Source organism: Etheostoma spectabile, unplaced genomic scaffold, assembly GCF_008692095.1.
Source record: "Etheostoma spectabile isolate EspeVRDwgs_2016 unplaced genomic scaffold, UIUC_Espe_1.0 scaffold00005105, whole genome shotgun sequence".
In the NCBI taxonomy this organism is placed as follows: Eukaryota; Metazoa; Chordata; class Actinopteri; order Perciformes; family Percidae; genus Etheostoma; species Etheostoma spectabile.
In genome coordinates this window covers 1-112,330 of record NW_022603229.1, presented here as the reverse complement: position 1 = coordinate 112,330, position 112,330 = coordinate 1, and the positions used below count along the sequence as shown (strand labels likewise).

The following is a 112,330-nucleotide window of genomic DNA, read 5'->3' as shown; positions in this document are numbered from 1 at the left end:
TATATGCACACGCCCAAGAACTTAATGACACAGGACAAACCAGTTAATTTAAAGCATGTATTGTTAGAAAGACATTCTGTAATATAGCAATAAGTATTCAAAATCTCTCTTGGCCTCTGTCTCCCTGCTGGTCGTTGGCTTTGCCGTCCTTGGTGACCGCCTCCGTTAGTAGACAGATTAAGAAACGGCTGCTAATTCATCTTCTCCATCCCAACAGCATAATAAACAGCGCCAGTTTACTCTTCCACAACCATTTCATCCAGTGTTTGAAATGCCACAAAAAAATTCAATGACACAAGCCCGCAATGACGTGCACTTGATAGCCTGTTCCATTGTACATTTTCTCCACATGCTATGGAGGACACTGACCTACTCCTGAAGGATCCTTCCTTGGAAGGACTAGTCCTACCAAGGAAGGATCTTGACATTGAGAAACGGGGGAGTGTGAGAGAAGTCCCCATCAGATGATGGAGTCTACTATCTGTCCACTAGATGGAGCTAAATGACCATCTAATGAGCTAAAGATCAGCAACTTGTACAGCAGCAGGTATCTGTCCAAGTGGCCTCCGTGGACATATACCTGACATATACGTTGGACATTTAGCTTTTAATACTTACTACCTTGATACTTCCTCCACAACAGCCCTGTTACTCATGTGGCCTTGGGAAAATGAATGCCCCCCTTTCCCTAGGAATACGTAGTATGGAGACTGGTAAATTAATTCACATACATCTGCTCATACGGGCTACTTAGGTTTGTAGAAGCTAGTTGCTAGTCTGGGCTGTGGACATTAGGTGTGTAGAAGCTAGTGCTAGTCTGGGCTGTGGACATAGGTGTGTAGAATCTAGCTGCTAGTCTGGGCTGTGGACATTAGCTGTAGAAGCTAGCTGTAGTCGGGTGTGGACATTAGGTGTAGAAGCTAGCTGCTAGTCTGGGCTATGGACATTAGCTGTAGAAGCTAGCTGATAGTCTGGGCTGTGGACATTAGCTGTAGAAGCTAGTGCTAGTCTGGGCTGTGGACATTAGCTGTAGAAGCTATATGCTAGTCTGGGCTGGGACATTAGCTGTAGAAGCTAGCTGCTAGTCTGGGCTGTGGACATTAGCTGTAGAAGCTAGCTACTAGCATTATAACTGTTTATGTTGTGAAGAAAAGAAGGACGGCCCTCAGAACTAACCATGTTTGGTACTTTCACTTTCAAGCGACTGTCTGAAGACGGTTTATGGGACGGTCTGAACTAAAATTGCACATCAAACCTTTCTAAGAGTCTTAAAGGTCATGTGTGACATCTGTTAATGATATTAATGTATCCCACATTATAACAAATGTAGGCATTTCTATAGATTTTTTAATTATTAAAAACAAAAACAGTTGAAATTTATGACCCTTGTCCTATTTTCACTAAATGGGAGAGATCACCCCCCCCCCTTTACAGTTTTTTTTAACGTAGGTTAGTAACTTTTACTTAAAGTAACATTTAAAATAACTGCCTATTACTTAAGTAATTTTTCAAATAGGTATTTTACTTGTACTAATCATTATTTTATCAAAGTATAGGTACTTTTACTTGAGTACAATATTTTCCTAGTTTTTCTGATGTGTCTTTTTTCCAGAAATATAGTTTGTCATTCTGCAGAACCTGAAGAACTCTTTAAGGTCGGGCTGTTAAAAATAAGAGGAGTGAGTCCGAGTCTGATCTGGCACTGAGCTGCAGGGCAGGTGGACCCTGAGTTATTGCTGCCAGGGTTGTTCTCTGTCCTAAAGGGCTGAGGATGAGTACTACGTCTCTGTCTTAAAGGGCTGAGGATGAATACTACTTCCCATGAGTATTTTAATAATGTTCCTAACACTTGATCCGTTCTGTGTTGTTGATGCGGAGGGGGGGGGGGACTAAGAAATAAAAACACAAACTCTCAAAACCAAACTGCAGATCTGCTATGGAGTTAGATTCCTGCCAAAAGGTTGTACACAAAAAAATGTGTTTCACACAAATAAAAGTTGTTTGTACATAAAAAAATGTGTGACACAAAATAAAAGTTGTTTTGCAAACTGTCTTCAAACGTTACACACACAGAAAAACTGTTTTACAAACTGTCCCCAAACGTTGCACTCAAATATCATTTATAAATTGTCCGAGTACAAAACGGTCTCTGCTCGCTCAAACAGCTCTCCTCGAGTACGAAACAATTCAACACCCTCTGTGCAAATTTCTGCCAAAAGTCACATGATACATGGGGAGTAGTTCTGACTTGTGACAGCAGGGGCGCTCTCAAAACAATTGAACGCCCGGTTTGGTGAGGAAGACAGACGGATTTCACAGCTAACACCATGAGCACCCACAGGGGAGTTTCCAAACTTTCACGGTGAAATATAATATCTGACTATGCATAACTATGCAGATAGAGCATTTACAATTTCAGTTAAAGGCACCGCTATGTCACGGCAAGGGACCATGGTACTTTTCAAATCAAATATTGTTGTAGGTCAAGTGCCTATACAATAGACAGTATTTTTAGTTAAAAAACAACAACATAAACCCGAATTATGATCTGTTAACAATGCCTTTATCTTGGTATCCACTTGGTTCTATCTATTAAAATACCACAATAAAGGGAGAAGCTAACCAGAGGGTCAGATATAATATCACCGTGAAAGTTTGGAAACTTCCTGTGGGTGCTCATGGTGTTAGCTGTGAAAGAGCGCTCCTGCTGTCACAAAATCAGAACTACTCCTAATGTATCATGTGACTTTTGCAGAAATTTGCCACAGAGGGGTGTGGAATTGTTTCGTACTGAGGAGAGGCTGTTTTGAGCGAGCAGAGAACGTTTTGTACTCGGGGACAAGTTATAAATGATATTTTGAGGCAACGTTTGGGGACAGTTTGTAAAACAAGTTTTATGTGTGTGTAACGTTTGAAGACGTTTGCAAAAACCGTTTATGTGTTGCAACACATTTTATGTACAAACAACTTTATTTGTGTGAAAAAACATTTTTTTGTGTACAACCTTTTGGCAGGAATCTAACGCCATAATCTGCTCACTGACAGTCATGAAGTCGTTCCTGTATATCGGTAATTAATGTAAAATAAATACAGACACTTTAGGATCCTTCTGTGTGAAAGGGCCGCACACACCTCGTAAACACACACCTCGTAAAAACATACAGACTATCGGTTTGTCCGCTTGTAGAGCAGATAGTTAAGTTCCGGCTGTAATAGGCCTGTGTGGGAACTCAGCTGTAAACGCAGTAATAGATCTCTATCTTTGGTGGTCTGGAGACGGTCAGGTCTACCCGGCAGCACTGAAGCTCAGGATGGGATAGGAGCGACAACCCTCTAATACGCCCCCCGCTGCTCTCTGGCCGCTGTCGCCAGTTTGGTGATTCTGGTGAAGCGTAGTGTTGAACATCAGCTCCTCTTACGTTACGCGTGCAATGGAGCCGGCCTGCAGAGTTAAAACACTTCTATGGAGGATTATAATATATGGTCTATTGGTAAAGCATAATTGATCACTTTAAGGGGTGGAGGGCACATTTTGTCCCCACCGGCCTAAAGTAATTCAGCAGAGTCAGGGACATGTAAACAGAAAGGGGGGTAATCCCTAGACCGTTAATATAATAATATAATCAAATCTATACAGTCTAGGGTAATCCCATGCTCCCTTTATTTCTTTCAGCTAGAATATAAAGTGCAGCTTCCAGCATGAAGCATATCCCACAATCCACTGCAACATGAGGTCACACAGGTGGGACGCCGCCTGTGCTCCAGAGACCGTCGACAAAATATGAGTAGATATTAGATTTATTTCTAACACCGCTGCTTTGCTGTGTTGATTTGCGAGCTGCAGTCAGGAGAAAGATGCTTTTATTTTTTTTAATTTGGAGATTCTCCTCACCCGAGAGGGAGGGAGCGGTGCATGTAAAGGTAAATGTCAGCCAAAAACAAAGTAGTGTTAAAAATATATATTTAGGAAGTAAATATAAACAGCTAAATGTACTTAAAGTATCAAAGTAATATGGTCACACGGAGGGCCACCTTGGAGAGATACCTGCTGCAGTACAAGGTGCTGATCTTCAGCTCATTAGATGGTCAGTTAGCTCCATCTAGTGGACAGATAGTAGAAACTCACATCAGTGATGAAACTCAGTACACAGAGACCTCAAACTGTCTGACAACAACAGGAAGGTGACAAATGTGAAGGAGGATCAGTCATATCCTGATCATCCAGACAGATTTGACTTCTGGCCTCAGCTGCTGTGTAGAGATGGTCTGACTGGTCGCTGTTACTGGGAGGGTCGAGAGGAGAGGAGAGGTGATATATCAGTGAGTTACAGAGGAATCAGAAGGAAAGGAGACAGTGAAGAGTTTAATAATACCGATAATAATGATCATTCCTGGAGTCTGGTCTGCTTGATGAAATGGTTACTCTGTCTGTCACAATAAGAGAAGAACAGTCCTCCTTCCTGCTCTGTCTCTAACAGAGTAGCAGTGTATGTGGACGTTCCTGCCTGCTCTCTGTCCTTCTACACAGTCTCCTCTGATCACTGATCCACCTCCACACCTTCATCACCACATTCACTCAGCCTCTCTATCCTGGGTTTATGGTCTGGTCTGGTTCCTCAGGTCTCTGTGTCCTCTGCAGGACTGAGAGTCTCTCCTGTGGACAGAAACACTGACTGAGACCAGCTGCTAAAATCAAAGTCAGTCTGTTCACCATCACACACACTCTGCACTGTGAAGCAGATCTGAGACTCAAACACAACAAAAGTCACTGATTACATCTGATTATCACATTTGAACTGTTTGACTAAAACACTTCATGATATGTCACATCTAATAAATAATCAACTGGTATCAGTTGTCTCTCTTTCATGTTATTTGCCTCCAAAGTATAATTAAAGTCATAAAGTCAAAGGTATAACTACTAGGGGGGGGCAGTAGCTCAGTCCGTAGGGAGTTGGGTTTGCTGATTTAATCTGACTTGTAGAATACTGTCAATGATCGCTTGTTTTAAATGTTGGGGAATGTGGAACAACTTAATGCAAAATGAGTTCAATAAAACAACTACATGCTGATATTTGATGGATGTATTCTTCCGTTGTGTCTGTGTTTACACTCCTAAATAAAAGGTAAGTTTCCGTCCACTAAAGGTTCTGTTGTTGTCTCTGACAGACTCAGATTATTATCTAAGAGTCTGACAACATTATGGGATGGATTCCTACAGAGATAGACCTTTAGTTAAAGAGTAAGATCCTTTTAGTTTAACATGAAACCATCACCAAACCCACCAGACTCCATGTAAATAATCACTACTTTAGCGTGTATAGAGCAGCACATCCACCAGACTCAATGTAATAATCACTACTTTGAGCTTGTATAGAGCAGCATATCTCCACCAGACTTCATGTCAATAATCACTACTTTAGCGTGAATAGAGCAGCATATCTCCACCAGACTCCATGTAAATAATCACTATTTTAGCGTGAATAGAGCAGCATGTCTCCACCAGACTCCATGTAAATTCACTATTTTAGCGTGAATAGAGCAGCATGTCTCCACCAGACTCCATGTAAATAATCACTACTTTTAGCTTGTATAGAGCAGCATATCTCACCAGACTCCATGTAAATAATCACTACTTTTAGCTTGTATAGAGCAGCATATCTCCACCAGACTCCATGTAAATAATCACTACTTTTAGTGTGTATAGAGCAGCATATCTCCACCAGACTCCATGTATATAATCACTACTTTTAGCGTGTATAGAGCAGCATATCACCACATTTATTTCAGCTTGAATGTGTGATACACCCTTAAGGGATTACATAATAACCAGCGAAGCGTTTAGTTTAGTACGAATTTCAAATTCCATTTCCTGCTTCTTACAGTGCAGACGCTTTTCTGCTTGCTCCTGCCTCTGCTTGCATATTTTTGCTGATAATCGTGCTTTTCCTCTGAGAAAAACTATGAGCAGCGGCTCTTGGACACTTCAAAAACACTGGACTATACATTTTTTGTAGACATAGTAGGCTATTGCCATATTTTAACATTTTTCTGCGTGAGCGTGGCCTACCAATAGCTTAAGCCTGTCCTACAGTGATTGTAGCTAAAGCTAATTAGCAGCAAGATGCCTCCTTTCTCCGTAGAAGACTACTACAAACTCCTTCAGAAGATTGCACTTCTGGAAACCAAGGTTCACTTACTAGAAGTGAACGTGGAAGTTAACGGATCTTGTGGAAATGACACCACTTTACCATGGACCCATAACAATGGACAGAAGCATGCTAACACACGGCTAATTAACACCAACAAGACTACAAAGAAACAGGAGGGTGGAACTGGTAATAAATCAACAAGTGGCGGTCCTCCCTGGAACTCGTCTGGTGCGAAGCCGAAGACTAAATCATTTTCCTGGGAAATGGGAGGACGACTAACGGGCAGGGCACAGCGCCCTGAGATTTGTGATATGACCGGCTGGCCTGCATTATCATCCGGGCAGAGTGCCTCTTCAACCCCTGTACCTAGTAGGACACAGCCGTGGACAGCTGCAAAAGGGAAAATAAGCAACAAAATGCCCCCCCAACAACCTGGTGTGCAACTGGATAACAGATTTGCTCCTCTGTTGCAGGACGCTGGACAGTCATCTGATGACCGGGACTGCGTCTCATCACCACACAGCAGGGTAAGGACTGAGAGCAATTCAAAAAGTAAAAAGCTAACAACTGGGCCTCAAACCCTGATTGTGGGTGACTCTGCTGTAAAAGATTTAAAAAACAGTAAAAACACCAAAATACTCTGTTTTCCCAAAGACACGGTGTCTGACTTGACCCAAAAAATCCCAGATATCGTGGCAGCTCACCCAACTGTGAAGAACATTATTCTGCATATAGGGTCAAATGATGTTGTAAAGCAACAGTCTGAATTGCAGAAACTGGACTTTAAGGAACTGCTTGACACAGTCACCCCCCTAAACGCAAATGTGTTTATCAGTGGTCCTATACCGTCAGTCAGAAGAGGAGATGAGAGATTCAGCCGACTGTTGGGACTAAACAAATGGCTTTCAACTGAATGTACCGTCCATTCTCTGAAGTTCATTGACAATTTAAACATTTTCTGGGAGCGCAGACATCTTTTTAAAGCAGATAGACTTTCCCTTAACAAGCCAGGAGTAAAGCTGTTCACCTCTAATCTGCTTTACTTTCTGCGCTACACATCTGCTCCCTCTGCCAAGGTCACAAAACAAAAGGAAGACACAACAAAGTGCGGCAGTGATCCAGCACAGCCCCCGCCTGTGCAAAGATCTGACCATGGGAGACCAGAGAGCAGAGACACGAAACCTCCACTCCCCTCTTCACCCGTCCAGCACCCCTCAAACCTTCCCAACCCCGAACCTTCTGAGGATTCATCGCTGTCTCTACTGATGTCTCCACACACCCTTTCCCTTATTTCCCCCATCACTTATACACCCCTTCCTACCCCCATGGCTCAACCCCGGGCAAAAGTAAAACGCCAAGCACCACTGCCAGGATGTCAGAAAACTCCTTACCCCCAGACTGATAAGGACGCTTGTGTGCAAAATCTCGCAAGCACTATCTGATATGTGCCGGGCCTTGGCTGCAGGACTAGTGATACTAATGACTCTTTCAAAGACAAGCCCGGGCCCTGTGGATTCAATTCTTCCTCAATTTCTGTTGTGATAGGTAATAGGAAAAGAATGGCGAATAAGCACTTAACTGCAAACTTAGCAAATTTAGCATCCATTCCTCGTCAGCTACAGCCTGTCCCAAAAAATGAAAACACACTAACACTAGCCTTACTAAACGTAAGGTCATTGGCAGGAAAATCATTTTTAATCAATGATTTTATTACTAAGCACAATCTAGATTTTATGTTTTTAACTGAAACCTGGTTAGACTACAATAACAGTGCTGCTGTTCTCATCGAGTCAGCTCCCCCTAACTTCAGTTTTATGAGCGAGAATAGAGTGAATAAGAAAGGAGGTGGAGTCGCTATTTTGTTTAATGACTCATTCCACTGTACGAAAATATGTTATGGAAATTTTGTTTCTTTTGAATATGTTGCTCTTCAATTAAGATCTTCCCCTCAAGCGATGTTTCTAAATATCTACAGGCCACCTAAATATTGTGCAACCTTCATTGATGACTTCACTGAACTGCTGTCTATAATCTGTATTAACTTTGATTGTGTAATCATTGCGGGTGATTTTAACATTCATGTTGACAACCCCCAGGACAGGGAGACCAAAGAGCTGTGTTGTGTTTTTGAGAACTATGGACTGACTCAGCACGTGACAGAGCCCACCCACAATATGGGACACACTCTGGACTTGATTGTCTCAAAGGGTCTGAACATTTCCAAGGTTGTGGTGACTGACGTTGCTCTCTCTGATCATTCCTGTATTTTCTTTAACGGCACTATCTCTGTGCCCAAAAGTGTCCAAACAAAGATAATCAGAAAACGGTATATCACTGAAAACACCAGTGAAACATTTATTCAGCTTTTCTCCTCCACACCCGGCCTCTCTGGGCTCTCAGTCAGTGAGCTTGTAGATAATTTCAACTGTAAAATTACAAATGTTATTGATGCCATTGCTCCCACTAAGGTAAAAGTTGTCTCTGGTAAGAAAAGATCTCCATGGAGAAATGTCCTACTGGTGAGAACAGAAAAAGAGAGTGTAGGAAAGCTGAACGAAGATGGCGAAAAACAATCTCCTGGTCCATTATAACACCTATAAAGAGAGACTTCGCATTTATAATTTGGAACTGAGGAATGCAAGAAGGTCCTTCTTCTCTGATATTATCTCTAGAAACAATAATAATTCACGTGCTTTGTTTGCTACTGTTGATAGGTTAACAAACCCTCCAGTACCAGTAGCATCTGAACTCTTATCTACCAAGGCCTGCAATGACTTTGCCTCCTTCTTCAAAGACAAAATTCAGAAGATTAGACAAACAGTCAGTGCCTCCATATCAAGTTCAGGATATGTGTTGTCACAGTGTTCAAGCAAAACTAGTTCCAATATGACAGAATTTCACACGATCAACCATACAAACCTGGAGGACATTATTCAACATCTGAAAACCTCGACCTGTTGCCTTGATATTCTACCAACGGGACTTTTCAAAAATGTTTCCAATTGTTTGACTTCTGATCTTCTACAGATTGTGAACACATCTCTTCTTTCAGGTATCTTTCCACAGGCCCTGAAAACTGCAGTAATCAAGCCACTTTTAAAAAAGAACAACCTAGACAAGTCACTAATGAGCAACTATAGGCCAATATCAAACCTTCCGTTTTTAAGTAAAATCATTGAAAAAGTAGTCTTTCAACAACTCAACCATTTCTTGTCACTAAGCAACAGTTTTGATACCTTTCAGTCGGGTTTCCGACCACACCACAGCACTGAAACGGCTCTTGTCAAAGTCTTTAATGACATCCACATTAACACAGATAATGGCAAAATTTCAATCTTAGTATTACTTGATCTCAGTGCTGCATTTGACACGGTCGACCATGACATATTACTAGACCGATTGGAAAACTGGGTAGGACTTTCTGGCTTAGTACTAAACTGGTTTGAATCCTACCTAAAGAATAGGGATTACTTTGTGTCAATAGGTAATTATGCATCTGAGCGTACAAATATGACGTGCGGAGTTCCGCAAGGCTCCATTCTGGGGCCTCTTCTGTTTAACATCTACATGCTTCCATTGGCTCAGATTATGGAGAAAAACAAAATAAGTTACCATAGTTATGCGGATGACACACAAATCTACATAACCTTATCGCCAGGGGACTATAGTCCAATACAAAAACTGACTAACTGCATCAAACAAATTAACGACTGGATGTGCCAGAACTTTCTGAAATTAAATGAAGGAAAAACTGAGGTAGTTGTTTTTGGAAAAAAAGAGGAACGATTAAAAGTCTGCGCTCAGCTTCAAACAACAATGTTAAAAACAACAGACAAAGCCAGAAATCTTGGTGTAGTCATGGACTCAGACCTGAACTTTAACAGCCACATTAAGACAATTACAAAGTCAGCCTACTATCACCTAAAGAACATATCAAGGGTTAAAGGACTTATGTGTCAACAGGACTTGGAAAAACTGGTCCATGCTTTCATCTTCAGTAGACTTGACTACTGTAACGGGGTCTTTACAGGTCTCCCTAAAAAATCAATCAGACAGCTGCAGCTGATTCAGAACGCTGCTGCTCGAGTCCTCACTAAGACCAAGAGACTGGATCACATCACTCCAGTTCTGAAGTCTTTACACTGGCTTCCTGTGTCTCAAAGAATTGATTTCAAAGTACTCTTGCTAGTTTATAAATCCCTTAACGGTTTAGGTCCAAAATACATTTCTGATCTGCTACTACACTATGACCCCCCCAGACCTCTCAGGTCATCTGGGACAGGTCTACTTTCTGTCCCCAGAATCAGAACTAAACAGGGTGAAGCAGCTTTCAGTTTCTATGCTCCTCATATCTGGAACAAACTCCCAGAAACCTGTAGATCCGCTGCTACTCTCAGTTCTTTTAAATCAAGGCTGAAGACCTTTCTTTTTGATGCTGCCTTTCTTTAAATGAATGCTCATTTCTTTAAATTTCTTATGCTGCACTGTAACTTTTATTCTTGTGTTTTATGTGTCCTAATGTTTCTATTTTGTTTTTAACTGTCTATTCATGTGTTTTATTAGTTTTTAATGCTTATGATTTTTAACTGTTTTTACCTGTGTTTTATCTGTTTAACTGATTTTGTGTAAAGCACTTTGAATTGCCCTGTTGCTGAAATGTGCTCTACAAATAAAGCTGCCTTGCCTTGCCTTGCCTAAGCAATATTAACGTAGCGGGGAAACAAAGAAAGCGGAACCAATGTGCGGGTATCGGTACACCACGGTGCCCAGGTGACGGACACTTTCCTCCTCTTTGAAGACGAGGATGGCGGTTTGTTTTCTCACTCTCTGATGCCGTAATTCTGCTTTCCAGGTCGGTACTCGGTAAAAATGACAACAGACGGTTTCCTTCTGCCGTGTGTGTGGTGGACTGAAGCTGTGGTGGGTTAGTTATGGAGTTTATGATGTGGAAAGGCGAGCTAAAGAGCCGCGTTTGGAACCGCGGGAAACGGGTTTCGTAAACAATAGAGCTCGCGGCTAGCTAACAGGTGTGTATCGGGGTGGGATCATAGACAGTTAAAGAAATGGACCAACAGGTCCCGTTGTTTCCATGGAGACCAGTGAAGTCTATTAGAAGCTCTTTCCCGGTGATGCTGAGCGTTATTGCGCAGCCTCCAACTGAGCTTGAAGACGTAGATGTGACGTGAGCAACCTGTCTGAAAGCTGTAAGTCTTCTGGTAGCTGTGCAAGAGAAATCTCAATCATTCCCAATCAGCAGAGACGGAGAGGTAGGTATATGTTAGTAGATAACATAGACACAGGCTAATTACTGCTAACTAACATGCTAGTTACCGTTAACATAGGCACAAGCTAATTACTGCTAACTAACATGCTAGGTAACATAAACATAGACACAGGCTAATTACTGCTAACTCAAATGCTAGTTAACATTAACATAGGCAAAGGCTAATTACTGCTAACTAACATGCTATTTAACATTAACATAGGCTCAGGTTAAGTACTGCTAACTAACATGCTAGTTACTGTTAACATAGACACAGACTAATTACTGCTAACTAACATGCTAGTTAACATTAACATAGACACAGGCTAAGTACTGCTAACTAACATGCTAGTTAACATTAACATAGACACAGGCTAATTACTGCTAACAAACATGTTAGTTAACATAGGGTTGTGTGTGTGATTCTGGGTGCTGGTGCTTCCATTCCCTGGTAATGAGTTATTTTGTGGTTTTTAACGTATCCTGACAGGATTGTTAATGTTAAAATGTTGTTTAACTCTTAAAGGGGAGTTCCTCCTAAAAGTTCTACAGAGTACTAGAAAAGGAATGTATTATAAGTTGAACTATTATCCCCAGGTGTATGATGGTTCATATTTTGACTCTGACGTTGTTTAAATATTTATTTCCAGCCAAAGAGGGTTTTTGATTTCCATGATGACGTTAGTGGAATGGAGGAGTTTTGTAGGTAGAAAGAAGAAATATATGTTATTATTGAAACGGTTCAGTAAGGGTGATATTATTTTGGTAAGGACGAGACTATTTCTGGGAATTTGAGTGTGAAGATTTTACCCACTGAAAAATGGGGAGTAAAGAAATGGTGTTACGGTTCTTAAATTGAAGTGAAACATGTTTTAACGAGGGGAATGTTGTTGTTGAGGACTGTTTTATGCTTTTGTGTTTGGGAGAATTTGTAATAAACAGAGGTTTGGAGACGAGGACGGCGGTTCGTTCTCTCACTCACTGACTCCGTGATTCTGCTTTCCAGGGTTTCTCCTATGAGAGTTAAGTAGTGAACCCCAATCAAGAAAAATCATTTGTTACCCCGGTTACTCGATTTGAAACCACCGCCTTGGGGCAGACGTCAAGCTGGTGACCAGAGCAGGAAAGGAGGAGGAAGAGGAAGAGGAGGAGCAGCCTGCAGCAGTGAAGGAGGAAGAGGAGGAGCAGCCTGCAGCAGTGAAGGAGGAAGAGGAGGAGTATGTAGTGGAGAAGGTTTTGGACCGCAGAGTGGTGAAGGGAAGAGTAGAGTTTCTGCTGAAATGGAAGGGGTTCTCAGAGTAAGTATGAGTCTACAATATTAAAAAATTGTGTTTTTAGTCTTGAATATACACACACACACACACACATTCTACAGCATAATTTTCGGTATTCAATTTCAATTCAATTCAATTTTATTTATAGTATCAATTCATAACAAGAGTTATCTCAAGACACTTTACAGATAGACCACACTCCAGAATTTACAAGGACCCAACAGTTCTAGTAGTTTCCTCCAGAGCAAGCAACAGTGGCGAGGAAAAACTTCCTTTTAGGCAGAAACCTCGGTCAGACCCAGGCTCTTGGTAGGCGGTGTCTGACGGGCCGGTTGGGGTTAGAATGAAGAGTGGCAATAACAAAAATAGAAAAAATTAGTAGTTTGTAGCAGTTCTTTGTAGTAGTTCATGGCATAGCAGGGCACTGTGCGGCATTACAAGGCACAGCAGGATGTAGCAGGACGTTGCAGGACGTAGCAGGACGTAGCAGGGCACCGCAGTGTAGCAGTTGAACATGGCATCACAGAACGTGTAGCGGAACCATGGCGATAGCTGCTACCCTGATTTCGGAGCCTCTCTGATCCAAGGGAACATGCTGGGGAAAAAAGAACATAAGGACTCTGGGGAATGACTCCCCAGAAATAGGTTAGTAACAAGCATTTCTGGGACATGGATGCACATAAATGAAAAGATGGAAAGATAGAGGAGAGAGGAGCTCAGTGTATCAAAATAAGTCCCCAGCTGTCTAAAACTATTACAACAAAACCAAGAGAGACGAGGTAAAGAGAGCTCCAGCCCGGCCGCCTATTGCCGCACAAGTTTTTCTTAACCAACAAAGTTAAAGAGATATCCTTTAAAATGCTTCACAGATTCTACCCAACTAACCATTATCTGCAGAAAATGAAAAAAGACATTAATATCAGCTGTACTTTTTGTGGAGAGCTAAATGAAACACTGGTTCACTTATTTTGGTCTTGCCAGTACACCAAGAAACTTTGGAGCAGGTTATCACATTTTATTGCTGATCGTATTTACCCTCATTTTACATTACACTGGGAAAATGTATTGTTTGGATTCACTCAACATAAGGAAAGCTTTATTCTGAGTATTACACAATAAATCTAATTATTATTTTAATCAAATTTTATCTGCATAAATCAAAGGTTTTGAAAAAGAAGCCAAGCTTTTTTGAGCTGGCTCTTAATCTTAAACAATACATTGCCTCCATTTCCACCTGTACGAACAAGAAAGCTGTTAGATCATATGACCTCTGTAAGCTTTACACAATATTTGTATGAAGTGGTTTGCTTTTATTTATTTTTTATTTCTTTAGTAATCCCCTGGCTCTTTTAGGTCATAGACTTTTGATATGTACATGACATGGTTCTTTCTACTGTATGTCCATATTGTTCAATAAAATTTGAATAAAAAATAAATTAAAAAAAAGAGGGTTTTATACACTCTCAGCTTTCATGTAGTCCCACCATGTTTTGATCGGAACATGCAGGGCCTCACAAAGCAGTTCAGTCTTGTAAGTTTGAATTGATATGCACTATAGGGACTCATTTTGACATAAGATACAGTTTTAACAATAAAACACGTAGCCTATAAAAAAACAAAAAAACACTGCTGAACAGATTTGTTTTCATAAATCACATGTGTGAGATTGCTGGCTCTGGGAGGCGGGGCTTAGCTCTGTCATTCATTAGGACTGGCTCCCATTGGATGTTCCTATCACGCTGTTAAAAGGGAACGTGATTGGCTACAACTGGCATGATTGGCGTGTTGACAGCCAATGAGAGCTGTTTCTAAGATGGCCGCTCAGAGAGATGACGCAGCGTATTGGCTCCACGGTGGGAGCGCTTGCTGGACGCCGGGGGCTGTCCCGGGGTGAAAACTAAACAGAAAAAGGCGGGGATAGTTTGATTGTGTAGGCAGCAACATGAGGAAAACAAACATACCCAGCAACACGGTGCAGGGCGAGGAGACGGAACGAGGTCGGCACGTGAAGTTAGCAGCTAGTTAGCACGGACTCTACAGGACAATACTCCCAACCTGGATAAATACTTTACACCTGGGGACACTTCCGGACTACAGGATTATTAACAAGCCAGGAAAGGACGGGGGGTGAAGGTTTAGGAGCGCCTACAGGTAGGGAAGCGGAATCATTTTCTCCTTCTTTTCTTCAGTAGCATGAGCACTAAGATAATGAATAATGTTCCAGTAAAATGAATGGTTGAACTGCAGAGAATGGACCAATCAGACTGGAGAGGCTGTTCCGTTTCATAATGATAGCCACTGGCCCAGCAGCACGAGGCTTTGAACGCACCTTTGTTCCTTTGATGTTGATCTGGTGTTATGTGCCTTCTGGTTTTTCCCCCTCCAGGGGCCTACAGCCAGACTAGCTTCACCTCCTCGTTACTTTTCCGTAATATATGTAGGGCTGCACGATTATGGCCCAAATGATTATCATGATTATTTTGATTAATATTGTGATCACGATTATTATCACGATTATTTGTTGATTTTAACGAAAACAAATTTTATTGTCACATTGGGTATTTATAACTCTTTTCACATCCAGATTATGCTACACTCTTCTTATGTTGAAGTTATATGTTGTACATATACAGCTGCAACACATGGAAATGAAAATCTGAAATAGTCTAAGATATATTTAAAAAAAAAATGTATCTACTTCACTTGTTTTAAACAATAACTGATTAAAAAAACTAGGAAAAGGGCGGGGGTGCGATGGACGTACTCACAGAGAGATGGGGGCGAATGGGTCTCACACGCTGTTCCTCTACGAAGACAGGTTTGCCTCTCATGCTTAACAACATACAGCTGTGTTAATAATAATTAAAACTGTAGACAAATGTCAGAAGCGTGACACCGGTGCTGTCGCTGCTCTGTCTCTGTAGTTGGGGAGCCTGTGTTAGTGAATGGGGGGGCAGGGCTTCGCAGAGAGTAAGAGGAGAGAGCCAAACACAGGCACAGCTTTACAGAAGAAATGTTTCATGAAACGCAAAATTAAACTATATCAATATAAACAACATTGCTTCGTTAGTGGAGAGGCAGCGGATGCGACCTGGAGGAAAAATATTACTCACGCCCTAGTGATCTGTAAGTTAACAGACACTAACTAGCACCCTAGAGCCCTGTAAGCTAACAGACACTAACTAGCACCCTAGAACCCTAGAGCCCTGTGCACTAACAGACACTAACTAGCACCCTAGAGCTCTGTGCGCTAACAGACACTAACTAGCGCCCTAGAGCTCGGTACGCTAACAGACACTAACTAGCACCATAAAGTAGGGTGACCAGACGTCCTGGTTTCTGGGGACAGTCCCCAGTTTTGGTGACCTGTCCCCGGAAATGCCCCCGGTTTTCACTGTCACTGACAGACCCGAAATTGGAATGAAAGAAAGAAAGAAAGAAAACAGTGACCAAACGTAGCCGATAGTCGCACCCCCTCCCCTGCAGGCTCAAGACTAAAGATTACAACACTCTGAGGTAGGGCTGCACAATTAATTGAATTTTAATCGCAATCACGATATTGACTTCCCACGATCAAATTTGCGTGATCGAGCGATTATTTTTTTGAAAGCGTCATTTCATAGAACACTCCGGGTTTTTTGCAAAGCCAATCTCCCGCTCCATAAAGCCGTCTGCTCATGAGCCAGTCAGAGTAGTTCCCTGCACCGCGCAGCTTAGTTTCTAGATGTAGACAGTCACAGAGGACAGAGTAACTGGAGGAAAACTCAACAGATAGCAGTCAGTTATACGTCGGTCTTAAGGTTTACCAGTTTACCAGTAAACGCAACATTTGCAACAGCGGTAACCGGTGCTAGTTAGCGTCTGTTAGCTGTTAGCTCCTCTAGGACGCACCGGTGCTAATGTCCTCGCATCCACTGCAATACTGTTTATATGGATATGGTTTAATTTTGCGTTACGTGACCCATATCTTCCGTAAAGCCGTGCCTGTGTTGAATCTCTCCTCTACTCTCTTTCCTCTCCGCGCCGGTCACACAGCGCCGGTCCACACTTCTGACATTTGTCCACAGTTTTAATTTTTTATTAACACAGCTGTATATTGTTAAGTATGAGGGGCAAACCTGTATTTGTAGCAGTGTTTCCATGGTAACTCTGCTATCGCGGCCGCCACGGCGAAGTACACAGAAGAAGTTATTGAATGCAACTAACTTCAGTTGGTAGAGTAACAGCGTGTGAGACGGAGCCGCTGGACCTGGACCAGAGATGTGACCCATGGCCAGAATATCATAGTTCATAAAAATGCAGCACAGTGAAGATACAGACATTTCATACACACAACGTGTGTGTCGGCCATTCGAGCCGTGCTGGACCCGTTCATAATGAGTCAGCCGTCTCTCTGTGAGTAGCGTCCATCACACTCCCTCTCACAGTTATAAATAGCCTATGTGACAGTACAATTTGTTTTGGTTAAAATCAACAAATAATCGTGAGAATAATCGCGATCAAAATTTTGATCAAAATAATCGTGATTATCATTTTGGCCATAATCGTGCAGCCCTACTCTGAGGTGTAAGAAGTAGCAGCAGGGGTGATTCTAGGATCAGACCTGACATGAAATGTTACTATGTTTACAGCTAGTCTCATTTTGTTTGAAAATACTTTGAACGTCAACAAGAAGTAATGTCACCCAACATTGCTTGGAGCACCTTTTAAAATGGACAAAATGTTCTTGCAGGGCGGCATGCCCATGGACCCTCCTGGGTGGGCTTGTGCCCCAATGCAGCTTTAGGTCTTGTGATGCCCCTGGGGCTGTGTCCCCGTTTAAACTTTTACAAAGATAAAAACATAACTTGTTTTGGAGGTATTTACGCTTCTGAGCTGAAAATGTCCCCGGACTCCTATGGATTGGTCCCCTCATCAGCCCTTGCATTTTCTCCATTCTAACAGAAGATTTTAATCTAGTAAAACATTAGACAACAACACTAGAATTAACTCACAACTCCCATTAGTTCTTCTAACCTTTGAATCATTTTCTCTGCATGTCCCCCCCCCCTTGAGCCTACCAAAAGCACCTTTAGCAGACGGCAAGATGGCGACCAGAGCAGGAAAGAAGTGCAAGAAAGAGGAGGAGGAGGAGGAGGAGCAGCAGTCTGCAACAGCAGTGAAAGAGGAAGAGGAGGAGTATGTGGTGGAGAAGGTTTTGGACCGCAGAGTGGTGAAGGGAAGAGTAGAGTTTCTGCTGAAATGGAAGGGGTTCTCAGAGTAAGTATGAGTCTAGAATAATAATAGTTGGTGTTCTTGGTCCTGAGATATATAATATATTTACATATTGCAAATAAGTGTCAGCATGGTATCATGCCCTCAAAGTTGAAGGTTTGGTATTTTGACACTATGTTGCAGACCCACAAATAACCTTACATGATGGCAATAGAAAAAAGGAATAATAGGAATGATAATTAGAGTGAGAATGGATTGTCTAAAAACAAAGTGTGAGGAGATGTTCTTCTGTCTGCACTCACCTTTCCAGTGAGGATAACACATGGGAGCCACAAGACAACCTGGACCTGGACCTTACCACCGAGTACATGCAGAAACACGAGGAGACGGAGGAGAAGAAGAAGAAGAAGAAGGGGGGCAAGAGGAAAGGTGTCAGGGAGGAGGAGGAGAGTGAAGGAAAGAGGGTACTCCAGACTGAAGAGTCCCAGAAATCTAATCTCAATATTAATGAATGCACACAGAGGGCTTCACAATTGTCTTTTAGGATTTATATATTATACCGTAATTCCTCAAAGAAAAATCAGTAGTCACTTAAACTGCGGCCCTCTGATAGTGGCCGGGGGGGCAACACGGATAAATAAAGGCCGGGAAAAATCAGTGTGGATAATCTCCTCGGTGTCTTTCATATAATGTGCAATCATGTTTACCGTAACGTACATTTCTACCAATTTAACTCCACAGATTCCACAATATATACACACTTTGCTTTTCTGGATTATGGTTTTCATGTAAAGTATTTTTTGTGATCAAATTTTTATTTTTGATCTAATTAAGTAACAAAGAGTGCCAACCAATCCCCTGAGACGGAGAGGCTGATGACCCCTACAGATACTAGATCAAGTTCAACTGGGAATCAAACACTCCCACAAAGAAAAGTTTCCAGCACTACCAATCCCAGACCATCCCCCGGTTGTTACCGCCTGGCTCAAGGCCGGCAACAAAAAGGCCACGCAGATATTTCAACCAAACTTTATTAACACTCAGCGTAACCATGGCAATGCAGCAGTGGAACTAAGACACAGACATGCTGTAAACGATGCTTCTGGTTTTACTTAGCTCGCTCCACCATGGCGCCTTACTAACTCACTCACTCAGTCTGTTGATCTACAAACGCGGATCAATGGACATGCATGTAATGTTGGGGGGGGGGGGGGGGGTGTATGAGGCCACCCCCATTTCCACCAATCATTACACCTTTGTGTGCAAACCCTTTACATACAGTTGTGTTCAGAATAACCACAGTGTTTTTAAAGAAGTGAATAATGCTCCAAATCCTTAGAATAGCTTTTAATTCCATATTACCAATGCATTGGGAACACTGCCCATTCATTTCCAAATCAAAATATGACAAACATTGATCAAGTCTGTGTTCTACCTTTACAGGAAGTGAAGAAAAAGGAATATTAGCAGTATTGGCATTTTTCTTTAAAAACTCAAATGTTTACTTTATAAACTGAAAATGGGTCAGGGTTTGAATCCCTGCACTGATATTTAGTTGCATAACCATTATTTCTGAGATCTGCTTCATATCTGTGTTGCATGGAGTCACCTGTGAACAGGTATTCCAGCCCAGGACCATTGAACTACATCCCATAATTCCTCTGAATTACTGGGTTTGGACTCAGAAACAGCATTTATGATGTCACCCTACAAGTGTTCTCTGGGATTGAGGTCCGGAGGTTGGGCTGGCCCCTCCATAACATCAATCTGGTTCTTCTGGAACCAAGACTTTGCTCCTTCCTGTTGTCTTTGGGTTTTTGTCTTGTTGAAAGACCCGTTTCAAAGGCCTTTCCTCTTCAGCATAAGGCAACATGACCTCTTCAAGTATTCTGATGTATTGAAATTGATCCATGATCCCTGGTATGTGATAAACAGGCCCAACACCACAGTATGAGCAACATCCCATAACCACCTCGCTTTACTGTCTTCACAGTGGACTGGGGCTTGATTTCAGTGCAGGGGGATCGGAGGACAAACTGTCTGAGTTTTAGTGTGAAATGCACTATAACCAGCATGCACAACATATGCTTCCTTCCTTTCTTGAATATGTATATACAGTATATAGATTAAATTTGGGCCATAACTGACACCTGTTTCTTCACAGAATCAATCAGCTCACTAATTGAACACAACACTGCTATTATTTTGAACATGCTCCTTTCAATTACAGATTCAATTCCACAGAATGAGCAGCATGCATGTCATGACTATTGGTTTTCTAGGACTCTACAACACTTACTAGTAAATATTGCCATGTAGAAATATCACTTTTACCAAAAAATATTTGAGTTTAGTGATGCTATTATTGTGAACACAACTGTACATCAAAGCTAGTTTTATTCCAGAGCACACAGAAAGCTCTGCTGAGCATCAGAAATGCTTGAGGAAATGTAGCTTGTGTGGACAATACCACATTACACTACCATATTATTTACTTACATAATACTGCTGGCTATACACGTTTGATTTAGCAAAACGACAACCTAAAACAAAAGGTCAAAGGTCAACTGGTGCCCCTCAATGGTTCCAATTTACTTTACTGGAGTAGAGCTGTTCCAGCAACATGAAGACAACACGGTAACACCTACAGATACCAGTGAAAGCTAAAAATCTGTGGGAAAATGTTACATTTACAACTTTCCCGGCACTAAAAATCCCAGATGATCCCCCAATTGTTACCTGCAGGCTAAAGGCTGGCAACAAAATGGAGGCCACACATAAATTGATTAAAAGTAGTTTATTTATCACAAACTAACCAACACTGGATGTTATATTTCCCATAATGCAACTCCATAATAGTGATGTAGGCAGATAATTAAGAAAGGTAATGTGTCAGTCAAATAATGTTCCATAGACATGCTCTAAATGTTGTTTCTAATTTAAGATAAAGCTCTACAGCATGGCACCTCACTACCTCACTCTCTTGGTTTTTCTTTGTTGATAGAAACGGAGAGGAAGAGGAGTCAAACGTCACCGCTGTCAGCTCTGTGACAAATGTGGAGCAGCTTTTACATTACAGAGTGCCCTAAAAAGGCATCAACGCATTCACACTGGAGAGAAACCGTACAGCTGTGATCAATGTGGGGTCGCTTTCACACTACAGAGTTCCCTAAAAACACATCAACGCATTCACACTGGAGAGAAACTGTACAGCTGTGAACAGTGTGGGGAAACTTTTGCTCGTGGTGATGCCCTTAAATCTCACCAGCGCATTCACACTGGAGGGAAGCCGTACTGGTGTGAACAATGTGGGGAAACCTTTTCTCGGAGTGGTAGCCTTAATAGACACCAGCGCATTCACACTGGAGAGAAGCCGTACTGGTGTGAACAATGTGGGGAAACCTTTTCTCGGAGTGGTAGCCTTAATAGACACCAGCGCATTCACACTGGAGAGAAGCCGTACTGGTGTGAACAATGTGGGAAAACCTTTTCTCATAGTAGTACCCTTAAAAGACACCAGCGCGTTCACACTGCCTCGTTGTGAACATGTTTCAGAGCCAAGCTGTTTCCTCCTCTTCATGCCCTGATAGCTGTGTTGTTATATATTCTGATCTTCTCTCCACATTGAAGGCTGACCAGCAGTAACTTTATCTTCTGATCAACATGTATGTTATTGTGGATCAGCTGGACGGTTTTCTGCCTTTCCTCAGAACCCTTTACCATTTAGGCACCAGAATCGGTGCCTGAACCCATCCTTTTAAAAATATATTTTTTAAATGTATGTGAAAAAAAAGGAGCACAAAAAGACAGTCAGCAACATTTAAGAACGGCTTGTTTATTTCTATATGGTCCAAATTAAATGTAAAAAAAATGTACTAATAATCCAGTAAATTGCTGCTAAATGACAAAAACAACCACTAGATGGAAAAAGGCAGCGCTGTTATTTCAGTAGCACCGAAATGAGGCCCCAAAATCCCCGTTACTATTCGCTCCGATAGATACCGGGTGTTAAGACACCGGTGCCGTACTAGCACCGGGTTTCGGTACCCAACCCTAACCACAATGTACCCACCGTGGGAAGGAGAAGGCCCAAAGGAGAAACATTAAAACGTTTAAAGACATGTTTGAAACTTTTTTTATTTTGGTTTTATTTTGTAAAATTTTTCTTTTCATCTCTAGAAACATACACATTTTTTTTGGGCTGACAGGATGTCAATTTAATTTTCATTTTAGGAATACATTTTTGTCACCCTTATAATGTAAATTGGTCCAAACAGTCCTCTCATCATTACCAACACACTAGAAGTTGGCCATTTTTAATTGTACGCGTTCAAGTTATTGTTGTTTTGTAGTTTAACGTCATGTTTTCCAACTTTGTGGAATTTCATTTAATAATCTTTGACATTTCATATTTTCTGTGACTGAATGTGGTTTTAAATCTGTTGAGGTCTGTTCAGACCAACTGCCATGCTCTTCTTGTTTGCAAGACATGTCTCTCTCTTTCTCTCTCTTTCTCATGCACGCAACAAACTCTCTGGGCAGGCAAAACAAAGAAAGGAGAGGTAACCTTGGTCCTCATGACATCATAAGGGGAGGATTCCAGATTGGTCCATTTGAGCTTTCATTTCCTCAAAGGCAGAGCAGGATACCCAGGGCTTGTTTTACATGTAACACCATTTCTAACTACACAACATTTTCATGCCATGGGACCTTTAACCTCTCCTTGAGAGAGAGTCTGTGTGTAGGTTTATGTTTGTATTGTACTGCTAAAATTGCCTAAATGTTTAATAAGGGCAATAACGTGCAATTTGTTTACCTTTTATGAGTGCAAGCCTTTTTCTCAGCTAAAAGAAAACAAGGTGCTCTTCTGAAAATGCAAAATCTAAATCAGTTCATCTGTCATGTTGTTGTCCTTACTGGTCTTGGTGTAGCTATGTATGTTTTCAAAAACTGGCAGATGATCACTGACATCATTTGTTATTAGTCCACTTTCAACTTTATAGACAGTGACGTTAGTAAATATATTATCAATTAGTGTAGCACTATTGGTTGTAATCCTGGTTGGTCGAGTGATTGAGGGATACAAACCGGGACTGTACACCAGATTAATGAACTCTGTTGTTTTGTTGTGGTCTTGTGGGTTGAGCAAGTCAATATTGAAATCTCAGCAGATAAAAAACATTTTGTTATTGCTCTTACTGAATATTTCTGTAATTATTTCCTTAAACATATTATTTGATTCCGGTTTCCTATACATGCAGCTAATTAGAATGTTTTTAGATTTTTCCATTTCAATTTGTACTGTGATGCATTCCATGATTATCTAAAACAAAATACATTTTACTAACTATTTGACATTAATATCTTTGGTCAATATATAATGCAACACCCCCACCCTTTGATTGTTTCCTATTGATGAATGACAGTTCATATCCCTAAATCTCCACCAACTCCGGTTGTTCTACCGTGAGCCAAGTCACTGTTATTGCAAATGCTGTGAACATTTTGTTCCTTTTGTTTCAGGTACTGTTTGATTTTTTAAAGGTTTGCGATAAGGCTCCTGCAGTTATAAGTCAGCTCATGAAGTTTGATGTAAATTTTACAATTTCTTGCCCATGTTGCCTGGATCTTGTTTTGTTTCTGAGTATTCGTGCTTTCTTGGCAATATCAGCATTTTTCTTGCTGAAGTGTTCATTGATGTAAACTTGGGGGCCTTTTGTTAATTTCCTTCCTTGTCTGAGGAGTGCTGACTTTTTCTTTCTGTTGGTGAACCGGATTATTACCAATGGAGTGGTTGTTTTGTTTTTGCTCGGCAGAGTATGACAATCCTCATTGTCCCCGCTGTCAACATAAATGCCTTTGAAATCCAAAAAGCAAATTGGCTGTTGTTCCAGCGTCTCCTCCTCTCTCCTTCTCCTGACAGTGGTGTATTCAATCTCCTCAACCTCATCGGGTAGGATTGCATTTTTCTTAGGCAGCATATTCTCCTGGGCCTGGTGGTAGCTGGCTGCACCAGAGCACCTGAGATGTCAGGTTTTCATTCTCCACCTCTTAGCCGGATCTGGCCATGTCGTAAATAGTAGGGCCGAGGCCTCAAAACTGAGAATATATTGGGGCGTGATATTTAAATTACAATCGTTTCCAGCCACTGCATTTATCAATGTACGATCATTCTTACTCTCTGATTGGTGTGAAACGAACGTTTCATGAATCTCACGTAAAGCCTGTCGTAAGAGGATTTTTGCGCTCATATCTGCGCTGGATTTCTACGTTAGGTTGATAAATGAGGACCATTAGCTCTAAAGATTTGATTCAATACATAACTGAAGTGAACACACGAATGAGAAGCACAATGGTGTTATTTGTTTACCTTGTCAAAAGCTAAAGCCTTTTCCAAAGCTACAAGAAAACAAGGCGCTCTTCTTCAAACGCACAGCTGGGAGTGCTTGAGAGCACTTTGAGGTGCAGCGGGATTTTCGGCTGAGATGCTTCGGGTGTGTTTAGGTGTGAGCCCAAATAGTCATCGAACAACAAAGACAAGAGAGCGATCATGCGGGGGAACCGGGGTATTGAAGTCCTGTCCATGCAATCGATGGATATGATCAAAACCTGTGTACAGCCCAACCACTTACCAATCACATAACTGGAAAGTCAATATTACTACAGGGTCCTGACCGGGTAGGGGATGTTGATTTGGCAAAATGGACAGTAGACTACCAGAACATGATATTCCTCATATGTCATAACCTCTTGATGCATCACCCTTTCAGAGTGTCTATCAGTGTGTCTCCAGCAGAGGATGGTTTTGATCCATCCACCTCTGGATTATGGGCCCAGCACACTTCTGCTGCACCACTCTGCTAAAAATCAGCCCAGATGGGACTTGAACCCACAATCCCTGGTTTAGGAGGCCAGTGCCTTATCCATTAGGCCACTGGGGCTTTACATTAACCATGTACACCAGTTCAGGAGAAATATATACAGTTCTGGTGACATAAGGAAACAGTGACCTTGACCTTTGACTTCCAAAATCGAAATCAGTTCATCCGCAACTCCAAGTGGTTATGTATGCCAAATTTAAAGGGACTCCCTCTAGGCATTCAGAGATTTTGCATTCACTTCACAAGAATCAGGAACATGGAGGCAGCAGGTGTCTCCAACCACAGATCCAGACTCCACAGCTCCAGAGCCAGAAACACCTGCAGGAAGCGATCGGAGTTGCTTAATTTTCACAAGTACAAAAGGCTCGGCCAAACAGCAAAGCCCACCAAAAAGAGTTTCATCTCATCGGGGGGTTCCCCTTCAAGGAAGTCTTTAGTAAAAGGCGAAAGACTTGTGTATTGTGAAGAGAAACCAGAGTGAGTACAGCGGTCTGATCGAGAGCAGCAGTCGACCCAGTCCAAACCCTCGGGGTAAGCCTCACTGGGTGCTTTTGAGTGTTCTTTAGGTTTTTATCTGCTTTAACTATTACCGGACAGCGGGGGCACGGAGCAGAGCAGAGCGGCCGTTAGGGAGGAATCCTCCTCCGTGTTCAGCTCCATTTTGAACTGGCGGTAAAAAACTTAACGTCAGAACCTTTTAATGAATAGAAATGTTAAAAGGTTGATTTCTGTTAATAACAAACACAACTATAGTCAATAGAAAAAGAAAATATATATATGAAAACCCGTCTGGGTTCATCTTTCCACTGTTCCTACAATCACCACTCTGGTCTGGTTGGAAACTAAAGGATCTAAACTAAAAGGATGTTCCTCTTTAACTAAAAGGTCTAGCTCTGTAGGGATCCATCCCATAATGTTGTCACACACTTAGAATAATGATCTGAGTCTGTCAGCAGCAACAACACAACCTTTAGTGGACGCTGACTTTACCTTTAAATTAGGAGTTTAAACAGAGACACAACAGGAAGAATAAATCCATCAAATCAAGTCCCCAATAATCAGCATGTGGCCTTGTTTTATTTCAGGTAGTCAGCATGGAGCTGTTCCACATTCCCAGACATTTAAAACAAGTCAATCATTGGCGTTATTCTACGAGCCAGATGAATAAATCAGCTGTTTGCTATTTGAGCTGCTCTGTTTCCTGCTGCTCCGTCATTCTTTAGTGTCCTCTGGAGACAGGTTGCTGTCCTTTATGTTTCTTTTGGATGACATCATCAGTGTCTTTGCTTTAGTCTGAAGAAACTCCAACAGATTTAAAACCACATGCAGTCACAGAAAATACAAACAGGGAATAGAAAATATCAGACAAAGAATATGAAAGGAAAAGTCCTCAAAGTAGGAAAATATAATGTTAATCTACCAAACAACAATAACTGGAGAGCATCCAATTAAACATGGCCGACTTCCAGTATGTTGGTAATGAAGAGAGGAATGTTTGGACATATTACAGATTCATTTTATTTTTATTTAACCTTCCTTTAACCAGGAACAATCCCATTGAGCTACAGTAACTCTTCTTCCAGGGAGTCCTGCCAAGACAGGCGGCAATAAGTTTCATAATACATAAAAGACAGGACAATGGTTCCATACTACACCACAAATCTCTATAGATACTACAACACAAAGAAGACATTACACTTAACTTAAGCTAATGCATACATGCAACTTAAAAACATGTTCCACTGAGATTTGAACTCAGATTGTTGGAGTCAGGATGTGGGAAAAAGCAAGTCAAGAACAGGTTTTAAAGGACTGGCCACAGACAGTGAATACAGCAGTAGATATGTCTACTGTGTACAAACACATGGAAACTTTACATCTGTTGACAATAAAGATGCTCACAAAATGCTTTACTTGCAATTGCGTTTCTTGCGCACATTCATGTCCTCTTAAATACAAAGAACTGCTAAGTTCCCTATTCCCAATATCATGTCTCAGACATTAGTTTCAAATGAAAACACTAGTTGTCAGAAGTGGGATTTGAACCCACACCTCCAGTGGAGACTGCGATCTGAACACAGCACCTTGGACCGCTCGGCCATCCTGACTAATCCAGCACATGCTCAGTAGGCCCTGTCTCGAAAATTATAATATAGTGAATTAAACATGTCATGATATAGTAGGTTCTCAGTCATCCATGTCATAGTTAACAAGGGAAGGTTTCTCAACTGTCAGCCCAAATATATGGAGACATGGAGACATGGAAGAAAGTCACCAGGGTGGCAATGTGCTTGACAATGGCAATACATTGAACGGGATGTGAAGGCAATGTGCAATACAGGCCAAATCCTATGGTGGGAATCAAGATCCACCAATGTTTCTGTCCACAATGTCCACCTGAATCCAGAAATGTCCCTGCCAGATGGGAAATAGACTGACAATTGGGTCAACATTGTGCAATTATCTTCAAATGTCCAACTGAGTCCACAAATATACCTGCCAGATGGGAAATAAACTAATAACTGCCTTCATGGTCTAAATGTGTCAAATATTGCCGTACAATGTCCACATTGAGTCCAGATGTGTCCATTTTGGTTCTTGATCCATGCTATTACCCCAAAAGTGCACAACTAGGCCAAGTGTAACTGGACTTGGTAAAAGGTCCTCCGCAGAAGTTTTGTCTCTCATCCAAGAGACTTCTTTAGTGATTTTTTTTACACAGAAAGGGTTGGACATAGTGCCCACTCCTCCACCCATATCTGACAGTTGAAAGCTGTGGGGAAAGGGCGGTTCCAAAGCTAAACGACGTAGAGTAGAAAATCAACAAATAATTGTGATAATTAATCGTGATCTCCATATCGATCAATCATTTTGGCCATAATTGTGCAGCCTAAAGAGATCTAATGTTTTATCAAACCAGGTTGGGCAAGTAACCTTTCTGCTGACTTCTTGTAAAATAAAGCAAGTAACATCACTCAAAGAAAGCTACTGCGATGGCTGGGAATCAAACCCAGGTCAACTGCTTGGAAGGCAGCTATGCTCACCACTATACCACCATCGCTGGGATATACAATGTTCACTTCAAATCTTGTAATACATCTGGGCATTGAGACTGTGAAGTGCGCTCTATCACTGAGCTACAGCCCCTGATGATTCTGAAATTCCCTCCAGGGGGTCCTGTGTTATCACATCAATAAGAATGGGAAGTGTGTTCATAAATGTTGTTGACCTTCAATAGCTCAGTTGGTAGAGTGGAGGACTGTAGAGGCACAAATCCAAAATCCTTAGGTTACTGGTTCAAATCTGGCTTAAAGAAGCAGTCTCTTCCAGAGATTCCACTCACAGATCAATGTAGTGATTCTGATGTAGAGATGGACAGACGACCCAAAAGCATAATACTTCTTGCCGAGACATAACAAAAACAAACAGGAAGGGCTCATTCAAAGGTTTTATTGCTTACTTAGCCATATAATTATAACACTATTTATTAATATAACATTAAAAATAATCACATGTTAGTCATATTTTTTATATATTAATTTATTTAAAAAACTATTAAAGAAGATAAGGATAAACAAGATAAAGGTAGGATGGCTGAGCGTTCCAAGGCTCTGCTTTCAGGTCGCAGTCTCCACTGGGGGCTTGGATTCAAATCCCACTTCTTACATGAATTGTTTCCTTCTAGAACTAATTTCCGAGACATGGTATTGGGAAGCTTGAACTCAGCTATTCTCTACATTAAAGTGGACATTAATTTGTGCAAGGTACTGAATTGGAAGTACAGCCGCACCTTTTGTGAGCATCTGCATTACACAGTAGACCTATCTACTGCTGTATTCATTGTTTGTGGCAAATCCTTTAAAACCTATTCTTGACTTTTCTTGTTCCACATCCTGTGTGAACGCTTAGCTTACTAAATGACTTAAGTTAGCCAGTAATTGTTGTGTGCCCTCAAAAGCATAAGTGTTAATATTATGGAAGAAGCTGCCTGGCAAACCAATGTTGCCTTGTAGATCAGTGGTTCCATGGTGTAATGGTAAGCAATCTGGACTTTGAATCCAGTGATCCGAGTTCAAGTCTCGGTGGAACCTGTTTTTAAGCCAGAGTACTGGTAAAATTAAAAAAATCAACCTCTACACTGTCCACATCTAGGCTAACGGGTAAAATGTTCTTGGCTGTTTCACTGAAAACAGTATGTTGGTGGTGGCATGTTGAGCTGTGACCTGTACTTCATGTTAACTGAAAGGAGCTCCAAATTTAGACTTAGTTGAACATATTAAAGATATTTTCACAATGTTGACCAAATGTCAGTCTATTTCCCATCTAGTAGGCACATGTCTGGACACAGGTGGACATTTTGGACAGACACATTGGTGGATCTTGATTCCCACCACAGGATTTAGCCTGCATTGAACATTGGGGTACAGAGTCGGTAAGATGTATTGCCATTGTCAAGCACATTTCCACACTGGTGACTTTCTTCCATGTCCCCATAAACCCATATATTTGGGCTGACAATAGGGAAACCTATCTTTGATAACTATGACCTGGATGACTGAGTACCTAATATAGCATGACATAGTTGATTTACCATATTATTATTTCTGTGAGAGATCCTACTACACGTTGGAATATTCAGTCAGGATGGCTGAGCCGTTCAAGGTGCTGCGTTCAGGTCGCAGTCTCCACTGGAGGTGTAGGTTCGATATTGGGGATATTGTTTTTGTTTTGCTGTTTGTTGTGGTGGTGTAGCTTGGGGGGGGGGTGATGAGATAAGTCTCTTGCAAGGGTTGCACAGTCATCAGCACACATTTGCACACCGACTTTCAACAGTACATTCCCTTACCTACTTCACATTCGCTCCTTTGGTTGCTTGGCCATTCTTATGAAATATGGCTGCCAGAAAGGGATGGGGACGAAGATGGTGCATCCTGTTTAATTAGTTATACAGTTAAGCAGTGACACTTATATTCCATGGTCTTCTTTTTGTTTTATTGGTATGTTTATTGAGCTAAATTAGAGGCAATTAGGGTGTTTGTGGGGTTGAGGGTATTCTGGGGTTGTGTAAATAAAGTAGGCAGGACTAGATTATAGCCAATAGATTTCAGAGATCCACCCATTACCTTAATTTTTATGCGTTGTACTTTTCCCATGCCGGGTGAGTTAGGGAAACTGTTACAGCATAGCGGAGTATTCTGTCCACCTCCACACGCGTAGTCTTCTCTTCAAGCAGACTTACTGCCTCCTGGTCTTGTCTTGACCTGGTTACCACTTTCTCATTTGTAGCAGCACATCCAGCTGCTAGAGATTCTCAACGTTCTGGAAGAGCTCCATGTTGGAAGGAACAGTGGACTTGAGAAGGCACTGTTGCGGCCGTAGCTGTTGCTCCACGATCCGTGCTGGGCCCTGAAGCGTTCCCCCCCCGTTCTGGTTTGAATGGTGAGTGGTCCACCTGGTGGGCCGAATTCACTGGCTCTATGGGGGTGAGATGTGGATGATCAGCACCAATGAGAAGGAGTGGGCTGGCGTTCTCAAACTGCTGAAGGGAGAGACCTGCCAGGTACTTATACCTCTTCTGCAGACTGACTGGATAGGATTGATCCGCCAAGCCTAGGCGAGCTAAGCCGTTACTCCCAATACTGCCCGTCAGTATACTGTATGTTTAGCTTATACAAGGTTAAAGACAAATTAAGACTTAACAGGACAGCTACCTACTTGAGGAGGTGCTGTGGCTTAGTTGGTTAAAGTTCCTGCAGCAGCATCCTTTTGGTGCAGGGATGAGTATGTCAACCCAACCCCCGTTAAGCTACCCTGACATCAATAAAATACCCACAAGGTGTTTTATTTGCCTAATATCTAATGAAATTAATTAATTAATAAAGGCACAATATTTTCTCCACTACAGGCCTGTGTCTGTCAAACTGCTCCATTTCACTCACCACTGAGTCAGAATTAATGCCCCGCCCACAACACCAGGTGTTTCCTGCCATCTGATTGGCAGGAAACTTAATTACAAGTCTGTGGATGAAATGCAAATTAAGGAATACTCTGCAACAACAAGGTGCTGCTGGGATTTGAATGAGGGATCTTCTGTTTACTAGACAGGCACTTTAACCAACTAAGCCACAGCACCTCTAGGTGGGAGCCTGGATGCGCGGCCATATTGGAGGAACTCGGTATAAACAACTGAACAGAGTACAGAGCAGTATTGTGCACTTTGGATACTATATGTGAATGTAGCCATGTCTAAACAACAGAAAAACATCCAAGGCATATAGGGAAGGATGATATTTCGAGAAATTACAGTTTATTGGCGGTGCAGATCTTTACGAGTTGGGTCCCCTCTTCTTGTATCCATGACGACCCGGTGATTCTTCCTTCAGTTGCATATAGTCAACTAATATCAACACTGTAAACCCTAACAGTTGTACTAGCTCATAACTAATAAGCTCATCACAGTCAAATGTTGTTTTGCAGTTGACCAAACTATAAAGTGTTGAGCTCTGTTGACATTTATGCCACTTTAATCGAATTGGGCTCAATATTTTACAGCTAATTTCTGTGGAACGCTCAAAATGTTTAAGAACCATACAGTGGCGCCCTGGTGTTTTCGACGTCATGACGTTCTGGTGGGCGGGTCTTATCGCTCCCTCGGGAAAGCTGAGTCAGCCATCTTGAATTTGCCTTGATGCGGTGAAGTTTTGGCTATCCCGTGTGGACTTGGAACACTGTTTAATTTGTTTTTATTTGTTTGCAATGCGCACTTTTATCCCTCCGCTTCAAACCACCACCACCTCAGCTTTTGTCATTGGTCTTATTGCCCTCGTTTTCTTAAGCGCCGTCTTCTCATCAGCCCTGATTTGGTAAGTAACCCTAACGGTTTTTTGTCTGTTTTTATTTTTTTTTACTGAATTTGGATAGAGAGATAGTTTTAAATTTGGAACTGGGAATACATTTGTGCAAAGTGCACAGTGAATATTTATTGTAAATATTTTACAAATCCAAGTAATTGTAACTTTAGAAGTTGTTGTACGTGACAAATACGTTATGTTAATTAATCTTCCAACGGTGTAACGTTATTGGCGGGTTTCCCGGGTGAACTACAGTTCATAAAATGCATGTTTGCCCGGGAGGAAGGTCCAAGCTTCCTTCTTTTTGCGGGTTGTTGTTTTCGCTGTTCGGCGGTAATGCACGTGCGTACTGTGAGTATAGCTTACTTATTACAATAAGTGTCCGCGTTACAGTCAATATTTTAGTGTGTGTGTGTGTGTGTGTGTGTGTGTGTGTGTGTGTGTGTGTAACGAGCAATGCTAAACCTCATAATGTTAGTGTTGTCATGATGCTAACCAGGCCTGTGTTTGAAATTCTTCGTAGGCTCAAGTGTGTGGTTGGGAGATCATCTCGAAATCGTTTAAACACTTCAGGTAGGATGTTTCATGAAATGTTGTTATTAACAATTGGTTTTATTTCATGTGTTTCCTCAGTCATTCTTTTGCTATGACTAACTGTGAGGTCCATCACTTGAACCCATTATTAATACTTTGTTAAAAACAAAAACATCAACATCAGAAATAGCAGATCTATAAGTACACAACTTTGATGCTTTGCTTGTTAATAACTAACTTGCTCGTCATTTAACATTTTAATTTTTACTATAATTAGTGTAAATTTTATATTAGTGTACAGTGAATGTTTTTGATTGCTTTGGAAATTTTATCTGTATATTCACTCTTTTAAATTTGATTATCATTATGTATTTTAAAAATGTTTTTGAACATTAACAAATCATCTTTGTGTGCATGTTGTGTACAGATATCGGACCACAAAAAGTGCTACCAAGAGTCAGCGTTTCGTCATCAGACAGGTGCCAATAGGTGAGTTTTGTGTACTAATTTGAATTTTAAAAAAGATTTTTGCAGCAGAACAGACTTAATCAAATTACTGATGTGTTGTCAACTGGTTGGCCTAATCATTACCCCCCCCCCCCCCCCCCCCCTCATTCCAAATTTTACACACATTTTTATTCATTTATTTTTTTATTAAATTTTTGAATAGCCAAAAGTGCAAAACAGGGCTGAAATGGTTTAGACTTTAATTGAAAATATTTAAATTGCAGGCTGAAGTTGGCCCAATGGAGTGGAAGTGCAAGTTGTGTTCTGCAACTTCAAATACCCGGGGACAATTATTTTGGCACTATACTGTACTGCATAGCCAATATTCAAGAGTGTCCCCCCTGCCATGTCTCTATGACAGTTGTATTTGTACTTTTCCGTCATTCGAAGCAATGAAAGCTCATCTGTCAAGATCTCATAATGATTCATGTAGAGTAGATGCAGCTGAAAGAGCATGTGGTTTTTTACATGTCCTTTGTGTAACTTCAAGCAGCCCTTTTCTGAGGAGATTCTATTTGTTCATTTGAGAAGTCATTTACGAAGTCATGAAATGGTATCATGCCCATTCAAGAACTGTAATTACAGAACAAATAGCTACTCAGCGTTTAATGCACACAAAAGTAGAAAACATGGTGGTGATTCAGACTTTGGTGAATGTGTTGTATTGGCAGACAATGATAGTGCCCCAGGTGTAGTTGCAGCAGAAAGTCTTGGGGAACCTGCTGAAAGTCACAGTGCAGGGTCTGCGGACACATTTGATCTCAATGAGGTAAACAGTCAGTCTGACATACAGTCAGGTCCATAAATATTGGGACATCAACACAATTCCAATCTTTTTGGCTCTATACACCACCACAATGGATTTGAAATGAAACAAACAAGATGTGCTTCATCTGCAGACTTTCAGCTTTAATTTGAGGGTATTTACATCCAAATCAGATGAACGGTGTAGGAATTACAACAGTTTGTATATGTGCCTGCCACTTTTTAAGGGACCAAAAGTAATGGGACAGATTAATAATCATAAATCAAACTTTCACTTTTTAATACTTGGTTGCAAATCCTTTGCAGTCAATTACAGCCTGAAGTCTGGAACGCATAGACATCACCAGACGCTGGGTTTCATCCCTGGTGATTAGAGTGCGGATCGGGCCGGATTTTTCTGTCCGAGCCCGGCCCGCGTCCGACAGAGCAGTAACCGAACCCGACCCGAGCCCGACAGGCATTAAGATATTTATGTCCGAGCCCGACCCTAGCCCACCACAGTTAAAATCACATTTGTTTCTCATACTAATGACACATGTACGTTTGTTTGTGTGGAAAGCCCGCTTTTATTAAGCAATTGTAGGAAGGCATTCGGAAATGTCAACAGATGAGCGCATCAATGCACACGGGGCAACAAGCGCCATTACCTACACAATAAGCTGTTTTAAATTCAAAATGTTCAATGCCTTATCGCGCTGATGTGACCGAGCCCAACCCGAACCCGAGCATCCTTTCTAAAAATCTGTCCGAACCCGGCCCGGGTCGGGTATCCATCCACTACTGGTGATGCTCTGCCAGGCCTCTACTGCAACGGTCTTCAGTTCCTGCTTGTTCTTGGGGCATTTTCCCTTCAGTTTTGTCTTCAGCAAGTGAAAGTCATGCTCAATCGGATTCAGGTCAGGTGATTGACTTGGCCATTGCATAACATTCCACTTCTTTCCCTTAAAAAACTCTTTGGTTGCTTTCGCAGTATGCTTTGGGTCATTGTCCATCTGCACTGTGAAGCGCCGTCCAATGAGTTCTGAAGCATTTGGCTGAATATGAGCGGATAATATTGCCCGAAACACTTCAGAATTCATCCTGCTGCTTTTGTCAGCAGTCACATCATCAATAAATACAAGAGAACCAGTTCCATTGGCAGCCATACATGCCCACGCCATGACACTACCACCACCATGCTTCACTGATTAGGTGGTATGCTTTGGATCATGAGCAGTTCCTTTCCTTCTCCACACTCTTCTCTTTCCATCACTCTGGTACAAGTTGATCTTGGTCTCATCTGTCCAAAGAATGTTGTTCCAGAACTGTGAAGGCTTTTTTAGATGTTGTTTGGCAAACTCTAATCTGGCCTTCCGGTTTTTGAGGCTCACCAATGGTTTAGATCTTGTGGTAAACCCTCTGTATTCACTCTGGTGAAGTCTTCTCTTGATTGTTGACTTTGACACACATACACCTACCTCCTGGAGAGTGTTCTTGATCTGGCCAACTGTTGTGAAGGGTGTTTTCTTCACCAGGGAAAGAATTCTTCGGTCATCCACCACAGTGGTTTTCCGTGGTCTTCCGGGTCTTTTGGTGTTGCTGAGCTCACCGGTGCGTTCTTTCTTTTTAAGAATGTTCCAAACAGTTGATTTAGCCACACCTAATGTTTTAGCTATCTCTCTGATGAGTTTGTTTTGATTTTTCAGCCTAATGATGGCTTGCTTCACTGATAGCGACAGCTCTTTAGATCTCATATTGAGAGTTGACAGCAACAGATTCCAAATGCACATAGCAGACTTGAAATGAACTGTGGACCTTTTATCTGCTCCTTGTAAATGGGATAATGAGGGAATAACACACACCTGGCCATGGAACAGCTGAGCAGCCAATTGTCCCATTACTTTTGGTCCCTTAAAAAGTGGCAGGCACATATACAAACTGTTGTAATTCCTACACCGTTCATCTGATTTGGATGTAAATACCCTCAAATTAAAGCTGAAAGTCTGCAGATGAAGCACATCTTGTTTGTTTCATTTCAAATCCATTGTGGTGGTGTATAGAGCCAAAAAGATTGGAATTGTGTTGATGTCCCAATATTTATGGACCTGACTGTAGACACTTTAAGAGCCCAGTTGAACCATAACTTGGCATCATTATTCCTAAAGATGCAATCTATTCTTCATGTATCTGACATGGCATCTCAGGAAATAGTGGAACATTTGACTCGGATCTTTTCCTTGTCCCAACCGATGCTTAAACGTGCCATTAGAGAGGTCTTGCAGAGTCATGACATCACTTTCAGTGAAACACTTCTAAATGAGGTTGTTAGTACTGTCATGGACAGTAATGTTATCGTCAGTGCCACACCTAAGGGGAAGCAGTTATCCTCAACCAAGAGAAGGAAAACCTTCATCGAAAATAATTACCCTGTGGTAAAGCCTGTACAGTATCCGCTACAGCCAGGACACACAGCAGTGCATGTTCCCATTCTTGAGATGATACAAAAAATCTTCAATCATACAGATATTCTGGACAAAATTAAAGAAACAAAAGTGGCACAAAAAAGTCATTATGTAAGCCACAAAGATGGTTTGTACTTTAAAGAGAACACAATATTGTCTTCAGATGAGTTAAAGATAACACTCATTTTGTACATTGATGATTTTGAAATAGCCAATCCACTTGGGACATCACGCAAAATACACAAAATCTGTTCAGTATACTGGACGCTTGCTGATCTTCCCAGTAAATACCGATCAGCCCTGCATGATATTCAGCTTGCAGCTTTATGTAAAGTGGCTGACATACAGACATTTGGCTATGAAAAAGCACTTGGTCCTTTGTTGAGAGACCTCCGTACCCTTGAACAAGATGGGGTATTCATTGAGTCTATTGGTAAGGTAGTTCAAGGAACAGTCATGTGTGTGGTGTCTGACAATCTTGCAGCCCATGATTTGGCAGGCTTTTCAAAATCTTTTCGAGCAGAATATTTTTGCAGATTCTGCACAGCGACACAAGCTAAACTTCAGACTCATGAAGTTGCAAGTGGCGAATTCAGTCTTAGGACAAAAGAGAGCCACAATAGTGATGTGCATGCTGTAATGCTTGGGGATAGTCAGAGTCAAAATGGTGTTCAGGCAAATTGTGTCCTGAGCCAGCATCTAGAGCATTTTCATACTGTCACTGGATTTCCACCTGATGCCCTCCACGATCTTTTTGAGGGCATTGTGCCAGTAGAGCTCTCCCTATGTATCGGAGAGATGATCAGTCGCAAATACTTCACCCTTGAATATTTGAACAAGAAAATTCTATCGTTTCCATACCAGCACACAGACAAGCTTGACAAACCTCATAAAATACCACAGACCTTTGCTGTAAAGAAAAGCATTGGTGGTAATGGCCATGAAAATGCCACATTGCTTAGACTGCTCCCTTTGACAATTGGGAATGCAGTTCCTCAAGAGGATGGAGCATGGACTGTGCTAATGGATTTAAAAGAGGTAGTAGAGTTATCTCTGTGCTCAGAATTCACAGAAGAGTCCATCCAGTATTTACAGTCCAAGATACAGGATCATAGAGAGATGCTGAAAGAAGCCTTTCCAGATTTTAAACTCCGTCCTAAGCATCACTACATTGAACACTATCCTGACCTTGTACGCCGTTTTGGGCCCCTTGTACACTTGTGGACAATGAGATTCGAGGGTAAACACCGTTTTTTCAAGAGAGTTGTACACGACACACAAAACTTTAAAAATGTGTTAAAAACACTTGCAGAAAGGCATCAATACATGGTAGCATACCATCTCAGTGCGTCAGGATTCTTCAAACCTCGCCAGCAGACATCAAATGTCACTTCTGTACTGGTATCATTGCTTCCAAATGTTGCCAAGACATACATTGAACAACAAACAGAAAGCAATGTTATTTACAGCACATCAAAGGTCTGCATTCATGGAACTGATTATGATGTAGGAATGTTTTTTGTCTGTGGGACAAGATGGAGGACTGCCTAGTTACTGTAGAATTGAACAGGTTCTCCTGGTCAACGGTAGTGTTATCTTTCTTTGCCAAGAACACATATCACACTACATTGAACACCTGAGATCTTACGAACTTTTCCCAAACAATCTGGCTGTTCACACCCCATCAGAGCTAAATGACAAAACACCTCTCTGTGCTTACAACATAGATGGAAGATTGCTCTTGACACCCAAATGTTTCATATTATTACACTGAAGATTTGTTGAAGCAGGTAAATAGATGACTGCAGCATTCTCTTGGAGCTGTGCGGACAGTGGGTCCATGAATAAACTGCCCCACTACAGCAGCTGGCCTTCCATAAATCCCATCGTTCAAGTGGTGTCCCAGTGTTTGTGTGGCCCATTGGGTATGTGGACGTGTATATGTTGTGCGTGACACTTTCACTCTCCATGAAAATTAACATGTTTTTTGTCGTTTAGGAACCAAAAGATGGCTGCTGCCCAGAAGCATGTGCTGCGTGTGTATGTTGCACGAGACACTGCCGTGAAATTTATTCTACTTGAGCGACCAAAGTCAGTGGAGGAGCTGAAACAAATAATGCAAGAGAGGTTCAAGCCGAGACTGGATGGGGACTTTAGCCTGCACTATGAGGATCCAGACTTTGATGGTGATCTTTGTCTTCTTGTGGACATCCAGGAGTTACCAGAGAAGGGCACATTGAGAGTCATCAGACCTGAAGGTGACACCTCATCTACTGCATCTTCCGACACAGACATACTCCCACATGTACCTGCGTTACAGCGCCAGAAGAGTTGGCCTGATAACTTTGTGGTTCCTGGTTTTGGTTATGAAGTGGAGCATATACTAGAAGAAGGAAATCGTATTTATGAAGAATCAGGAAAATTGCTGAAGTTAAAGAGGTCACAGAAGAGTGAAATCCTTAAGAAAATGGCAGAAATGATCTACAGTTTTAAACCATACCCACATGAAAAGGAATTGGCAATGGCTGCTCAAGCTTTGATTACAGCTCATCCATGTCTAAGAATGACGGCTGGTGAAGAGTTGGGATGGAAACGTCACATAGGGTACAAGGTTGCGTCTTACCGTAACAATCTGGCCAAAGCTGGGGTTGCTGAAGTAGCCATCAACACAGGGAGGCGGAGCCGAAACAACCCCGACAATGATCACCCCCATCAAAACATAAAGAAAGCTCGAAAAGCTGAGGTCAACTACATCATCAACCTACCAAAAGATCAAACCCCAGCCACTCTGGAAACAATGAGAAAAGAAATCCTATATGAAGTCGAAAAGACTGAGAGAAACCAATTAGTCATAGGCAAGCTCATGAACACAACCTATGCCCTTCGTCGCCAAGAAATTGTTGGAGCTCTTGTTGCTCCACGGGTGAGAGACGTCGTGGACAGATGGCCAGCCCTACTTATGGAGTCACAGGTATAAAAAATCTTTTAATATTTTACTGTTTTCCATGTTGAGAGCAATTAATCAACATGACTCTTTAGCATGCACACTTTGAACATGATTGATTTATCAAATATTTATATGACTCAAAATTTCACCAAATGGCGGATGTAAAAGTTGACAACACATCACGCTGTGACATATTTTCTTCCATTCACAGCAAACAAAGTATAAAGGTTTATTAATTTAATTTCCTTTAGACAACATTATACAGACTGTTTTAAATTAAAGTGACAATTAATTTTCTATTTGACCTTGGTTCTGACTCATCCCTAATAGAATTGCCCTTGGTTTTGCAATTCTGTTCCTAATTCATCTGTGTACATTTCTGTGTAATTCTGTCCATGTACAGGTGTTTGCAGAGTTTCACCGAATCAACAATGTTAACCTGCGCAATCAATTCTACAAGGAGCTGGACAGACACACGCCAAAACTCATCACCTTGTTCAGAGACAAGGCCACCAAGACTAGCAAGATAGCGGAGGAGCTAGCCGAGTTCGTGAGGATTTACGACCTTCAGGTGAATTTTTAACTTTGCACGATTCAGAAACAGATTAACAGATTTTTTGCAGACAACTGTAAAAAGCCATAGTAGGAATTGCCTCAACTGTGCCCCAAGGTTAAGTGATTATGCCATGAACACAACATTGTTGTCTCATCAGAGATAGACGTCTTGACAAGATGTATTCTATCAGAAAGAGGTACCTTAAAAAGATGCTTTATCAGCTTCAATTTGAAGAAGTCCAAATAACTAATGTTTTTGTAAAATTTGATTTACAATTTCAAGTTTTCCTTTTATGAGTTATTTAAGTATTTACAATAGAAAGTTCTTAATTTGAAAAATAGAATAGATAGAAATGGTCACCCAAAATACAGAATCTACCATCTATAGCAATGACCACCATCACAATATGGAGCTAGTTAACACATTGATTTTTTTTTTTAAGTGTTTGCTCTGCATTGCTGTAATTGCTATTCTGATGGATATTTTGTTGTCCATCTAGGATCAACGTGATGTAAATATGAGACGGGCCTTCGTCCTTCGTGCACTTCCTGTGTACCTGCGTGAAGATGCCTCCAAGTTCTTCAGGACCTGTAATGTAAGTGTACTGGCCTCACTATCAATCCCTTTGCCTAGCTATTCAGTCAGCTTAAACGTTTGACATAACTCAAAGAACCCTAGGAGAACCAGGGTGTATTCCAGAAAGCAGTTTATGTGAAAACTCATAGTGAACTCTGAGATGAGGGAAACTCTGAGTTATCCATTCAAGAGGGCTATTCCAGAAAGGAAGTTCAACAAACTGAGCCTGAACTCTGAGTTGATTTACCTTGGGAAGTGAAACTGAGTTTTCAGTTCCAGAACAGCTGATCTGAGTTAGGTGAGTCGACTCTGAGTATGTTAACTCTGAGTTGAGGTTGTGCCTGACGACTAGTAAAAAGCCATCATCAATGGAGCTACAATACTGCGATTCACTATGGGACATCAGACATTTTCTGTCTGCGAACGTAATAAAAATCACTGACAGAGTTTTAGATGCGGTCGTCTTTTCATTTTGAATTTACAATCTCTTTCTTTTATATTAGCCTTTTAAAGAAGTGGTTGAATGTTTCAACCGAACTCAGATCAGCTGTTCTGGAACTGAAAACTGTTTCACTTCACAAGTCAACTCAGAGTTCAGGCTCAGTTTGTTGAACTTCCTTTCTGGAATAGCCCCCAGGACCTGTTTATGAAGTTTACTTAAGTTGTTATTCTGCAAATTTACATGTAGAAATTACATACATTAAAACGTAAGTATAAGCAAAAAGTATACTTACAGATAAGTGTGAAACTAACTGTAAAAAAAAAAGTAAAAACATGTAGCTTGGTTGCAGTCTAAGTGCTAAGTGACCATAATGTCTATAAATAATTAGCATGATTTGTATCCTTGAGGGGCTGAACTCATTCTTGTATTATTTGTGTTTTATAGTCAGCAGATGGTCCAGACCTCACTGACACCCCCGTGGCTCTCCTGACAGTCGTCACGGATGACACTACTGATGCGGCCCTCTTCAGCCCTGAGAGCATCTGTATTGTCGTGGAGGATGAAATACTTGTGAGTGGTCCCACAAATCTGGCAGACTCATTTCTCCTGCTCTTTGGGTACATCTATGCACTAGACCTACAGTACCCAAAGAATCTCGAGCTTACATTCACATTTATCCAAAAAGTTGTGATGTGTCTTGAAGACAACAAACCACTGAAAGGGCGTCTACTGACGCTGAAGAATGATTTGTCCAATGAGTGAATCACTCAGAATGGACTATTTGTTGAGCTGAGTATTGGAAGTTTTTTTTTTTTTTCTACCTCAGATTTAAGATGACACTGTTTGCCTCTCCTACTTCAAATTTAATGCAGTGATTGTTAATATATGAATATCACAACATTGACGCATTCACAACATGCACTTTAAAACCCATTTTGTTTTTATGGGGTCAATTCCTTTTTATTTTAATTTATGACAAGCGCTTTGTTTTGAGTTTTGAGCTCCTTTGATTCGTGCCTTTTAAAAAGCACATTGTGTTGATTAATAAAAGTTGTTAAATTGTCACTGTGGTGTCATTTTCATGTTTTCTAACATTATTTGCTGATTATAATTATGTAGTGGGCCGACATCAGTATTCCAGTTTAGAATTCATTTTGAGTGCATGTCCCACATTGAGTTGAAAAATATAGAAAATTGAGTAAATTACTCCCTAATTTAAAGTTGAAAAATATTGTAAATTTTGAGTGAATTACTCCCTAATTTTAAGTTGAAAAATATTGAATATTTTGAGAGAATTACTCCCTAATTATAAGTTGAAAAATATTGAACATTTTGAGTAAATTACTCCCTAATTTAAAGTTGAAAAATATTGTAAATTTTGAGTGAATTACTCCCTAATTTTAAGTTGAAAAATATTGAATATTTTGAGAGAATTACTCCCTAATTATAAGTTGAAAAATATTGAACATTTTGAGCGAATTACTCCCTAATTTTAAGTTGAAAAATATTGAACATTTTGAGTGAATTACTCCCTAATTTTAAGTTGAAAAATATTGAATATTTTGAGAGAATTACTCCCTAATTATAAGTTGAAAAATATTGAACATTTTGAGCGAATTACTCCCTAATTTTAAGTTGAAAAATATTGAACATTTTGAGTGAATTACTCCCTAATTTTAATTGTTACAAAATAATTTTTGAGTTCTGTGAACTTATTAGGGTTTACAGTGAAATAATCAATTTATTAATTTTTATTACAGCAGCATCGAAGACATTAAAATCAGGCAGTCAGCGCCCAAAGTGCCTTGGCCTGTAAAGTTCATGTTTATTTCACCTCTGACCTCAGTCAGCATCACACGCCTGAAACCCCACCGAACAGTGATGTCACAGGGTCCTGGTGTACACCTGGACCACAGTCAGCCTAAAAAAAAATGTTAAAAAGGTTTAAAAGCATTACAAAATGGGTACAATCCATTTCCCTTTTGATATTTATTGGCCCTCAACAGGTCACAACTGGGCAAAATTAAATAATGCTTGTTAATTATTATAGCAAAAACAAATATATAAACTCTTTGTAGTGTAGATAACATAAGTATTGACTGATAACCAGGCACTGCTGGGATTTGGACCCAGGATCTCCTGTTTACAAGACAGGCACTTTAACCACTAAGCTACAGCGCCTGAGACACGTAAAACTGAAAGAGCTCATAAAGTTAAAAACTTTGTAATCTTCACAATAAAGGTGTAAAAAAAAAAAAAAAAACTCCAGAGTTTTTTTACTGAACTTCAGTCTCCATGCCATACACTTAACTGTATTTACATGTATAGACTCAATCCTGTATAAAAGCCAGACTTGTTATTAAGTTGTAATGTTATGTACAAAACAACGTTACATGTCACTTTTGTGCTCTAGAAAATCTAAGAATACGTCGCCACATGCAAACACTACGTTAACTAATAATAAGGCACTGCTGGGATTTGGTCCCAGGATCTCCTGTTTACGAGACAGGCGCTGTGAAGGCTCTGTAATACACGTTACTCCCAATACAGTCAGTCAGAATACTGTATATTTAGCTTATACAAGGTAAAAGACAAATTAAGACATATTAGTCCATTTTTTACTAGAGGTGCTGTGGCTTAGATGGTTAAAGTGCCTATCTAGTAAACAGAAGATCCTGGGTTCAAATCCTAGCAGCACCTTGTTGTTGCAAAGATTACCTCTGTTTGCATCCCATCATCATGTCTACCCAATCCCCCTGCTACCCTTTAAACCCTGGTTGCAAATGAAAAAGGCATGTTACAGAAACACTGTATTACCACAGACTTAAGATGATAATTGAAATGCAAGTTTAAGCCACGATATACACAGAGTTCATTCATCAGCCATTTCTGTTCATTTGGCCTAATTATGTGTTTTGTACACTGTGCACGCTGTACACTGCAGCCTCTGCTACCTCTTGCGTAAGCCAGAGCTCAAGTTGTCTGATCTGGCCTCTTTTGGCAGGTGATTAACTACGCTGGAAACATTACTGGCCCAGTGGCACGGCTCCAACCCTCCGGAGGCTCGGAGGGCCCGTAGCTTGCCCACTAGCAGTGTGGCATTCCTTGATGTTGGCAGGCTCAGGAGGCAGTTATTCACGTAGAAACATCTTTCCACTGATGACCGGACGCTATCTTCAGACGCACAGTGATCTGAGACATGCTTCTGCGAGGCATAGCTAGCGCAGCACGGATTCCCAGGTACTTATACCTCTTATGCTGACTGGCTACTGGATAGGATTGATCCACCAAGCCAAGGCAAGCTGAGCAGAAAGCCCGATCTCCCATACACTTACTATAGACAGTACATACATAGGTTTGTTGTAAAATATTTGAGAATATTGTTTTTATGCTCAGAACACACAAATACACAGTAACAAATATACTTGTCCCACAAAAACAATGTACACAGTGTACAGCCCATTCCCAACCAACACAAAGTTGCACATACACTACGTACAAAACAACAGAAGAATTCACTGTACACAGTTACAGTAAAAAAATGAATAAATAAAATAAAACTACTATGCTGCGTCCTCTCTTCTGTTGCGGTCTGGCCACAGCACCTCATCCACATCACAAGCAATGTGTTCCCGGGCCAAGCAAGCATCAGAATCTTGAGTTAGAGGCGTGGCCTGGGTCTGCAGAGGTGATGGTGGTGGTGGATTAACAATTGCAGCAGTCATGGTAACAACTGGCACGCTGGTGGTCTTACTCCCCTTGGTCAGAGAGTGCCAGAGTTCCTGCCTCTCTTGCAGTTTTCTGGGCTGGTATTTAAAGAGGAGCTGGTGTTTAACAATTTGCTTTGAGGTGCTTTAAATACTGTGTAATATGATGTTTGGTTGACGGGTGGAGCATGCTGTTTGGGCCTTTGGGTCAGCAGAGCAGAGTGGCGCAGCGGAAGAGTGCTGGGCCCATAACCCAAAGGTAGGTAGATTGAAATCACACTCTGTTAATTGCTGTGATCTGTATCAGCATTAAGTCTATGTCCAGACTGTTGCTGTTTAAAAAAACATCTGCCGCTACATCTGTCTGAAGAGAAATGTCTAAACCTGGTAGTGGCTGGAAATCAAACCATGGCAAAATGCTTGCACTGCTATGGTATAAATCAAAGTTAAAAAGTAACATCACTGAAAAAAAGCTACTGCAATGGCTGAGAATCCATCACAGGTCAACTGCTTGGAAGGCAGCTATGCTCACCACTATACCATTATCACTGGGCGATGCTCCCTGCAATTCTTGCAACACATCTGGACATTGAGATTGATTGTACATAGGTCTCCACATACATTGTTTTTATTAAGATTAAAGACCAAATTGTTAGTTTTTACGATATTTTTTTTTTTTTTAAACAAAACACAACTGATGCTGAAAATACAGTGACTTTCAGGTGGTTGAATACTGGCACAAGCACATGAATGGAAGTTGTGATTCTTTGGTTATTTCTGAGATTGAGACAAAAGGCATTCTTTAAGGGTGGTAGCAAACCGATGACTCATCACAGTATAAAAAAACGCCTTCATTGACAATATTGTGTTATCTCATAGGTACAGGAAGCCACTCGTCTCCATGAATGCCTTTCTTAGCATTTATTTTCAGTCTGTGTTACAAGATTTGCAGTGAACGTTGTATTGACCAGCAGAAAGGCAACAGGTGTGTTACTTTTCCACTATGATTTATACCATAGCAGTGCAATCATTTTGCCCAGGTTTGATTTCCAGCCACTGCAGTTGCATTTACAGGTTTTGAAGCCATATACACGTTAACATTACATGTTTTACCCAGGTTTTTTCTTTTATTCAGTGATATTTCATCCCAAAAGGATTAATAAAGATAAGTCTCTCAGAAAAAAGTCAAAAAAATCTGAAGATCTTCAGGGGATGTAGCTCAGTGGTAGAGCTGATTCTTTACATGTATGAGGACCTGGCATCTCCAGCAGGTATTATGGTAGAGTCTTTAAAAGAGCTGCAGAAGATATTACCTCCTGTGGTAATCTGATGGACAGCACAACAAGGACTTTAAACGTACATGCTTTTCTTAAAGAGCTGAAGATTTGAATGGTTTAAATAACTGAAAGAACACAGAAGTGACAGAGTCTAAGAATGTATGGAATGAAAAGAACTAAATAGAACAACCTTCCCACAATGAAATGTGTTTGAGTACAGTAGCTCAGGGGTTCTTAACCTGGGGGTCTCAAGAGGGTCGTACTTAATTTATAGGGGAATCGTCAAGTAGTAAAAAAAACACATTAGACTGGGGAATGGTTTTTACATTACCAAGTTTGGAACCTGGAACAGAGAAAAGGGTCTGAAGGTCGGTCGAGAACACAAAAGGGAAAGAATTGAACTTTAAAAGTATTAGTTGTCTGGACAAGTTGGGCCTCAATGAAGAGTCCTTCTGCAGACTGGTTGCATCTCCATTTATCAGCTATGTATCTGACACAAGCAGAGCATTACAGCAGGAGCCGCTGTTGGCATGTTAGCTACAGTCAGATTCCAGCGTGCATCTCTAGTTCCCAATTCAGTCGTGCTTTAGACTCACACCATGCCTACCAGGTGGGGCATTAACAGCTAACTAAATATTCAGACCATTTAGTCATGAGTTTTAATCCCACAGAGTTGAAATTCCAACAGCAAAATATATACAAATGTGTATTTCTTGTCTAGGTAGTGGAATCTCTAAGATGCAGAGCCCCTAGAACTGTGGCGGTGTAGTCTCGTCTCCATTTAGCAGCAGTTACAGCACAGACAAGCTTCCCTAGTCACTTACTGGAATGTGTGACTCAAGTCAGAAGTGGCATATCTGTGAGCTAATGACAGCCCTGGTTTATAGTGGCCCATTTTAATAAATATTGGCACAGAAACCCAGTTCAATAAGTTTATTCACAACGTCAGTCAGAATCGGTGGTTGACTTTACATTCCTTTTGAAAAAGGACTCGTGAATCTTCCCAAAGGATTACATTAACGGAGAAGGTGCATTTAAGTTCCTGAAATATAGAAAAAAAGCAAACAATTAGTGCATCTTGTTTAACATTGACATTGATGCACTGGGGCAAACCTGTGTTGGGCTTTAAGGTGTGTTTTTCCCTGAGTTTCAAACACAACCTGAAGTCTTACACTTGCCTTGGGTTCAGAGTTGGAATCACAGTCGCTAGCAGCAGCGTTGCCTTTGATAGCAGCAGTGTTGCCGGTCTTGCACGTTGTACGTTCCAGGAGCATTTCCAGGAAGTAGTTCAAACCTTGGACAACCTAAAGTTACAGTAAACAGGACTCAGACATGTGAGCACCAATAAGACAACGCAAGTCATTGAATATGAAAGGATTAAGGCCAATGTCAAAAAGAAGAAAACGCATGAGTTCAGAGATTAAGTAACAAGTTTGACATTGGCCATAATCCTCTTCCATAGTAGAAAAATAAAGTTTAACGTTACCTGAACTTGAGCCGATGTAATGTCCAGAATTGCGTAATTAAACATGTCTTCTGTGTTGGCTTTGTTGAATTCAACCACAGCAAACTGCGCCGCTTCTAAAACATCAGTGCGGTTCACCGGGACTTCTTGTGGGCTACCGGGAGGCAGAGGAGGAGGAGATTGTCCGGTTACAAAGCGGCCGGTGAAAGCAGAAACAAAAACGCAAACCCAGACAAACAGCATGTTCTGCAGTAGCTATTAGGAGTCCTGTTATCGGTTCTGAGTGGACTAGTTCAAAGCCGAGTTAATATACCGTCTAGAGAAACATACACACACCTGTTTCCTATCTGTTGATGAACACCCACACAGGTGTTTCCAGTTAATCTGGCTGATTAGACCACACCCCAGGACTCTGTGGGTGTCCTTTTGGTGCGTTCGTGCCACCTGGGAATATCAGGGACCGCCCCCATCATAACATTGTTTTTCTGACTGCCAGCAAATGTCTAATAAGGGAGAACTCCCAGTCTCGAGAAACTTCCGGATTGGTACAAAGGGGCTTAATAGGGAGTGAGATAGGGAGTGAACAGATGTGTGTTCCTCTTTTCTGTCATATTGGCGTTTGGCATAACAACTTGTTGCATTACTGCCACTAACTGTTGGGCATAGCCTAGAGCAGGGGTTCCCAAAACTTTCAGCCCGCGACCCCCAAAGTAACGGTGCAAGTGACTCGCGACCCCCCCCACTATAAACATTGCGCGCAACCGCGCACGCACTACAGGCCATCCAAACATGAGCATATTGACGACACAAAATAACACAACAGCCATGACATTATTCTACAGTAATTTACTCATTACTTTAATTTGAACTTAATCTCACCTAATGAGGTGGATGTGCAGTATGTTTGGAGCACAGCAAGTTAAAAAGCTCTATATTTTAATGTAAAATAGTTTTTATATACATTACACACTAGGCCCAAAAAAATAAAATCCCTTTTACCTATTTCGGCCATACAGTATTCGGTATTTCGTGGTGTTGGTTTTAATCGGTCTGGAGTAACAACTGTGGGCATCAGCGATGGGGCGAAGGTAAAGCCCGGGTTGGTAACGCTGCTACCACCATGAGTACGGCGTGGATGGACTCCGTTCTGGACCAGAAGGCAGCGCCGGGCGCTCGCTCTGTGGAAGGAGCGGTACACGGAGCTAGATGGCCGGGGGCTGCCTACGTGTTTATACAACTTTATACATCCTCAAACTGGCTGGAATCATCACACACATCCTCTCCAAGGAGGGCACCAGCAGGGACATTGTCTGGAGGAAGTTCAGGCAGCAACTGGCAGAGGAGCTGAGACACGAGTTTAGAGGAGGAAAGGGAGCGGGGCGCGGTCCGAACCCCGGGGTGGGGGGGACGCGGTCCGAGGAGCAATGCGCACTACGGCAGACACCAACACGGAGGCAGTGACAGGTTAGGTTAGGTTATAAATGTTCAAAGAAAATACTTTTAGGTGTTATTTGCATGTTTACATACCATATTTTTCAGATGTGAATGGAATAATTACGTTTTTCTATGCCATGATATGAGTTATTGAAGCACCTGGGCAACTCAACTGTATGATTAAACACGTTAAATTGTACATTTTGGTGTTATTTCGTTTTTCTAAAGATATCCTAACACAGTACCTGCATTAAAATTGCAATTAGGTATTTATCATGACAGATTATAGAGTTTAGAGTCTTGCGGTTCCAGTACTTTTGGAATCCCGGCAGTTGTAGTGTTAATGTTGGAGACCGCTACTCGGAAAGAAAGAAAATCAAAACAGCTGTTCCCTTTTTATTTAGTTGCTTGGTTTTATTTTAAATTTATCCACTAGTTTTATCTTGTGTTAAAATCATGGCTAACATGCTATTTCTAATCGTTTTTAAATTTTTATTTTATTTCTGGAAATCAACTCGCGACCCCCCCTCTCTGGCTCCCACTTCGGGAATCACTGGTCTAGACCTACTCTATCTGTAAAGTGTCTCGAGATAACTATTGTTATGAATTGATACTATAAGTAAAATTGAATTGAATTGAATTGTTATGGTACAAATAAGGGAACATATCAATCAATCAAGCTGCCTCCACGAGGATCCACAGACACAGGCAGTGCACTACAATTTGCACTTTGCCCGTGTCTGTTAACTACTACTAACCAATTGAAAAGTTTATGAACATTGGTCCAAATAGGTAAAACACTGCTTTTCAGGTTGTCGTGGCTGAGCGGTTAAGGTGATGGACTAGAAATCCATTGGGGTCTCCCCGCGCAGGTTTGAATCCCGCTGACCACGAAAGGTATTCCTTAACAGGCAACCGACATTATTTCGGCATAACCAACATTTATTTTTCTTGCTTTACAACAAGAACTATAAATTTGGACTTGTTACAACATACTGTACTACGACTTTTTAGGAATATTTTGACATACTATACGATGAGTTTTTATGACATTTTATGAATTTTTTGACAACTATACTATGATTTTTATGAATTTTTTGACATATTATACTATGATTTTTTTTAAATTTATTTTTCATACTATACTATGACTTTTATGAATTTTCAACATACTAAACTATGACTTTTTATGACTTTATGAATATTTTGACATTCTATGGCTTTTAATGACCTTTTGTGAATTTTTGATATACTATTCTATGACTTTTTTTAAGAAGGGGAATCAGCTCAAATGGTAGAGCGCTTGCTTAGCATGCGAGAGGTAGTGGGATCAATGCCCGCATTCTCCAGGGGACTTTATATTCTTCTGGCTTTACAACAAGAACTATAAATTTGGACTTGTTACGACATACTATACTACGACTTTATAGGAATATTTTGGCATACTATACTATGACTTTTTATGTTTTTTTCGACATACTAAACAATGACTTTCATGAAAAATTTCAACATACTATGACTTTTTACGACTTTTTAAGAATCTTTTGACATACTATGACTTTTTATGACTTTTTATGAATTTTTCGACATACTGTACTGTGACTTTTTATGACATTTTATGACTATTTAGTCATAGTATACTTATATATATATAGACTTTTTAGGATATTTCAACATACTACAGTGTGACTTTTTACGTTTTTTTGACATACTATAGTATGACTTTAATGATTTTTTTGTCATACTAAACTATGACTTTTATGATTTTATACATGTTATACCATGACTTTTTAAGACTATCCTATGACTTATGACATTTTGACATACTATACTATGACTTTTATGAATTTTTTGAAATACTATACCGTGACTTTTATGAATTTTTTGACATACTATACTATGACTTTTATGAAGTTTTTGAAATACTATACTGTGACTTTTTATGAATATTTTGACTCACTATACTATGACTGTTTATAATTTTTTTGACATGTAAGAATGTTTGACATACTATACTATGACTTTTTTGACTTTTTATGCATTTGTTGACATACTATACTATGACTTTGTGAATTTTTTGACATACTATACTATTACTTTTTATGCATTTTTTGACATATTATAATATGACTTTTATGAATTTTTTGAAATGCTATATATGACTGTTTATGATTTTTTTGACTTTTTATGAATTTTTGTCATACTATACCATGACTTTTTTTATTTTTTTGACATACTATACAATTAATTTTTTTGACATGCCATACCATGACCTTTTATGAATTATTGACATACTATTCTATGACTTTTTTTGAAAAGGGGAATTAGCTCAAATGGTAGAGCGCTTGCTTAGCATGCGAGAGGTAGCGGGATCAGTACCCGCATTCTCCAGAGGACTTTAGATTCTTCTTGTTTTACAACAAGAACTATAAATCTGGACTTGTTACGACATACTATACTACGACTTTATAGGAATATTTTGGCATACTATACTATGACTTTTTATGACTTTTTATTAGTATTTTGTCATATTATACTATGAATTTTATGATTTTTTTGACATATTATACTATGAATTTTTATACATTTTTGTCATACTATACTATGACTTTTATGAATTTTCAACATATATTACTATGACTTTTATGAATATTTTGACATAGTAAACGATTACTTTTTATGAATTTTTGGACATACTATGACTTTTTGTGATTTTTTGACATACTATACTATGACTCTTTTTTTTTAAAAGGGGAATTAGCTCAAATGGTAGAGTGCTTGCTTAGCATGTGAGAGGTAGCGGGATCAATGCCCGCATTCTCCAGAGGACTTTAGATTCTTCTTGTTTTACAGCAAGAACTATAAATTTGGACTTGTTACGACATACTACACTACGACTTTTTAGGAATATTTCGACATACTATACTAGGACTTTTTATGAATTTTTTGACAACTATACTATGAATTTTTACAAATATTTCGACATACTACAGTTTGACTTTTTATGTTTTTTGACATACTAAACAATTACTTTTATGAATATTTCGACACACAATGACTTTTTACGACTTTTTACGAATTTTTCGACATAGTATGACTTTTTATGACTTTTTATGAATTTTTGACATAGTATACTATGAGTTTGATGATTTTTTTGACATACTATACTATGACTTATGAATTTCTCGACATACTATACTATGAATTTTTCAATTTACTATACTATGACTTTTTATACATTTTTCATCATACTATACTATGACTTTTATGAAGATTTTGACATACTAAACAATGACTTTTTATGTATTTCGACATACTATACTATGACTTTTACGAATTTTCGACAAATTATACTATGACTTTTTATGATTTTTTTGACATACTTAATTATGACTTTTATGAATTTTATACATGTTATACCATGACTTTTTATGAATTTTTATGTTTTTAAATACATACTATCCTATGAATTTTTTGACATACTATACTATGACTTTTTATGATTTTTTTGTCATACTAAACTATGACTTTTATGAATTTTCAACATGTTATACTATGACTTTTTATGACTTTTTGTGACTTTTTATGAATTTTTTGACATACTATACTACGACTTTGTGAATCTTTTGACATACTCTTCTATGACTTTCATGAAGTTTTTGAAATATTATACTGTGACTGTTTATGATATTTTTGACTTTTTATGAATTTTTGACATAGTATACTATGACTTTTTATGAATTTTTGACATACTATACTATGACTGTTTATGACTTTTTATGAATTTTTGACATACTATACTATGACTTTTTTTAAATATTTCGACAAACTATAGTATGACTTTTTAGGAATTTGTCGACATACTATACTATGACTTTTATCAATTTTCGACACGTTATCCTATGATTTTTTGAATATTTTGACATACTATTCTATGAGTTACTACGAGGCTTTGAAGACTAAAAGTAATTTGTGGATGAAAATATATTTCAAACTGAATCATTGTTTTTTTTGACACACACACACACACGCACAAGTACACGCACACACACTTTATGAATAAACCTCAGATAGTACAACCTGTTTTATTAGGAAGTGGTTTTACACTCTTTCAAAATAAAACATTCATGCAACTAAACTTAAATAAGGTGCTCGGGTTTTAAAACGGACGCAAACAGAAAAATAAAAACAAAACTGAGTTCTTCTGTTCTCCAACAAGAAATAAGGACGAATAAAAGGATCTGTCTCTGTCTTCGTGATTTTGGGTTGGTCCTCTGATCTGTCCCCGTCTTCCCCAGACGGATCTGTCCCCATCTTCTCCTGGCAGACAGATTTATTATTTCAGTTTAATTATTAGGAATCAAAGTCTCCGTGTGTTGGTCCTTTGATCTGTCCCCGTATTCTCCCACTGATCTGTCCCTGTCTCCTCCCTCTGATCTGTCCCCGTCTTCTCCCTCTGATCTGTCCCTGTCTTCTCCCTCTGATATGTCCCCGTCTTCTCCCTCTGATATGTCCCCGTCTTTTCCCTCTGATATGTCCCAGTCTTTTCCCTCTGATATGTCCCAGTCTTTTCTCTCTGATCTGTCCCCGTCTTCTCCCTCTGATCTGTCCCCGTCTTCTGCCACCGATCGGTCCCCGTCTTCTCCCTCTGATTTTCCTTCTTAAATCTTTGTGGGTTTTTCCCAAAATTTGTAAAGCTTTTTTTTTTACACGTCACTTTTCATATTTACACAAGGAAACTCACATCTACAAAGATGAATTGGATAGATGTGACTCCCTGATGGTCTAGTGGCTAGGATTCAGCGCTCTCACCGCTGCGGCCGGGGTTCAATTCCCGGTCAGGGAATGGTCAGGACTTGACTGATACAGGTGTGACATTTGAAAGATTAAGTTCCTTGACTTGTTTTTGGTTCATTTAGATTTGTCAGATTCTTCCTCATTAGTTTAACACTAGAACCCCAACACTTTTAAAGAGTACCATTTCCTTTAAATCAGACTCTGCTGAAACTGGTCCCGGATTGGAAACCGGGCAGAAAACATGTTCGTTTTTTATTTTAATTTTTAACACTGAGTTATACAATTAAATGGTGCAGTCGAGTCATCAGTGAGCCAGACAACATTTGACACTATGTCAGCAAGAAGAAACAACATAGATAGAGAAAGAGTACAGGTTTCATTGTCTTCACTCATGCACATACATGTTTTAATTCAAATGTTTAGATAACTCTTTAGCCTCATTTGTTGTTTTTGTGGATTCCTGGATCCTGAGGTAGGTGATCCTACGTCACAGTAAAGCTCCCTTTGACAGCAGGAACATGCTCAATGCTAATGTAAAAGTTTTGTCTTTCTTGGACTATATATCATTTAATACCGTTTTCCTATAACAACGCATAGGTGTTGTTATATTTAGGCCACGTATCCACACTACTCCAGCATTTCTGCAACACCTACACAAAGACATCTGGAAACGTTACTCACAAAGCTTAGGTTTGAAAAAGGGTTGAGTTGTAGTCTGTACAGACAGACGGGTAGTTTTGCTGACCTCCCTATAGAAATGTTTAAAAATAATATTCTCCCTTGTTACTGGTTGAACAATGTTGAAATGTTTTCTAAGTCATTCTTAGTATCCTAACTTTAACATTGACTTGACTGTTGAATTCAGTACGTGCTACTTGTTGGGGTAGTTGAACATGACAATGCTACAGACTAACTGAAGATGGATGTCATTGTAATCACATTCAGATCATCTCAAATGGAGACACTGATAATTATTGGGTTCATAAGTGCTTCTCTTTGGGGTTGTCCTGGTAGTGAGTTCATCATCAGACATAGCTCTGAACAAATGCAAAAACAAGTAGGAAGTAAGCAGAAAGGTTATTTGCCCAACCGGATTTGATAAAACATTAGATCTCTGTTACAAAATAGCTCTTGTACAAATAAGGGAGCATATCAATCAATCAAACTTCATCCACAACTATCCACAGACTATGATTTGCACTTTGTCCATGTCTGGTATTACTAACCAATTGAAATGTTTATGAACATTCATCCAAACAGGTATAGGACTGTGTTTCAGGTTGTTGTGGCCGAGTGGTTAAGGTGATGGACTAGAAATCCATTGGGGTCTCCCCGCGCAGGTTCGAATCCTGCCGACAACGAGAGGCATTCTTTAAGAGCGGTAGAAAACCAACAACATGTGACACTACACCAAATTGCAGATGTACCTTCATGAATAATATTGTGTTATCTCATAACTACTGGAAGCCACCAGCCTCCACCAATGTATTTCTTAGCATTTATTTTCAGTCTGTTACAAGATTTGCAGTAAACGTTGTATTGTCCAGCAGAAAGGCAACAGATATGTTACTTTTTGACTATGTATTATACCATAGCAGTGCAAGCATTTTTCCCAGGTTTGATTACCAGCCACCACAGTTGTATTTACAGGTTTTGAAGCCATATACAACATTAACATGACATGTTTTACCCAGGTTTTTTCTTTTATTCAGTGATATTTCAATTTCCTTGCGGGAGTCTTCCCAGAAGGATTAATAAAGATAAGTCTAAGTCTATCTCAGAAAAAAGTTAAAAAACTGAATATCTTCAGGGTATGTAGCTCAGTGGTAGAGCGCATGCTTTACCTGTATGAGGACCTGGCATCTCCAGCAGGTATTATGGTAGAGTCTTTAAAAGAGCTGCTAAAGATATTACTTCCTGTGGTAATCTGACTGGTAGACAGCACAACAAGCATTTTCAACCTACATGTTTCTATTTACAGTATTTATTAACTGTAGTGTGATGTATTTATTGTTTTATGCTCCAGTTTGTATGGGTGTTACAGCAGGTATTAGCACTGTAGTTTCTATTTTTATGGATGAAATGAATTTGACAAACTATTAAGTTTACTCTTCAGCCGGCGGAGACATTTCACTTCAGACACTAGCAGCAACAGACACTACGTTAAACATCAGACTGGAAATATATTTCCTGCTGGTACAAAGTATAGGAATTAGCAGAGGATGGTTTCGATCCATCGACCTCTGGGTTATGGGCCCAGCACGCTTCCGCTGCGCCACTCTGCTCTGCTGTTCTCTCTCAGGGGCTGGACAAACAAGCTGAAATATGTCGGTCAAAGGCAGAAAGGAACTGTTCACTTGTGGCCATTAACGACAAAAAGACAAACTTGAAGAAAAAAAAAATATATTATGCATTGTCATGTTTCCTGTATTGAGTATCATTGTCAAACATAACACCATACCTTTTGACAGCGATAAGTACCCCACTAACACAGAACGTTTAGAGAACGTTAGGGAACGTTAGTTTTTGGTTCTCTAAAGGTTAGTTCGAACCAAACCAAAAACTAACGTTTAGGGAACGTACCCTCCTGGTTAATATCTCATAGGTACTGGAAGCCACCGATGCATCTCTGAGCATTTATGTTTGAGTCTCTATAACCAGATGTGTTGCAAGATTTGCAGTGAATGTTATATTGTCCAACAATGGTGATATAGTTGTGAGCATAGCTGCCTTCCAAGCAGTTGATATGGCATTGATTCCCAGCCAGTAACTTTCTTTGAGTAACGTTACTTGCTTTGTGTGTCAAAAAGTAAACAGAAAGGTTACTCTCCCAACCCGGTTTGATAAAAAATTAGATCTCGGTTATATCGCACAAATAAGGGAGCATAACAATCAATCAAGCTGCCTCCATGAGGATCCACAGACATAGACATGTTCCACCACCCGCAATTAAGCCTGTCTCCTCAGCTTCTAGGCACCGCTGCATCACTTCCTCTTCAGCTGGAGGCGTGTACCGGTCCCGCAATGAGGCCGTACGAGAGGTGTGGGACACGTGGACAGGCAGCTGCCTCGCCTCTACAATCCGGGCGCCGACATGATGGTGGACGAGCAGCTGGTGCCCTTTCGAGGTGTTGTATTGCTTTGTTGTTATTTTGTTTTGTTTTTTTGTTTACCATTGCCGTACAATTGTCTTTGTATGTGTGTGTGTGTAGTTTTTAAATTTTTTCTTCCATCTCGTTCCATGTTCCATGTTCTTGTTTGGACACGCACACAGGGGACAAGCTTGCGGGCACGTACAGCTGCCGCAGGAAGATGGCGCGCTGGCCCCTCGACGTGTTCCACTACATCCTCGACGTGTCTGCCTACGCCTTCGTGCTGTGGCGCCGTGCCGATAAACTGAGAAAAACAGGAGAAAAACTAAACACTTCTAGAGGTCCACCGTTACACATAGGAAACTGAAAAGTACTGAACCAACATCAACTTAATAAGACAACGTGTGGCCGGCTGGTTGGGAGGCGAGGAGGATGAGGAATGCCTGCTGGCCTCTTCCCCCCTGACGTCCGCCATCTTGCTTCTTTAAATATCCTGTACTCAACAGCTGCAGCCAATCATGAGTTGGGTGTGGGCTGCCTCCACCAGTCATCCGCAAGCACCGGCACAGCGCTATTTGCATACAAAAAAAGAAAAACACAGGACATACGCACGGCAAAACAAACAAATACGACAGCAGTGGTAACAAGAATACATGGGGATATTATTAAAAGAAACTGCCAAGCAAACACTAGCACTGGCACTTTGGGCACTGACTGCCTGATTTCAACGTCTTCAGTGCTGCTGGAATGAAAATTAATACAGTGATTATTTAATATTAGTTGACTAAATCGCGATATGCAACTGAAATAAGAATCACTGTGTCTTCATAGATCTAAGAAGGGGGAGCCAACTCATAGGGATCTGCACCACCAATGAACTGTAATTTCTCAAAACATCATCTCTATATCTCACTGAATTATTATTTATTCTGTAGTTAGAAATTGCTGTGAGCAGGGTTTGAACCTGCGCAGGGAGACCCCATTGCATTTCAAGTCCAACGCCTTAACCACTCGGCCATCACAGCTAGAAACTATATTCTGTTTTTACAGTGAAGAGCCCCTGATGCCTGACAGACTCCATTACAGTTGGTACCATCAATCAGACAAAGATAGAGCCTATCTCACAAGTACCTTGGGCAAATCTGAATGACTGATGGGGATTCCCAAGCACTTCAGTTCCAAAGGATCATTCAAATCTTGTGGGTATTTCAGGTGTAATGTGGGTATTAATTAGTATAATCCACCCCCTTTAGATGATCTGATTAATTTCCAGTCCAGATTAACAATTAACAAGTTATTGAATCACAAGTCATTGAGAAACATACATGTGTACAGACAAGGCTAGCAGCAACATCGCAAGAAAATGCCATGCAACAGAAATGCCATTCTCACACCACACAGGCAGTGTGCAGGAGGCCTTACCCCTGACTTCCACCAACTGCGGATCAACTCCGCTTCGTGTGTGCTCCGTGATCCGCAGTCCGTCAACACCCACCAGGTCCGGATTTGTTGCAGGCCATGACGGACCACTGAAGTCACATGGACCCACGGGATCTCGTGAATTCATGTATGATCACGCGATATAATAGGATGTAGTTTCTATAAACAGAACCACAAAACCTGATGAGTAAACTAGCATTGCTCTGAATATCATGTGTTTTCATGTATCATCTTAAGTCTGTGTTGATGTAGTGTTTCTGTGTAAATGTAACATGCTTTTTTCATTTGCTACCAGGGCTTAATGAGTAGCATGGGGATTGGGTAGACATGATGATGGGATGCAAACAGAGGTAATGACTTCAACAACAAGGTGCTGCAGGGATTTGAACCCTGAATCTCCTGTTTACTAGACAGGTACTTTAATCAACTAAACCACAGCACCTCCTTGAGTACTACTCACAAACAAAACATCAAACTTACTCTCATTCAGAGAGACGGGTATGGCTGCAGCCTGGAGCATCCCATGTCATCCGTCCCGTCTCATACGGTCTCGTCTCATGCGGAGTTACCAACGGTAAATCCAGAGGGTCAAAATTACGATATCGCGAATAATTTTCCAGACGGAGTCACGGGTAAATTCGTGACCACATTTGTTGCAATCAATTGAAAAACTTTAAAAAACTGTTAAAGTAACAATTTTGCCATAGCCTAGGCCTACATGTAGTTTGCTAATTTCTGAATGTTATGCTTGTGTTGTTCCATATTAACGAAGCTACATCTGATCAAACCTGCATCAACGACGCAGCCGTTTCTGCCAACTAACAGCAGGACCTCCTGAGGAGGGATAACAATCCACGATCTGCACACACATCAACTACAAAAATAAACATGTTACACGCTTTCCAAGACTTTTTAATTGTAGCCTATAGGCCTATTCTATATTGTTTTCAGACTTCACTGGGACATTGCTGCAAATACAACTGCTTATCGGCATCGGCCTTCGGATCTCTGGGACCCGTCCTCGACTGCGTATCTCTCCACCGTACGGTCTTGGGCCAGGATGCGATTGAATTTTTCTTCCACTTCCGCTGGCGGTTATATTTTGTGTTGTATTGTATGAAAGGGGGACTTTTTTTTTAAAACAAAAACAAATGCTTGAACTCTGTCGGGAGAGAAATTCCTTCTATAGCTGCAACTTGGCTCAAGGTTGCAGCTATAGAAGGAATTTTTTTGTTTGCCTATCACCTGCATTTTTTTAGAGACGGACATATATTTTTAAATATTTAAAAACACACCAAATATTTTATTCATTAGCATGATAGTTGACATGAGCTTTAACTTTGAAAAGAGAGATATTAGTATTTGATTCCAGATGCGAGCTTTTATTATGAAAAGTAGAAACTCGGAGATGGCAGAAGGATTTTTTTAGTTTGCCGATAATCTGCATTTATTTTATAGACGAACATATATTTTAAGTGTTTTTATTCATCAGTATGATAGTCTGCATTTATCTTATGGACATGTTTAGTTAAAAAAACAAACATATTTTATTAATTTGTATGATTGCCGTTAATGGCAATCATATAAATTAATTTTTAAAAAAATATTCGCGATTTTGCATTTTTGGCCCTCTGGATTTACCGTTGGACACGCCTCCGCATGAGACAAGACCGCATGAGACAGGACGGATGACATGGGACGCTCCAGGCTGCAGCAATATACTCTTGCATTCAGAAGCCGTAGAAGAGCGGTGCAAATATTTCATCAGAGTGATGGCTTGTGGGAAGAAATTGGTCCTAAGTCTGTTGGTTTTGGCGTAAAGTGCTCTGTAGCGCCTACCAGAGGGGTGAAGCTGGAACAGGTTGTGTCCGAGGTGAGATGGGTGTCCGGAGTGAGATGGGTGAGAGGGCGCGAGGCCATCCGTCATTACCTGCACACTTGATGAGTGTCATCGGTGGAAGTCTAAACCAGTGATTCCCGCAATGGCTGACCTAACAGCGTGCAGCTTACCTGCAACTATTAAAGCCAGCATTCCACTCCACTGGTATAGACTGTTTTCAGCCACATATAATGTTATAAGACAACATCACATGTCCCTTTTGTACACTGGAAAATCAGGCAACTGTTAACGTTGTTGTACCTGTTAAGAGTCACAAATCATATGCACACACTTCATTCAGTGATAACCAGGCACTGCTAGGATTTGGACCCAGGATCTCCTGTTTACAAGGCAGGCGCTTTAACCACTAAGCTACAGCGCCTTCTACAGATAAGCTTGTCTTGCAAGAATACAATGAGCTAATGAACAGGGTTGCTTCCATCCATCCATCTTTGTCCAGCAGCTCCAGTAGGGGACCCCTACAAACTCCGGCAAATGAAAACAGCTGGACGTGTCCTTGAGCGACGCCTAAGGACTCACTGTTCATAGGCAGGCCAATCGAGAACAACAGAAGTCCTATGCAAGAACCTTGAGAGATGAGAGACCCTTTCCCCACAGCCCTGGTAAAATCCAACCTCCATGCCATAAGTCCCCTCATCACAAAGGTCATTAACCACTCCCTCCGGTCAGGCCATGTTCCATCAACACTGAAAACCGCTGTTATCATGCCATTTCTCATGGAAAGCCATGGAAAGCTTAAAACACAGTCCTAATTTAGTCCTCCTCAACAGTCAACATAGCGTTTGCTGTGTGGCGTGTCTGTTTTTATTTCTCCCATGTTAACAGTATTGACCAATACGGTAGGCATTCTAACCTCAGCTGACACGCTCACGCCACGCAGGCAGTGTGCAGGAGCCCTAAGCTTCCAAGGTAAGACTAAAGGAATTCATGATAATAAAAACTTTATAATCTTCACACTAAAGTTGCAACAACACCTCCAACAAAAGGCTTTTATTCACTTTACATGGACACATGTAATGTTATGGTACAAAACAACATCACATGTCACTTTAGTGATCTAGAAAATCAGGCTATAACTTTATTGCACATGTTAAGTATCAGGAACCATGTGGAAACACTTTATTAAGTGATAACCAGGCACTGCTGGGATTTGGACCCAGGATCTCCTGTTTACGAGACAGGCGCTATAACCACTAAGCTACAGCGCCTCCTGCAGCAAAGTCTGTCTTGCAAGAATACAATGAGCTAGTGAAAAGGGTTCCCTCCAGACAGTGTAGAGGTTGATTTTTTTATTTCACCAGTACTCTGGCTTAAAACCAGGCTCCAGCGAGACTTGAACTCGGATCACTGGATTCAAAGTCCAGAGTGCTTACCATTACACCATGGAACCACTGTCCTGAAAGGCAACATTGGTTTGCCAGGCAGCTTCTTCCATATTATTAACACTTATGCTATTGAAGGCACACAACAATTACTGGCTAACTTAAGTCATTTAGTAAGCTAAGCGTTCACACAGGATGTAGAACAAGGCAAGTCAAGAATAGGTTTTAAAGCTTATGCCACAAACAATGAATACAGCAGTAGATAGGTCTACTGTGTACACATGGTAACTTTACATGAGTTGATAATGCAGATGCTCACAAAAGGTGCGGCTGTACTTGCAATTCAGTATCTTTGCGCAAATTAATGTCCACTACAATGTAGAGAATAGCTGAGTTCAAGCTTCCCAATACCATGTCTCTGAAATTAGTTCTAGAGGGAAACAATTCATGTAAGAAGTGGGATTTGAATCCAAGCCCCCAGTGGAGACTGCGACCTGAACACAGCGCCTTCACATCCCGCGCAATGTATTGCCATTGTCAAGCACATTTCCACACTGGTGACTTTCTTCCATGGTCCCATAAACCCATATATTTGGGCTGACAATAAGGAAACCTTCCTTTGATAAGTATGACCTGGATGACTGAGAACCTAATATATCATGACATAGTTGACTTACCATATTATTATTTATGTGAGAGATCCTACTACACGTTGGATTCTTCAGTCAGGATAGCTGAGCGGTCCAAGGTGCTGCGTTCAGGTCGCAGTCTCCACTGGAGGCGTAGATTCGATATTGGGGATATTGTTTTTGTTTGTTTTTTTGCTGTTTGTTGTGGTGGTGTAGCTTGGGGGGGATAAGATAAGTCGCTTGCAAGGGTTACACAATCATCAACACACATTTGCACACCGACTTTCAACAGTACATTCCCTTACCTACTTCACATTCTCTCCTTTGGTTGCTTGGCCATTCTTATCAGATATGGCTGCCAGAAAGGGATGGGGACGAAGATGGTGCATCCTGTTTAATTAGTTACACAGTTAAGCAGTTACAATTATATTCCATGGTCTTCTTTTTATTTTATTAGCATGTTTTTGAGCTAAATTAGAGGCAATTAGGGTGTTTGTGGGGTTGAGGGTGTTGGTGTTCTGGGGTTGTGTAAATAAAGTAGGCAGGACTAGATTATAGCCAATAGATATCAGAGATCCCCCCCCATTACCTTAATTTTTATGTGTTGTACTTTTCCCTTGCCGGGTGAGTTAGGGAAACTGTTACAGCATAGCGGAGTATTCTGTCTACCTCCACACGCGTAGTCTTCTCTTCAAGCAGACTTACTGCCTCCTGGTCTTGTCTTGACCTGGTTACCACTTTCTCATTTTTGTGTGGCAGCACATTCAGCTGCAAGAGATTCTCAACAATCTGGAAGAGCTCCATGTTGGAAGGAACAGTGGACGTCCACGATACGTGCTGGGCCATGAAGCGTTCCCCCCCAGTCTGGTTCGAATGGTGAGTGGTCCACCTGGTGGACCGACTTCACTGGCTCTATGGGGGTGAGATGTGGATGATCAGCACCAATGAGAAGGAGTGGGCTGGCGTTCTCAAACTGCTGAAGGGAGAGACCTGCCAGGTACTTCTACCTCTTCTGCAGACTGACTGGATAGGATTGATCCGCCAAGCCTAGGCGAGCTAAGCCGTTACTCCCAATACTGCCCGTCAGTATACTGTATGTTTAGCTTATACAAGGTAAAAGACAAATTAAGACTTAATAGGGTAGCTACTTGTGGAGGTGCTGTGGCTTAGTTGGTTAAAGTGCCTGTCTAGTAAACAGGAGATCCTGGGTTCAAATCCCAGCAGCACCTTGTTCTTGAAGAGATTACCTCTTTTGGCGTGTCATCATCATGTCAACCCAATCCCTGTCAAAGTACCCTGGTAGCAAATGAAAATGGCATGTTACATTTACACAAAAAACACCAATAACATGCCCACAAGGTGTTCTATTTGCCAATAACTAATGAAATTAAGTAATAAATGTGCTACTTTGGCTCCACTACAGTTCTGTGTCAATCAGATGCTCCATTTCACTCACCACTGAGTCAAACTTAATGCCCCGCCCACAACAACATCTGATTAGCAGGCAACTTAAAAACAAGTATAGGTAATCTCTGCAACAACAAGGTGCTGCTGGGATTTGAACCCAGGAACTTCTGCTGACTAGACAGGCACTTTAACCAACTAAGCCACAGCACCTCTGGGGATACACACGGATCCATGGCCATTATGAAGGTACTCGGTGTAAACAACTGAGGTGGTTGGGTCATCTGGTAAGGATGCCTCCTGGGGTGCTCCATAGAGAGCTGGTCCTGGCATGTCCAGCTGGGAGGAGGCCTCGGGGAAGACCCAGGACTATGTGGAGAGGGTACATCTCCAACCTGGCCTGGGAACACCTCAGGATCCCCCAGTCGGAGCTGGTTTATGTGGCTCGGCAAAGGGCAGTTTGGGGTCCCCTGCTGGAGCTGCTGGACAAAGATGGATGGATGGAAGGAACCCTTTTCACTAGCTCATTGTATTCTTGCAAGACGAACTTTGCAGTAGGAGGTGCTGTAGCTTAGTGGTTAAAGCGCCTGTCTCGTAAACAGGAGATCCTGGGTCCAAATCCCAGCAGTGCCTGGTTATCACTTAATAAAGTGTTTCCATATGGTTCCTTAACATGTGCAACAAAGTTATAGCCTGATTTTCTAGATCACTAAAGTGACATGTGGTGTTGTTTTCTACCATAACATTATATGTGTCCATGTAAAGCGAATAAAAGCCTTTTGTGGGAGGTGTTGTTGCAACTTTGGTGTGAAGATTATAAAGTTTTTATTATCATGAATTTCAGAGCCCAGAGTGCTAACCATTACACCATGGAACCTTTACAAGTTGTAGCAGGTTTTCTAGGCAGTCTCTTTTGTAATATCCACATGTGTGATATGAAAGGCCCACAACAATCACAACAAAGATGAAAAAGCAACAATTACTGGCCAACTTAAGTCTATTTCCAGTCTGTTGATGTTTAACAAAACATCTGTTGCTGCCACTGTCTGAAGTGAAATGTCTCTGCCTGCTGAAGAGTAAACTTGATGGCATGTCAAGTTTATTTCATCTATAAAAATGGAAACTACAGTGCTCATACCCGCTGTAACAGCCATAAAAACTGGAGCATAATACAATAAATATACTACACTACAGTACAAGAACATAAATAGAGTAAAACAGAAACTCTAAAACATGTACATTTAAAGTGCTTGTTGTGCTGTCTGATAGTCTGAGGTATAAAAGAGAGAGCTGACCGCTTAGTATGTGTGACAGGAGGTCTTAGTCTACCACTACGTTCTATAACCCTACCAGTCAGATTACCACAGGAGGTAATCTCTGTTGCAGCTCTTTTAAAGACTCTACCATAATACCTGCTGGAGATGCCAGGTCCTCATACATGTAAAGCATGAGCTCTACCACTGAGCTACATCTCCGGAAGATTTTCAGATTTCTTTGACTTTTTTCTGAGATAGACTTAGACTTATCTTTATTAATCCTTTTGGGATGACTCCCACGAGGGAATTGAAATATCATTGAATAAAAGAAGAAACCTGGGTAAAGCATGTAATGGTAATGTTGTATATGGCTTCAAAACCTGTAAATGCAACTGCAGTGGCTGGAAATCAAACCTGGGATAAATGCTTGCACTGCTATGGTACAAAATCATAGTCAAAAAAGTAACAAGTAACACACCTGTTGCCTTTATGCTAGACAATCACTGCAAATCTTGTAACACAGACTGAAAAGAAATACATTGGTGGAGACTGGTGTCTTCCAGTACCTATGAGGTTTATGACGGCAGATCTGCAATTTGGTAAACTGTGATGTGTCATTGGTTTGCTACCACTCTGAAAGAAAGCCTTTTGTTGTCAGCAGGATTTGAACCTGCACGGGGAGACCCCAATAGATTTCTAGTCCATTGCCTTAACCACTCGGCCACGACAACCTGAAAAGCAGTGCTATGATTGTTTGCAGAAATATTCATGTAGCACCTCAACACACCATATAATGCCTCAGCTGCACTTGCAAAATAGCAGGGTGTTCAAATACTTATTTTCCTCACTGTAAGATTCCTATGCATTGTGTAGGGTAGTCTTTACAATGTTATTTATTTATTTTATTACCACACACACAGCCTTAGCAGAGCTAACCCATCCCCCCCCATGTTTATCCTGATGCTTGATTGTGATAAAGCATAAAGAGAGAGAAGTTGTCTCCGTCGGTGTTTTAACGGACACACCTGATTCAGCTTTACATCTTTTTAAATCCTAATCTAGTCCTCATTAAGTTTCAAATAATCTCACTGGAGTTAGTTATTATTTTCGCGTCATCAATACCAAATTGAATCTAATTGGATGGGAATATTCACGGAATTCTCACAAAATCACAACTGAATACATGTAAGTAAGTAAGTAAGTAAGTAAAATTTATTTGTATAGCACTTTTCTCAGATGAAGATCACAAAGTGCTTCACAACAAAAGGAAACATTTAGCAACTCTCATAAATACAATACATCACAAAAACAAAAGAATAACACGTACACATAAGACCAGCCTAACCACCCTACAATCTAGTTAAAAGCCTCTTTAAAAAGCAGAGTTTTCAACTGAGTTTTAAAATTTTCCACACAATCTAAGCAGCGCATGGAAGGAGGCAAAGCGTTCCATAACTTAGGTGCAACAACCTGAAATGAACGGTCCCCCCTAGTTTTAAAATGTGTAAGGGGGGCAACTAATAGTCTCTGGCCTGTTGATCTCAGACTACGTGAGGATGTACGCAGCTGTATCAGGTCAGAGATGTAAGGGGGGGCCTGTCCTTGTAGGGCTCTAAAAGTTAAGACCAAAATCTTGAAGTGCATTCTAAATATCACTGGTAACCAATGAAGTGAAGCTAAAACTGGAGTAATATGTGCCCTTTTACTCGTGTGGGTTAAAAGCCTAGCAGCAGAATTTTGGACAGTCTGGAGACGACAAAGATCCTTCTTATTAAGGCAAATAAAAAGACTGTTACAATAGTCTAAGCGAGACGAGATAAAAGCATGAATAATCATCTCCAACTCGGCTTTTGACACCAAGGCTCTTATCTTTGAAATGTTCCTTAATTGAAAGAAACAGTTTTTAATAAGTTGTTTCGAGTGTTTCTCCAGAGACATGGCCGCATCAAAAACAACACCTAAGCTCCTGAGACTGGGCTGAACAGACAAACTTAAGTCACCAATGTGTTTCTTAATCTGAGGGATGCTCTGCTCCGGAGCAATGATTAAAGTTTCAGTCTTGGCTGAGTTCAACATTAAAAAGTTGTCATTTAGCCACTGCTTGATTCTACTCAGACAATTCATTAAAGATGACAGTTTAAATAACTCAGTAGGCTTAAAGGAACAGTATAACTGAATGTCATCTGCATACAAGTGATAAGAAACATCCTGAAACTGGCTTATTATCTGTCCTAGAGGGAATATATACAGAAGGAAAAGAATTGGTCCCAGGACAGAGCCCTGAGGAACACCACTCGATAAACCTGCAACATCTGACATGTTCTGATTTATATAGACACTAAAACTTCTACCAGTAAGGTAAGATGAAAACCATTTCAAAGCTGATCCAGATATCCCTAATAGAGCCTGAAGTTTTTTAAGCATAATATTGTGATCAATAGTGTCAAAGGCAGATGTAAGGTCCAACAAAACTAACACTGTATGCTTCCCAGAATCAGCAGACATCAAAATATCGCTTGAAACTTTCACCAGTGCAGTTTCCGTAGAATGTTTTTTACGGAAACCTGATTGATATTTATCAAAAATATCATTTATCTCTAAGAAAGAAGTAAGCTGCTCTGCTACCACTTTCTCTAGAATCTTTGCCATAAATGGGAGTTTAGATATAGGTCTATAATTCGAGGGTTGCAATGGGTCTAAACTAGGCTTTTTAAGAACAGGTTCGACAATAGCATGTTTGAAAAAGTCAGGAACCACCCCAGTTAAAAGAGAAGTATTGATCATTTCTACAACACAGGGGCCAATACTATCAAAAACCTGCTTGAACAGCATAGTCGGGAGAACATCACTCTGACCATAAGAGGGCTTCAGCTTATCTAGCAGAGTAGTAACATCGAATAATGACACAAGATTAAAAGTGAAACACGGATAGGAAAGAGCCGATGTACAGGCCTTGTACACAGGAGGTAGTGAAATGCTAGCTCTGATATCCTTAATTTTTCCAACAAAGAAGTCAAGGAATACATTACTATTGTGACGGCCCTTCCCAATATGCCGGCCTGTTATGTCTGCTCTTTTTTTTGTTGCAGGTGCTGAGAGTGGGCGGGTCGTCTTGCCTGGCCGGGTGGGCGTGGCCTACAGAAGGCATAAGGGCCTGCCCTGCTGGGAGTCTGACTCTCTCACCTGGTCCTTCAGGAGCAACCACCATTTTGTTCTTTGTTTGGTTTTGGGTTCAGTTAGGTTATTGTTGTATTTAGTTGAATAAATCTCATTTTGGTTGCATTATCTGTGTGAAACCTCCCTTTTTGTTGCTGGCTTTGAGCCAGGCTGTAACAAATGGGGGCTCGTCCGGGATCTTACTTAAAACTGGAGATCTGATTTGGTATCGGGGTTGAGGGCTGGTGAGTTGTTTGGAGCCTTTATTCCTGGTAGGCATAAGCAATGTGTGACACTCGTTGTCCCCATTGACCTTTTTTTGTTTTAGTTTGTTATTTTTGTGCAGCGGGTGGTTAAAGCGGTTCTAGGAGCTGCTCGGGTGCACTCCATGACTGTCTAGGTGATTTTCAGCATGCTGGAAGTTAACCGGGTTACTGGGCTTGTGCTTAATTTATCCCGCCGCTAGCCTGCATGAAGACTAGGGTTGAGTGAGAGAGGTAGTAATTGGGTGGTTAGCCAGAGGAATAAGGTTCCATACTTACGGCTTGTCGCCCCTGTTGGTGTTCTTTTCTACCTGTATTTGTTGCTTAGACATTCTGCCTGGAGGAATGGCTTCAATTGAGGAGTTTATTAAGTGTCCAGGTGTGGAACTGCTCGATTCTTATAAGAGAGACCAGCTCTTTAGAGTGGCTGACTATTATGGCGTGGATTTGTCTAAAAAGCTAAATAAAGAGGAGCTGTTGGGTGCTTTAAAGGCCACGTTAGTGGAGCAGGATGTTTTGCCTGTCCTTGGTGAGACTGCTAGGGTGCCTGTAGTAGTGACTAGTTTGTCTGATGTAGATGGCGAGGTTAAAGTGTCTAACGTGGCGCCTGTTCTGGCGGGTTTTGGGGCTGGATTGTCCTTTGTGGAGCAGAAAGAGTTACTCTTGTTACAGTTGCAATTGGAGAAATCACGTCAAGATGTTCATCTTCGGGAGGCCGAACTGGCACATGATCAAGCGAGACAACAGGCAGAGTTGGAGCGCTATCGTTTGGACCTTATAAGTACAGGAAAGCTTCAGTCTGGCCCACTGAAGGTTGATGGGTCATTAGGGCTTATTCCTCCGACTCAGTCATTCGACGTTTCCGTCAATTTGCGGTTGGTTCCAAAATTTAATGAAAAGGACCCTGACATTTTCTTTGTTTTGTTTGAACGTTTAGCAAATGCGCGGGGTTGGTCTGACACTGATAGCACTCTTCTGCTTCAGTGTGTGCTCACTGGTAGGGCCCAGGAGGCATTTTCAGCTATGAGTGTTGCTGATAGTGGCGTTTACCGCTTGGTTAAAGCTGCAGTACTTGGGGCATATGAATTGGTGCCGGAAGCATATCGTCAGCGGTTCAGATCACACAAAAAAGAGACGCTGTCTCACACTGAATTTGTTCGTGATTTAATCACTCATTTTAGTCGGTGGTGTGCTGCTTCTCAGGTACAAACCTTGGAGGATTTGCAGGAGCTGATTTTGCTCGAACAGTTTAAAAATACTCTGTCGGATCGTGTTGTTACGTACATAAATGAACAGAAAGTAAGTAGGGTTACAGATGCTGCTAAATTGGCGGATGAGTTTGTTTTGACCCATAAGGTTTTTTTTGGGGAGTCCCGTGGTCGTGGAGATGCGGCTCACTCTGTCAGGCAGTCGGAAGGGATTGAGCGGGCTGAGGTAGACAGGGGTTTCCAGGGGAAGCTGGACCCACATCGTGTCTGTAACTATTGTATGGGGAAGGGTCACTGGAAAAGTGAGTGCCCAGTATTGAGGAAAAAGCTTAAGCCTGTGTATTCGCCAACAAAGTCGTCTGCGGCTGCTGCGGCTTTGCGTGAGGAGCGGAGTCGTGTCCTTGCGGCGGTGTGGGAACATACAAAACCTTCATTGTCTGTGTCGGGGACGGAGATTCCTGTGGTGGAGCACCGTCGGGATGTTTCCTCAGTTGAGGAAGTAATTGATCCTGGTTATGCTGCATTTGTAACCGAGGGTTATGTTTCGCTGGTCGGGAGTAGCAGGAAAGTTCCTGTTAGGATTTTAAGGGATTCGGGGGCACTTGACTCGTTTATTGTGGACTCTGTGCTATCTTTCTCCTCTGAGACAGCGACTGGTTCCAGTATTGCTGTCCGGGGTATGGGTCTGACGGTTTTTTCTGCCCCACAGCATAGGTTGACGCTCTTCTCGGATTTGGTGCATGGTGAGGTGACCATGGGGGTGCGGCCTGCCTTGCCTGTGGGGGGAGTACATGTCATTCTGGGGAATGACTTGGCTGGAAATCGTATGTGGCCTGTTTCATCTGTTTCGGGAAATGTTCAAATTCGCCAGGTAGACGGTTCTGAGTCGCTCATAGACGTTTCGGGGGTTCTTTCCGATTGTGCAGTGACCCGTGCTATGAGCCGGGCCAGTGATGTTTTTGGTCTTGTTGGGCCGCGTGGGACAGGTGACCCGGTATTCCCTGTGCCGGCTTATCCTTTGCCGATGTCTTGCAGTAGTTTGGTGAAAGAGCAAAGAGATGACCCATCCCTTCGGCCTCTTTACAGCCAGGTTCTGCCTGAGGATGAGGTGGAGAGTGCAGCCTGTGGTTATTTTCTCCGTGAGGGCCTGTTAGTGAGAAAGTGGGTACCCCGGGGGGACTGTTTTGTGGGGGAAGAAGTTGTGCAGATTGTTCTGCCCTCTGTGTTAAGACCTGCTGTACTTCGGATGGCTCATGATGGCGTGGCGGGTCATTTAGGGGTACGGAAAACCTATGATAGGGTTTTACGTCATTTTTACTGGCCTCTTTTGAAGAGAGACATTTCTGTTTTTGTTAAAACTTGCCACACTTGTCAGTTAACAGGTAAACCAAATCAGGTGATTAAGCCTGCACCCCTGTACCCTATTCCAGTTGCTGAACAACCGTTTGAGCATCTGATCATCGATTGTGTTGGTCCTTTGCCACGCTCGAAAGCAGGTAATACCTTTTTGCTTACTGTAATGTGTCAGGCTACACGTTATCCTGCTGCGTATCCCCTCAGAAACATCACCGCTAAATCAGTTGTGAGAGCTCTTACACAGTTCCTGTCTATTTTTGGTATTCCTAGGGTTATCCAGTCTGATCAGGGTTCTAACTTCTGCTCCAAGCTGTTTGCAGAGGTGTTAAGGCAATTGAATGTTAAACGTTCACAGTCTAGTGCTTACCATGCTCAGAGCCAAGGAGCTTTGGAAAGGTTTCATCAGACCTTGAAGTCTCTTCTGCGTGCTTATTGCACTGAGTTGGAACGTGATTGGGAGGAGGGGTTACCATGGCTAATGTTAGCTGCAAGGGAGGTGTCCCAAGAGAGTTTGGGCTTTAGTCCTAATGATCTGGTTTTTGGTCATAAAGTAAGAGGCCCTTTAGCCTCATTACATGATGACTGGAAAGCTGGAGAGGCTCCGAGCAATTTGATAGATTATGTGAATGGGTTCAGACAGCGGTTGTACTGTGCAAACGAACTGGCAAGAGTTAATTTGCAGGGAGCTCAAAATAAAATGAAGACGTTGTACGATCGGCGGGGGGAACGCCGTGAGTTTAGTCCGGGTGATCAGGTTCTGGCACTTGTGCCGTTGGTTGGCTCACCTTTTCAGGCAAAGTTTTGTGGTCCTTATACAGTGACCCGAAAAGTGTCAGACCTGAATTATTTCATTGCGACTCCGGATCGGAGGAAGTCGGAACAGTTGTGCCACATTAATTTGTTGAAACCCTATTATGCTCGTTCTGCTGTGTCGGGTCCCGGGTCGGTGGTTTCTTCTGGTGCGGCAGCGGGTACGCTAGATAATCCATCTCCATCTGGTGATCTGATGGTGGAACATGAGGATGTGTTGGTTTCACCCGATGATGGCGTGTTGATGGGGCGTCTTAAGAACTCTGAGACACTGGATAAACTGGAGGGAGTGTTAAAACATTTACCTGAACCAAGGCGTTCACAGTTGGTGACCCTGATAACAGGGTATCCGTGTTTGTTCGCTGATGTTCCGTCGCGTACTCACCTGATTCAACATGACATTGACGTGGGAGATGCTAAACCCGTTAGACAACGTTTTTATCGCATGTCTTTGGAAAAGCGCGGGCAGTTGGAGGAGGAGGTCGGTTATATGTTGGAGAATAACATTGCTGAGCCGTGTGCCTCTAGTTGGTCCTCTCCATGTTTGCTTGTAAAGAAGCCTGATGGTACGTTCAGACCGTGTACTGATCTTCGCAAAGTGAACCTACTGACGAAGCCTGATTCGTTTCCACTTCCGCGTATGGAGGACTGTGTAGACCAAGTTGGTTCTGCTAAGTTTGTCAGTAAGTTTGACTTGCTTAAAGGTTATTGGCAGGTTCCTTTAAGTCCTAGGGCTAGGGAAATTGCGTCCTTCATTACTCCCCAGCCACTTTCCAACGCCTAATGAATACGGTTGTGTCCGGACTGGTGGGTTGTGCTGTTTATTTGGATGATGTTGTCATATACAGTGACTCTTGGGAGGATCATCTTCAGCGTATCCAGGCCCTGTTTGACCGGTTGGCCTGGGCTGGGTTGACCGTCAATTTGGCAAAATGTGAGTTTGCTAAGGCAACTGTCACCTTCCTGGGTAAGGTGGTTGGTCAAGGGCGGGTTTGTCCAGTGAGGGCAAAGGTGTTGGCTATTGACCAGTTTCCTGTTCCGACTACCAAGAAAGAGCTCTCTCGTTTCTTGGGTATGGTGGGTTACTATCGTGGGTTTTGTAACCACTTTTCCACTGTGGCTGCTCCCCTCACTTCTATGCTAAGCCAAAAGGTTAAGTTTGAATGGTCGCGTAAATGTCAGGACGCTTTTGAGTCGGTGAAGTCTTTGTTGTGTTCTGCCCCTGTTCTAGCAGCCCCCCAGATGGACCGGCCTTTTTCGCTGTATGTGGATGCTAGTAAGGTGGGGGCTGGTGCTGTACTCATGCAGACAAATGGAAACGGTGTTGACTGTCCGGTGAGTTTCTTTTCGAAAAAGTTTAACTCACATCAGCTTAATTATTCCATCATTGAAAAGGAGGCTCTGGCACTCATTTGGGCTTTGCAGCACTTTGAGGTTTATGTGGGGGGAGGGGTGAGTCCGGTAGTGGTTTACACTGATCATAATCCTCTGACTTTTCTCCATTCACTCCAGAATCCGAATCAGCGACTTATGCGTTGGTGTCTTTTCCTCCAACCTTTTCATTTAGACATTCGACATGTCAAAGGAGCTGACAATACCGTGGCGGATGCCATGTCCAGAGCTGTGGCGGTTTAAGTGTTTGTGGCAGTTGGGATGTGGTTGGGAGTGTGAGGACTCCCGTCTTGAGGGAGGGGGTGTGACGGCCCTTCCCAATATGCCGGCCTGTTATGTCTGCTCTTTTTTTTGTTGCAGGTGCTGAGAGTGGGCGGGTCGTCTTGCCTGGCCGGGTGGGCGTGGCCTACAGAAGGCATAAGGGCCTGCCCTGCTGGGAGTCTGACTCTCTCACCTGGTCCTTCAGGAGCAACCACCATTTTGTTCTTTGTTTGGTTTTGGGTTCAGTTAGGTTATTGTTGTATTTAGTTGAATAAATCTCATTTTGGTTGCATTATCTGTGTGAAACCTCCCTTTTTGTTGCTGGCTTTGAGCCAGGCTGTAACACTATTCAACAGAGAGAGCACCGCAATTTGAGAAACAGATGGAGAAACAATAGAGTTAATAGAATCAAATAAGAATTTGGGGTTTTTCTTGTTAGCCGATATTAGCTGAGAGAAGTAGTTAGTTCTAGCATTCTTCAGGAGTTCATTTAGAGAAGCAGTTAATTCCCTAAGATAGAGCCTGTGGACTTCGAGTTTAGTTGTTTTCCATAAGCGCTCTATTTTCCGACGTTTACTTCTAAGGCTCTGAATAGATGAATTAATCCACGGGCAGGGCTTTTTAACAGACACAATGTTTGATTTCATAGGAGCCACTTCATCTAGAATTGTTAAACATTGGCTGTTAAAAGACTCCACACACACATTTACATCACTACAACCTCTTAGCTGGCATGGATCAAACAAGATAGAAAATTTCCCAGCAACATCCTGATTAAAAACTCTCCTCTGAGCCTTAATTCTCAGAGGCGGGGGATCCCGTGGTAAGTTTAATTTAAAGAAAACACAACTATGGTCACTCACATGGACATCCTTCACACTCACATTTACTATCTCAAGACCTAATGAGAAAACAAGGTCCAGGGTGTGCCCCTTTAAGTGAGTAGGACCTGAGACATATTGCGTAAAGTTAAAAGAGTCAGTGATAGATATGAGGTCTGTAGCTGCAATACATGACATATCATCAATATGAAGATTAAAATCCCCAATAATTAAAACTTTTTCCAGCTTGATTATAGAGGTTAGTAAATCAGTAAAATCAGTAAGGAAGATACCTGCAGGGCCAGGAGGACGGTAAATTAACACACAATAAAATATGTTAACAGAACCGACCTTAATCATCTGTGACTCAAAAGAGGAGAATGTTTCACAGTGGATTTCTCTGCATAAAAAACTGTCTCGATACACAACAGCAAGGCCGCCACCTCGGCGAACCGTACATATCTTGCTACTCGGTCAGAATCATATTAACCTGGAGTCCCAGATCTCTACTTCTACTTGAGTACGGGAAGTGAGTACTTTTGGCATCTCTGGATGTTAACACGTAACTTCATCTGTCTTTGCTGTTGCATTGCGATAACAAATAGTTACATTTGTGTAAAGTAATCGACAGGCTTTATGCCCATGTTGAGTAGGGAGATAAATGTAATGCATACCCCTATGTTTTATGTTCTTCTAATATTTATCATGAAACAAGGAAGCAATATACAGCCCTAGTAAACAAAAAGGGAGAAAAACAGCAGTGAGAGAAACAAATCAAAGGACTGAAGAGCAGGAAGAGGGAGAGCCAGAGGAGTTCTGGGAGTTTGGAGAGAGGGCATGTTATGAAAGTGAGGGCTCTGACACAGAGAGGGATATTTCAGAGGGTGAGGAAGATGAAGAAGAGGGTGAGGAGGATGAAGAAGCGGGTGAAGAGCATGAAGAAGAGAGTGAGGAGGAAGTAAACATAAATGGGACAGAGAGAGGAACAGCCAGAGGGACAGCAAGTGGATCCATCTCTGTTATGGTACAAATAAGGGAGCATATCAATCAATCAAGCTGCCTCCACGAGGATCCACAGACACAGGCAGTCCACTACGATTTGCACTTTGCCCGTGTCTGGTAACTACTACTAACCAATTGAAAAGTTTATGAATGATTGTGCAAACAGGTATAGCCCTTCTTTTCTGGTTGTCGTGGCCGAGTGGTTAAGGCGATGGACTAGAAATCCATTGGGGTCTCCCCGCGCAGGTTCAAATCCTGCTGACAACGAGAGACATTCTTTCAGAGTGGTAGCAAACCAATGACACATCACAGTTTATTAAATTGCAGATATGCTTCCATGATTAATATTGTTACCTCATAGGTCCTGGAAGCCACCAATGTATTTCCTTTCAGTCTGTGTTACAAGATTTGCAGGGATTGTCTAGCAGAAAGGCAACAGGTGTGTTACTTGTTACTTTTTTGACTATGATTTGTACCGCAGCAGCGCAATCATTTTGCCCAGGTTTGATTACCATCCACCGCAGTGGCATTTACGGGTTTTGAAGCCATATACAACATTAACATGACATGTTTTACCCAGGTTTCTTCTTTTATTCAGTGATATTTCAATTTCCTCGTGGGAGTCATCCGAAAAGGATTAATAAAGATAAGTCTAAGTCTATCTCAGAAAAAAGTCTGAAAATCTTCAGGGGATGTAGCTCAGTGGTAGAACTCATGCTTTACATGTATGAGGACCTGGCATCTCCAGCAGGTATTATGGTAGAGTCTTTAAAAGAGCTGCAGAAGATATTACCTCCTGTGGTAATCTGACTGGTAGGGTTATAGAACGTAGTAGTAGACTAAGACATCCTGTTACACAAACTAAGCAGTATGCTCTCTCTTTTATACCTCAGACTATCAGACAGGACCACAAGCACTTTAAATGTACATGTTTTACAGTCTCTATTTTACTGTATTATGTTCTTGTACTGTAGTGTAGCATATTTATTGTATTATGCTCCAGTTTTTATGGGTGTTACAGCGGGTATTAGCACTGTAGTTTCCATTTTTATAGATGAAAAAAACTTGACATGCCATTAAATTTCCTCTTCAGCAGTTGAAGACATTTCACTTCAGACAAAGAAGTCTGAAGAAGTCTCTTGGATGAGAGACAAAACTTCTGCGGAGGACCTTTTACCAAGTCCTTATGCCCTTGGCCTAGTTGTGAACCTTTGGGGTAATAGCATGGATCAGGAACCAAAATGGACACATCTGGACAAAATGTGGGCATTGTATGGCAATATTTGACACGTTTAGACCATATATCATAATTTTGAAGATAATTGCACAATGTTGACCCAATTGTCAGTCTATTTCCCATCTGGCAGGGACATTTCTGGATTCGGGTGGACATTGTGGACAGAAACATTGGTGGATCTTGATTCCCACCATAGGATTTGGCCTGTATTGCACATTGCCTTCACATCCCGTGCAATGTGTTGCCATTGTCAAGCACATTGCCACCCTGGTGACTTTCTTCCATGTCTCCATGTCTCCATGTCTCCATATATTTGGGCTGACAGTTGAGAAACCTTCCCTTGTTAACTATGACATGGATGACTGAGAAACTATAATATGACATGTTCATTCACTATATTATAATTTTTGAGAAAGGTCCTACTGAACATCTGTTGGATCAGTCAGGATGGCCGAGCGGTCCAAGGCGCTGCGTTCAGGTCGCAGTCTCCACTGGAGGCGTGGGTTCAAATCCCACTTCTGACAACTAGTGTTTTCATCTGGAACTAATGTCTGAGACATGATATTGTGAATAAATAATTTAGCTCTATCATACAAATAAATAGTTTAAAAAATCATACATTGTGATTTCTGCTTTTTTTTTTTTAGATTATGTCTCTCACAGTGGACATGCACCTACGATGACAATTTCAGACCCCTCCATTATTTCTAAATGGGAGAACTTCAAATACTTATTTTCCTCACTGTATGCATATGTATATATTTATATGTACATATATGTGTATGTATATGTATATGTATAGGAAGAGTTAGGGGTTCACCACAGTCATTATAGTTCATCTGCTGGCCACTGTGCCAAACATAAAGGCAATGCATCAAATAATTGTTGAGAACCTTCAGTCTGGTAATGTGCCATGGTTTCCATTTTAACATTTTATTTGTGAATTACTGCATATTCCATTATCAAGGTACAGAGTTATTTTCTGCCACATACACACATATCAGTTACACAGTTTATACCACAATTTGAACAATTTGTCATTGGATCTGAACAATAATCAATGCATTTAAAAATAGACTTAGTCATTTACATGAAATACAGTTACATCAGGGCTGTAGTGGTAATTCACACAGAGAAGAAGAAAAGTATTGGTACTTTCACTTTCATTATAACCTTTTTCAATAACCCAACCTTAAAGTTTTTAGAATTGAAAACACCAGTTTTTATAATTGTATGTCTTATGAACAAAACATATCTTAAAAACAAAATAATATCACAATATGAAATGTGTTTGTATTATTACTGTTACCAGCTCACTCAGGTGATTTGTCCCCTAAATTTAAAGAAAGAGAATACATGGTTATTAATTCATTATAGTAACATAACATTCATTATGTTCAGGCATCATCCCTGAGACCAAATTATAACTCATACTCACACGTGATTGGTCCAATGCTGAGGGTACTCAGACGATCAGAGTTGGAAACAGAGCGATAGGTCCTACTTGTGCAAGGCTACGTGGTAGAAGAGGGTGGGAAAAATACACTCAAACCCCAGTGTTTATTGATTATAGATTGGAGCTGTTGATAAAGTGAAAGGTGTGACTTACAGGAACACAAGAGAAGCTCGTCCGTTCGCACAGGCTGAGGCTGCAGTGAAGGTAAACGTCCCTGTAATCATTGTGGAGCAGGGCAGAGAAACGAGCCCGGAGGGATGAGCCGCTCTCAATCACTGACACCTGTTGGCGTTCAGTGGGACATCTGGGAGAGAGGATGGAGCAATGTCACCATACATAAACTTTTTTTCCCGTTTCCATTATACTGCACAAACTATCTGCTGATGCTCAAGAGAGATACTAACTTGTTCTGGATGAGAGGGTGTTGGATGGAATCGTCAGGGTTTGATGATTGAGTGGCGTAGCAGTCCTCCAGAACAACTGCAAAGCTTGAATCTCTCTCCTCCACAGAGACGCCCACATACAATGGCGAGCCCACTGGCAGGGTGACCCGGCCTGCTGGATAAGTCTCGGTGTAGTGTGAGGTGCGGAAAAGAGACATGGAGGCTCTGGCTTTGGTACCTAAGCCTGAAATGCCACGTGTCAGCCTGACAAGAAAAATATGTTTTTTGGTATGGCAAGTCTTTTTTCCAAGTTTTTTTTTTCTTTTCCGTTTATTTTATCTTGTTAATTGGATATTCCTTCCTGTAGTCCATTCATATACAAACAACATGCGGCAACATACACATGTTTTTTCAATATATATCAGCTAGAAAGTATAACCATCACTCAGGCTTTTTTAGGTAAATCCGTGCTGAGATCCAGCTTCTGGTGTTCCCGTGGTGCAATATCAATCAATCCATAACTTACTAAGTAGAGAACAAACTGAAGTTAGACATACAGTAGTAATTTTTCTTCTGGGGTTAAGTTTTACCTGCGGATATTTGTTTTGTAACTGTTGTGGCTTGGATGACTTGGAAAAACACTGTGTCATACATCAATGTATGCTAAAATTAAAAACAGGTATGTCTTTATTTATAATTAAATTTTACATATACTATAATTAATATATACTACAATCACAGCACAACAATTATACACCTAGGAGTTTCCTTATTTTTCAACTGTTCACATTTAATAAAAGGCTACTCACGCCAGAAATGGTCCGATAGCCACATTGAGGCTGGTGTCTGTGTCCAGCGGGTACAAACAGGAGAAGGGAAGACTCACAGGACTGATGAAGGACGTGTTGTTCATTGGGTAGATGAATAAAATATTGGAGTAGATGGCATGTGTGCTGTTGGTCTGAAAGACAGAGGATGGTTAAATGTTTATGGCCTGTGAGGATGTGCTATGTAGTAGAAGCAGCAGGACCAAGTTGTAATGAAATTGTCAGAAAACAGTAAGTCTTTACCCTCAATGTGTTTCCACAGGCACCTGCTGTTGCTTCCACTTCATACCACACTACACCATCATGCACTCTGACCCAGGAGCAGTTGTAGGATGCCAGATTGCCAGAGAATGGGTTCAAACCAGAGGATGTAAGGCGAGCCAAATCAAGGCCCACTTGGAGTTTATCTCGGTCACAAATAAACTGAGAAGGCTGTAGTGGGTGAACTGAAGAAAAAGATGTAAGGTCGCCAAAATAAAAGTGTGAGAGGAAGGAGATAAGATGATAAATATGATATACAAGATAAGATCATCATAAGAATCTTCAATAACCGAAGATTCTGTCCATCATGGTAGACTTCCACTCTGCCAGAGCACCGGTTGTCAGAGTTGACCAGCCTCACTGGTGAACCAGCTAACAGATACACATGCAACATAATATTGTTGATATGAGACCCACAGATGAAAGATGGACTTCTTGAAGAAGATGGTATCTTTGAAAAACTACATACAACAGCTAGTTCAGGCTACAGAGCATGCAAGTTATAAAGAGAACTATAAAGCACATATTTCATATTTCTGTAACAAGTGGTTACTAAAATCCTCTCATCTGCTAAATGGTACACCATAGACAGCATGTTACACAGTGAGACTTCATTGCCTTTAGTTGTACACATTTGTATTTACCTTTGCAGACCACACCAGCATCCTCAGTGTGATCACAGTTGTGGGATCCAACCCCCCTGTGGCTGCACTCGCTGAACTTTGATTCGCTGCCTGTGCATGTGACATCATCCAACCAGATGGGCCCGCTGCCCTGTCCAAAGCGTGCACTGTGTGGTGCTGACATGGCCCTACCACAGCCCAGCTGTCTACACACCACCTGAGCATCAACCAGGTCCCAGAAATCGTCACAAACCGTCCCCCACTGTCCACGTAGGAAGATCTCTACTCTGCCAGAACAGGAGCTGTTTCCTCCATTGGCCAGATGGACCTGCCCCTCAACTGTTGTGCTGTTGCCTACAGTTGTTTTTGTAGTTTCCACTTGACCGGTGGTGAAGTTCTTAGGTGGTGGACGAGGTGTGGATGGTAAAACTGTGCTGACGGGTTCTGGTCGAACTGAAAGAAAAGTCTCTGTGAACTCACATGACAACTACAGCCTTTAACTGCCATCAGCATTACAGTAATTACGGAAAGCTTAACTTTCTATATAACCAGTAGGCAATTTGAGGGAATAGTCCATCCCCCTTGTTAGCAAAATGACCCAAATGCCCCTTGTTTACCTGTCATCCCCACTCTCCATCCCCTAGTAGCAGACAAATGTCAGGGGCAGAGGGGTTGTTAAGATGAATGTGTTAGTTTAGTCTTCCTGACGCATTGTTCGTTTATCTGACTGAGGATTATGCAAGTTAGAATCTATGGCCACGACCATGTCTCTAAAATATCAGTAGCCTAACTGTGCTGTGTATGATAAATCTATGGCGCTGTTTGTAATGTTGAAGTATCGGACAGATTTGTAATCATTACTGTTTTTTCTGAGTTCCACCCTAGTCTTGGTTCTATAATACTCTCTAAACTATATAGCTAGCAGCGGGTGAATAAAACAAAGCAGGCCTGTCCCCCTGTTGAATGTGAAGACTACGTCTACTGGATATACGGATCATCTTGTTGTTGTGCACAAAACTTCATTCATGTTTTTAACACAAACTTATCTTTTACTGTACATTTGACTTATCATCTACAAAACAATATCTATTGTGTGTAGCAAATATTAAAAGTTCTTGAAGACAATGGTATCTTTATAAAACTACATACAACAGCTACTTTAGGCAGAGCATGCAAGTCATAAAGAGAACTACAAAGCACATATTTCATATTTCTGTAACAAGTGGTTACTAAAATCCTCTCATCTGCTAAATGGTACACCATAGACAGCATGTTACACAGTGAGACTTCATTGCCTTTAGTTGTACACATTTGTATTTACCTTCGCAGACCACACCAGCATCCTCATTGTGATTACAGTTGTGGGATCCAACCCCCCTGTGTCTGCACTCGCTGAGCTTTGATTCGCTGCCTGTGCATGTGACATCATCCAACCAGATGGGCCCGCTGCCCTGTCCAAAGCGTGCACTTTGTGGTGCTGACATGGCCCTGCCACAGCCCAGCTGTCTACACACCACCTGAGCATCAACCAGGTCCCAGGAATCGTCACAAACCGTCCCCCACTGTCCACGTAGGAAGATCTCTACTCTGCCAGAACAGGAGCTGTTTCCTCCATTGGCCAGATGGACCTGCCCCTCAACTGCTGTGCTGTTGCCTGCAGTTGTTTTTGTAGTTTCCACTTGACCGGTGGTGAAGTTCTTAGGTGGTGGACGAGGTGTGGATGGTAAAACTGTGCTGTTGGGTTCTGGTTGAACTGAAAGAAAAGTCTCTGTGAACTCACATGACAACTACAGCCTTTAACTGCCATCAGCATTACAGTATTTAGGGAAAGCTTAACTTTCTTTATAACCAGTAGGCAATTTGAGGGAATATGCCATCCCCCTTGTTAGCAAAATGACCCAAATGACCCTTGTTTACCTGTCATCCCCACTCTCCATCCCCTAGTAGCAGACACATGTCAGGGGCAGAGGGGTTGTTAAGATGAATGTGTTAGTTTAGTCTTCCTGACGCATTGATCTTTTATCTGACTGAGGATTGTGCAAGGTAGAATCTATGGCCACGACCCTGGCTCTAAGACAGCTAGAATGTTTCATTTTATGTCATGGTGCTGTCATAAAAATGGCATCTTAATATTTGAGTAAATGTAAGAATGATATCTTTTCAGTTAATCACCAGAATAGAAACATGTAACGTTGATAGTGCCAAATAAAATGTTCTTAAATGTCTCAAATCTTAAATGTTATCAAGGATAAATATTGAGGTACTATTAACTTAGAATCTTTTAATTGAAGCCATATGTGACACAAAAAGGAGAAAGATACCCACAATAAAAATCTATTTACATTAAGGTTGTTGGTCTTTTCAAAAGGGAAAGTACAATTACACAGTAAATGTGTTATAATAAAATGACTTTTTTTTTGCTTATGCCTTGAAGACATTTTGTATAATCTGTTGAATGCCCATCCCCAAGTTCTACCCTATATGGTGGTCTTTCATTGAACATATTAGAAGAGAGAGGTGTCAACCTGGGAATAATTGTATTTGACTGTATTTAAAAGCAACATGTTTACCCCAAGATGTAAGACTGTTTACCTGAAACGCCTTCTGAAAAACTCAGAATGAGGAGCCACAACAAACCCCCAGGCACCCCCATTATGGACCACATCCACAGCAACTTGCTGGAAAAGACAAAAGAGATGTCTTAAAACCATATTTTCAAATGATGCAGCCATGCACTACTTTGTCAGTATTTGTACTTACATTAGAAAGACTGTGTCAGAATCCAGACGTTGGTGAAAAGTTGAAAGTGAAACTCTCCCAGCAAATGAAAGAATTTATAGGTCGGTTTGTGTGTTCAAAGGACCATACAAAGCAATGACTGGTGAAACACATAAAAGGGTCAGTGTGAGTACTGATTACATCAAAAGAGTTACTTATTAATCAAAACAAGACAAAATTAAGATAAAATCAATACATTTTATGGTAGGCTACCATAATCAATCTCAGGTTAGTTGTAAAACATAATGGAGACATTTTGGTCTTCATAAGTTTGTACATGCCAACATTATTGTGTCTTGGCAAGCCCATTCATGACCACCTTTTGTTAACAGTAGTGATTGAAATGTCAGAGAGTACATCGAGTTAATTATGGCTCTTGTAAAAAGTATTTTGACCAAATAATCTTGACTCAAGGTCTACTTACTTGCTTTTCTTTAGACCAGGTGGACAATGACTTAAAATCATTTTTTCAAATAAAACTCGAAGAAGAAGTATGGACATGCAGCCATAAATGGATTCCCTTGATGTAACATCAGGTGAATCTTGTCGTCATATCTGACATGAACTGGCACTGTACATCTCATAAAGTCATTATTACTGTATAGCATGCATGTGTTGCTGATAATATTTTACATATGGCACTTTATGCCAGTAAGTGTATGTGCACTAGCAGTATGCTACAAATCAATCAAACACTTCCTAGAAAGGTTGGGCATCATTCAAAAAGAAAGCTTAATACAGCTTTCAGTCACACAGGTAGAAACATTACTAAGAAAGCATATTTGGTTTGTTTACCTCTCAGAATGTATCTGAGTACTAGTTATTAGTAGTGTAGTGACTATGACCAATACTTAGTTGCTAATTTAGATTATTGTTTCTAACAATTATTGTTTCTAACGTGTACTCAGAATAACAATGTCCAGTCCTTTTCAGTAGTTTGAATTTAAGGCATTTATTTTCTGTAGCCTTACAACGTCCACTTAACTCAAATAAAGTCCTAAAAACCACAAAATAATCCGAGCACAGATAAAAACTGTTGTCTTTTTCAATTAACACCACCTGTTTGCATCAATAGAGGAACTTAAATTACCCAAGGCCTGCCTTGGCCTTGACAAAACAATGCAATACATTGCCCCCTGTGGCTTGGAGGAAACCCACTTGTATGGCTCCTACAAGTAGAGTACTAGCTCAAACACTTCACTGATAAAATCAAATAATCTCTTGACCAGGGTCCTTGCTGTGTTATGGAAGTTTCTGTTGCAGAATTGTTTTTGAGAGTGAAACAAAAATTGGAGAGTTGAGAACTAAAACTAAATTTCGGTATTTGTATTTTATTTATACCTGCAGGTATAAGGATAACAATTTCACACAGCACAGCAGCAACAACAAGATATAAGAAAAAACTGGGTTATATACTGTATATCCCAGAGCGTAATGAGCCCCCCTTTGTCAACATGACTCAGCATTTCTGATAGCCAATCTAAACACAGGAGACAGTCTGGTGCCACCCTGCTTCTTCCCGCTATGCACACCATTAAGCCAGAGGTTACAAATCTTGTTAACTCAACTGCCAAGGAGAGAAAGAACGTACAGGGAGAGATAGTTTACTGTGACCTTGTACTTTATCTAGTCCAGTACATAAAACAAAAGTCACACAAAAGATTTCAAGCATATGAGAATCAACTATAAAAGGAAGCAAAAACAGAAGATCATTATTAGAATGTAATTTTCCCATTGCAGCTGTGTCTCCTCTTTGGAGAGATCATGTGCCACTCTAGTCACAAGGGATTTACAAGCAGAGGTCTTATAGTCCCTGAAAACATGGTTTTATTATAATAATAAGATTTAATGTTTCTTGATAACATGAATATTATTGCATAATTTATAATACAAAATGATTAACGATGAAAGATCAAGTTCTGAACAAAATGTAATTATTTATTAGGAGTTAATGTCTTAATAGAAACACTTGAAAATCCATCCTTTTCTTGCCAAAATTTTTACCCCCAAAAAAGTGATGAAGTTTCGACATACTTTTGCCCTCTGGGATGATCCTGAGGTCATTGGGAAGTTAACACTCTCAATTTTGTTGTTTCTACTGGCATTGTGACACTAGCCCTTACTGACACAGAGCTAAAGAGGTTAGAACACAGAATTTCTATTTCCGTCCAAGTAAATCATCTGTAAAATGATTAAAAAACACTGCTGTAAGCATATTACATGGGCTACATAATAAAATAGTACCCTAGCCACATATCTCAACTTAGAACAGAAAAAATACAGAAAAAAATGATTTGGAATGAAATGGATTTTATATGAATTTATTTCTACAGATATGTCTGTGCGTTTTTCTCATTTCCTTTCAGAAAAAAAGCCCAAAAAGTGCAAAATACAAAACTTCTCAAATTAAAAAACACAATAAATTAAAAAACACATCCACATCACTCACACACATACCTGAAATAACTACATGCATACATTTATAGGAATAAGTTATTATAAATTGATGAAATGGTGAAATGCCATAAGGGCCATATTTTTGCTTTGACACAGCTGGAGCCATCACAGGGTTAAAATTTTCTGGTCATTTTTGGGATCAATCAACTCGTCTTCTGATTGGCTACACAGGGAGGCTGGTTTTAAAATGTTTGGTTCTAACTGGTTGGAATAGCTGTCAATCTTTCCCAGGTCCCTCCTCTGTAAACACTGCGACTTGATAAAGGGATAACTCAGGTTCCAGTAGACAGATTGGCTGAAAAAAGCTGTCACTCAATTTCTTAGGCTTCAGGCTATTCGGCTGTATAAAAAGATACAATGTGGCAGCTTCAGGACAGACGGCAGGAGCGATCAAAATCCAAAAATGATGGACTGTTCAGCTTTGTTTACGAGGAAACTCGGCCAGAAATTACAAGATTGTGAGGGGACCAGCTCGTTTTGGACTAAAAGGATTGGATGTACTTATTCTTTGAACTGTTGGCTATGTAGGAAAAAAAAGTTATTTATTTCTGTCAGAGTAAGAAAATATTTTGTAAATGTTTTGGGTACTGTATTGTGACTTCTGACGGATACTGCTTCATTTGTTCTGTGATATCAGACAGGGGGACTTACGTTCTGCTGTAAGAAATTGTTTTTTTTCCTTGGGTAACATGCATGAAAATCATCCACAAACAGCAGAACATGTACCCTCAAAAAACGTTGATTATGCTAATAATTACATGCACTGTTGGCAGTGGTTGTTGTTTTTGTTTAGCATTGCAGAATAACAATTGTATTGTTCAAGTAGTTTTTAAACTGAGCTAAAAAAACAGCTTTAGTTGCTGGGTCCTGGGTCGGGTAACATGTTTGTGAATGAAACTTGCCCACATACACAGGAGAACAAAAAGCAATATTTAGTAAAGTGCAGACTATGATTATGCTAATGATGATGAGGATGATGACATCTCACAAATGTACATTGATGGTATTTTATTAGGATGAAATTGACGAAAGGTTAGTGAAGAAGGGTAAGTGAATCAGACTTGTAGGAGGAAACCTCACAGATGAAAGTGAGATTTAGGATAAGAATGGAAAAATGTTTTTGCACAAGGCCCACTAAGCCCTAGCATGGTCCGAAATGAACAATTGCCACTCACCAAATGTGGGTAAAGTTTCCATTTGGCGAGTAAATCTCAGAGGGCTATCCACCACATGGTGAGTAAATATTTGTACCAAACAAATCCCAATGCTAACTTTGCATTAAAAGTGTCCAAATTTTCCGAATGACACGTAATGACAACATTCATGAACACTCAATGACTCCTTCATGTTCATGACAGGGGTCATGTCAAAATAATGATGTGTCATGCCAGTCTTCTGCCCACCCCTGTAAATAAAGTGTTACCCATAGTCTTTTATCTCAGAAATATTTCTTACAACAACATTGCCCCAAAATAACTTGGATGCATGGATGTTTTATGGAACACAAGTAACGTTCTTTATTGTGAAAAAGCGGAAATCAAGAGAGGATGGCTTCTACAAATGAGAATGATCCTAAACATACCGCAAAATCCACGGTGGATTACATCAAGAGGCGTAAACTGAAGGTTTTGCCATGGCCTTCACAATCTCCTGACCTCAACATAATTGAAAGTCTATGGATAGACCTTAAAAGAGCAGTGCGTGACAGGCCCAGATATCTCAAAAAACTGGAAGACTTTTTGAAGGAAGAATGGGTGAAGATACCTCAAACAAGAATGGAAAGAATCTTGGCTGCTACAAGAAGCAATTACAAGCTGTGACACTCGCCAAAGGGGGCAGTACAAAGTATTAACTCTGCAGGGTGCCCAAACTTTTGCAGACCCCATTTTTTTGTTTTCTGTTATTTTGAAAGTTTAAATGATAGAAATAAAATCTAACTTTTTGTGACATATAATACGTATGTCTAATCAGTCATTTAATGCCTTCTTCATGCAAATGAATGCAATTTTTTACCTGGGTGCCCAAACTTTCAAACCCCACTGTATATAGATGGAGGCCTGAGAATGAGAAGAAGAAAGGGAACTGCTGTAAAATAACCTTTGAAAATTTGCCATCAAACAAAACCAATGACTAAATGCCTTTTTTGGCCGCTACATTGGCGCTCATAAACTGTTGGGTCACATCACAAACAACTGATCACATTTTCCCATGATTGCTAGACCCCTGTAATAAATTGGCACAACTATAGTTATTACAAATCATCCTGAGGGAAAAAAGAATTTGGCAACAGTACATCCAATAGTTGGACCATGAATGTTAGTACACCATTTTATGACAATTGATCTAATAGATCAATATATATCACTGATATATTTCAGTCGGGGCCAAATTGGTAGACGAACCGATCGACAATGCCATCCCAAATTAAAAAAAAGAACTGAAAATCATGAAGTTATTAATGAACCCCCACCTTATCAGCAGTGTTTGTTTGTGATCGTCCTTCTCTTGCATCTCCAAACAAACAGACTGCTGTTCACTGGGTCTAGTTCCAAATATATCAATGCTTTTGCATGTTTGGGTATCTATGTGTCAGAGTGACAGGTGGAAGCAGAAGGTGTTTTGCATTTTTTTAAACAAATTCATGATGACTCTCGACTGTAAATAAAGTAGGCAAATTTTCCTCACATCTTTTCAGGACACAGGGTCAGCAGTAGAACAAAACCATTGATAGTGATCTAGACGGTCATAGGGGGTCATTGTGTAGTAGCAGATCAGAAAGGTTTTTTGGACCTAAACCATTTTGTGATTTATAAACTAAAAAAAAAGTATTTTGAAATACATTATTTGCAGCTCATAAACTGTTGGGCAACATCACAAACAACTGATCACGTTTTCCCATGATTGTTAGACCCCTATAATAAATTGGGAAAACCAAAGTTACTACAAATTATAAGTGCATTGTACAAATTAACGACTGGATGTGTCAGAACTTTCTGAAATGAAATGAAGGAAAAACTGAGGTGGTTGTTTTTGGAGCAAAAGAGGAACAATTAAAAGTCTGCGCTCAGCTTCAAACAACAATGTTAAAAACAACAGACAAAGCCAGAAATCTTGGTGTAGTCATGGACTCAGACCTGAATTTTAACAGCCACATTAAGACAATTACAAAGTCAGCCTATTATCACCTTAAGAATATATCAAGGGTTAAAGGACTTATGTGTCAGCAAGATTTGGAAAAACTTGTCCATGCTTTCATCTTCAGTAGACTTGACTACTGTAACGGGGTCTTTACAGGTCTCCCTAAGATATCTATCAGACAGCTACAGCTGATTCAGAACGCTGCTGCTCGAGTCCTCACTAAGACCAAGAGACTAGATCACATCACTCCAGTTCTGAACTCTTCACACTAGGGTGACCAGACGTCCCCGGTTTCCAGGGACAGTCCCCGGTTTTGGGAACCTGCTGGATCTGTCCCCGGAAATGTCCCCGGTTTTCACTGTGACTGACAGACCCAATATTGGAAAAAAAGAAAACACTGAGCAAACAAAGCCGATAGTCAAACACCCTCCACCCGCAGACTCCAGACAGTCAGAGCCAGCGCTGCTCAGAGCTCAGAGATATTTTAGAAAGCCGTATTTTACGATGCTTTACACAGAGTCTGGTGGGTTTAGCGAACGCAATTTTAAAGGATCTTAATCTTTAACAGAAAGGTCGACCTCCTTAGAAATCTTTTCCATAATGTTGTCAGACACTTAGAATATTAATCTGAGTCTGTCAGCAGCAAAACAAGCACTTTATGAACATAAATACAAACTGGACAATTATCCTATTAACTTACATTGTAGCTTGTTTCTCTGCTGCCAACTGCAGCGATCTCGTTTAATACTGCATCAATGTCAAACGAAAAAATGTCCTCAATAGTTTTTATTGTATCTGATTCTCAATGAGCTGTTGCAGAAACAAGCCTGAAGCAATAAAGCAAAAGCTGTCAGATAAATGTAGTTCAGTGAACATTACAATTGACAATTGATCTGACAATTGATCTAATAGTTGAGATATTTCAGTCGGGGCCAAATTGGTAGACTAACCCATTGACAATGCCATCTCTCTTGAGCCATTTCAAAGAAAAAAAGAACTGAAAATCATTAAGTTATCAATGAACCCCCACCTTGTCAGCAGTGTTTGTTTGTGATCATCCTTCTCTTGCATCTCCAAACAAACAGACTGCTGTTCACTGGGTCTAGGTCCAAATATGCTTTTGCATGTTTGGGTATCTATGTGTCAGAGTGACAGGTGGAAGCAGAAGGTGTTTTGCATATTTTAAAACAAATTCATGATGACTCTCGACTGTAAATAAAGTAGGCAAATTTTCCTCACATCTTTTCAGGACACAGGGTCAGCTGTAGAACAAAACCATTGATAGTGATCTAGACGGTCATAGGGGGTCATTGTGTAGTAGCAGATCAGAAAGGTTTTTTGGACCTAAACCATTTTGTGATTTATAAACTAAAAAAAAAGTATTTTGAAATCCATTATTTGGAGCTCATAAACTGTTGGGCAACATCACAAACAACTGATCACGTTTTCCCATGATTGCTTGACGCCTGTAATAAATTGGGAAAATCGAAGTTATAACAAATTATCATTAACTGACTAAGTGCATTGTACAAATTAACAACTGGAAGTGTCAGAACTTTCTGAAATTAAATGAAGGAAAAACTGAGGTGGTTGTTTTTGGAGCAAAAGAGGAACGATTAAAAGTCTGCACTCGTAGCCGAAAAAAAACACGTAGCCGATAGTCAAACACCCTCCACCCGCAGACTCCAGACAGCCAGAGCCAGCGCTGCTCAGAGCTCAAAGATGTTTTAGAAAGCCGTATTTTACGATGCTTTACATGGAGTCTGGTGGGCTTTGCGAACGCAATTTCGCAGCCTTTTATGTTTTAAAAAGGATCTTAATCTTTAAAAGAAAGGTTGACCTCCTTAGAAATCCTTTCCATAATGTTGTCAGACACTTAGAATATTAATCTGAGCCTGTCGGTAGCAAAACGAGCACTTTTATGAACGTGAATAAAAGCTGGACAATTATCCCATTAACTTACATTGTAGCTTGTTTCTCTGCTGCAGACTGCAGCGATCTCATTTAATACTGCATCACTGTTAAAGGAAAATATGTCCTCAGTAGTTTTTATTGTATCTGATTCTCAATGAGCTGTTGCAGAAACAAACCTGAAGCAATAAAGCAAAAGCTGTCAGATAAATGTAGTTCAGTGAACATTACAACATTAGGAAATATGAAGACTTTTTATCTTGAAATATTAGGACGTTATATCTTGAAATATTAGAACTTTATATCTTAAAATATTAGGACTTTTTATCTTAAAATACTAGGACTTTCTATTTTTAAAAATAAAGACTTTTTATCTTGAAATATTAGGACTTTCTATTTTTAAAAATAAAGACTTTCTATCTTGAAATGTTAGGACTTTCTATCTTGAAATATTAAGACTTTCTATCTTGAAATATTAAGACTTTCTATGTTGAAATATTAGGACTTTTTATCTTGAAATATTAGGACTTTTAATTTTGAAATATCAGGACTATCTATCTTGAAATGTTAGGACTTTCTATCTTGAAATATTAGGACTTTCTATCTTGAAATATTCCCCTCTGAGGTGTAGTGGAGTGGAGTAGGAAGTTGCAGCAGGGGTGAGTCTAGTATCAGACCATTGGGGGGATTGGGGGGGGGGGGCTCAGCCCCTAATGAGAACAGCTCTAGGTCTAGTGTCCCCGTTTTAAGTTTTACAAAAATAAAAACATGACTTGTTTTATAGATATATACGCTTCTGAGCTGAAAATGTCCCCGGATTTGGTCTGAGAAATCTGGAAACCTTACTTTACACTGGCTTCCTGTGTCTCAAAGAATTGATTTCAAAGTACTCTTGCTAGTTTATAAATCCCTTAACGGTTTAGGTCCAAAATACATTTCTGATCTGCTACTACTCTATGACCCCCCCAGACCTCTCAGGTCATCTGGGACAGGTCTACTTTCTGTCCCCAGAGTCAGAACTAAACATAGTGAAGCAGCTTTCAGTTTCTATGCTCCTCATATCTGGAATAAACTCCCAGAAACCTGCAGATCCGCTGTAACTCTCAGTTCTTTTAAATCAAGGCTGAAGACCTTTCTTTTTGATGTTGCCTTTCTTTAAATGATTGTTAATTTCTTTAATGTTTAATTTCTTATGCTTTACTGTAACTCTTATTCTTGTGTTTTATCTGTTTTAATTTTGTAACTGTTCTTTAACTGTTTTTGTGTAAAGCAATTTGAATTGCCCTGTTGCTGAAATGTGCTATACAAATAAAGCTGCCTCGCCTTGCCTTGAGGGAAAACAGAATTTGGCAACAGTACATCCAATAGTTGGACCATGAATGTTAGTACACCATTTTTTGATAATTGATCTAATAGTTGAGATATTTCAGTCGGGGCCAAATTGGTAGACTAACCCATCGACAATGCCATCTCTCTTGAGCCATTTCAAATAAAAAAGAACTGAAAATCATTAAGTTATTAATGAACACCCACCTTATCAGCAGTGTTTGTTTGTGATCGTCCTTCTCTTGCATCTCCAAACAAACAGACTGCTGTTCACTGGGTCTAGTTCCAAATATAACAATGCTTTTGCATGTTTGGGTATCCATGTGTCAGAGTGACAGGTGGAAGCAGAGGTGTTTTGCATGATTTAAAACAAATTCACGATGACTCTCGACTGTAAATAAAGTAGGCAAATTTCCCTCACATCTTTTCAGGACACAGGGTCAGCTGTAGAACAACACCATTGATAGTTATCTAGGAAGTCATAGGGGGTCATAGTGTACAGTCCCTGACAAAAGTCTTGTCGCTTGTGTACAAATTGACCTGAAGTGCCGCTGAAATATATTTCTAATCAAGATTTATTTACAAGAAATGGCTCATTTTAATCCCTACAGCTTTTGTAATAATGTCTCAGTGCAAAACAAAACTTTCAAAAAGTATTCTAATATTCACCGCTTGGTAAAGCCCATTGAGTCAATTTTTGCAAAGACAGTGAAAGAAAGTGTTGTCGCCTTGTCATATGAGCTTCACCTGTGACTAATAATGGATCAATCAGGTCTCAGGTGTGTATAAAAACACCCCCAGTACACTAGACCTTCACATCAACTGCAACTAGACCTCTGTAAACATGTCTAAGATTCACCCTGAGACTAAAGTTTGGATTATCAAGAGGCTGAAGACTAGATCCACTGCTGATGTGGCAGACACCTTCAATGTGTCTCAGCGTCAAGTACAGAGGATAAAAAAAACATTTGAAGACACTGGAGACGTTTTTGACAAGCCAAGGTCAGGCAGACCCCGCAAGACAACTGCTCGAGAGGACCGTTTGTTGGCTCAAAAATCCAAGGCCAGCCTTTTTTCCACTGCAGCAGAGCTCCACCAGACCTGGTCCCCTGAAGTCCCTGTGTCAACCTGAACAGTTTGTCGGATTCTGTCTTGAAATGGCCTCCGTGGTCGAATCAGTGCCCAGAAGCCAGCACTAAACAAAAGACAATTGAAAAACCGTGTGGCATTTGCCAAGGCCCACAGCCTGCTAAAAGGATGAACAATGGAAAAGTGGAAGAAAGTGGATTTTTCAGATGAATCTTCTGTTGAATTACACCACAGTCGCCGCAAATATTGCAGGAGACCTACTGGAGCCCGCATGGATCCAAGATTCACCCAGAAAACAGTGAAGTTTGGTGGCGGAAAAATCATGGTCTGGGGTTACATCCAGTATGGGGGTGTGCGAGAGATCTGCAGGGTGGAAGGCAACATCAATAGTCTCAAATACAAAGACATCTTAGCTACCTCTTATATTCCCAACCATAAAAGAGGCCAAATTCTGCAGCAGGATGGTGCTCCATCGCATACTTCCATCTCCACTTCAGGGTTCCTCAAGGCGAAGAAGATCAAGATGCTCCAGGATTGGCGGCCCAGTCACCAGACATGAACATCATTAAGCATATGTGGGGTAGGATGAAAGTGGAAGCATGGAAGACCAAACCAAAGAATATTGATGAACTCTGGAAGCTTTCCTAGCTATTCCTGATGACTTCATCAACACATTGTATGAATCCTTTCCAAACCGCATGGGTCCAGTCCTTCAAGCTCATGGAAGTCATACAAGATATTAAATTTGAATCTCACAGCACCACTATTTAATTTGCTGACATATTTTAGTATTTGCAGTAAATTTTTTCAATTTCTGTATAGGCGACAAAACTTTTGTCTTGCCAAAATTTGACCTTTCTGTCTTGTTTAAATTATTTATCTTTTTTCAGTGAAACTAATTTATTTCAGTGCAATGAACATCATTTGGGAGGGTTTTAGCTTTTCATATGAGCTATTTCTTACACCAATAGATTAATTAAAAGTTAGGTTAATAGCAGGTGTTTCTACAAAATAGATAAGCGACAAGACTTTTGTCAGGGACTGTACTGTCAGCTGTTGTCAGAGGACGCAGGGGAGGGAAACAAGAAATAAAAACACAAACTCTCAAAACCCAAACTGCAGATCTGCTCACTGACAGTCATGAAGTCGTTTCCTGTATATCGGTAGTTTAATGTAAAAGAAATACAGACACTTTAGGATCCTTTTCTGTGTGAAAGGGCTGCACACACCTCGTAAAAAACATACAGACTGTCGTGTTTGTCCGCTTGTAGAGCAGATAGTTAAGTTCTGGCTGTAATAGGCCTGTGTGGTTAACTCAGCTGCAAACCCCAGTAGTAGATCTCTATCTTTGGTTGGTCTGGAGTCCGGTCAGGTCTACCCGGCAACACTGAAGCCCGGGATGGGATAGGAGCGCCAACCCTCTAATACGCACCCCCCCGCTGCTCTCTGGCCACTGTCGCCAGTTTGGTGATTCTGGTGAAGCGTAGTGTTGAACATCAGCTCCTCTTACGTTACGCGTGCAATGGAGTCGGCCTGCAGAGTTAAAACACTTCTATTGGAGGATTATAATATATGGTCTATTGGTGAAGCATCATTAATCACTTTAAGGGGGAGGGGGGGGGCACATTTCTTATTTCTTTCAGCTAGAACATAAAGCTTCCAGCATGAAGCATATCCCACAATCCATTGCAACATGACGTCACACAGGTGGGATGCAGCCTGTGCTCCAGAGACCCATTGACAAATGTGAGTAGACATTAAATTAATTTCTAACACCGCTGCTTTTGCTGTGTTGATTTGCGAGCTGCAGTCAGGAGAAAAATGCTTTTTATTTTTTTAATTTGGAGATATTCTCCTCACCTGCAGATCTGCTGCTACTCTCAGTTCTTTTAAATCAAGGCTGAAGACCTTTCTTTTTGATGCTGCCTTTCTTTAAATGACTGCTCATTTCTTTAAATTTCTTATGCTGCACTGTAACTTTTATTCTTGTGTTTAATGTCTATTTTTTTAACTGTCTATTCATGTGTTTTACCGGTTTTTAATGCTAATGATTTTTAACTGTTTTTACTTGTGTTTTATCTGTTTAACTGATTTTGTGTAAAGCATTTTGAATTGCCCTGTTGCTGAAATGTGCTCTACAAATAAAGCTGCCTTGCCTTGCCTCAGCCAAGAGGTAACGGTAAATGTCAGACAAAAACAAGTTGTGTTAAAAATATATATTAAGGTAGTAAAAATTAACAGCTAAATGTACTTAAAGTATCTTGGAGAGATACCTGCTGCTGTACAAGTTGCTGATCTTCAGCTCATTAGATCTGCAGAGGGCGACACGCGTGGTTGCAAAAGAGGTTGGTTTCAATAGAAGTCTATGGAGAAATGAGCCACTTCTCACTTGATTTATTACCTCAGTAAACATCTTCATAATGAGTTTATGGTCTCGATCGCTAGTTCTAAGTATCCTGCAATACAGAATGATATTCATTTTTGAAATTACGGTCTCGTTGATTTTAAAATAGGCGATAAAGCCGGGGGTGTTTTAGGGCGTGGCTATGATGTGATTGACAGTTCTCGGCCTGTCAATCATGACAGAGTGTTAGCAAAGCTTGTCAACGGTACGTGAACTTCATTTTGGGGGTTGACTCCGTTTCATCGCTGTGGCTGTGACACTTTGGTCGGCTAATAATGTCTTGTTTAGCGGTCGGTTGCACGGCAAGACACTCAAAGGAATCGGCAGTTCAGTTTTTCCGGTAAGTAAAATTATATTTTGTTTTAATACAGTTTTTCGTTAGCCAACGTTAGCATCTCAATTAATATCAGTTAGCTAGCTTCTAGATTGCACCTTGCTAAGCAAGCTAGCGGGCTAACTAATAAGGCTATGCAGACCGTATAAACGCATGCAGTCTATGTATAAACGTATTAAAATATATTTAATGTTACAGTCGAATACAGTAGGTAAGCACCGATCTCGCCTGTGATCTGTTGATCTGTAATAGGTGGTATGAGTGCTAATCGATGCGCATGTAATGGTAACGTTAGCTTAAAATCAAAGCCTGATGTAGCTAACGTTATATTGCAAATTCATAAACCCTATTAGCACGGGGTAAGATCATCGTGGAACAGCGTGTGATTCAGACATAAACTCTCACATCTGAGTTTCGTGTGGTGGATTTGTACGTCAAACGTAGACCTGCTTTTGAGTCAAATATATGTATCCTGAAAGTTTGGGCAACGTTATCCGGAGGCGGGCGAAAGACGGCCATGGCGAAGCCTGCACACCCCCCCCCCCCCCCCGTCGGGGCTGCGGATCTTTCTGGACGAGAGGTTACCAGGCACCCTGTCACCCTCGCCGCGGCAGCACCCGCCCAGCATCACCGTCACCACACGGACTAAGCTGCGGGAGGGAGCGCGTTGACTTGGAGACGGAGGTCTCCGGGTGGGGGAGTGGGTCAGATTGTTAGCGATAAGATGGCGCACATGAAACAATTAGACATTATTGTAAAGTTACGTTGGGGTTGTTATATTAATCTATTAAATATACATTTCAATCATTTTCATTACAGATGCATACAGCAGATGTGGTGCCTTGTTAGTGTAAATTGATAGTATATACACCTTTGGGATGTATGAAACATGAATTTCTGTCCAAACAGACTTCCTTTTGATGAGGCCAGGCTGAAGCAATGGTTGGTGAACATGAGGAGAGAGAGAGACCAGCAAATGGAACCACGAAAAGTCACGTCTGCAGTTCACACTTTGAGGAAGATCAGTTTTTTAGAGACAATCAGGTATTATTAATTTAAATAAATCATTTAGTGTGTGTCTCATAAATTAGCTCATATATTAATATAATTAATTGTGATCTACAGTGCCTTAACTACATGTTTTTCTTTTACTGTAACTACAAAGGTATCCGCACTGAAAACTGAAAGAGCAGAGCCTCCAGAAGGAAGACCTGGTGTATAGAGCGGCGTATTTGGTGCCATTTCATCTGGATGTGGAAACCAGACAGCGTTGACCACGTCCAAAGTTCTCAAATGTGTTCTGATTGTAAAAATGCCAGAAAATCATTTTTGGTTCAGCTTCTTCTGCTGGAAGGATGAACCAACTTTTAGCACTTGGTATTTAGAGGTTCAGTTTATTGTGGTTGACTTAGTTTCTGCTGTAGTTTGATAGGTGATAGTAGTAACATTAAGTAGTTTTGTGGATTAAAACTTTTATAAATATTAAACTGGAATAAAATAATGAATATACTCTAGCAGTCACCACTTTCACAGGTGAAAGTATGTTTGGTAATTTCACATAAAGGGTCTTGTATATTTTATGTAATTATGTACTGTTAGAATTAAATATTGACATTGCATGTCCTTGTATGGTTTTTAGTTTTCATACTTTAAAATGTCAGTAACTAATGATTAAATGTACCAGATACATTTGATTTAATCATTAGTTACTGACATTTAATAAGTTGTTTAATTCTCCTTTGCAATTTGTGATCATACGCTATGATTTTACAAAAGCCCTGCACAGATTAAACAGCACCTAGTGCATTTTCAATTACCTAGTAAAAATGTTCAAAATACACAAGAAAAGCAAGTATGGTAACATTTATGTGTATTAAAGCCAAAATAGAAAGACACTTTTAATCAATTACAAATTCTATAAAATTACCAATGTCTTCTTGTGTGACTACAATGCTGGATGTTCCTATAGTTACTTCAGAAAAAACAACAAATGTAGCTTTAGAAGGACCTTTATTTCACATTGAAATGGGCATCAACTTAAAAAAAAAATACATTAACCAACACTAAAGATTTTTAAAAATATATGAATTAAATAATGTAGTTCACCTTTTACAAGAGTAAATTCCATACATAAAACACTGCTGTGGGTTAAGGTAAAGGCAAACTTAACTGTCACAAGACATGTCTGCATAATAAAGAGGTCGTTGAATCTCTCACACTGTTAATTACAGTAGAAATGGTTGACATTACAAATCACAATATAAAAATACAGCTTAACATTTAAATCTTACAGCACTTGTGCTATCATGCCCGGATACTGCAGGTGGAGGTGCTGCAGGTCCTCCTCCATCCCTGCAACAAGGTTGACGCCCTTGACATGTCTCAGGTCATTCCCGCCACAGTGAATAAGGAGGACGTCCGGGACAGCTCTTCCTTGTAGGGACTGGTAAAAGAAAGGGAGAAGTCTCTTCCACCGCAGACCAGCCAAGCAAATATTTTAAGCTATAGAGAAAAAGGATAAATGAACAGCACTCTTAATTACACACATTTGAAAATGCTTTGTTACCTTGGCTTAGTTGTAAAAAAGTCTGATTAAAGTTTAATGTTATACAATATATAGCAAAAGAAAATTAACTAATATTATTGCTTATTTCTGGGGCATTTGGGGGGTGAACATGCCATCGTGGCTCTCAGCACTCTTATTTCTAAAAGAATGAAAGAATCATCAATTTCCATTTGAGCCCCTCATAGTTAAATATCTATGCACACTAGCATGTAACTGTACTTCATTAATTATCCAGGAGAATACACATGAATCAACAACAGTCTATTGTTCTTTAGTGTAACAGTAACTTAGTTAAATGAGCTTATTTCTGCTAACATTAGCTCTTAACAGCATGTCAAGGTTAAATGCCCCGACTATAGACTGACAGGGCAAACAGTAGCACATTACCGGATCATTATGGTTTTACAGTTAGCCAAACGTTATAAGAAACTTGGTTATACATGTGCTAATAGCGTTACACAATGATAAGCATTGACAATCGCCGTTTAGCATTTCGCTGACACTATGTTTAAACTACGAGAAGTAAACTTTGATTAAAAAAATTAACGTTAGCATGTTTTACCATAGCTAGTTAAGCGGCAAGCTAACGTTACAGACAATTTACATGGTAACTTCAGATACGTTTACTTTGCAATGTGACTCTTATATGTTACATAACCATAGACTATATGGGACAAAGATATACTTAAAACCTAGTGAAGCTAAATCTTACCTTGAATTATTCAGCAGCAGTTGCAACCAGATTGCCAGTGAAAGTGGTTAGCTAAGGTTACGGTAGAGCAGTGTTGCTAACTCTCAGCTAACGTCAGTCAGATCCCGCCCATAGACTGTATATCCCGCCCACCGTCGGTGGCTCCTCTCTCACTCCGCCCTCTTCTCTAAAATCGTCACATCCGCAACCAAGATGGCTGCGCCCATAAACGCAAACTCGACGACTCATTTCTGATCTCCACAAACCAATGGGTGACGTCACACATGCTCTGTCCATTCATATTAACGGTCTATGGGTCTGACAGTAAAGTAACAAAGGTGTCCCGAACAGCGCATGTAGAACGAGTTGTGTTAGCTTTACTGAACGTCGTAATTATAGCTAGCTAATCCTCACCACGGGGAAAATGTTAAGTTGGAGCGAGACTAAGGGCGTTTCTCAATACCAAGTAAGCAAAGAACAGACTTGTGTTCTTGGGGAAACCGTACTTGCTAGCTGTACCTGGAAGACTGAACTCGCAAGTTCAGAAGCACACAAAACGCTGTTGACAGTTTTGAGACGAAGCGTTCTCCCTGTTATTGCGCAACACCCCAGCAAAGAGGGCGCTTGCCACTTTATAGTTAGCATTGATGTGTGTATTCATAATAAAGCATGGACGGTCACCCTTCACACCGCCTTGTTGTTTTGTTGTTCAGTCTTCCAGGTTTTCATTTAAAGTGCTATTAAGTATCACGGGCCAATAACTATATAAATACCGACACAACGGCGGGGAAAAAATCCTTGTAACATTGTTCGGGATTCAATTTTAATTGAAAGCAGAAAAGAAACGTTAAAATAGGTATTAAAATTATAGATGGACCGGGTAAAGTTAGTCACTGCCGTCTGTATACGTTACCGAGAAGCAGAAGAGGAGCCCGAGAGGGAGGAGAGCCAGGATGAAGAGGACAGATATATATATGACAGCGGAAAAAATTGTTTAAAATATCTTACAATATCTTGGACCTGGCTTTGCTGCAGTGGTCTGTCTAAATGTGGGGCCAGAGTGGTCTGTCTAGACGTGGGGACAGAGGGGTCTGTGAGCTGACTCCCGGCTGGCGTAGCAAGCTCGCCCGCCGGGGTTTGCGGAGCTTTCAAACTCCGAAGGCTTTTTTAATTCACCATCAATTTTCGTTGAACTGCCTATATTTAAAATCTACACAGCTGATTTCTCGCCTTAAAACATCTTAAAAATGAATTTATTGATTTAATAATAGACGTAAATTGTGAAAATATGTGTACCGGAAACCGTAAGCGCTTTACACACGAATTGAATGCAGGGATACCGGCCCGGCCAAGTTCACACAAGTCACCATCCGATGTATCCTTGGTAAAATGGGCGTGTCGAGATCACATCCGGGGATTTTAACTGTTCTTGGCGAAATGCTAACTTGTGTATTGGGTCAGTACTTCGGCCACCAAACATGACGTTTCACAAGAACACAAGAACACAAGTCCATAGAAGAACACAGATTGAGAAACGCCCAATGTTTCCTTCGGGGAAGCTAGTTAACAGCTAGCTCTAGCCTAGCTATGACACAGGTCGGTAAGCTAACGTCACCGCTTGCGAAGGCTTATCAGCAGAGATTTTAATATGACAGAATTATTAAAGATTGATCTTACCTTAACGCTGCTCCAGCTCTCTCTGAGTAGTGTGTGTGACCGGACTCTGGTGCGCATGGACCAAACCGGTCCTCCTTTGATGTCTCGAGCCGCTACTTCTTTCAACACCTTTGAAGTATCTACCCGCTATTCTTTTGAAGTTGTGAGATCAGAAAGTCAAAAATGGCGGTCAAGAATTTATATCCGTAATCCCTTTCTTGTTTGTTAAATTACCTTCACTGCTAAAAGCATAATAAATAAGATGTCAAATATCTCTATAAAATGAAATAATTTAATTTTATAGAGATATTTTATTTTTCCATTTCATTTTTATGATTCTATAACATAAACTAAATATTTTATTTAAGTCTGTCTTATTCAACTACAGTAGCACTACTGCTGTTGTTTTACAGCAGACTACCGCAAATTAAAAAAATACAGTAAAGCACTGTAAATTAAATGTTGCGACCCATAATGCAATGTTTATTACAGTAATTAACCGGAAAAGAAAATTATGGTATTTTACTGGGCATTTTGTGGAAAGTAACTGTAGAAATTACAGCAAAGTCTAACAGTGTATAGTTAATAAGTTTAGTGTTACGTAGTGTTGAAAACGTCAAGAAAAGTGTTAAATTTGACAAAGTTAAAAACATCAATAAAAGTGTTGATTTTTTATTTTAACACTTATTTAATTATTTGCTCTGTACTCTCTATTTACTGTTCTTAATTTTGTAATATGTACAAGTTTTTATATAATTTTTAATAATGTGTTTGATGTTTTACGTAAAGCTCTTTGAACTGCACTGCTGCTGATTATTAATAATAATATTTCCATGTGAGATTCCTGGGAAGAGATTTCAATCATCATTATATCAGAGCTGCAGTCATATACACACACACACACGCAAACTCACACACGCACACAGATAATTATATATTTGATCAGAGCGGCAGGACGCCTACATGACAACGAAACTTGTTAAATAACACACACACACGCACACACACGCACACAGATAATTATATATTTTATCAGAGCGGCAGGACGCCAACATGACAACGAAACTTGTTAAATAACACACACACACACACAAATGTGCACACACACACACACACACGCACACACACACACAAATCGGCACACATACACACAGACACATACACATATACACATACACACAAACAGACACATACACACGCATACACACACACACACAGTCACACAGATCATTATATCAGAGCTGCAGGGTGTGGTGATGAAACGAGACGCCGTTTGATTGACTCGTTAATAAGAAGTCTAGTAACTCCTTTCTTCATGACACTTCCAAAGAAACTTGTTAAAAAACACGCTCACACACACACACACACACTCACACACTCACACACACACATAAATAATACAAGTCTTCATGACACTTCCAAAGAAGCTTGTTAAACTCTGTGGTTCATACTGACAGGATCTGACAGGTAGTTAGGGTGTGTGTGTGTGTGTGTGTGAGTCTCTGTTTCTCTATGTGAAATTTATTTAACCCCTTTTTTATTTTTAAATGCCTAAAATTAGCCTCATGTTGTCCCCATGTTGTCCTCATGTTGCCCTCATGTTGTCTTCATGTTGTCTTCATGTTGCCCTCATGTTGTCCTCATGTTGTCCTCATGTTGTCCTCATGTTGTCCTCATGTTGTCCTCCTGAAGTTCGCTGACGACACAACGGTCATCGACCTCATCCGGGACGATGATGAGTTGGCTTGCAGACGGGAGGTGGATCAGCTGGCTCTCTGGTGCAGTCAGAACAACCTTGAGCTCAACACGCTCAAGACTGTGGAGATGATCATGGACTTCAGAAGAGACCTGGAATTCTGTCAATATTATGGGTGCATATCAACAAAAATTGGAGACCACCTATTGAAGAGAAGACATAATAGGGAATAAAATTCCACAAGGAAGTTGGACAATTTAAGTAACGTTTAATCCAATTAATTTTGAAGGTGTTATTCAAGGTAGTAAAATTTAGAAACTGAGGCCACCCTTACTGTACTCATTCATTAGAACAGACTTTCTCAGACAGTGAGTGCGGTTTTTCCACACAAAATCATATAAGACTTTGTCTATCGTTTTACACATTTGTTGATCTACATATAAAGATAGTGCAGCGTATGTTAATCTTGATATACCTTCAGCCTTCGAGAGTAGAATCCTGCCTTTTTGATGATAAGTCATGTAACAGCCAAAGATTGAATTTCTTTTTGGTTTTTTCAACAATTGGAGTGAAATTAATCTTGCATCTTTGGAGTTCATTTTTATCAATAACAAGTCCTAAGTAATTAATACTGTTTTTCACAGGGATATTAGTGATTAAGTCAACATCACAATCTTTAAGTGCTAGTAATTCACAGTTGACTTAAAATAATTGTCTTATTAGCAATGGAAACACCCTGCAATGGACTACATTTGATGTGTTCACATAACAGTTGGGCTGCAAGCAAGAAAAGGTAGGGTGATATAGGGCATCCCTGCCTCATTACACACTTAATTTCAAATCTGGGCATGGACCCGTTTTTAAGCTTAATGGAACAATTTGCATTATTGTAGAGAGTTTTGATTGCATTACAGAAGAAATCTCTAAAGCCAAACTTCCTCAGAGAATGATAGAGAAAATGATGCTCAACTGAATCAAAAGCCTTGAAAAAATCTAGGAAAAGAACAAAGCTGTCTTCTGAAATTAAGTATGAATAGTCACTAGATCTAAGACTAGTCTAATGTTGTTGGAGATATGCCTGTGGGCATAAAACCTGATTGTGTATCAATTATAGAGTTTCATACATTTTTTATTCTTTTAGCAAAGATCATGGCCAATATTTTATAATCATTATTTAAAAGACAAATTGGACGCCAATTATCATATAAAGTAAATCCTTGCGTGGTTTAGGGATTAAAGTAATCAAACCTTGAGTCAGACTCCAAGGTAAGGTATTGGTTGATATGCTTTCATTAAATTCCTGCAACAAGAAGGGCGCCATTTGCAGGGAAAACAGTTTATAAAATTCGGACGATAAACCGTCAGCCCCAGATAACTTATTGTCTTTTACAGTTTTTCTCAATTGTTTACACACAAATGTTGGTACTTGAGACACAATGACCTCAACATGTAACTTCAATTCAATTCAATTCAATTTTATTTATAGTATCAATTCATAACAAGAGTTATCTCAAGACACTTTACAGAATTTACAAGGACCCAACAGTTCTAGTTTCCTCCAGAGCAAGGAACAGTGCGACAGTGGCGAGGAAAAACTTCCTTTTAGGCAGAAACCTCGGTCAGACCCAGGCTCTTGGTAGGCGGTGTCTGACAACCGGTTGGGGTTAGAATGAAGAGTGGCAATAACAAAAATAGAAAAAATTAGTAGTTTGTAGCAGCTCTTTGTAGTAGTTCATGGCATAGCAGGACGCTGTGCGGCATTACAAGGCACAGCAGGACGTTGCAGGACGTAGCAGGGCGTAGCAGGACGTAGCAGGACGTAGCAGGACGTAGCAGGGCACCGCAGTGTAGCAGTTGAACATGGCATCACAGAACATGGAGCGGGACCATGACGACAGCTGCTACCCTGATTTCGGAGCCTCTCTGATCCAAGGGAACATGCTGGGGAAAAAAGAACATAAGGACTCCGGGGAATGACTCCCCAGAGCTAGGTTAGCAACAAGCATTTCTGGGACATGGATGCACATAAATGAAAAGATGGAAAGATAGAGGAGAGAGGAGCTCAGTGTATCAAAATAAGTCCCCAGCTGTCTAAAATTATTACAGCAAAACCAAGAGAGACGAGGTAAAGAGAGCTCCAGCCCGGTCAGGCCAGAACTCCCCCCAACCGGATCGGGCTGTATGCCAAGTCTCCCTTTAGTTCTATTATATTCTCGATTATATGATAGATAAATCTGAAAACTATGTGACTAACTACTACTCCCCAACAATATTCAATTCTATGCCCTAACTAGTGTATCAAAATAAGTCCCCAGCTGTCTAAAACTATTATTACAGCAAAACCAAGAGAGACAAGGTAAAGAGAGCTCCAGCCCGCCGGGCAAGAACTCTCCCCAACCGGATCGGGCTGTATGCCAAGTCTCCCATTAGTTCTATTATATTCTTGATTATATGATAGATAAATCTGAAACTATGTGACTTACTTATACTCCCTAACAATATCCGATTCTAACTCATTCACTAACCCCCTGAACCAATTCTGCTAAACTACAAGCACAATTCCTGCTTTACACTCAAATTGCAGTTCTAAAACGCTCTTTTTTTCAAAACACTACACACAATTCTCTGCTTTTGGCACAAGTTTCAAGGAACACACTGCCATTCAAATATGCACACTGACCCATCACAAGGGCAAACACCCCTCACACAGTTTTCCAATTAGCAATCAGAGCTTTAGCATAAAAGGGCAACAGGTGAGCTCTTCAATGGAGCAATGGATGCCAACATTGGAAACAGAGGCAGAGCCAGAGGAGTGAGAGTAAGAGGAGGAAGATGGGAAGGACGAGGACGAGGAAGGCCAAGGACCGTAATCTCTGATGAGATCCGAGCCACTTTGGTTGATCATGTGGTCAACCATGGTCTAACAATGTGGGAGGCTGGGCAAAGTGTACAGCCAAATCTGAGCAGGTACACTGTAGCATCCATCATCCGGACTTTCCGAAATGAGAATAGGTAAGAAATCTACTCTCACTATAAAATTGCAGTACTGCATATCAATACAGTACTCAATGAGCTCATCAACACTTGACTGTATCTTGCACAGAAATCATCTCAGGATGAAGCAGGTCTACAGGGTGCCATTTGAACGCAGTTCAGAAAGGGTCAAAGAATTGCGATATAACTATGTGCAAGTGAGTCCCACAATTGATGCATACTCTCAACACTGTATACAGTAAATTATACATATTTCAATATTGTAATCATAATGATTGTGCTTCACAGTAGTGACCACTCCATGTCTATTTCTGATCATGTGTGTTTCAGAGAGTCCTTGAGCTAGAGGTGGCTGCAGTGGAGCACCAGTTCATCTTCATTGATGAGGTTGGGTTCAACCTCACAAAAAGACAAAAGAGGGAAAGGAATGTCATCGACCAGCGGGCCATTGTTGAAGTCCCTGGCCAGCGCGGAGGGAACATCACAATATGTGCAGCAATTACCCACCACAGCATCATGCATCACCACGCTACCCTTGGCCCCTACAACACCGCCCATCTGATCACATTCCTGGACACCCTACACAACACACTCATTCCACCAGATCAGGTAGATGGCCCAGAGCAGCTCAGGTACGTTGTCATTTGGGACATTTGTGGATTTCAGTCATACACTTTCTCTCTCCAGGCAGAAAAAAAAATCCTCAATAGGATTGAGATATGGAGGGAGATAAACAACTAAAAAGCCTGGTTGGGCAGTGAACCAGTGATGAACCAGAGCAGCCCGGTGGAAACTTCCGTTGTCCCAAATAATTTGTTTGTTAGTAATATCGCAATTCTTTGACTCTTTCTGAATTGCGTTCAAACGGCACCCTGTAGACCTGCTTCACCCTGAGATGATTTCTGCACAAGACACGGTCCAGTGTTGATGAGCTCATCCTATCAATATTTTGAAATATGTCATTGTTTTTCTTTGTATTACCGTAGTGTTATGTATGGCATTATTTTCTAGGACCATATTCATGAGTTCAGTTTCCTGTCAAAGAGACAGAAGACGTTCCCAACCACCTTGTGTTGTTCTGCCAAACAAATAGTAAAATACTGTAAATACTGTGTAGGAATACAAAGTAGGAATACTGTGCAGTACTGCAATATTCTACAGTGTACCTGCTGTACTCTTTTTTTCTTTCTTTTTTTTTTTTTTTTTTTACAGTCTTTACAGATTACAGTCCTTTCTCTTCCTCTTCCTCGTCCACCTCCTCCTACTACTCTCACTCCTCTGGCTCTGACTCTGTTTCCAATATTGGCATCCATTCCTCCAAAACAGAAGAGCTCACCTTTTGCCGTTTTATGCTAAAGCTCTGATTGCTAACTGTAAAGCTGTGTGTCGGGTGTTTGCCCTTGTGATGAGTCAGTGTGCATATTTGAATGGCAGTGTGTTCCTTGTGAAGACAAGAGAATTTTCTACATGAAAATTGTGCCAAAGGCAGAGAATTGTGTGTAGTGTTTTGAAAAAAGTGTGTTTCAGATCTGCAGTCTGATTGTAGAGCAGGAATTGTGCTTGTAGTTTGGCAGAATTGGTTCAGGGGGTTGGTGACTGAGTTACATGTTGTGGTCATTGTGTCTCAAGTACCAGTATTTGTGTGTAAACAATTGGGAAAACTGTAATACAAGTCTTCACACTTCCCAAGAAGCTTGTTAAACTCTGTGGTTCATACTGACAGGATCTGACAGGTAGTTAGGGTGTGTGTGTGTGTGAGTCTCTGTTTCTCTATGTGAATCTTATTTAACCCCTTTTTTATTTTTAAATGCCTCATGTTGCCCTCATGTTGCCCCATGTTGCCCCCATGTTGCCTTCATGTTGTCCCCATGTTGTCTTCATGTTGTCCCCATGTTGTCTTCATGTTGTCCTATATCAATGTTCTTTATAATTCCCCAAAATAACATGATTGATTCCAACACTCTTTGCCAAGTACAAATCTCTACTTTCATTCATTTTGGGTCTTATTCAATTTCATAGCATTGTAAAACAAATTGAAGTGTTTTTGAAATAGTATTGAGTAAAAGTTGACATATTCCAGTCTGTGATTATCATCAACATCCATTCCTTTAATTTTTGTCTAAATAATTCCTAATTTCTGCTTTTCTAACTCAAACATTAGGTACAATTTCCTATAAATGAGGTTTATTGATCATAAATTCAAAAAATAACTAAAACTATAGTTAATAAGTTTAGTGTTGAAAACGTCAAGAAAAGTGTTTGACAAAGTTAAAAACATCAATAAAAGTGTTGATTTTTTATTTTAACACTTATTTAATTATTTGCACTGTACTCTGAATTTTATTCTTTTAATCTGGTATTCAACCTGTTTTGTTGATTTTTTTTTTATTTTGTATTTTTTTATAACTTTTATTTACTGTTCTTAATTTTGTATTATGTACAAGTTTTTATATATTTTTAATAATGTGTTTGATGTTTTATGTAAAGCTCTTTCAACTGCACTGCTGCTGATTATTAATAATAATATTTCCATGTGAGATTCCTGGGAAGAGATTTCAATCATCATTATATCAGAGCTGCAGTCATATACACACACACACACGCAAACTCACACACGCACACAGATAATTATTATTTGATCAGAGCGGCAGGACGCCTACATGACAACGAAACTTGTTAAATAACACACACACACGCACACACACGCACACAAATATGCACACACACACACACACACACACACAGACACATACACATATACACACAAACAGACACATACACAACATACACAACACACAGTCACACAGATCATTATATCAGAGCTGCAGGGTGTGGTGATGAAACGAGACGCCGTTTGATTGACTCGTTAATAAGAAGTCTAGTACTCCTTTCTTCATGACACTTCCAAAGAAACTTGTTAAAAAACACACCCACCCAACACACACACACACACACACACACACACACTCACAAACCCACACTACACAACCATCGTCCAGTCTGTCCTCTGCACGTCCATCACTGTCTGGTTTGGATCTGCCACCAAAAAGGACCGGAGCAGACTACAACGGACAGTTAGGACTGCAGAAAGGATCATCGGTGCCAACCTGCCCTCCGTCCATGACTTATACACCTCCAGAGTCAGGAAACGGGCAGGAACCATCACTACAGACCCATCTCACCCCGGACACAACCTGTTCCAGCTTCTCCCCTCTGGTAGGCGCTACAGAGCACTGTTCGCCAAAACCACAGATTCAGGAACAGTTTCTACCCACAAGCCATCTCTCTGATGAACAGCTGACTACTGAACCACAGTGTCAGGTTCAGTTCTGGTCAATAACCCAGTAACACTGTCTTTACAGCACCTGTTTACTGGTTCCACTATTATTCCATTTATTTAGTATTTATTCATTATTCTCATTCTCATATCTCACTTATTATCCATTATATTCATCATTCTCATTTCCTATTTCAGAACTGTTCATAATGTTCATACTGGTTATATTATAATATAATAACTTAATACTATTTATCCCAGTACCCATTGCATGTTCCACATTTTAATAATTTTTATTGGACTCTTCATTGCACTCATCTCTCTACATTGTTTCTGTTTAGAGTATGTATATATTAGTGTGTCTATATTAGTGTGTATATATTGTAGGGATGAGCGAGTACAGCATTATCTGTATCTGTATCTGTATCTGTTTACCACATGTATTATCTGTATCCGGATCCGTTCTCTGACTGGGCGGGCCTAAACCGAAGTGGTCAGATTTAACCAGGAAGTGGGTCTGGTTCTCTTGAAATGTGCGGGGCTTTAACCGTATGTTATTTAAGCATGCAATTGATATGAGTTGATCAAAAATTGTTATTTTTATTGCTGATTTGAAAACTATTTACATGACAGCATCGAGCTTCAGATCAATGGTGTTGTCATGGTAACAAACAAACTATATACAGAACGTTTTGCAACAATGAATACAACCATGCAGTTGCAATTATGAAATAAAATGTAATGAACAAGAGTTTTCATACTCAATATAACTTTCTTTTTTTAACTTTATTTTTTTAGGATCAGTGTGATTTTTTTAAAATTTTATTTCCACACCAGGGGCCTGTTGTACGAAACTAGGATAAGGGATTAGCCGGGATATTCAAGTTATCCTGGATGAATTTAGCTTTGACTCGGTTGCACGAAACCAGATTGAATTAAGCCCCAGCCCATAACCATGGAGATTTATTCTTTGCGGCTAGCCTGGTCCAGAGCAGGCTAACAGCCAGGCTAAGATTAATCCTGGAGTCTCATGTGTCAAATCAGCTGCGGCTCTGATCCGAAATAAACGTGTTTAACAGTTATTGCGTTGTCTTATGCTGTGTTCTGCTTTATTTTTATTAACATGCATTAGCCTACTTGTCACTATTGTTGTTGCGAGTTTGATTTAAACCCTACTACAGTTGTTTAGATGTTAGAAATGGTTGCACTGGCACCCTGATGCAAAGTGGGACTTTTCCCGGTGGGACGGTACTATGTCGAGGCCGCCTGGCGTGTGGCCGGTGCCCGGTGGCTGCTGCCTGCCGGCAGACCTGCGAGTCGCGTCAGTGTCGACTCTCTCTGTAAAAGTAGAGATGAGCAGCGCAGCGTCCGTGGTCTCAGCTTCAGGTTTACACAGGACGCGCTCCGGAGATTAAGTGTGACGATATTAATGTAGCGATGTTCCCAGATGATATAATGGCAGACTGGTCAGAGACCAATACATTCATGAATTATTTCTTGTTGCTTGTCCTTCTCTAATAAAGGGTAGTTTGTTCTAATACTCCTTAATATGTAGGCCTATTGTTTTTTTATTACAGCTTACATTGGTTTCATAACCTTCTCAATAAGTCAAAATCACCGGACCAATACGTGGTCTATATACAGCACGTATAGTGTAGTTTACATTCATCACACCGGGAACACCACAATGGTTCTTAATCTTTTTATTTTGGTGCGGTCACTTGTCAGAGAATAAAAAACATGAATATTGTTTTACATATATGTTCACAGCGTGTATTGAAGTCACTTACTTCTTTTTCTAGTTGTCCCTTTCTGATTGTTCTGTATGAACATTAATTGTACAAAGAATTAGGAATATCTTAGAGATTTGTGCATGGTTGTAAAACATGTTCTCACGTTGTGAATAAGGGTTTGAAATTAAGCCTAAAGTCCGTAGGGTCCATTTCCCGAGGAACATTAGTTCCCTCTGCTCTCTTTTGTGGCAAAGGCTATATTTTTAAACCCCCACACATTCAGTGGGGTCCGCTATGTCGGCTTTTTCTCTCCGTTTGATAAGAGCCGTATTTCCCTTTTTCCATATTCTTCCCTCCTCGTTACTGTCCATTAGAAGCTGCTGCTCATTGGGTGAAGCATATGGCGCATGCGTCTTCTCATCTCTGCATCAGTAAATCTGTGATCGATAATGTGGTCTATTTGAGAAAGCCGTGAACGTGCACTTATCCCAGCTATCTCCACCTGGCTTGACATAGCTCCACCTGTTCATCCTGGCTCGGCAACGTGCAACCGATTAAGCCGCGATGAGCAGATCACACTAAGTCAAGCTGCGCTTTTTCACTTATCCTGGATATCTTTATTCTACTTTCGTGCAACAGGCCCCCGGTATGTGTGTGTGTTTGTGTGTATGTGTGTGTGTGGGTGTGGTGTGAGTAAGAGAGAGAGAGAGAGGAGAAAGAGAGAGAGGGGGCGGGGGGCGGGGGGGCAGCTGACAGTTAAAAAAAAAAATCTTCGATGGCAGAGATGCAACGGGAGTTGCATTTAAAACCAAGCAGCATGTCTGAACCCCACGTTCACCAGAAATCTACTGGTTACTAAGTCTGTAAGTACTACAAACCAAAGTTAAAAACAAACCTGAAGCTGAAGAAACCTATAGTCAGACAGCTGAATCTGTCAGTGGAGCCATAAAAACACACATGCAAACAAAATACTTAACAATTGCCTTTCGAGTCACTGACTGATCACATTTGCTTGATAGAAAAATTCTATTATAATATTCTTTACATGGCTCGTTGGTCTAGGGGTATGATTCTCGCTACGGGTGCAAGAGGTCCCGGGTTCCCCATTTCAAGACGACCCGACCCACTTCCGGGTTAAATTCTGTCCACTTCCGGGTTAGGCCCCGCCCAGTCCGAGCACAGATACAGATACCGATACAGATAATGCAGTACTCGCTCATCCCTAACAGGTACTTTAAGATCAGAGGGTAAGGTCTTCAATCTTCTGAGGTATGATCCCATCCAGAACCGTGCCATAGCTGCAGTCTTAGGATTTCTGGATGGGGCCGTGGCTGCTGTTATGTGTATAGCTGTAAATCTGCTCCCTAAAAACAATAACAGGTCCGGCACTCCTTTCCCTCCTTTCTCCTTTGGCTTCTTCATCACTCTTCTTTGCACTCGTTCCCACTTGGACCTCCACAGGAAATAAAAGATGGCTCATTCCAGGTCCAAAATCTCTTTTCTGGGTGGGATAAAATCAGAGCTGATAAGTAAAAGCAAAGGTAAGCAAAAGCAAGTACAAAAGGCTCGGCCAAACAGCAAAGCTCACCAAAAATAGTTTCAACTCATCAGCGTTCCCCTCCAAGGAAGTCTTTAGTAAAAGGCGAAAGACTTGTGTGTTATGAAGAGAAACCAGAGTGAGTACAGCCGTCTGCTCGAGAGCAGCAGAAAACCCTAGTCGACCCAGTCCAAACCATCACGGTACTCCTCACTGGGTGTCCAAACTAAAATGATAAGAGGAAACTTGGTAGACTCCTTACTGATGTTTATATCTGTACTCACAATTCCCTGTTTTTAAAACACCAGCCAATCACAAGTGTTACATGTGAAAAATCAATGTGTGAGTAATCAGGAAGCTCACATAAAAGATAGTGGCAAGGTCTACCAAATGTTTAACTTTGCACCCCCTTAAGCTGTTGGAACCTTGGTCCTTCCCATAAAATGTGAATCAGAGATTCTCGACCGGCATTGTGAAACAGAGCACGAGAGCACAGTGGCGCAGCGGAAGCGTGCTGGGCCCATAACCCAGAGGTCGATGGATCGAAACCATCCTCTGCTAATTGCTAATTGTGTCAGCATTGAGTCTATGACCAGACTGTTGATGTTTAACAAAGCATATGACAAGCAAGTGTGTGAATTTACACCTTCAGTGGCATGTCAAGTTTTTTAATCCATTAAAATGGGAATAACAGTAACACACATAAAAACTGGAGCAACTGAAACAAAAAATATACTTCACAGCCTTACTATACAAAAATACGGACCAATAAAATTGTAAAATATGTAATATGTAAAGTGCTTGTTGTGCTATCTGGCTTCAAAACCTGTAAGTGCAACTGCGGTGGATGGAAATCAAACCTGGGCAAAATGCTTGCACTGCTATGGTATAAATCATAGTCAAAAAGTAACACCCTGTTGCCTTTCTGCTGGACAACACAGTGTTCACTGCAAATGAAACGTTGTATTGAAACGTTTCCAGTTTTGATGACACACAGTAGACCTACAATGAAATTGTAATGGCACTGCTTTGAAAATAGCAAGAACCTTCTTCATCACAAACCTGATGGTGCAGTACTTGATCCACATGGATCCACTTGCTGTCCCTCTGGCTGCTGTTCCTCTCTCTGTCCCATTTATGTTTCTTCCTCCTCACTCTCTTCTTCATCCTCCTCACCCTCTTCTTCATCTTCCTCACCCTCTTGAATATCCCTCTCTTTGTCAGAGCCCTCACTTTCAATCACATGCCCTCTCTCCAAACTCCCAAAACTCCTCTGGCTCTCCCTCTTCCTGCTCTCCAGTCCCTTGATTTGTTTCTCTCACTGCTGTTTTTCTCCCTTTTTGTTTACTAGGTCTCTATATCGCTTCCTTGTTTTTATGATAAATATTAGAAGAAGATTAAACGTAGGGGTATGCATTACATTTCCCTCCCTACTCAACTGGGCATAAAGCCTGTTGATTACTTTACACAAATGTAACTATTTGTTATCGCAATGCAACAGCAAAGACGGATGAAGTTACGTGTTAAGATCCCAAAAGTACTCACTTCCCGTACTCAAGTA

The 112,330-nt window shown here is 40.7% G+C and overlaps 3 protein-coding genes, 2 long non-coding RNA genes and 15 other non-coding genes across 20 annotated transcripts; 9 read left to right on the top strand and 11 right to left on the bottom strand.

Moving 5' to 3' along the window:
- Positions 1 to 24,771: 24,771 nt before the first annotated feature.
- Positions 24,772 to 24,844, bottom strand: trnar-ccu (transfer RNA arginine (anticodon CCU)). The gene has a single exon. It is a non-coding gene; the product is annotated as a tRNA-Arg (tRNA).
- Positions 24,845 to 25,147: 303 nt separating this feature from the next.
- On the bottom strand, positions 25,148 to 25,265 carry LOC116677454 (U5 spliceosomal RNA). Its single transcript, XR_004328987.1, has one exon. It is a non-coding gene; the product is annotated as a U5 spliceosomal RNA (small nuclear RNA).
- A 3,538-nt stretch (positions 25,266 to 28,803) lies between these two features.
- On the top strand, positions 28,804 to 28,875 carry trnaq-uug (transfer RNA glutamine (anticodon UUG)). Its single transcript has one exon. It is a non-coding gene; the product is annotated as a tRNA-Gln (tRNA).
- A 9,015-nt stretch (positions 28,876 to 37,890) lies between these two features.
- LOC116677450 (uncharacterized) lies at positions 37,891 to 41,413 on the top strand. The gene is made up of 4 exons (XM_032507931.1): positions 37,891 to 38,853; positions 39,233 to 39,400; positions 39,885 to 39,980; positions 40,848 to 41,413. The coding sequence occupies exons 1-4, from the start codon at positions 37,891 to 37,893 to the stop codon at positions 41,163 to 41,165; spliced, it is 1,545 nt and encodes a 514-aa protein (XP_032363822.1). The 3' UTR covers positions 41,166 to 41,413.
- Positions 41,414 to 42,511: 1,098 nt separating this feature from the next.
- trnat-ugu (transfer RNA threonine (anticodon UGU)) lies at positions 42,512 to 42,584 on the bottom strand. Its single transcript has one exon. It is a non-coding gene; the product is annotated as a tRNA-Thr (tRNA).
- Positions 42,585 to 43,966: 1,382 nt separating this feature from the next.
- LOC116677449 (cystatin-C) lies at positions 43,967 to 47,207 on the bottom strand. Its single transcript, XM_032507930.1, has 3 exons — positions 46,874 to 47,207; positions 46,560 to 46,691; positions 43,967 to 44,209 (listed from the first exon to the last, which is right to left on the bottom strand). Exons 1-3 carry the CDS (start codon positions 47,093 to 47,095, stop codon positions 43,967 to 43,969), a joined length of 597 nt encoding a protein of 198 aa, XP_032363821.1. The 5' UTR covers positions 47,096 to 47,207.
- A 7,155-nt stretch (positions 47,208 to 54,362) lies between these two features.
- On the top strand, positions 54,363 to 54,444 carry trnas-aga (transfer RNA serine (anticodon AGA)). The gene has a single exon. It is a non-coding gene; the product is annotated as a tRNA-Ser (tRNA).
- An 852-nt stretch (positions 54,445 to 55,296) lies between these two features.
- Positions 55,297 to 55,368, bottom strand: trnam-cau (transfer RNA methionine (anticodon CAU)). The gene has a single exon. It is a non-coding gene; the product is annotated as a tRNA-Met (tRNA).
- A 1,750-nt stretch (positions 55,369 to 57,118) lies between these two features.
- Positions 57,119 to 57,200, bottom strand: trnas-uga (transfer RNA serine (anticodon UGA)). The gene has a single exon. It is a non-coding gene; the product is annotated as a tRNA-Ser (tRNA).
- Positions 57,201 to 59,803: 2,603 nt separating this feature from the next.
- Positions 59,804 to 59,876, bottom strand: trnat-ugu (transfer RNA threonine (anticodon UGU)). Its single transcript has one exon. It is a non-coding gene; the product is annotated as a tRNA-Thr (tRNA).
- Positions 59,877 to 60,650: 774 nt separating this feature from the next.
- Positions 60,651 to 60,723, bottom strand: trnat-cgu (transfer RNA threonine (anticodon CGU)). The gene has a single exon. It is a non-coding gene; the product is annotated as a tRNA-Thr (tRNA).
- A 110-nt stretch (positions 60,724 to 60,833) lies between these two features.
- trnaq-uug (transfer RNA glutamine (anticodon UUG)) lies at positions 60,834 to 60,905 on the bottom strand. The gene has a single exon. It is a non-coding gene; the product is annotated as a tRNA-Gln (tRNA).
- Positions 60,906 to 62,621: 1,716 nt separating this feature from the next.
- Positions 62,622 to 62,695, top strand: trnat-agu (transfer RNA threonine (anticodon AGU)). The gene has a single exon. It is a non-coding gene; the product is annotated as a tRNA-Thr (tRNA).
- A 735-nt stretch (positions 62,696 to 63,430) lies between these two features.
- Positions 63,431 to 63,503, top strand: trnat-cgu (transfer RNA threonine (anticodon CGU)). Its single transcript has one exon. It is a non-coding gene; the product is annotated as a tRNA-Thr (tRNA).
- A 3,563-nt stretch (positions 63,504 to 67,066) lies between these two features.
- Positions 67,067 to 73,320, top strand: LOC116677451 (uncharacterized). Its single transcript, XR_004328984.1, has 3 exons — positions 67,067 to 67,159; positions 68,102 to 68,107; positions 72,929 to 73,320. It is a non-coding gene; the product is annotated as an uncharacterized LOC116677451 (long non-coding RNA).
- A 1,260-nt stretch (positions 73,321 to 74,580) lies between these two features.
- On the top strand, positions 74,581 to 74,662 carry trnas-aga (transfer RNA serine (anticodon AGA)). Its single transcript has one exon. It is a non-coding gene; the product is annotated as a tRNA-Ser (tRNA).
- A 1,411-nt stretch (positions 74,663 to 76,073) lies between these two features.
- trnal-cag (transfer RNA leucine (anticodon CAG)) lies at positions 76,074 to 76,156 on the top strand. Its single transcript has one exon. It is a non-coding gene; the product is annotated as a tRNA-Leu (tRNA).
- Positions 76,157 to 76,617: 461 nt separating this feature from the next.
- LOC116677448 (uromodulin-like) lies at positions 76,618 to 84,024 on the bottom strand. Its single transcript, XM_032507929.1, has 9 exons — positions 83,995 to 84,024; positions 80,504 to 80,969; positions 78,850 to 78,931; positions 78,542 to 78,761; positions 78,281 to 78,432; positions 77,493 to 77,735; positions 77,242 to 77,392; positions 77,071 to 77,146; positions 76,618 to 76,965 (listed from the first exon to the last, which is right to left on the bottom strand). The coding sequence occupies exons 1-9, from the start codon at positions 84,022 to 84,024 to the stop codon at positions 76,946 to 76,948; spliced, it is 1,440 nt and encodes a 479-aa protein (XP_032363820.1). The 3' UTR covers positions 76,618 to 76,945.
- Positions 84,025 to 94,501: 10,477 nt separating this feature from the next.
- On the top strand, positions 94,502 to 95,966 carry LOC116677452 (uncharacterized). Its single transcript, XR_004328985.1, has 3 exons — positions 94,502 to 94,625; positions 95,529 to 95,663; positions 95,785 to 95,966. It is a non-coding gene; the product is annotated as an uncharacterized LOC116677452 (long non-coding RNA).
- A 14,829-nt stretch (positions 95,967 to 110,795) lies between these two features.
- On the bottom strand, positions 110,796 to 110,912 carry LOC116677453 (U5 spliceosomal RNA). Its single transcript, XR_004328986.1, has one exon. It is a non-coding gene; the product is annotated as a U5 spliceosomal RNA (small nuclear RNA).
- Positions 110,913 to 112,330: the final 1,418 nt, after the last annotated feature.

Coding starts and splice junctions, on each gene's coding strand:
- LOC116677448 (XM_032507929.1), bottom strand. CDS start 84,024: ATGACCTCAGGATCATCCCAGAGGGCAAAA. Junction 80,970..83,994: donor GATCATCCCAGAGGGCAAAA/GTATGTCGAAAC, acceptor TAAAGGCTGTAG/TTGTCATGTGAGTTCACAGA. Junction 78,433..78,541: donor CCTGTGGAAACACATTGAGG/GTAAAGACTTAC, acceptor TCTGTCTTTCAG/ACCAACAGCACACATGCCAT.
- LOC116677449 (XM_032507930.1), bottom strand. CDS start 47,095: ATGCTGTTTGTCTGGGTTTGCGTTTTTGTTTCTGCTTTCACCGGCCGC. Junction 46,692..46,873: donor TTACATCGGCTCAAGTTCAG/GTAACGTTAAAC, acceptor CTGTAACTTTAG/GTTGTCCAAGGTTTGAACTA. Junction 44,210..46,559: donor ACTCTGAACCCAAGGCAAGT/GTAAGACTTCAG, acceptor TTTAAATACCAG/CCCAGAAAACTGCAAGAGAG.
- LOC116677450 (XM_032507931.1), top strand. CDS start 37,891: ATGGCTGCTGCCCAGAAGCATGTGCTGCGTGTGTATGTTGCACGAGAC. Junction 38,854..39,232: donor CCCTACTTATGGAGTCACAG/GTATAAAAAATC, acceptor GTCCATGTACAG/GTGTTTGCAGAGTTTCACCG. Junction 39,981..40,847: donor AGTTCTTCAGGACCTGTAAT/GTAAGTGTACTG, acceptor TGTGTTTTATAG/TCAGCAGATGGTCCAGACCT.